A 139,643-nucleotide genomic window follows, 5' to 3' on the forward strand; every position below is an offset into this window, starting at 1 on the left:
ATCAATGAACTCTTTTTAATCCCACATTTTACCAATCTGTCACAGTAAGTGAAGATCTTTAAGAGGTTTATAATAGATGTATAAAGGAAGCTATTAGCTGTCGTTTAGATTTCCTGACTACCCTGAACGCATCGGAAATGATGGATCCCACCTCCATTCAACAAACAAACATTGTAAAAGTAGTTTTCTTCTCCTTGAGGACAGACCTGACAAAGCTTTTTACTTTCAGCTACAACTAACCTGTAATTACAGATTCTGATTCAGAAACATGTTGAATCTGGATCTCAGGGTCTGAAATTTTAGTCTGAGAAGGGTTCTGGTCTCTGTCTGTAGTCTGAGTAGTATCAACCAATCAGGTGTAGCAGGAAAAACAGTTTGTATGGAGAGCTACAGCAGGTGTTCTCAGAATTCTGACATCAAAGACAGTATTCCAGAATTCTGCCTTTGAATTCTGAGAACAAATGGAACATTCCGTGAAGAAGGTCAGATCTAAAAAAACATCAGTGTCTCTAATCCTCTTTTATAGACCTCCATTCAACAAACAGGAGAAGGAAGCCAGAGAGAAGCCTCTGTGGAACTGTTTACTGTGAAACTGAGACTAGACAGAAACAGTTGAATGGGCGCTTCTCTAGGGGATGTAATGAACATGGAAAGATTGGACATAATTCTTCCTCTTGGTTTTGACAGCTTCTCATGTCGCTAACAGGACGGTTAAACAGTGACGTGCACTGAAAGCGAGCCTCGTCTGGAAGTCTTTAATCGTTAACCCCTGCTAATGCCTTTAACCTTTGTGTTCTGGGTCCACAGGAGACCGTGGGTCTGTGGGATCTCCTCTCTGGGTATCGACCACACTCAGATCCTTGGAGACACCATAGAGAAGATCGCCTGGCAGAAAGGAGGAATCTTCAAGGTGTGTTGCACAGACACATTAGTGATGAATGCAAGGGAGAAGACTAAATGTTGGCATGTTTCTGAACCCCTCCGTGAAACTGGAACTAACTCTCTCGTGTGTTTTCAGCCGGGGGTTCCTGCCTTCACCGTCAGACAGCCAGAAGACGCGATGGCTGTGCTCAGAGACCGGGCCAAAGAGATGAAAGTAAGACCCAGTGTTGTGTTTTCAGTCACTCTCCCACTCAGTATCACGTACTGAACTGTAACCTGTCGTCATAGTGTCCTCTCTGGGTGAGTCCAGATCTGGAGGGCTATCAGGCAGACCTCCCTGAACCTCTACATCTGGGTCTGGCCGGGCAGCACCAGCGCTCCAACGCCTCCCTGGCCCTCCAGCTAAGTCACACATGGCTGCAGAGACGATGTGAGCCAGGTGAGACGGGAGTTGACCGATGTTTGTAAAGGTTGTGGGCTTGTTGGAACAGCTCTCTTTGTTTTTCAGATCAGCAGTCTGTTAGAATCACAGCAGGACCGGGTGAAACAAACGGGTTACAAGAATGTCACCGCTCAAAATTTCAGTCCTAAAACTAATAGCAGTCGCTTCATCTTTTAAATCAGCTTGTATGTTGTCAAAGCTTGGCGTCGGCGTCTGAAATGTAGCGTCAGGACAGCGTGGATCAAGGAGGCGGTGTAGCGCTGAGTTTGAACACCTTCTCTGAGTTTGTTGCGTTTCCATAGATGCTTTAGTAAATGCTCCGTTTTCTGTTCCATGTTTTGTTTTTAGATGTCATATCAAATTGGTAGAATCCAACGCAGCTAGCGCCTCGTGAAATGATCGGGTTTTTGTTTTTCACTTCTCTCCGTTAAAGACTGAAACACACAATGGATAGCCCTATTTGACTACTGTTGTAATCCAGATTACATTTTGATGTCTTCAGTATTAATCTACAATGTGGAAAATAATTAAAATAAATAAAAAACATTGAATAAGAAGGTGTGTCCACACTTTTGACTGGTAGTGTACATGCTATATTTCCAATGGTTTTTATTTTGAAATTCCAAATCAGATGTAGCTGTGAGTGGTAGTAACACATTTTGAGATGCTCTCTAATCAGTCTGAATCCAAATATTAAAGTGGAAACAGGGTTATAAATGTCAAATATACATTCATTCCCTGGCTGTTGCACATTTTCATATTACAGACGTCTTTTATTTTGAAAATCATTGGTACATTCCTTTTCTGTCAGAATCTGCCATTTGTAAATGTGTTTCTGATTTTGTAAAAATGTTTTCCAAAATGTGAAATTGTCTCCAACTTTGTCAAAGTGTTTCACATCCTTTGTAAGTTTACATTGTACTTCCCAGCCACCGTACTTTCAATTTGAGACCAGTATTCATGACCTTACCTCCTATATTTTAGCTCTTGTGTATAACTAGTACTGTCCTGTGTTTGGTATGTTTTCATTCTTTGAACTGTGTGTTTATGCAATAAACTTAAATCCATGGCTGGAGTTTGATTACCTGTTCCTTAAGTGTACACAGTTAGGCAAACCCAGAACACTCTGTTGGTTTTCTTTCTGCTTCAAGTTGTGCTCAGTTTACGACAGGTGATATGACCGATCAGGGTGATATGATCTGCTTGGTACGTGCCAAATTGTCTGATTTCATCCTGATCTGAACTTTAAACCGTGCTGCCCTCTCTCTACAGACAAAAGCTTTCCTGCCGCCCCCGTGGAGAACACAGGTGTACTCCAGGTGACTCCCTTCAAACCCAGCCCCATCATGGTGAAAGGTGAGGAACATTTAATCGATGTTGATAAGAAAGAAATAAGAGCAAAGATCACTCCACACTGACGTAAGAATAAAGCATTGGGTGGATCCAGGAGTGAGTAAGATGTTCTGCAAACACTGAAGCTGTGAAAGCAAACAGAAACACTTTCCATCAGACGAGAAGAAACAAAGCTAACATTTCAATTCTGCAGAAATGTCTTCAATGTTTGTTTTTAATTTGTCTTAGGTCTGGCAGACACTGAATGGCCCGGTAGAAACCAGACCCTAAAGCACGGAGAGGTTACGTACTTCCTGGATGGAGCTCACACCATGCGCAGTATGCAGGCCTGCCTCCACTGGTTCAGAGAGATCGCAGCTCAGCATGAGAGGAGTGCAAGGTGAACGTTACTCTTTAACAACTGTAATAATGTGCACAAGTGAAGCAGACGTGATGTTAAACCTGGACGTGCTTTTGTTTCAGCGGACCTGTGGCCAGAGTTTTACTCTTCAACGCCACAGGGGAGAGAGACTCAGCAGCCATGCTCAAACTCCTGGTGGTGAGTTCAAACAGTCTTCAGAATCCACACAGGGAGAGATAACAACGTGACTTTAAACTGCCATAAAATTCAGTGTATACATTCACTTAGAGGTATTTCATTGCATTTCGTACTTCACCCAGAAGACGGCTCCAGTGTAAAGCATGCTGGGTGCATATCATTAGTCGTGCTTTTAAAGACAACAGTGGTTTATTATTCTGTAAATAAAGCTTGTGGAGGCTGGTTTGATTAAAAAGACTCCATTTATGACAACAAGTGACCAGCAGAGGGGGACAGTGTGAGTCCCTTTGAACTAACACTACCTTAGGGGAGCTCATCTACCATACTGTTATTGGCTGGGTGGTGATGACAGCACTAGAAAGTATGTTGGCCCTAAAGTTCAACTGCATCAACAAAATGAAACGCAAGAAACATTTAACTTCATGTTTAATCAAACAAATGAAAAATTCAGAAACACAAACACATTTCTCAAAACACAGAAACATTTAATGAAACTGAAAAAAAAAATTTTAAATGCAAAAATATTCCATAAAACAAAGAAACAATTTATTTCACCCACAAGTATTTTGTGAACCACAGAAAAAATTTATAAAACACAAAAATTTAACATTTCATGAATTTAAAAAAACAATTCAAAAGATTAAAATATTTGAGGAAATGCAAAACAATTTTAAAAACAAGTTTTTTTGTATTGCAAAAACCTTTTTATGTAACTAAAAAAAATGTAATGAAGTGCAGAAAAATGTAACAAAATGCAAAATACTCACTGATCAAAAACATTTTTTAAAAATGTAAAAACATTTCATGAAGTAAAGAAACATTTTATCTAATGAAAGAATATTTGTGAAACACAAAAAAAATGTATAAAAAATAAAATATCAGAAAAACTTAATAGTTCATCAATTTAAAAAACAATTCACAAAAGATTTAAAAAAAATTAGGAAATGCAAAACAATTTTGAAAACAAGTTATTTTGTATTGCAAAAACATTTTTATTTAACTAAAAAAATATATAATGCAATGCAGGAAAAGGTTACAAAATGCAAAATATTTACTGATCAAAAACATTTTTGAAAATGCAAAAATATGTCATGAAGCACAGAAACATTAAATTAAACTTATTAAATAAAATGCAGATTTTTTTTTACAAATTGCATAAAAGAAATAACAAAATACATTATTTTTGGTTTTTATTAAATATTTTCCTGTTAATTTAAGCTTTTCAAGCATTAAGTGAATTGTGAGTTGTGGTCTGGAAATGCAATGTACTATCATGGCCACTGTATTAAGAGCTACACATCTGCATGGAAACTGCAAATTGCTGAATTTAATAAAAGTATACATGCAGGAACAGAGTTGAAACTGTCTTCCATCTGCTAGACCCCCAAAAAACAAACTGCGTCTTTTATTACAGAGTTTATTGTATTTTTGTCATGCTTATTGGAGCTGGAGATTTTAAGGATTGGTTTTGTAGAATACCTCAGACTTCTATACTGTACTTCTGAGCAGACATTTAAACCTTTTTTATTTGTCTCTTTTCAGCCGTGTCAGTTTGACTTTGCCGTGTTTTGCCCGAATATCACTGAAGCCATCACTTCTTGTAACGCAGGTGAGAAGTTTGAACCTGTTGTTTCTGTCGACTATTAATTATGATTTTAATAACGTGGTTGTAACTATTCAATGAGTTGAATCTAGCTCCTAGGCTGAAGAGAGATGTGGTCCTTGTTATAAGTCCTTTGTTATTCCGGTTTCTTTCAGATCAGCAGAACTTTAACGTCTCTGTGGAGAACATGCTGACTCGCTGCTTGGACAACGAGAGAAGCTGGCGTCTCCATAACAGAGCGGGAAATAACAGAGGAGCTCCACTGCTCATTGAGGACAGTCTGTCCCTGGTCCCTGAAAGGAAAGCTGACACCTTGGTCTTCCCCTGCATCCTCAGCGCCCTCCAGTGGATCACCCAGGGCAGGGACTCAGTGCTGACTGACCCTGCAAAGACTGTCCTGCCGGTTAAACCAAGCATCAAAGCCAAAGCTGCTCCGCTCTGTGATGCAGCAGAGATCCATGTCCTCATCACCGGAAGCCTCCACCTGGTAGGGGGAGCACTTAAACACCTCGATCCAGCCTCCTCGAAGTGAAAGGGTCATATGACTCGCTGCACCAAGCTTTCCCACAGAGGCCGCCTCCAGCAGCCAGCCAGTTTGGACCAAGGCAGCTTCAGGGTGCTTGAAAATGGTCCTACCTTCACCGAGAGCCTTACAGACGACCGCACACATCTGGTGAGCTCGAGTCAAAGTCTTAAACTTGAAGCCAAATACGTTTACATGAACCACAGAAGCTACAAGCTGCAGACGGCCACACTGGAACTGTGTCAGAGGCCACCTGACCGAACCAGAAAGATATCTATTCATACCTGACATACTGCAGATTAAGAGGAGACCGTGCTACACAAGCTTCTTACCTATGTGGAACACCTGAGTGTCACAGTCAGTCTGTTTTTTTTTTATTGAAAGACATTTGGCACGGTTTCTTTTTATGTTGCCAAAAAAGTGCTTCACACAAAAGGCCTACTCAACTCAGCTTTTCTTTGTAAGTGTGTATATAATATGACACTAATGTTAGCATCAGACGAGTTCATCTACGTGTCATCATTGTCTGTGTGACCTCGTTTACGCTGAAATGAAAATAATCATTAAATGGTTTATTTAAATTCACGTCGTCACTGTCTGACAGGATGTATGATGTATGATGTGTGATTGTGGGAAAAAATGAATATCCATATCTGGAAAAGTGAATAAAAAATGTGGATGTTGGAATTGAATCAACAGTTGTTTGTTTCTATATATTTCCTTTCCTCTTCTTTTTCAGAAATTAAGGTTTGTGTAATATAAGATAATTACCAACATTTTAGAATATTGTTAGAAATTCTGCAAATATTTAATTCAATATTCTGAAAATGATCAAATGTAAGAAATATTCAAAGAAATGAAATATTTGAACATTTTGAGAATTTTTTAAGAAATGTTAAAAATTAAAGAAATTACGTCAAAATTTCATGAAATTATGAAAAGTATTTTTATTAATTTAGAAAATGTTTGTTTTTTTCATTTTTAAGGTATTGCGAAAATATTTAGAAAAGGTTGATCAAATTGAAAACTTTAAAAAAAATGTTTTTGAATAGTTCATGAAGTTTTAAAAATATAAAAAACATTTTTTTTTTTTTTAAAAGAAATTTAATTTGAAACATTTAAGTAAATTAAAAATGTTAAATGAAATGTTTAAATTCAAAACGGATGGGAATGAGTAATCTCTTCCTTATACACTGAGACCAAACTGGTTTCAACTCTGCTTCCTTTAGACATTGCAGACGGAGTCCTGAGGAAATGATACATTGAAATCCATGCATGTTTTTTCTGTGACTACCAACCCAAGCTTAAAGACCCTTTCTTTTTGACTTGCATGCCAAATGTCTATCTTTCACAGGGTAACTGACGAGTATTATGTGGTCACTGTGTAAAACTGCAAACACAAAATGTATGTATATAGAAAAAGAGTCAAAGCTGCTTTAAAGTAACTTGTTTGAATGTTGAAGTTATCAGTGCCTTGTGTGTATGACCCAGAGTCATCCCTCAAGTTAAGTTCTTCTAAGTAAACTGCATCTACAAACATATCTGAGAGCATTGAGCACACTGCAAAGGGGTGGAGTCAAAGGTACAGGTGGAAACAACCTGATATAAAAGTAGAGCAGCTTTGACAGCAGTTAATCTCACCATGGATCGTTACCCTGAAGGCTTCACAGAGAAGGCAAGAGACGTCTTTTACCTTTATTATTATTTTTTTTGTCTTTAATTTGAAGAAGGAGCAGAAAGATCTAAACAAGTTGTACCTGAGTAAAAATGTGATTTATTTCATGTTGTCTTGTTCCAATTTTTTCCTTCCCTAACTGCTGGAAGAAAAGTTTGTGTTTTTCTTATTTCAAAGCCACCAATGGTTCATACCAATGGTGTGACTCTTAAAGATGAATCTAAAATCAAGCTCAGTATATTCAAAAGTTGTTGGAAAATGTCTTCAAAGCAGAAGAAAATGAGGGTTCTGTTGATGAATGTTGAATTAAATAAATGAGATGAGAATGTAAAAAATGTTTTATTCTTGTAAAAAGTGTTTAACTTTAAAAGGTAACCCAACCGAGTGGAAACATTTAAATCTGCTGAACTCAAAAAGAAGATGTTTGTCAAAAGTCACTGTTTAAAGTACAAACTAAAGAAAATGTTCCAGAGTGAAATGCTAAGACGCTTCGAGCAGCCTGCTGAAGCACGGCCCAAATAGTTGATTAAGTCTGAGTACCCCCTCTGGCACAGATTGGCAAACAGCCAACCATAGATTTCAGGGTGGTAACCTCCATCTTCCGCCTGAGTGGAGGACCATGTCACTGGGTGCAGCCGTGTGGCACACTGATGTCTTCTTAATTAACTGACAGAAGAAGATATGTCGGCTTTGCAATCATGGCATTAATATGGAAGAGGGTGTGGGCCACGGATTAATTTTAAGTCCTAACCTTTTTTCTCATAATACTACCTTTAATATCAAAGACAACATTCTACAATTCTGTCTTTAAGATAAAAGACAACATTCTACAATTCTGTCTTTAAGATCAAGGACAAGATGTACAAAGCAAAACATTATTTACTTCAAATAATCAGAGAAAGCAGGTATGACAAGAGGGACAGGTTGTTTTTTTTTTAAACAAAGACAAGGACAAATAAAGCCGCAAGCGGCGATGAACGGGCCCTCGCACACAAGCTGCTGCCTACTATGCGAGCCGCCACATGTAAACCACTGCCTGATATTTGCCACCACATGATGCTAAAGCAAGATCTGAGAGTATATGCTGGCTTAGGTGGTGCAAATGTTCCAAGTTTTTGGCAGATTGCCAAGAAAAGCTCCAAACTTGAGTGCCACGCCCACAATTTTAGTCTGAACAGAATTTCTTTAACAATAATTTAATCGTCAATATGTCTGCTATAGAATGTGCCTTGTTTGGACTGAATCGGAGAAAAACTCTAGGAGGAGATCTTAAAAGTATGCACCCTTATTTGGGCGTCATTCTTCACATTCAAAGCTGTATGTGCGTTTGATGCCCCGCCTAAACGCCTGCCACGCCCACATTTTTTGTCTGATCAAAATTTGTTCTGATAATTTTTTCTCGTCAAGGTGTCTCCTATAGGTTGCCCTTGGTTTGGACTGAATCGGAGAAAAGCTCTTGGAGTTAATAGCGTTTGTATGCACCCTTATTTTGACGCCATTTTTCATGTTCAAAGCTAGGTGGCGCTCTTCCTGTTGAGTTTGGGATATGGGTGCAAGAGGCTTTTTTGTGCGTCCTGATGCCATGAATATGTGTAAAATTTTTCAAGCATGTAGCTCAAAAAACTCGATGCGTAGGGTATTATTTTTAGGGGGCGCTACAGAATTTTTTTTTGCGAGACCTATAATAACTTGCAATTTTCCCCAGGCCCGATGAGTGTGCAAAAATACTCGCGCTTTCATTAACGTTCAGGGGTCCAAAACTGCAATCTCCTATAATATGAAACCCTTAGGGTTACAGTAGGGCCTTCGCCACCATCGGTGCTCGGGCCCTAAATATAAAACAGAGGTGTGTATCTGTTAGAGAGGTTAAGTTTTGGAACAGTTGTGATGAGGAATTTAAAATGTGTAACTCCCTGTGTCTGTTTAAAGGAATGCTTAAAGATAAACAGATCAATAAATATATGGATGAAGTAAACTGTTAATTTGAATCAAATTTCAATAAGATTTTCTGAATTTCTGCTGGTTGACATTTAAATGTTTTGGGATTTTGTTTTTGTTTGTAACTTGTCTCTGAATGAAACGTTTAAAGATTGCTTTGTTATAAAATAACAATTACTTGCACAATGTTGCCTATACGGTATAAGTTATGAAAAAAGGGTAGGCAGAATAAGCCTTCGCTTCAGCCTACACCTTTTTTGGTCAGCATGTAATTGGCTAAAATAGATGTGGATATGTATGCATGTTTATATGTACGCATGAATGTACTTGAGTATGTATGCATGTGTATGTGTAAGTATGCATGTACATATCGATATGTGTGTGTACGTATATGTCTACATATATTTTCTTCATGAATCCCTCAGTGATTGTTTTGTTTATTTGTGATTTTTACATGGCTCCTATGTTGTGGAGGGAAGTGTTGGTTGTTGATGCAGACCAAAATAAACCTAATCTAATCTAAAAACAACATTCTAGAATTCTGTCTTTGATGTCAGAATTTTGAAGAAATGTCAACATTCTAAAGAAGAGTCAGATCTAAACTGATCTTGCTTTATCCCTCGTTTTATATCATTAATAACTAATTCAAAGTAAACTAGTCAGAAACATGAACACTGAGACATAAATCAGCATGATAATAACTAACTATAATGACAGAAACCATGTGTGAGAGAAAATCTAACGTCATAGGATTTTAGAAGTTCAAAAAGGGAAAACAATTGTTTGTTTATTTAAAGATAAACTAGCCAGTTCAATGATGATAAATCAACTTCAGATCAGTAATACCTGTCAAACTTCAGGTAACCTCTTTATCTACCCCAAGCACATTCACTTTTTGGCTGAAACAGTGTCAACAGTTATCAATCAATCAGTTATGAACGTCTGGTAATCTTGGCTGCAGATATATAAATTTTACTTCTGACTCTTCTGTCACTCTTCTGTCCTTCAGGATGTGTTATGCATTCTGAACACCTTACCACGCCCTCCTGCTACACTGGAGAAGGAACTACGAGACCAACTGCTCCAGGTTATGGAAAAGCACATGGAGCGGGTCGGCCTCTCGGTGAGTCCTCCACTCACACACGTCAGTCAGTGACTGATATGATCGATGTGTTTAGTTTTACCTGTGTGACTGTGTGTGTCACAGGTGCAGGAACTAGACCAGCTCAACATCATCCATGTAACGGGAACTAAAGGCAAGGTGAGCCGATACACAGGCTGCTTGTTTGCATGTGGTCATGTTTGATCTGGATCACTGACTCTGCATCAAACCAGATGTGTTTCCATTCACTGAGGTGTTAAGACATTTTCATGGTGTTGGGGTTTCTCTCTCAGGGCTCCACGTGCGCGTTCACGGAGCAGATTTTAAGAAGTTACGGCTTCCGTACGGGATTTTACAGGTAACTCTGCCCTCAAACGTCAAAATGTGAAATCCTGATCTGGTGATCATCTCAGATCCGGCATGTCAAAAGTCCGGCCTGGGGTTAATCACAGACCAATGTCCATTTTCATATGGCCCCTAACTTCCATCTCAAAATCTCATATTCTGAATGATGTGTACACTTGAAGTGCGTGATTTTAGTGCGTATCTTTCCGTCTTGGTTGCAGTTCTCCACATCTGGTCGAGGTCAGGGAGAGGATTCGAATCAACGGACAGCCCATCGAGAGAGAGCTCTTCTATAAACACTTCCTGCAGGTTTTTGAGCAGCTGGATGAAACTAAGGTAGGTCATGTGACAAAATAGAGATGTACAGTTTCAAAAAAGAGGCTCCTGTCAATGGACAAGATGTCAACAGTTTGGTATAAACAGCTGTAGCAGGGTTTCCTCTGGTGTTTTACCGGATTTGGCATTCTTTGTCTGCTTCTCGTCTGTAATTGAGCTCCCTTGGATTGGCAACGCCCTTTTCAGCTGTATAAAGTATGCACTGGCATTACTCTCCCACCAGAACTTGCCCCGTCACTCGGACCGAGTGGGGAACATCCTGCAACATGACTCCTTTTCATAAAACAGGAGTAAAATGGACGAATATCGGCATGAGCATAGGACATTTGGTCTCAATGGAGATCCCTACAGCTTTTTATTGATATAGCGGTCTGTAGACATTGATATGCTGATGTCATGGATCTGATTTCAAAGTTTTGAGACATCTGGATGGAGCTCAGAGTGGAGCTGCTGCCTTCACATTGAAAGGAGCCAGCTGAGGTAGTAGGGGCAGCTGATTGGGATGACTCCTGGACGTCTTCCTTTGGGGTTTCAAGGCGCATCCGACTGGGGACTACAGTTAGAACCAGAGCTCACTGCAAGGATACATATCCTGTGTGGCCTGAGTATGAAGAGCTAGAAAGTGCTTCTGAAGAGAGATCTGGGTTACTTCCTTGGCCTGCTGTCACTGTGACCCTCAAATTAATTTGTGGCTTGCAAAGTGGATTTGATTAATGATTTCCCAAACACTGAACCAAAGGACTGCGTTGCACGATTCCCCTGCTACTACGACACAAGTGTTCTCTGGTATTGTTCATGAGCGTTCATGAATAAGGGATACATCATTAATACTGCCCCAATTTCCTTTCTCTTTTTCAGGATGCTTATGACGGGAGCATGCCGACACCCTTTGGTTTGTTCTCCCTCATGGCGTTCCGGGTGTTTCTCGAGGAAAAGGTAACCGAAAGTCCCACGCTGTCTCCACAAACCTATATAGCGCCAAATGTTCTCCTCAGACTCTTTCCAAACAGAGCAGGTCTAGACCGTACTCTATGTTCTATTATTAACAAAGACCCAACATCAAGTCAGGACCAAATCCAGTCCCATCTTACAGACAGGACTCAGCCTGATCTCATCTTAAACCACCATGAGCAGAGCACTTTGCAGCATTTAGCAAGTTACAGTGGCAAGGACAAACTTCCTTTAACAGGCAGAAACCTCCAGCAGGACCAGACTCATGTTAGACACACATCTGCTGAGACCGTGTTGGAGAGAGGGATAGAGGGAGATGAAGGGACAGAGAGATGATAGTGGAGAGATGGATAGTAGTAGTTGTAGCAGCTGGAGTCTGGCACATCCACAGCAGCAGAGATCCAGAGGAACCTACGAGACAAGGGAGCTTAGGGACTCCAGAAAGGTATATGGTTAGTAACTTTAATGGGACAGGAAGAGTTAAAGTGAGAGACATGCAGACAGAGGAGAGAGAGGGAAAGACAGTATCCCAATGTGCCAGTTCTCCCGGCAAAGTAGACTGGCCTGTCTCTCTTAGGACCATTGTTTTGGTCGGACAAATCATATTTCATCAAACTTTCTTCACCTACATTTTTTCTCTCCAGGTGGATGTAGCGATAATTGAAGTAGGGATTGGTGGACATTATGACAGCACCAATGTGATAAGGTAAGACTTTCAGTGCGCAACATACCTGTGCATGTACTCGGTGTTCTGCCATGTTGGGAAGCATGTGGATTAAATTTGGGGATTAATGGCTCAAACCAAAACTTCCTCACATAATGGGACCAGCCTGTTATCTGTGTTCAGCTTGCGTTACTAATTACCTGCCATTACCTCCACCTACCTGTAAATCAATTAATTTAGCTGCTCCTTGGGGGTAAGGGTGAGGGTTACAGTTCCACACTAAAAATGCACTTCTTGGCACAAGATTGAGCTGTTGCAAATTTTTAAAGGTCTTAGACTTGCGGTCTTATAAAGGCAGTCCTGAATCTGCGCCCACCAGGTCTGCAGACACATGCAACCTGGTAGGTTGGTTGGCAGTCAAGACCGGGTTTAAGTGACCTATACAACATGGCTGATACAGTGAACAAACCAATGAAAGGATACTTTGACCATGACGTTTCACTTACAGATTCATCAGCAGCAGCATAAAATGGACTGTTGTTGTATTCTGGGTCAACAGGAGGCCATGGGTGTGTGGTATCTCATCGCTAGGTCTGGACCACATTCAGATCCTTGGAGACACCTTTGAGAAGATCGCCTGGCATAAAGGAGGAATCTTCAAGGTGTGCTGCAAAGACAAATTAATGATGAGTGCAAGGGACAAGACCAAAATGTAGGCATGTTTCTGAGGGTGTTGAACCCCTCCGTGAAACTGGATCTAACTCTCTCCGGTATGTTTTCAGCCAGGGGTTCCTGCCTTCACTGTCAAACAGCCAGAAGATGCGATGGCTGTGCTCAGAGACCGAGCAAAAGAGATCGGAGTAAGTGCCTAGTGTCAGTAGCATTTGGTGCAGTGTGTCAGGTCTCTTAGTTTGATGTGATCCTGTCTCACTTGTTCTTGTAGTGTCCTCTTTGGGTGTGTCCTGATCTGGAGGACTACGAGACGGACTGTGAACCTCTGCATCTGAGCCTCGCAGGGAAGCATCAGCACTCCAACGCCTCCCTGGCCCTCCAGCTGAGTCACAACTGGCTTCAGAGAAGATGGCTACCTGGTGAGGGTGGAGTGTCGAGGTTAAGGAATGGTGTCTTGAAGTCCGTGCCAGTTTGGAAAGGACTGATTGCTTGGACCCTAGAAGTGCTACCTAGGATCCCTTCATCAGATTGACCTCACACTTGACACCACACTCTCTTGCATCCTCATCTGTTTATCTGCATTATCTTAAGGAGTGTCCAGTGTTTGTTCAAAACATGTGTTAGTCATTAGCAGGCTGAGGATTACGGTAGGTCTGTTAGAAGCTTTTCCAGGACACTCCTCTCAAGAATCTTCACTAGTTAATATTTTCTGAAGGAGTGTCTTGTGATACCACTTTCAGCTTCTTAGGTGCATCTTTTGATCTCTTTTGGTGCATACTCATGTGATCGACTTCACTTGACAATGCATTCCTTTGGTCCCACAGCATGTGGTGCTGATCAGAAGGACTGGTTGTGATTCACAAAGGAGAAACAGATCAACGAAGACTCTGTCTTTTTAGAGTTATACATGTTTTTACTTTTACATCTTTATTTATAGGGGGGAGGACAGTGGATAGGGAAGAGTGGGGAAAGGACATGTAGGAAGGAGGTTGCGGGCTGGAATTGAACCTGCGCCGCCCGCTTTATGGACATGCAACTTAACCATCAGGCTAAATCTGCACCCAGACCCTGTCTTTTTAATGAGATTAGATCTCAATGTTAAGAAGAACATCATTAATCATTAGAATAAAGAGACGGGTCAGCTCTCAGAAGGAAATAGCTCCCAACTGTTTGGTTCCATAAAAGTGAGGAAAGGGACATTTTGGACAACGCACCTTTTCAGAGACTTTACTGTTTGTATTTTACATGTCGTAAAGATTCCCTCTCTGCGTGGGCCAAAGGAGGTTGAAAACAATCTTGTACAACCATCATTACCCGGATGCTAAGCATTGTGGCAGTAATGTCTGAGGACTACCTTGTACTAATGTTGCCTGTCCAATGTTGGAGCAGGATTTTAGACTCTCATTTTTTACGAGCTGCCCTCTCTCAACAGTCAAAAGCTTTCCCACCATCTCTGCTGAGAACACAGGTGTACCTCAGGCAGCTGCCTTCAAGCCCAGTCCTGCCGTGGTGAAAGGTGATATCTCAGAGCAGAACATCTGGACTTCTTTGAACCTTTTTTCCAGTTTAGATGTAACATCCTCCAGTATGGTTTCTTGTGTTTTGTCTCAGGGCTGGCAGAAACTGTGTGGTCTGGAAGGACTCAGATACTGAAACACAAAGAAGTCACATACTTCCTGGATGGAGCTCACACCATGCGCAGTATGCAGGCCTGTGCAGACTGGTTCAATGAGACCTCAGCTCAGTATGAAAGAAAAGCAAGGTGAGCATCACACGCTAGACACATGACTCTCAGCTTGGGCTTCTATCTACATCTGCCAATGAATTCGGTACATAGTTATGACAATTCTGGCAATCACCTGCCAAAGGAAACCAAACCAGATGCCATTTGGTTTGATGTCATCTGATGACAAACATACTTTTTAAAGGAGTGCCACTCTCTCCTGAAACAAAGCCAGATGTTCTGATGGTCACCAAAGAGCAACTTTTAAATGTTTTCACATGAAGCTGTCGTCCAGTTTTTTAAACAATAATGAGCCGGAGCACCGTTTACTCCAACTAATCAAATATTATTTTTTTGTAGTGGACCTGTGGCCAAGGTTTTGCTCTTCAACATTACAGGAGACAGAGACTCAGCAGCTTTGCTTAAACCATTGGTGGTAAGTAAACTTGATTCCAGCAATCAAAGCTAATATCTTTAAAAGTATTACTGTCCATTTTCAGCCAACGTGAGTATTTGCAAACAAACAGTTGTACAGGACATGGCAGTTAGGAATGCCTTGGGTCCTGGTATGATACTGATTTGTCTGTACCAAGAATATCCTTAAAAATTTAAGTAAATTGTGAGTTGCCATTTGTGCAAAATTCAACACTTTGCTGCTTTAGGTCCTTTTAATTCAGCAGCCAAGTGTAACGTCGATCAGATGATGGATCCAGAGATTCGCAAAGGACAGATAGATAGATGTTTACTGCAAATCCAACATAAATAATGAAATAATAATAAAGATTTGTGTCCGACTCATAGAGAAATGTATTGTCTTTTAAAGCTAGAAGGTTTTATTTTGTCACGTTAATGTTCTGCAGAAATTCAAGTCTTTTTACCTTTGTTCTTTTCAGCCCCAGCATTTTGACTTTGCTGTGTTCTGCCCAAACATCCGAGATACCAGCACGTTTTGTCAAACAGGTGAGATGTTTCCATCTATCAAACTCAAAACCAATGTCATGTAGCCTCTGATGGTCCACAGTATGGAATTATTTTGATAAGTCAACAAAAATGCTAAGCAGAGCTGTCCTTAATCTAACGCCGGTTACCGTGCTGTGCCCGGCTCTGAAACCACACTGATATGGGCTTTGGATGTCAGCTCTATAAATATAAACCTTTAAAGCATCCTGTTATCAAAGTTGTGCTTGTCCAATCCAGGTTAAAATCATACTTATGTAGAGGATCTGTCAAATTATTTAAACACTTTCCTGATTTATCAGAACAAGGAAAGACGATGAATAATGGGAATCAAGGATGACATCCAGTGGTAGCCCTAAAAGGAAGAAACCGTTTTTTATACACACCCAACAAACTGTAGTCAAGGTTTGCTAACCCACAACCTAGCTAACTTAAATGAAATATTTTACTGACATTGTTTAAATAAGTGTGGCATTGAGATATTTGACCACAAACGGTGCTCGTACTGGTCGCAATCATAGGAGCAAAATCAACACATTAGCAATTACTCTCCAGACTTTGACGCCAACCTTATATTGATTGTTGAATTGTTTAATTGATTTTTGTATTTTGAAATGTTACATCTACATGTAGAATTATGTTTCTATGTCTACTGTTAAATGTAATGTTGGAACCTGCAGCTGTACTGATAACAAATTCCACCAGCTTGGCTGTGTGGTCAATAAAATAATCAATCAATCAATCAATCAATCAATCAATCAATCAATCAATCAATCAATCAATCAATTAATCAATCAATCAATCAATCAATCAATCAATCAACTACATAAATCTATGCAGTTAGCATTACATCAGTGACAGCTAGCCCGCACCTCAGATAATCATTGAGTCATCTGCAAACATGGTAAGTTTTAAACGACAGCGTTTTGTGAATTATATCAGTTACAGAACATTTGTCAGTAATGCGTCAATACAAACAGCTAGTTAGCTTTTTAGCTAGATAGCATTTTGATACGTAATGACAGCTAGCACAATGTCAACTACAAACAGCCAGTTATCCAACGCATGTTTGTTGAATTTTCTAAGGAAATGAAAAGCGCATTGATACCACTCTCATGATTTGGAGGCTGGACATGGTTAGACTAGTTTAGACCATAAAACAACGTATGTAACTTCTTAAAACAATGTAATATGAATTTAATCAGTCTTTATATGTTGCTTCCATGTCTCTCAGATCTTTGGAACACACCCATCTCTGTAGAGGACATGATGACTCGCTGCTCGGTAAACGAAAGGAGCTGGAGACTTCAAAACAATCTAGAGGACGTCAATGGTACTCATCTGCTCATTGAGGACTCCCTGTCCACAGTCCCTGAGAGGAAAGTGGACACTCTGGTCTTCCCCTGCATCCTTAGCGCCCTCCAGTGGATCACCCAGGGCAGGGATCCACAGCTAACAGATTCAGCAAACAGAGTCCTGCCAGTTAAACCCTGCATCCAAGCCAAAGTTGCTGCACTCTGTGATGCAGCAGAGATCCACGTCCTCATCACTGGAAGCATCTATCTGGTGGGAGGAGCTCTTAAAAACTTAGACCCAGAGTCCTACAAGTAAATAGATTGTGCTAATGAAGTTAGTGAGTTACATCTCAGATTAAAGAAAGGGAGGGTGCTCATTCTAGATTGTGGGATTGTAGTTTTAGTTGTTAACCTTACAGGGTTGGTGTTGGCAACAGTGATGACCACTTAATGTATTTAAATGTGGATGAAAGTGCACAAATTTGAAGTATGAATACCACAGTGACGGGCACTGACAGGTGATGTCAGCTGGGGCTGCAGTATTGACAACGTGCTCATGTCGCTAACCAAAACATGCATTAAACTTACTATATAGTGTTGTTTCTAAGATGGGTCCAGTCCTCAGTTGGGTCCAGTCTTCACTGTCACAGATTCTTGTGTGGGTTTGAAGCAGACTCTCACGGTTATGTAAAATTCAATGACTCTTGTGTTAGTGTTTGTTACGTTTCTTCTCACCGTTCCTCCTCTACTCTGATAATCCAAAGCACACAGCGCTGCAGGAGCCTCATTGGTCGACATAGCTGTCAATCATGGCCTTTACATGGAAGAGGGTTTGGGCCAATGATTATTTTTAAGTCCAACCTTTTTTCTCATAATACGTTCCAAGACAGCATTCTAGAATTCTGTCTTTAAGATCAAAGACAACATTCTAGAATTCTGTTTTTGGTGTCTTTTATATCATCAATAACTAATTCAAAGTAAACTAGTCCAAAAATTAAAACTGTGACCTAAATCAGCATGATAAGAACTATAACTATAATGACAGAAACCTTGTTTGACAAACATTTATTTGACCTGTGCTTCGGATTTTACAGTTTGATCTACATTCCATCTGTTAACATTAAGGAGGCAGAGTTTATGACCTATACTGCAGACATTCAGCAGGGGGAGCTCTACCTGATTTGGTTTCACTTTCAGTCTTTATAGTTTACGAATGTCTTGTGGTTGAACCATAGAGGTGTGATGGTTATTATCTCAGGTGTATTGATAAAAAAGCTGCAAACTAACAGTCTAACCCACCAGATGTTGCATGGACTACATGAAGTAAAGAGTTGTCATTTTCTCTCCTGTTCAACATGTAATGTTTCTACAGCTTTCAAAATTCTTTCATGATTTATTTTTCCTGTGTGGCTCTTGAAAATGATCATTAAATACAATATTAAATCAAAGTTAATGGCTCTTATTATTTATGATTTGTCCTCTCCTGTTCCTGGAAGGATGCAGGATGTAGCAGTTCCATAGACTGTATAAAATATGGACGTAGTATCCGTGACGTCACCCATCTGTTTCTGAAGCGCTGTTTTGAGGCCAATCATCAGCTGGAGCCATATTGCTGCTGTCGAGCGAGTGTGACGAAAAGAGGCAGGCTCTGAGGCTCCAAGCTAACAGCTACAGTGTTCCCACCTGCCAATCAAGTCAGCTGTGCCTCTCATTGGAAGACTCCTGAACTTAATATCCTTGAAATTTCTGCGTGTGAAAAAATTCACCCCCCGTACAGTGTGTGCCAATCGAGAAATGAGCTATCGAGACTACACTCGTCTTTGTACCAGGCTGTAAACATGTTTATTTCTGCTGTAAAGATCGGCTTTTTTTCGAATTTGTGTGTATATGGTTTCTGGTACTTCCGGAGGCAGCCTGAAGCGGATCCTCGATGAACCGCAGTTTTTAGCACTTCTGCATTGGACTCATATTTTTAGACCGGAGGTTGCTGCTTGGTATGGATACCTGTCTATGAGTGTGTGGTTGAGCAATATATAATAATATATGTGGTATAGCAATTTATTACAATGAGTATAATTAAATAACAATGGTTAAACGTTTTTCAAGACTTGTTTATAACATTTTAAAGATATACAGTTTCTAGTCACATTGGAATAATCAGATTCATGTTCCAAGATGGCATCACTGACGGTCGCCCTGGTACTGTGCTCTCTTGTACATGTTGCATTTTTCTCTTTTTCAAACTCCTCCCCTCTGGTCTTCAAACTCCTCCTCCCCTCCGGCAGGCACTACAGATCACTGTGCGCCAAAACAACCCGCATTAAGAACAGTTTCTTCCCCCAGGCTGTGGCTGTTTCCGAAATCGCCTACTATACTAGCAGTACGTACTGATATGTCCAAAATTCAGTATGTAGTAAGTAGTATGTGAACAAGAGCAAAATCTGCAGTATGCCAAAACTCCCCGGATGTCTACTGATTCGGGAAAATATCTCAGTGTGCATCGGACCAGTCTTCCTCGCGTACTGTTTCCCATAATGCACAGCGCACGTTCCGCTTTTTCTTTTTCCTCATTTTTTGACGGGAGGAAATCCGTTTTTGGGTGCTGTGAAAGTTATCAAATTACATATAAACCACTTCCTAACTTTTTAAATCATAAATGGATGCTAAATAAGCTTTTTATTTATCGGCTTCGCCGTTGTTTACTGCCGCTTTCCGAAACCGGAAATCCAGCGAAGTCTGGCTCAGCATGCTGCATGACAGATCGGACAGAACAGTCATACTACATACTAAATTCAAATGCAGTATGGAGTAGGCAATACCTACTGCCTACTACATTAGTAAGTAGTATGTAGCAGGCCGTTTCGGAAACAGCCTGTGACTCTGATGAACACTAAACCATAACGGCGTCATACCTGTCAGATAAAAGCTCTCTGTAAATATACATGCAAACATACAATGCAACACTTCTCCAAGCAGAATTCCATATTTGTATTTTTTTTTATTATTTAACTACTATTTTTTTAATATAAAAACTACCTCTGCTACTCACCACTGCACTGTTATCATATTATTTTAGTCTGTACATATTAGTCATGCCTATTTGTTGTTCTTTTGTATTTATAGCTGATGTTATTGTTATTACATTTTTATTTTTATTTGTATGTCTTATTCTTATGCCTTGTACAAAGAGAGCACAGTTTACCAAGTCAAATTCCTTGTGTGTTCAAGCATACCTGGCCAATAAAGCTGATTCTGATTCTGATTCTGATAAATATTCCAAAATGTGGTGGCCCGAAAGTATGTTCTTCTGGTGGCATCAACCATTAAAATATAAAGTAAAATATATTGATTAAACTAAATTTAAAAATTACAGATTTAGATGGTTTCATAAAGATTTTAATAGAAAAATGTTTCCTTTTGAAGATTATTTCATGTATGTACACTCCAGGACAGCAGTTGGCGGTATTCCCCTTTAACGTTGATTTTTCAGCCTCGTCAGCAGAAAAACCAAAGAAGAAGAATTTGTGTGACGCAGCCTATGGACGCAGCACGTACAGCGCAGTGACGTAGTGAGCACAGGGCGCTCTGCTGCTGGCGCTGAGTTTAAAGAGTAACCTGGAGGAGCTCTGCTGGGGAAAAACCTTCTCTATATTCAATTCTTTTTAAATATCTTATTTTTAATCCGACCCGGGGATGTCAGGAGAAAGGTTAGTGACCGCGGGGCTCGATGTGTTGATGTTTTAAAGTCGTTTTTAATTTTTAATCCTGATGTTTGAGCGTGTTTGTGAAAATGGAGCCAACTCTGAGTTCCTGTTTGTCTTTATTGTTGTGTTATAACTGCAGAAATACAGCTTCAATTCATGCTGCATTAGATTCATGCTCGCTTTAATGTGTAAATGTGAAGTGTTTACATCAAAAATTGATTAAAGAGATTAACATGAATAATGATCGATACCGCGCTTTCCAGTGAGCCAGGCCTCTCTCTCTCTCCTGACCATGCTTCCTCATGCTTTAACATCATAAATAACACACTTAATCTACATAAAATAAAACAATGCAACTCCTTTAACATATATCGATTTATATTGAAGTGATTTGATGTGTTTGTTTTGTTGTGTGGTGATTTTGCGCGGTATCATGGCTGCAGAAATATGGCGGGCATGAGAGCTTCTTCTTCTCTACAGGAGTCTCTCTGTCTCTCTATCTCTCTCTCAGATGTTCCCTCAGGATTATTCTATCAAAACACAAACAAACATGTAACTATGAAACAGTCTGATGAGTCTCTCCCTCCCCCAGCATGCCTTTGCAGGACCTGCCCTGTCTGAGCCTCCAGACCTCCATGCTGTCCCAGTCCAGCAGGAGGAGCAACAAGCGCAAGTCCAGGAGCTGCCTCATTGAGGGACTGGACACTGAATGCACCCCATCAGACCTGATCCAGCAGTGGTCCCCGAGCCACAAGCACCAGAGGCTGCTCTGCAAGGGGAAGGAGAATGAGGAGAACCCGTTTGTGCTCGCCAGGAGGTCCAGGAGGAAAAGAGGACCCACATCAGGTTAGAGAAGTCCTACTGTCTCCTCTTAACATCTGCAGCACGAGGGAATGTGTCTCTGTGGTTTGGTGCAAAAATAATGAACAGAGAATGAAAATAGAAATGGAATAGAGACTTATCTTCTAGAATAAAAATAGTGTGAAGTGTGAATCCAAACAGCTGAGATCTTCACCCTGACTTCGTCCTGACATCTTCCTGCATGCTGCCAGTGAAATATCTGGAGGAAATATCTGCGTAATATGTTGTTCTAAAGTCAGAGACTGGGACACTTTCTGGTTTGAGAACTAAACACTAAAATGCATAAAGGGGTCACACTCAAACTTCTAAAGGTGCATGACTCCACAGAAGCTACTAAAGAGTCTGCACACTAAATGTCTAATGAGCAATGGAGGCGTTTCAGCTGAAGCCTTCCTCAGTGTGACTTACTCGTTGCTGGTCTGTGATATTTGAACAGATTTAAAGATGTTAAGAACATTTAGGAGCGTGCAGGTGTGTGCCTCAAAGACCGTGAGAGTGGAGACTATCTTTCTGTGAGTGGCTGCAGTGAGTTGTCTGAAGCTTTACCTTAAACTGCTTCTCCTTCTACAGGTATCTCATGGGATCATCTCCCCGAGGAGCTCCTTCTCAGGATCTTCCTCTACCTCCCTCTGCAGGATCTCCTCCGAATGTCCAGAGTTCGCAAGCGCTGGCATCGCTTAGCGTGAGTCTCTCATCGAGTGCATCGTGCTTCCTCTCTGTCTTTCTCCTGTTCTGCTTCGTCTTATTTCTGTCACATTCACACCTGAAGATCCCCCGTCTCACTCTACTCCGTCTGTCTGTCCCAGGTTCGATGAGTCTCTGTGGCACAGTGTGGACCTGGAGGGTCTGACCCACATGGATTCAGCTCTGCAGCAGGTGCTGAAGACCGGCGTCCGCAGGCTGCGCTGCCCTCGCTCCTTCATGGAGGAGACACAATTCACAGGGACTAGGTGAGTCTGAGAGCTCGGTCTGTTCCTGCAGGATGAATCCAGAGAGCGTTTTTCTTTTGCCTTAGAACAAATGATTTAAACGTCCTCTCCGTCTTCAGCCCGCTGCCGATAGTCCAACTGGATCTGTCGAGCTCTATTATTTCCACCTCGGCTCTGGAGAGCATCATCTGTCGCTGCATGCTGCTGGAGCATCTGAGCCTGGAGGGTCTGCAGCTCTCAGACACCATCATCACGTAAGATGTGCAAACATTCCCTGCTTTGTTTAAATGTTTTACACCTGGGCCTCCCTTATCTTTGCATGTTTTGGTGTGCTAAGGTACTAACGTTTTGCAGTTTCAGGATTAACAAAGTTCTGCAACGTAAAGTCCTTCAGAACAGACGTGCTCCGTTAAAATCAGGGGCTTTAAAGGGTGTTGTTTCTATTCAGTGTGAAACCTCCACACAGAGACTGGTGCGTGTCTGCATCAGTCCTGCGGTCCACTTCTGTCCTGAGTCAGCATCTTAACCTCTCTGATGATGTTTTATTTTGTCTCTGTATAATAATCCTTGATTTGTCTCCGTCAGCTCTCTGTCCAAAAACACAAACCTCCTGCAGCTGAACCTGAGCGGCTGCTCTGGCTTCTCCGCTGCTCCGCTGGCCGACACGTTGAAATCCTGCAGCAGGTCAGAACTCTGCTCATGAGCTTTCATTCATTCATTCATTCTCCACCTCTATTGCTCACTCGTGTGTGTTTCTGTTTCCTGTGCAGAATAGAGCAGCTGAACATCTCATGGTGTGACTTCAGTAATAATCATGTGAAGAGTGTGGTGGAGAATCTGAGCCCGGCTGTGACGAAGCTCAACTTCAGCGGCTACAGAGAGAGCCTCACACTGGACGGTGAGTGAGGGGTTAATTATCTGTGTTCTAATGTGAGTACGGGAACAACAGGATAAATCCTTTGGTTTCTGTTTGTAGTCTGAGTAGTGTCAACTGTATGTCTGTATGGAGAGCAAAAGCAGGAGGAACACAATCCAGCGTGATCCCGGCTCCCATGGTTGTTAATCTAAGGAGGATTTCTTTAGAGCAGCTAACAATCTGTTCGAGATCAAACATTTACACTGAGACACAAATCTGCTTGATGCTGTGTCACTAAAGACAATCAGCTCTTAGATTTCCTGACTTCCTGGAACGCATCTAAAATGATGGATCCCACCTCCATTCAACAAACAAACATTGTAAAAGTAGTCTTCTTCTCCTCTTGAGGACAGACCTGACAAAGCTTTTTACTTTCAGCTACAACTAACCTGTAATTACAGATTCTGATTCAGAATCATGTTGAATCTGGATCTCAGTGTCTGGATTTAAGTCTGAGAAGGGTTCTGGTCTCTGTCTGTAGTCTGAAGTATCCACCAATCAGGTGTCAGCAGGAAAAAATATGGAATTCAGCTGATGGCCCAAAGCCTGAGATGACTGACTGTGTCATGTTTGTTTACAGATGTGAAGGTGCTGGTGACGAGATGCCCCCAAATCCAGATTCTAGACTTAAGGTACGTGTCCCTTCCTTGACTGTGTTGAAAAAAGGTCTGCTCGACACGTCAATCACAGGTAGCCCCGCCCCTAACTCCTCCCCCTCTTCCTGCTCTCTGAATGGGACCATCAATTACTAAATGTACATCATGCTGTGGTGAAGAAGAAACTACAGATTGAGACCATAAACTCATTAGTGTTTACTGAAGATGTTGTGTGCTGCCCCCTGTGGCCTTCAGTAAAACATGTCCTCTCTCTGGTTTGTGTTACAGTGACAGCACTCTGCTGATGGCCGACAGCTTCCACGTCCTCAAACAGCTGACACATCTTCAGCAGCTGTCTCTGAGCCGCTGCTACCACATCCACCTCGCTGCACTCACGTAAGCTTTCTGATTTTTAAACTTTATACTTATTCATAAACTACCAGGAGAAGAGAGGAGAAGACGAAAACATGCACTTTGTAAATAAGTCCTTATCCCTGCAGGGATCTGGGCCAGATGTTCCCCTCGCTGTCCTTCCTGGAGGTTTTCGGTCTCATTCAGGACCCTCAGCTCGTCTCTCTGAAGAAGGAGCTTCCTCGGATCAGCATCAACTCCCGCCCGTTCTCCAGCATCGCCCGGCCCACGCCAGCCTGCAGACCCTACAACGACTGCGCCATGTGGAACAGGAAGTGTCGTCTGAGGGTGAAACTGTAAACCTCAGCGTTACGTTACGTGTCAGTGTTGTTGCTGCTGGTGGAATTAAGGGTCCTGGAAACGCCCGCTTTTAGGGAAACGTTAAATTTAGGATTGGGTGCTGAATCCAGTTTTTCTTGAATGTTTTAATTCAGACTTTTAGTGAATTTTTGGATCCGTTTGGGTTCGAATAATGTCTTAATTTAAAATATGTTGTCATGAAAACGTGGTTTTAAAAGGCTCAAATGAATGTCGACGTCTATCAGATGTCTGTAAATACTTGGAGCTGCTGATGTCTCAGACATTTTACAGGAAGTCGAGCTCTCGGCTGAATAATGAGATGAAACCTGGGATTTAAATCAGTGACAAAGTTTTAATGTAAAACAAAAGATCACTCCAAACCAGCTGTGAATATCTGTGAAACCACTGTTACAGGAAACATCACGTTCAGATTTTACTGCTTCAGGTTATCATTAATGTACATGAGTTTCATGATGACCTGATTATGTCAATGTATAACGTGCTGTATGCTCGGTGTTGTCGTCATTTCAAACGTCATACAGGCGGACGTTTACTGTTTTTACCTTAAGTTCGTTTTTTCAGTAAAACAAGTAATCTTAAACTTCTGTTTGTGTGTCTGAGCTTCTTTACATCACCTGAACTTAGCGCTAACGCTGCTATCTTTAAACCTTAGAGATTATTTTGTTTGTAGTGAAGGCGACTCGTTGGCTAAACCCTTCGACCTCTGAGCGTTCACACATGGTTAACAGGTCAAATCAAAACTGCAGGAAGAAGAGTCAGTAATGAGCGTAAATAAAGACACCAAGGCGTTTTCTTTTCAAACAACTTTATCTGATTCAAAGACAAAAACGGAAACATGAAGTTCATGAGGGACTCTGCCTTTGGCACGCTTCATTTGACAGTTTCTTGATCGTTCTATAAACCCGTCTTTAAACAGAACCTTGTCGGTTCAAAGGAAGAAGGATTATAAACAAGATTTTACTTTAAAGCTCCTGTGAGGAAGTTTCTGTTTTATTTAGTGCTCCTTGTGGACAAAGCAGTCCTTACATCACTGTCCTCAGCCAGAGATATACTTGTTTTAACTACGTGTTTGTGTGCACGTCATCAAAAATTAGAACGATGTGGACGCAGCAGGCATTATGCACATGGATATGAGCAGCGTAGAGTGTTACGATTAAGAGGCCCTGTGCAGATCGGCGGCTTGAATGTTGTCTGAGGAGGGAGACCGATGCAGAAGCGGAAAAACACTGAAACAAAACTGGCAAGCGCTCCAGGAGAACCTGCGTCAGAGTGGCGATACTTACTGATAGCACGTCTGCTGATTTTGTGCCACAAACTGTGTCGAAGCTAAACAAGCTGTGAACTGACTGTTGAAGCAGTCCAAGGTGAAGTCTTTGGCACAAATAAACAAAATGGCAGCCGGCACCTTGTTAAAAATAAACAGCATCTTCTGTTTTCTTTGGTCCTGGTGTTAGGACAGATTATTGACAAATTTGGCGTCTGTAACTGTTGGCTTCTTGACTCTGCAACATCGAAGCAAAACCACGATAGTGTCAGAGGAAGTAGAGTCACTCAGGAAGTGGGAGTGGCTTTGCATGCAGGCCAGTGAGAATCACTCCTGTCGTTACATCACCACAGGAGAAAATTTATAACCCCTTGCGGGAATACAGAATTAATGCAAAGGCCTTTTCGCCTCCACATTCTCAGGGTTGCATGAGAGGAGGACTAAATCTGCATGATAGGAAGCAAGGAACAATGCATGTTCCATCATATGGGACCCTTAAAGACAAGCTGATTGATGAAGTCCACAATTATATGAACATGATGATGCGTCTTTACCACTTCTACACATAAATGGAAACAAGTCCGGGACTGCTAACGTTCGAACATGGAGGGAAATGCTGGAAGAACCTATTTGAGATAAAGAGTTTCTATCCCGTGAATCCGGAAGTTGCATCTGCCCTGAGCTCTCTGGTGCGCCCTCTAGAGATATCCTCCAGTAAGTCGCGTAGTGCATGGTCATGTATGTTTGCAATTACGTTCATGAGGCAGTTTGTTGTGTATGTGAACACAAGATGAAGCAAGTATATCTCCGGCCTTCAGGGAGCTGTAAGTCATCTTGTCTGACACTTATTCCCTCACCGCTTTTAGAGGCATTAAAAAATTAAAGTAAATCTTGATCTGATGGTCTCGTGTAGCTCATAAAGAGGCATAACTGTGAGTTACAGTGTGTTTCATTACCGGCCAAAACTCTTCACAGGAGCTTTAATCACAGGTGTGAACAGGAGATCTATCAGGTCTTAGTTTGTACTCTAGTCATTCTGAATGCAACACTTTGTTTCAAACTGTCTCATCTTATAAATCCAACATCTTCATACATTTAACGTCAAGCTGCTTTACAGGTCCAAACATATTTTTTGCATCATTTTGAATCCATTAAAGTTAAAACTGACGTGTCTGTTGTGGAAAACTCTGTCACGTGCTAATTTTCCGTGCTGTGGGAGGTTACAGATTCTGACTTTGAACTAAAATGTGGAGCAAGGATCTCTCTTTAAAAATTGAGTTCTGCTTTTAGTGCACTTCCTCAGCTCCTCTCAGACTCCAGTGTTTCAAACGTCTAGAAAATATAGAAGCTATGTTTCAAAAATATCTTTAGTCGACGGACAAGCCGAGCCGAGCAGCTGAGCTTCCTGTTCACCGTACAGAAACACCTTTAAACGTTATAAATTAACTTCCATCACATCGCATTTCTTCTTCCACATACTTCATCATGAACACACACTCTTTAGTTTATCTCTACTCGATCTAAAATACACCATCCAGCTGCGACAGGAGCACCAAACAGGGATTCATCCGCTGCTGAAAAAAGTACCCGATAAATGCATGTTTCATAGGTTTGATCAGAACTACAGAGAACAGCTGCAACGACACTGTAGATTATAGTGAGCTTATATTCTGCTGGAGGGATCTGAATGATAAGGTGATAAAAAAAAGGAGATGAACTTAGATTTTTGCTTTTATAAAGGTAATGAATGAAAGGCTGTACCGGTGACGCACCGTGAGAACCGTTTGTCTGCTGACTTCTGTTACAGGAATGCACCAAACCAATACTGATACTGATACAGGTATACTGTTTACTGGTGAATTTGTTTATGGAAGCATACTTTTCTACAAATCCACTATTTAAACTTTTTAAATCTTCAGATCTTAACTTAATGCTTCATCATGATAGAGCTGATTGAGCCAGAGGATCAGGATGTGATAACCAGATGTTTTGGGTTGCATAATGACCAACTTCAAAATGACAGAGTCAAATTTAAAGGATTTATCTAATTTGCAGCTATTATTTCTAAGAGTTCGCCTCCTAATTTCACTTAAATTTGATTATGTCCATTAATCACAACTCTGGCGGCGATCAGGGTGTCTTAAAAAGTGTAGCTAGGGACGCTCCAAAGAGACTACCTCCCAAGCTCTTTAAGAGGATATTTAAATTCTGAACAGTATAAAGATCAGAAAACTGCAGGTTAGTATCCTCATGTCTGTGCTGGTTCCTCATGTCTCTGGTGGAGTGGTTATATGTCCAGACAGCCTACATACAACTTTATCTCCATTTACTAGATCAACATACTGACAAACCACACCGTGCTACCAGATGACATAATCACCTGTGCTCGTTTACATCCAGGTAGCAGAGCGTTCAGAGCGTTCAGAGCGTTAAGAGCGTTAAGAGCGTTAAGAGCGTTAAGAGCATTAAGAGCATTATGACATTAGCCTTTAACTGGAGATACAGCGCTGGCTGGTGGCGGGAGGCTGCACTACAGCTGAGACTACAGGAATGAAGTTGGAATAACACGTTTCACTGACTTGCAATACTGGTGCTGACCAGCGAGGGCGACGACGCTTAGTTTTCTGTAGTCAACTAATCGTGCTACAGCTGAGCAAATGTTTGGCTGTTTTTTTTTTGAGGGTTGAATCGAGATTTTGGTTGCTCGAAAACTTTTATCAGTTTTGAATTAAACTCATGACACCCCCCCAGCTCTGTCCTTTGTTTTTAGCAAGTGGTGAAAAATTGTGAGGACACTGAGCAGCATGCAGGAGCAGAAAAGAGTATTTTCAGAGCGGTGGACCCCTGATCTGATCCTCAAATACACATCAATCATCATCCAGGCTAATTTATAGATTTATGACAGAAGTCAGCTGATTAACGTTTGCTCCGCCTCTCATGGAGACGTGTTGGTGCTTTAATGCGATGAGAGATGGCTGAGAGTAAGTGTTTTTTAAACTATCTACAAACTGATGCAGCTGTTTGATCCTGTTACAATCAGCGGATGTTGGTAAAGGGATTAAAAATAAAAGGATAATCTGATTGGGAATAACACATTTGGGAAAAATCACTCTTCATAAAACAAAAGTAACGATGATACCTTTTTCTCCTTCAGGTATAAAAACAGGTGAGGAGGTTAGCATCTACGAGCAGAGGACGGGGACTCTCAGTTCTCCAGGAGAACCGTCCGCAGCTGGTCCTCCTCGCTCATGGTGATTGAGGCGATGGCTCCGTCGTTGAACTCGAACGACGTCCCGCCGTCGACCACCATGCAGGCGTCCCAGCACCGCGAGCGCACACACACCCTGAAGGAAGCAGACACAGAAACATTCAGACGAGTTCACGGCTTCGTTATCGTCGATGTTACGCTCGATGTGACACCAACCTGCTGGCAAATCCTCTCTGTCGGCTGCTGGAGAACACGCGGTTCACGATCGGCTCCCTGACGCTGTACAGTAGACGTCTGTCGTCCGGGCTGAACACCAGAGACTCGTTGTATTCATCAGTAACTGAACACACACAGAAACATGATTATCACAATATGAGTCCATCAAACCTTCAGATATAAACACACGAGGACCAAAAACTCACCTTTGTCTATGACGTCACGGTTTATTGGGATGTCGAGACCGCTTTGAGACTTCCCTGAAAAACAAAGTGAGTTAATCACCGTGGTCATGTGACGCTTTGTTTTAACCTTTCACAGAATTTAACGTTAAACTTGTGCACACTCACGCACCAATTTTCAGCACCTCCTCCACGGCTTGTTCAGCGAGTTTGTTGATGTTATACGACCTGAATACGTAGAGAGAGGACAAACTTCAGAGAGCAAACAAGTGTTTTTAAAAGAGAGGAAATCCCAAATTTTCAACGATGTTCATGTTTCGAACAAGAGTAACTTAGAGTACAATTAATCTAAGGTAAGTTAATCCGTTAATTATGGGTTATTACTGGATATGCTGCAGGTTGAAGAAATTTCCTGGAGCAATTATGACCTTTTTCAACCCATCATTCAAAATATTCCTGATTAAGACACCTGTCAGACTTCTCTATTGTGTGGTGGTTATAAATCAAAGGTCACTTTTAAACCTCTGAGAATCTAAAAACAGCTAAACATCATAATCTTAGTAGCGTGTTAAAACAAGCTTCATTTTAAAAACACAACCTTTCCTCAGTGTCGGTTTGTTCACCAGATTATCGCTTTGAAAGAAAACTCTACAAACTAAATCCCTAAATCCAAACCTGATGACGAGTCAGTGTTTGAGTCAGAGCAACAAAAACCTGTTTCACCTTTTTGGAAATACAGCCAGCTGAAACCTGAGTGTCTCAATATTTTGGTTGTTTTCATTTCAAATTTTGGAAACGTGTTCAGAGAAACCTGCAGAAGAGTTGCGAGCGAATACTAACGGACACTAAGTTTACACTACCAGTCAAAAGTTTGGACATACCTTCTCATTCAATGGTTTCTATGTATTCTAATTATTTCCAACATTGTAGATTAATACTGAAAACATCAAAACTATGAAATAATCTGGTTTCACCATAATCTGGATTACAACAGTAGTCAAATAGGGCTATCCATTGTGTACTAACCCTACCTCTGAACAACACAACTGATGGTCTCAAACTCAAACACATTAAGAAGGCAAGTCATTCTACAAATGAACTCTTGTCAAGGCTCTTGTTAATTAGAAACCATTCCAGGAGACCACTTCATGAAGCAGACTAAGAGAATACCAAAGCTGTCATGAAGGACAGAATTTTACAGAATCTAAAATATAAAACATGTTCTACTTTGTTTAACACTTTTTTGTTTATTAAATAATCCCATATATGTTCTTTCATAGTTTTGATGTCTTTTTGTATTAATCTACAGTGTTTCAAATAATCAACATCAATACAAACCCTTGAATAAGAAGGTGTTTCCAAACTTTTGACTGGTAGTGTAAGTAATAGCTTCTGTAATTTAGACAGTCCAGTATGTTAACTCTGATCTTCTTTGCACAGTTAACTATACCGAGTCACACATGGATCTCGGCCAAAAGATACAGAAAAGACACACTATGGTCTGTATTGACTTTGTAGAAGCTACATTCATATTAAAAGCATGAAGAATGTGGCGTGAAAGCAGTTCCGGAATGCTTTTGATGAACATTCCGGAAGTGCTTTCAAATTTTTGATACTGCAGAGACACTCCTCTTGTTTTCACACTATGCTTTCATTTTGAAGTTGTACCCAGGCCAGGATTACATATATTTTTTTAGTCTTGTGTGATCTCCCGCTCCCTTTGCATCCATCTTTGTGCCCCTCTCTCTGCTCAGCTGGGGTCCGCTTTAAGCGCCCATCTTTATTATTTCTTTTAACAACATCGTTTCCTGATACGACCCTCTTAGCTGAGCTTTTATTGAGTTCATAATGACATACATGGCTGATGAGGATCAAGTCAGATATTTAAGGTTGAACTCACCAGGCTTTAGATCCGGTTCCTGTGCAGATGCTGAGTCCTGAACTCTTCTGCTTCTCCCACGGGCCGTCGTCCACAGAGATCTCGTAGTATGAAGCCCTGCGGAGGTAAACACCAGGTTAAGAAGGGGTTTAAATTGTTTTCGAGCAGATTCAATAAGTGCATCAGCTCGGATGATGGAGGTACCTGGAGGACAGAGACTCTCCAATGAAGATTTCATTTAGACTCCTGACGGGGAGCAGACTCGGCTTAGAGAAGCTGTCTGGTACGGTTCCTTTCCCTGAGAGAAACACAGAATGAGCAGGAGAACAATAACGTACGGATCAATTATGATCAATCAAGGAGGTAAATACACAGAGAGTCAGACAGGAAGACACAAAGAGACGGACAAGACAGGAGGACAGGGTGGAGGAGGCGTACTCCGCTGGCTGTTCATGGTGGTGATGCGATGAGCCTGACTGTGCTGCTCCAGACTCAGCTGCAGCTCGTGCAGGTCCACGGGAGTGGGGTTGATTCCTGTTCCCTCTAAATGTAGACGGATCCTCTGACGCCAGAGCCACCTGAACGCATCACAGGAGGACATGAGTTACACAGAGAAACCTCAGGACAAGGGACAAAGTATGCTTCTACTGGCAATTCCTCCAACCTGCAGCAGTGAAACAGGCTGTGATTTCTGTGATGTAATCCCTAAGATCTTGTTTGTGTCAGGGTTGAGATATTTGGTATAAGAAGTACTTTGCTTGGCGCTTTATTTGAGCCTACAATGAACTTTAGTTTGAAAAGTTGAGGGTGGAAAATGTCCTCTTGTGTGATCTTCCTCTCCCTTTGCGTCCATCTCTGTGCTCCTCTCTCTACTCAGCTGGAGCTGTGTTCAGCACCTGTTCAGTTGTTCTGAGTTTTTGTTTCTAAAGTTGCATCACTTCTTATTTGCAGCCACCTAATACTGACCTTGGGAACCTGTCGTCCACCGTACTTGGAAGCCATTGCACCAAATCAAAATCTGTCCCCTCACAGTTCTTGTTTTTGTCCCTAACAGGCTCAGATTTTATTCCTCAAGTCTGATAACATCACAGAATGATCCCTGCAGAGAGGAAGCTTTATGAGGAAGAGGAAGATGATGTTTTAAAACCAGAAACAGCTGTTACTTTGCTTTCTGCAAGGTCACCAGACTCCTCTTATAAAAACTGTGATTTAACCGTGCAGAACGCAGGAGCTCTCCTTAAAGTCGCCTGACTACATGAACACAGCTCAACTTGTTGTTACTCAACATAGTCTACACTTTCTGGAGCCAAACAGTGACATAAAACCAAAAAGACAAGCTAAAGGAAGCTAAAGGAAGCTTAAAGTTCTCCACTGAGGAGGGTTGTGTTTTTATGATCGCCATTCATACATTCAGGAGACTTTATTTATCCACCAGAGCTATAGATAGCTTACATAACTTGGCACCTTAACTGTAACTCAAACCCTTCGCTTGGAGTCGTATGGCACTGGAAGAGGGTCATACAGCTGGGCAGATTCAGGACAACAGAGCAGAGATTTTTATAAAAATATAGAGATTTAAATATTCTGGATAAGAACAGATAAGAGAGAAGTCTTTATGAATGCATTTTTCAAACTTTAGTGGTAGAAATCTCCCATAAAAAGTCTGAATAAAGGTAAATAAGGTTGAAAGAAGAACTTCTTTAATTTTCTATGGTCTTATCTTTACTTCTCTGCTCATTATTTTAAAATAAGATAATGATTTATTGATCGTTGGGGGAAATTCAGTTGTTGCAGCAGCACAGACATAGTAGAAAGAGTAGTACAAGAATAAGGGTAGAAAAAATAGAGTAGAAAAAAATAAAAAATAATAAAATAAAGAAAAAAATATATATATAACAAATAAAATATATTGTTTTTATTCAATCAAAATGAAATAGATTAAAAATAATAATAAGTGCAATTAAATAATAATAGAAAATATATAAAAAATACAAATAACAATAAAAAAACAATAAAAATGTGCTCATTTTCTTTCTCTTGCTCTTTATTTTCACAAGATAAAACTAAACTGCAAGTTGTTTTTCCTCAAGTTGTCTAAATTATAAATTAAAATACTATAAAATTATAAATTTAATTTTACATTTTGTTAATGTATCTTTAAAAAATCTAAAAATATACTTGAGAGAAAATGTAATACGGTTATAAACAGCATTTAAATATGTAGTTAGGACATTCTTTATGTTTCCTTATAAATATTTAAACATTTTTAAAACAGGAGTGTTATTAAATCTACATGTTGTCATAAAATTAAAACACCTTAAGACCTAAAACTCAGAATGTGAGGTGACATTTGAATCAGTCTGAGGTTAACTTAATCACAGACGGATAATTCATTAGTCTGAGGACACGACACAGTAACTGGATTTAAGCTATTTAGGTCTGCCTGAGATCACATCAGGCGTCTGTGACTCCTGACCAAACGGGTTCAAACCCGTCTCAAACTGTGAGCTCATCAAAGAGAAACAGAGACAGGAGAACGATTAAAGAGAGTGTCTGCATGGCTTTGGTGTTATAGATATAAACTAGAGAAGAGAGAGGGGGCACATGAGGTGATAGAGATCAGGTTGTTTGTGGGTAAATACGCACCTGAACTCACCACGACGGAGCTTCTGCAGAGCCTCCGGGAAGGCACGAGTGTACCGCACGGGCAGGCAGAGGTGACCTTCTGACCTTTAGACGACACAGAGAGAAGAGTTACGACCTCAGCTGAATGTGAAGGGTTAAACACATGCTACTACACCACATTATGTCCTCTATCTATTCTATTTGTTATTTAAATTAATTGTTCTTTGTTCTGCAACTTAAACCACACGTCAGGCCAACAGCTTTCCTCTCTTTAAAACACACAGAGTCTCGTGTCCTGCCCCGCCTCCTGCAGTTTCTCTTTTCTGTGAAATCACGCAACTCACGTTTTAATTGTTCCACTCGATGTTAAAGTTATCACAACAAGTGATCTGTGTGTGGACGACGCTTGTTGATGACGTCGCATTTTGCAATAGTCTCAAATTGATCAATGCATCAACAGGAGGGACGAAATGAAGGAACTCTCTCTCTGATCACCTGCAGAGCGTGCATCTGGTGCTGCAGGGGACCAGATGTGATAGGCAGAGAGCGACTAGACTTCATTGATGACGTTTGTGTGTGTGGAAAATACTGAATCAAAGTCGTGCAGAGCAGCGTGATGTCCTGAAACGACCCGCCTCTGAGCGCAAAAACAAGAACCCAAGATTCAAAGATTACTCTTCAGTTGTTTCCGCCTGTTTGTCAGCTGAATCCCAAACTTTGTGCACACCTGTTTGACCTCAACGTGTATTAGAAGGGGAATAAACAGCACCAAGGTTTTAGTGAACCTCCTGAAGAGTGTTTTCAGACAGCTGCAGAGTTTGAGGTCTGTTTGTTCTTCACCTGGAAAGTGCTGCTCAGTGTTTTACCTCTCAGGGTCTGTGTTTACTCCAACAACCGGTTTGTCCTTGCTCAAAACCTTACTGGCAACCAGCAGCATTGTCCCGTCACCTAACAAAACAAACTGCAGTTAGAGAAGTTGTATTGTGTGTTTTTTTCCTGTTGTCTGAAGTCCTTTGTTCGTGTGACTTTTTGCCCCCTGGGTTGAATAAGTCAGTGTCGGTTCATTCAGAGCATCGCGCCTGGATACAAAAGAATGCGTTCAAGGAGGATTCCTTTGTTTTAGTTCAACAAAATGAAGAGAAAAACTGGAAAAGCCAAAATATCGACGTGTTTCTACCTCCAGCAGAGATGATGGCATCAGCCCATCGCACCACCTCTTCATCGTATTCTCCTCTCTTCACCACTCGCACCTCCATGCCCTCTTTCCTGAAAACACAAACGTACAACTCTTTAACTCAGCTTCAGTTCAGTCAGTGAGGTGTTCAGGACCTCTTCCCAGAGATGTGGGATGATAACGAAGCTGCAAAGCTTGTTCAACTCGAGTGAACCAAACTGCTTCAGTGCAAAGTGTCAGAGGAATATCAAACTTTGAAGCATTTTGCATCACCATAAATCGCTTCAGACAAAACCTGTTTAGAAGGTTTAACATTAACCTAAATGCATTCAACGACATGAAACAGGTCCTTTAATGATTTACATCTGCGAAAAATATAAACATTAGAGCTTTGTGACGACACAAAGTTATCTGACTGCACTAAAGTCTCCATATTTAATGCAGAAGATCTAGAAAGAGTGTGTGTTTGGGCTTCTTTGACTTTTATTTCCTACATATAATCAGACTGAAAGAATCAGTGAGCATCATCCTTCCTGATTTGCATTTTCTGCATTTGAGAGGAATTATTAATTACTAATCTTAATATACCTCAATGGATGAAACAATAACACGCACTTAAGATAATTCCTGGATGTAATAATCACTATATAGAGGTTCTTTAGCATGAAAAGATGTCTAGACAACAAACAAAAATTTGGCCATGGAGAGGAAACATACACCTGATTGATCTGCACATTAGGGTTAAAGTTTACAGTAACATGTTTCATTATTATTATATTTTTTATTACAGTGTTATTATGCATTTTGAATTATTTTAAGTCTATTACAATTTTTTAAAATTATTACCATTACTTTTTTTTACAGTTCTTTAAATTTGTTATTAATATTTTTAAATATATATTTTTTGTTTTTATCTATTTTTAAAATTGCCATTTTGTTTTGTATGTTTTATTTATATTATAATATATTTTTCAGTTTTTTCCTCATTCATTATTTCTAAACCGTCATGGGTTTTATAGGAGTTTTTACTATTATTATTATTTAACATTTTTTTAAGTGTTTCTTTTATTATTTCTAAAGTGTCGTGTTTTATGTGTATTTTAATTATTATTATACTTTTTTCACAGTGTTATGTGTTTTTAATTATTTTGTTAGTGTCATGTATTTTATTGTTATTATTATTATTTATTTTTTTGTATGTGTTTTTACTTATTTAAATTCACTGTGCAGCACTTTGCTGAACTTTTCTGTTGTTCCTCTAAATGTGCAGTATAAATACAGTGGATTGGAAGTTTGTGTTCATTATTTCCAGTAAACTTTTGGTCACATTTATCTTCAGAAAGTCGTTTAAAAGTGAAATAGTCCTGAAATAGTCACAACCTGATGTTTGCTTTGCAGTAAAACAGCCTGCAGAACTGTCCCACTTTTCCCTCCCACAGCTTGAGGACTTTTCCAACGCTGACCTTTTACTTTAACCGGTTTACACGAGCACCACCACTTTTTATGGTGAAGACTAATCTCCTCTGCGTTGCTGCAGAAGCTTCTCACTGTGCTTCTCAGGAATGTGTCTGATCTTACCTCAGGCTCTTCACTATATGCTCCACATTGTTGGTGTGGATGTTGTGTCTCTCCAGCAGGCCGCTGTAGCTGGATCCTTTCATGGCGAGCTGCAGAGAAGACACAGAAACATCAGACAACAATCATAATCAGGAGGAGGATTCTCAGTGTTTAAAGTGAAGTAGACCCTTACCAGCTGCTTTAAGTCCTCCTCAGAGAGTCCTGCATATCTGTACCTCTGCTGCTCAAACTCATATCTGGTAGTCTTTGTGACCACAGCCACTTTCTCAGGTGTGAATCCCCCTTTGGGCTGTGATGAGGAGATGCAGGTGGAGGTGTGGAGGAGCCGGTGAGGGTTTGCATACAGCAGGCTGACAGCTCGATTCCCCACGCACAGAAAGTTCACCACAGAGCGCCGACTCATTCTGACAAGTGAGCATACAACCATGGGGATAACTCAATCACATGTCCAGGTGAATCACAGGTGAGCCTTCCTCCTGTCAGTCCTCTTCATGGCCATGCACTGAAACTCTCTCACAGCTGTCAGGGAAGGTCACCTGCTGCACAGAGGCTCCTGTCACACAAATGACACCTGTAATACTTAAAATCACACGTTTCCCCCACAGAGACCAAAACAGAAACTTATTCACCTGACAGAAACTCACACCTGCCTTTAAATTTCTCTGACGTCACTCCTGAGGTTAAACGAGCCTCGCGAGCTAGACCTCAAAGTAAAAGCAGCTAGCAGTATGCTAACAAAAGGAGAGCTGACCCTCGTCCTGTCACATATTCCGTCTTTATTTCATCCCGCCGTTAAACTTAGACATTCCTCAGGTCCCCGCGAGCAGAGTGTACCAGGTAACACACACGTGCAGCTCAAGAATAAACGACAACACAGGAGAACGCTGGAGACTCTGCACATACCATGCAGCCTGGCACGTATAGCAGGGAGACGTACGTGAAGAAGCGCGTCCTCTGATTGGCTGCGAGGCTCAGGGGGGCGGGGCCGCCTTGTTTTGGGTGCGCTCGGCAGCGAGTGAGAGTGATGCGTTGCAGGGCCACAGAAAAGCTCGGAGATATCCAAAGCGGGTGCTGATATGCGAAATGGGAAGCAGAAAAATGTAATTTAACAACGTATACCCTTTTTTTAAAATTAGTATTATTATTATTATTTTTATTATTTTTTATTGTTTTCATTATTTTTAATCATTATTATCTAAACCATTGTTTTAACATGTATGTATTTATCTTATTTATTTCTTGTGTTCATCTGATCTTGTTAACTCTTCCTTATTTTTAACTTTCCTTTCCACTCTTACTTATTTTACTGTACTGATTTTCTTTTTTTTTTTTAAGTATTTCTTTTTTTTAATCATGTCTTTTATAATTGTACCATTGCTGTTGTTTTCTGACTATCTGTTACTCTGTGAAGCACTTTGGGCTACATGTTTTTATGTAGAAAGGTGCTTTACAAATAAAGTTGAGTTGAGTTTTTAAAATTATTTTCTTTTCTTTTTATGTGTGTCATAGAACATTGTCATTACAATTACACAATTTTCAAGACATAAGTACATTACGTGTATATGACGTTCTTCTGAGCTCTTTGAATACAGTTTAAACTTATATCTACATTTTAGCCTCTATGGACTTGATTTTCTCTTTTTGTGGCAAAACAAAAACTATAAACATCCAGAGAGAAAGTAATAAAGTAAATCAAGCAGTATCAGCACATTGGCCTAATAAACTTTTGACTAATACCAATAAGGTATTACAACACAAAGAATTAAAGTGAGTTTTTCTTAGAAGAGACAAAGGCAAAGTAGGAGCAACACACAACACACAGTTACAGACTGTCATTGAAGGCAGCCAGACAACATGAAACATGAAAAGAATAAACAGGAAACAAAGCAAAATTGCAACTGCTGCTTTACATGATATGAAAAATGTAAATAAAATACTAACAGAAAATAATTGTACCCCTCTTTAGCAGTAGATAGATTAAAATGTGCTTTAAACAAGGTCCTTAAACACCAGGTTAGAAGGTTTCTGATAGAAAGGTGTACGTTTTTTTTAAAGAATATAATAGAATAAAATAGAATAGAATAGTATGCCTTTATTGTCATTGCATGACTAGCAAACTATGAAATTAGGAGCACTGCTCCGTTGGTGTATACATACATTTATACATAGGAACAACAAATAGCAGCAAGAGCAACAGTGGTGTGATAAATACAATTAAAAGAAGATGGCAATGCCTTTAAAATAAATAGTATTTACAATTATTTACTATTTACAGTTGTCATTGCAGTGAGTATTGCACAGTAGGGGTGGTGGGGGGTGGGGGGATATTGCACATTGATTTATTGCACGTGAGGAGATGTGTAGTCAGTGAGTTTTGTGGTGAGTGTTCATAGTGTTGGTGGCTTTAGGGAAAAAGCTGTCCCTGAATCTATTGGTCCTGGTTTTGTGAGACCTGTAGCGCTGTTCTGAGGGCATCAGGTTGAATATGTGGTGACTGGGGTGGGACGAGTCCTTAACAATGTTTGTAGCCCTGCTGAGGTAGCAAGGGCTGGCAATGTTGTCCAGGGAGAGCAGAGAGCAGCCAGTGATCTTCTGAGCCGTGTTGATCACTCTCTGCAGAGCTCTCCCGTCGTCTGCTGCTGTGCAACCAGTGTATCAAACCGTAATGCAGTACCCCAGAATGCTCTCCATGGTGGCTCTGTAGAAGACCATAAGAAGCTTCTCCTCCAGGTTGTTTCTTCTGAGCACCATTAGGACTGTGTAGCTGCTCAGAGTCCTCATGCTGACTCCTGTCCACAGCCATAAGCACCTACAGTTAACACGTAAGCATCAGAATTGGACCACAGGACCTGGCAATGGAAGAAGACCACAATAACAAGTTCTTGGTGTTAACTTGGCCTCCAAATTCCTTAGATCTCAGTCCCATCGAGCATCTGTGGGTGGGCTAGAAAAACAAGTCCAATCCAAGGAGGTTCCATGTTACAACTTCAATAACTTAAAGGATCTATTTCTGATATATTTTAACTGCATGAATAAAATAAATGTGTATGACATTGAGCCCCCTGCAAGCTGTGCAGATACTTCATGAAATCACACACACGTTAAAAAAAACTGATTGTAGAAAACATCGTATTTATTTATTGGAAACACCTGCAGCACCTTCATACCTCACATTTTCAGAATCCCTGGTGTAGAGATTTGTGTTACCTGGGGAATGGGAACAAACACAGGTGTAGTTTGGACTTTGGACATGATGACAGAAGCTCACGTCCTGTGTGCTTAATATCAAAGATAAAAGATTTGTTTACTTTTTTTCCTGCTTGAATGGTTGTGCTTGAGAGCATACATCTGTTGGATCAGAGAAATCAAGCTTGTTTTCTTGCAGGACATATATAAATGATAAACTGGTAAAGTAAACAACAATAAAGTCCAACTGTGTCCTTTAAACACCAACGTACCAATTGGCTACCAGGTGTTTCCCTGAACACCCCTCCAAACTACGAGACACAGCAGACACAGTGAAATTTGAATCCTTGTAATGTTGGAAAGGTCCAGGATAAAGAAAGTGTTGAGAAGATGATGAGCTGAGGTGTCTGTGACTGTGAATCGGGAAGCCGTTTGAACCTTTAAATTAAGTTATTAATGTCCCTGTTTTGAGACAGCACTCTTAAAATTCAGGTAAACTAATGCATCCATGTTATAAACAACATCAGGGGTGTGTCCATCATTTTGAATTCTTCACAGTCTTTTCCTCAGTTCTGCATCATCACTGATGTCTGATATTCAAATTGACCGCTCTACTACGTTTGAGAGAAAGTTTGTGAGACTAACAAACACCTGAAGTCTTTCATTCAGTCGTGTTTCTGCGTTCAGGGAATAATGTTTGTAGAAGACTCTGTGACCTGATTGAAGAGGGGTATTCTTCACTAATTATATTCACCTCCATCAGGGAATATGTTTCCATACAGTCAGGTCACTTATTACAGCTCAGCTCCACTTCTCTCTGCTAAATGTGGTGCGTGGTTTACTCTGTGGGATTATCTCAAACTATCACAGCTCCCCAAAGACTCTGTGTGTATCCCTTAAACCTGGTTATTGTTTGATGCCAGCAGCTTTTCTCATATGTTTCTACAAAGTGTGCAAACTTTATTAAAGCAAGAGTTTTAAATCACAGGAAGGACGGAGGAGGAACAGGAGGAGAGGAAGAGAAGAGGAGAAGGAGATTTCTAACTTTAGCAGATCATTCCCAAAGCAAATAATCCGAGAACAACTCTCAACAAAGTTTTCATACATCTGGGTTTTACCTGAAACTGTGTCACAGGGCTAACAGTGTTATTATGGGAGGACCAGTTTCTCATCTGTCCTCTTTGTTTCCCTCCCTCCCTCCCTCCCTCTCTCTTCATCTCTCTTCTTCAGCAGGTGCAGGAGAGCTCTCTTTCCTTCACAGACTTCTTCAAGTTTGAGATCCGTCGATAAGATTCTCCATCCTCCTGATACCCCAAAAAACCTCCAGAGCTTCATTCTTCTCATCCTGCTGCTGCTTCACCGACGACAGAGGAACATCTAAGAAGGTACGTTTGGACTAGTTTAGCTTTAAAATAGGAGAGTAGGAGGAGGAAAACGGATAAATCTTGGAGAAAAATATGTTGCATTAGAGAAAATGTTTGTATTATTATTCCAGGTGCACTGCAAAAACTCACACTCAATGTAAGCCATGTTTTTTATGTTTGCACTCTGAGAGATGTTAGTTTTTGCAGTGCATGCCCAAAACTTGAATAATAAGGCAACACATTTATGTCATTCAACATGGATTGTTTTGTTTTCTTCCTCTTGAGGGAGTCTTTAAAAGTAACATAAAAAGGTCTGATTGCTTGTGATGAATAATAAACTCGTCAAAGTTAGATTTAATATTTCAAAACTCAGCATAAACATTTCGCTTGTTGCATTGGCAGATTTGACACATTTTGTGAAGTTCAGGTCTCATTGTTGGGTTTTATTATTATTTTAAAATGAGATAAATATCTGGACCTGTGCTGTGATTGAACTTTGACGAAGTGTAATGAAATATTTTGACGAGAAACTGGATGAGCAGACTCAATAAGATTTCAGTTTTAACTGTGTGTTTCTGCAGATGTAAATAAATACTGCAAAGACTCAGGTCTTACCACTGAAATGTTTCTTAATCTATTTTATTTGGTTTGATTGAATTGAATTATATTTTATTTTTGTTTTATTGTATTTTATTTTTTTCTGTATTTGTACTCTATTTTCTAATCCTTATTCATGAAATATTCTTGCTTCTATGTCTGTGTTGTTTCAACAACCTAATTTCCCCGGGGATCAATAAAGTATTATCTTATTTTAAATTCAAGACAAAATGTCTCATCACAGTCGAACCAGATTGGCCTGACGAGTCCAGATACCAAACTTTATCCAAGATAAAAAAGAGTATTCAGGGTTTTGACCTTTTATGGTCTTTGGGCCAATTACAGGTTTTCCACCACACATGCACACAATTTATATTCTCATTGTGTGCTTCATATCTGTGAAGATAAACAAATCCATTACACTAAGTTTACAGGTAAGAAAAGAAACACCTTCAAAGAAAACCCCAAGAGACAATAATGTCGCATTTACAAGAAAATGTACAAACGGAAAAGTAGGCTTAAACTTTTAGAGATTGAAAGGAAGTCATGGGAAGGAAACTTTTCAGAGAATAAAAACGTCTAAAAACGGCAGACTGTCAACTCAAACTTCAAAGAGCTTAAATTTATGCATCAGGAGCTTTATTTGTGTAAAAGCATCTGTGCTAAAAATATTCATGAATGAATAAATAAGTAATTTTTAAACAGTTTTCAGGATCTCAAATTCGGAAGGATCCATACAAAAATAACACGTGCATATGGAAATAAAATCATCAGATCATGACTTCAGTTAATTTTACCTCCACAGGATGAGCAAATAAACTCTGTCCATGAAAACTGGATGAAAATGATCGTAACTTTGAACTGTTGAAGCATCTTCCCCTTTAACCAAACATTAAGCTTGAAGAGCTAGCACAGTAATAATGTTTTATTGACACTGATTGTCATGTTTGTGTGTTCCTGCAGCAGGATGCAGCGTTTCAGAGAAGGTATTCACATCCGCACCATGAAGGCGAAGAGGAAAGTGGAGGAGATCTCCAAAGAGGACGTGCAGGCGTTCCTTAAGAAGAATGCCTTCGTGCTCTTCACGGTTGCAGCTGTAGTCGTAGGTGTGTGTTCCTCTGAGACATTAATGCAGACGTAATCATTTCTTTTGATTCACATCATCACGTGTAAGCTTCTCTCTCTGCAGGAATCATCCTGGGCTTCGCTCTGCGTCCGTATAAGATGACCTACAGAGAGGTGAAGTACTTCTCTTTTCCAGGAGAGCTGTTGATGAGAATGCTTCAGATGCTGGTTCTGCCTTTACTCGTCTCCAGTCTAATAACAGGTACGACCTCATCTCACCTCTCTGTCAGTGGATGAAGAGCTAATCAAATGCACCTTGTTGTGCAGAAATTATGAGACATTAACAGAAGAGCCAAAACAAATGATGCAGCAAACATGCTTGTTGGACTGTGTTGTAAAAGTCTGCAATCAGCTTTTGTGGCATTTCAAAGTCACAAATCTTCTTTGTTGGTACTTTTTCTTCTTAGAGATACATCTTTTTGAGTCTTTTGACTATGCTGGCTGACAAGACTAACCAATCTGAAACAGCCCAGATGATATTTTTAAGGTGGAACGTGCTGCAAATTAAAAATAACAGGATGCAAAAACAAACAAACAAAAGAAACTGCATTATTAACCAACGTTCTATGAATTAATAGATTATGCAAATCCAAAAACATGCCAACACAGAAATGACATACATATGAAAAACTCTGCAACAAGAGACATGACGACTGGAGTGCTGAGGTGAACAGTTTGTAACATTTTATAATTCACAACACGTGTGTCTGAGAAGACCCGTCCTCACTGACTTTATAACCCTCATGACTTTTATCTAGAAGTGGTTTCTGATTGACAGCTAGCCATGCTGAAGTGATAGATTATAGGTGTGGTTTAAGTTAACTGCAGACGTCAGGCTCTGGATCCAGATTGTGCGTTAGCTTTGGAGCTAAATTAGACTCGCAGCTACTCTAACTTCAACGTTACTCCTCCTTATTCTACGTACAACTGAAAGAAAGACTGTTCAACAGTCTAACAAAGTGTTGCAAAGAGCGCCCCCTACAGGCCTGGAGCACTTCCGTTTTCATGTCTTGATGAGCAGCGTTTTTGGATTTGCATTGTTTGTCTTGTTGCAGCAGGTTTTATGTTTGTTGATTTGTTTGTTTTGTAGCATGTGCTCATAAGTGTCCATTGTTCATGAACTTACAGCAGTTCTTAATGAAGATCTTTCGGGTTGTTGCAGATCGTCTCGCGTCGTTGTGTTGAACAAATAAGTGTGCAGGTTTTGCTTAAACTCTATTGTGCTAGATATTTGTAACCTTAATGTTTGTAGGACAAGTAAATGTAGCTGTGATTGGAGATTAATTGGAGCCAACCACGTTAATAAATCCATTGACAATACATTTTAGAGACATAAATCTGGGTACACAACAAATTTATCAGTATAGTATAACACCAGATTAAAAGTTGGGCTTATTGTTACTGGGGAAAAAAAGAGAAAGAATGAGAGAGGTCATCTTTACAACCCAGGAGGCCAAACTCACCTCCAGCAGGTGATGGAGAGATGGAGAGACTCCCTCTGATTCACTCACAGAGGACACTCCATCAAACTCGGAGCACCAGAGGTGGTTCATCATTGTGTAGTTCTCTGGGCGGTTTCTTCCTGCTGCTGAGACTTTAGAAAACATTGAACAGGATTAAGATAAGTAATGTTAAAAGTTTCCTAACTTCATGTCATTTTACTGATGCTGGTAAAGAGAGCTGAAGTCTCTCCTCCCCACCAGGTCTGATTGTTTTCTTCTCAGAGAGCAACATTTTATTTCCATTCATTCTTTAATCAGTCATTCTATCACTTTGATGACATTCTATCGCTTTGATCACATTCTATCGCTTTGATCAAGATAAGATAAGATAAGATATACTTTATTTGTCCCCTGTTGGGTGAAATTTCTTTTGTTACAGCAGCTTACAACACGGGACAGGGGAATACAACAATGCACTAACATAGTTAAAAAATATAATAACAGTAATAATAGCAATGACAAGGGTAAAATAAAATAAAATAAAGTAAAATAAAATAAAATAAAATAAAATAAAGTAAAAATGAAATAAAATATGGCAACTATTACAGATATATACACACTATGTACACTTCTATCTGATAAATAGATAGGTATCACATTCTAAGTATAATGTCTAGCAGGGGGTAACCCCGTGATTTGGAAAGAGAAGATTTTATAGAAGTCTGTGAAATGTTCCTCCTCAGCTGATTTATTCCCTCAGTAAAGAGTAATGAGTTTATGGTCTCAATCTCTAATTTCAAGTCTTCTTCAACATAGCATGATGTTCCTTTTTCAGCCCTTGAATCAGGATGGTAGTTTAGTGATAGTTAAGTGAACTCCATTTCCACTCTCCATCGTCCAGGAATGGCCGCTCTGGACAGCAAAGCTTCCGGAAAGATGGGAATGAGAGCCGTGATTTACTACATGACCACCACCTTTATCGCAGTCTTCATCGGGATCATCATCGTCCTCATCATCCATCCAGGGAAAGGGTCAAAAGACGAGTTTGGGAAGCAGCAGAAGATAGAGCAAGTCAGTCCTGCAGACGCCTTCTTAGACCTGATCAGGTAGATCTTAAAGAAGAGCCATGACATTCACAGAGATTGAACACTTCTGGGCAATAGCGTCTCCTAACTGCTCTAATTTTTCTAATTTCAGGAATATGTTTCCCCCAAACCTCGTCCAAGCCTGCACGCAGCAGGTGAGTCCTTCAAATAACCCTTATAGGTGTATACATGATGTGTTAGAACAAGTCATGTCTGTTTTTAATGCACTGATCTCCACTACAGAGTCTTCAGATTATTATCAAGGGCCACACTATGGCTAGTTTCCAGTCACACCTGAACAAAGTGGAAGTTCACCTGAGACTGATTCAGCTCACCGGGTCACTGAAAGCTCCACTGACCTCTTCATTCTCTCATCCTTCAGTTTAAAACCAAATACGGGAAGCGTGTCGTCCACGTGACGGTGACGGTAAACGACACCCTTTTCAACTCGACCAACGGCACCCAGGAGGCCATGGAGCTCACCCGGGAGGAGGTGATCCCAGTGCCGGGTCAGGTGAACGGGGTCAACGCTCTCGGGTTGGTGGTCTTCTCCATGTGCTTCGGTCTGATAATTGGTAACATGAAGGAGCAGGGCCAGCTCCTCAGGGACTTCTTCGACAGCCTCAATGAAGCCATCATGCGCCTGGTCGCCATCATCATGTGGTAAGACCTCTCTCTCAGGTGGAAGTGTTTCCTGTTGAGCAAATGTTACCATCTCATCTGTCTCCTCCTCCTCCTCCTCTCAGGTATGCCCCGATCGGTATCCTGTTCCTGATTGCAGGAAAGATCGTAGAGATGGATGATTTGACTCAGATGGGAGGCCAGCTGGGGATGTACACCATCACGGTCATCATCGGGTTAATGATCCACGCTATTCTCATTCTTCCAACTCTGTATTTCGCCATCACTCGGCAAAATCCCTTCATCTTCATTGCTGGGCTCCTGCAGGCTCTGGTCACAGCCCTGGGGACCTCCTCCAGGTGAGTCAAGTCCAGATCTACCACACTCCAACAAATGAGTCACAAACATTACCCAAAACATTTGAGCAACTTGTTCAGCCAGGACTTCCCCCCAAAACTACTCAGAACCTTATATCCTGGGAATCACCAAAGTCCCCTTCCTTCTGGAACGCACCTTCCCTTCGGCAGGGACTCTATCAGGGTCAAATGAAGTCCCTAAAAACTGTTTTTGGTCTTAAAGTGGAAATGCAAGGTTTTCAAAAGTCCTCCATTAGCTGTGGAAATTAAGTGTTAATATCAAATTCAGGACTCAAGGAGGAACAGTGGTAGTCACCAGTGTAGTGTTTGAGTCCACAAACCTTGAGTCCAGGTCTGAGTCGCTAAAAAATCCAAGTCAGGCCCAGTTGTTCCATTTAATAAAGTCCAAATCAGAGTTGATTCCATGTTACCTGAGTCCGAGACCCTATTACCAAGGTACCAGAGTCCATGTCCAAGTCCCCATTAACTGAATTCGAGCCAAGTCTTCATTACCTGTTGTTGAGCTTAGTTCCCATTACCTAGATCTTATCTGAGACCCAAATACCATAGTTCCAGCCAAGTTCCCTTTAACCCATGATTGACTGGTCTTGACCATGGTCTCCACGTGCTGGGGTTTGTGTTAGAGTTGGCCCTTTAAAAGTTGGAGCTTGTCTCCGTCTTCTCCTCGATTGTTCCTTCTACATATAGAATACGTTGCTCTGCTCTTCCAGCATTTGCTGTAAAATGCACGATCCGGGGCGTCTCTTTAGACATCCTGGCGGGTCTGTTGCAGAACAAGAACCTACATGAACAAGTACGGATGTTGTAACCAAAGAACCACTAGAGGTAGGACTCACAAGCATGACCAAACCTTGTCTCAAGTCAAAGAGAACAGTCTTTACTTACTTTTCAAAAGGTGAAGAACATATGAGAATCAAAATCTAAATAAACCAAGCAACGATCAAAACCAAAGGTGACTTACAAGTGGGGGAAAAGATGTGAGCACTTGACTATTAGGTCGAAGGCGAACTGGCACAGATGGCAGGAGAGACTCTGAGTAAATACTAATGTGAGGGGAAACAATGAGACAAGCTGGGAACAATCAGGGTAGGGAAAACAATCACACAGGTGGACAGGAAGTAGAGGTATCTCAAATGATAGAAGAGGTAAGTCACGGAACTAGTACCCCAGGATGGGGTCGTGAGAACTATGAAGACTCTGAGTGGCCACAAGATATGATATTTTGCATATAATGAGGTACAACCCCAAAACATCCAGATGGGACTTGGGTGGGTTGCACCTGACCTGATATGTTGGTCTCATTTGGCTCAAACAAGGTCTCCATTGTAAGTGTAGCCCACTCATGACCCACCATAACTGTTGAAATCACAAGCCTCAACTGAAGCCCGCTTAAAGAGCTCACCAATCCAGTTTAGAATGACCCATGAAAGAATCTTGATCGGGTCAAAATGTTTGAATCCGTTGTTGCAAGATGTGCAGAAAAAAAGAATTCAGGCGTGCAAAATTAGACTTTTGAAATGAGTCTAAATCAGACTTTTGTAGCATCCAGATGTTACACTCGTGGTGCACATTTTGTTTGCATGCATGTTAACTTCCTGTAACTCTCTGCAGCACGGTTTGATGGTGACGCTAGTTTCATTCACTGTTTCTCGCAGCTCGGCCACTCTCCCCGTCACCTTCAAATGTCTGGAGGAAAACAACAAGATCGACAAGCGCATCACTCGCTTCGTGCTGCCCGTCGGTGCCACAATCAACATGGACGGGACGGCTCTCTACGAGGCTTTGGCTGCCATTTTCATCGCGCAGGTCAACAACATGGAGATGAACTTTGGCCAGATCATCACCATCAGGTAATAAAGTTTAAAGAGGGTGTTAAAATCAGAGATAGAGTTGTTACGAGTAAGTTTCTGTTCTCTCCAGTATCACAGCCACTGCAGCCAGCATTGGAGCCGCAGGCATCCCCCAGGCCGGCCTGGTCACCATGGTGATTGTACTGACCTCGGTTGGACTTCCCACTGATGACATCACTCTCATCATTGCAGTTGATTGGTTCCTGTGAGTACCCTGGTCATTGATCCGTTCAAACAGGATGTACCTTTAACTCACATCTCTTAAAGGTCAGAAGCAGCTCTGAGTCTACTACCACCTAGTGACACACTTCTCCTCACTCCCCCGAGCCTCGCTCCACATATCCTCTTTTCTATTCAATATTTTCTGCAATGAGTTTTAACATAGAAACATAATTAGGTTTCCCAAATTAATCATTTCAATTAGAATACCCTTCCCAGAAATTACTCAGCTAACTGGGGTAATAAGAAAAACCCTCCTCTCCTTTAACAAGGATGGACCAAATATGAAACTGTGTGAAAGCCTTCCTCCACTGAAGAGAAGAAAGTACAGCTTCAGTTTTCTAAAGCTAGGCGGCCTAACTCTTTAAACTCTGCAGACTGGTCTCATGCTGGGAGGTCAGCAAGTGTAGCAGGACCACTGCAACGTCAGGATGAAGTCTCTACAGTCTGGCTTTAGACATGGCACCTCTATCATTTGGGTTAAGGAGGTCAGATGTAGAAGTAAGGGCCTGTTTCCACTGACAGCATCTTTTGCACTTTCTATGCAAACCGATGCAGCTCACTTTTTTTAGTGCTGAGCATCCTTAACACAAAAACAGACTCAGCATCAGTTTGTAGTTCCTCTACTCTTAGTTGAAAGTAGTTAAACTTTTGGAACACCTCCATGCTCGTCAAAGTCACGTGTTTCTCATAGATCAATCAAAACCTTGGAGGGACGGGACTTCTGACTTCAACTTTGTCGTCTTTGTTGTCGAGAAACTTGTCAGTTTCAATCAGTTCCAGAGCTGCTGCTAAAGGCAGGACATAAGTCCTTTCCACTGGTTTAACATCTTCTTTTTCTGCTGCCAGAACAAAAAAAACACTGTCAGTGAAACAGGCCCTAATTACATTTAAAATAGTTTTGGCCTGACAGCTCAACCATCACGCATTGATGCAACTAAATTATCAGGATCTAGGTTTAAGAGTTTAACGGCCGAATTCCACCAGATCCGTCTCCGCTCCGTCACAGCACCAGATCTGATAGATTTCTATTCTAGTCAATGTGTTAACTTCCTCTGGATCCGCTCCGTTGCGTTCCGGCTGCATCTCTGATCCGGAGCCCTCCGGAATTCTTGTGCATCTGATCCGGAGCCCTCCAGATCAGATGCACAAGACTTCTATTTTTGCCGTATGCCGGAGCACGACGCATCAATCTCAACAGAGCAGATGGAGCGGGACAGGAAGTCCGACACCAAAACAAAATGAAAACATCCGGTTAATTTTCAGAATAAAACACTCTGTGTTATCACCAGATCGTATTTCACTTAACTACAACAACAAACCGTCATGATGAGCGGAGCCAGGCCTGGAGTCAACAGGTCAGAGGTTTTCAGAGGACCAGAAAGACAACATGGATGAGGACAGGAGAAGGAGGAGAATCCTTGATTCAGTAATTACCGAGGGAAAACCTCGGTCACATGACTCCAGCTGTCCGGCGGTCCTGCTGGACATTTTGAAGTGCTGTAACTTGCAGAACAACTTTTCTTGTGTATTTAACACTAAAGAGCCTCTGAAGAGTATTACCACGCTCTTAAACACAGCCTGACTCACCTGTTAGATTCACATATATTATAAACACTTATCCGCCCTTTAATTCTGAGTTTTTTTGTTGTGATGTAGGGACCGTCTTCGGACAACGACTAACGTTTTGGGGGATTCGATCGGAGCCGGCATCGTGGAGTTCCTGTCTCGACACGAGCTCCGCAGCAAAGACGTGGAGATGGGGAACTCGGTGCTGGAGGAGAAGGAGAGAAAGAAGCCGTACAAGCTCATCTCTCAGGATAGTGATTTTGAAAATGACAAACGTGCTCACAGCGAATCACACATGTAGTTCATCCTCACACAACATCCGCTCCATCCGTCATTCTGGTTCTTTTTGGAGAAGGAGGAGGGAGATCATCGTGAAGTGTTTCAGTCATCTTCATCCAATAGATCACATCCTTTATTAAATACATCTTCAAATAGGACGGGTAGATTCTGTATTTTATGTTTACTGCTTAACTAAATATTTTAAATTCACCCTCTTGTAGAGATCCAGGTGGAAGCAGGGTTTATATTCAAGGTGAGGCCCTTTCCAACAAACGTTAAGCTCTAAATTTGGACACTAAAAGTTTAGGGATTTCTCCAACAGATTGCTTCTCATGGCTGCAGAACAACAACCAAGACAATTTTTATTACAAGGAGTAATAAAGAAATAAGGAAGTTTGGTTGGATTATTCTGCCAATGTGGTGTTTTAATTTGTACCTGTAAATGTATGTGCATGTTCACATTTCCAATATAACTGATTTTTTTACTAAACTGCTGATGCATTGTAGAAAATGAGCCAAGTAAAACATCCTGGATTAATACACATTAAATCCTCTGATCATGACTGTTCCATGGATAAAGGTTGTCTTAGTTTTGTTTATTATATCTTCATATAAATAAACAGAAAAGAAGAAAAACTCTGCAGCCTGTTCTTTATTTCATGGATGGAATAAATCATCTGTTTCATTAGGTGTTCAGATTTTATTAATCAAAAGATAATGTGCATACACTGAGGCATCCTGCAGGTGTGTGACACCGGGAGATGGCGATGTTTACACCGCAGCTATGTAACCCATGAAGAAGGAGAGAACTGGTTCATCGACTGTTCAGTTTTTCTTTCCAATTTTTCTGCACCATGTCCTCCACAGACCTGGGCCGCGCACTCTGCATCATCACCGGGGCCTCCAGAGGCTTCGGCCGGGCCGTAGCGGTGCAGCTCTCCCGGTTGGTGAAGCCGGGCTCGGTGCTCCTGCTGGCGGCCCGCTCCGGGGACGAGCTGCGGGCTCTGCAGGAGGAGCTGGCCGGGTCAGAGGCAGGCAGAACCGGGGTGAAGGCTGTGTGTGTGGAGGCTGATCTAGGACAGAAGGAGGGACCGGAGAGAGTCCTGAAGGCTGCTGCAGAGGCTTCTTCTGAGGAGATAGAGCACCTGATACTGATCAACAACGCAGGTTAGAGGACCACCTGTTGAACTTGAGCTGCATGGGTTCAAGGGAGAAAACAGCAATGTCTGAAATCTACGAGTTAAAAGCTGGAATAAAAATTACAACATACATCTGATTTCTCCAATATTTTTAGGCTTTATATTCAGGTATTAATGTAAAAAAAAATTCAGGAAGAAGTTGATGCATCTGCTGGTTTAAAGACTAAAAGAAACAGATATAGGAGTTTGTGAAGAGCACCTTATACTGATCAACAACGCAGGTGAACTGTTGAACTTGACCTGGGTCAATGGAGAGAAAGGATCAGACTTTTCTGTTATTCATCAGTTTAAAGTTGGGAAATGATTAGCCAACTCAAGGTACAAAGTAGGGGAGGCCAGGGATAGATGGAACACTTGCCAGAGAGGATGCATGAACCCTGCAAACAAATGTTTTGATGGAGGTTCTGGAGGACTGGGGTGATGTGGTCTCTGGAGCGGGAGTGAGTGAGGAGGCGTGCAGCTGAGTTTTGTATGTAATGTAATTTGTTGAGGAGGGTGTTGGGTGAACCGTAGAGGATGCTATTGCAGTCGAGTCTTGAGGCGTTAATGAGAGTTTCAGCGGCAGTAATGGAAGCCAAAATTGTAAGCAAAATTGAATTATGATCAATCGCCCAGCCCTACCAGAGCGGGCAAATATTGAATCAACATCTATCTGCATTGACCATACACAGAAAGCATTTAAATGCAAAATTAACATTATTTTAACTTTAAATTCAGCTTCCTGTTTGGCTCAAAAATTTGCAAAGTTTGTGATCAGAGGAAGTCTCCTCCTCAAATAAAGACTTAAACTTGCTCGCTCAGGTAGGGCTGGGCGATTGATCATAATTCAATTTTGCTTACAATTTTGGCTTCCATTAATCACGAAAACAAGATATCTGAGATTAAATGAGCTCAGATCAATGTGCAACGCATTTTCGTAGTGCAAAATTTGTGCATGCTGCAAAATAAGTAAAGTGGGGACTCCTGCATCTTCAACATGTTGCACAAGAGCACTACCAACTAGAGAGGAGAGCTGTGTTTCACTGACAGAGAGAGCAGCAGGGTGAGCAGGTGTGTGTTAGTAAAGCAAAGGGACAAAGTGAGCATGAGGAGAGAGGCTGCCGCAATAACAAAGGATGAACGCTCACCAGAGAGTGACATCGCTCCGTATCATAACATAATAAGAGGCTAAGTCTTGTCATTATAAAGATGGAGGCTTGAAGAGGTGCAGTGTGAGGTTGGTTCTGCAGCCTGTGGTGGAATGAGAGTGCTGGAAGAGCTCAGATCTTTTTTTATTGCAGGAAATAGTCTTCTACTCTTTTACTGATGGTTGTCATGAAAGTATTAATGCAGTTCCTTCTCCTCTCAGCCTCTCTGGGTGATGTTTCCCGCTTCTGCAAAGACTTCACCAACATGGCTGACATGGACTCCTACCTGTCTTTCAACTTCAGCTCCTGCCTCTGCCTCACCGCCGGCGTCCTGCAGAGGTTTCCAAAGAGACCGGGTCTGAAGCGGACCGTGGTGAACGTGTCCTCAGTGTGCGCCCTGCAGCCGTTCTCCTCCTGGGTGCTGTACTGCAGCGGGAAGGCCGCCAGACACATGATGTTCAAGGTGCTGGCTCAGGAGGAGCCGGACCTCAGGGTGCTCAGCTATGGTCCAGGTCAGGAAAAGACTTAGCTTTTTGTTTGCAACATTCAGGACTCTGCAGTGGAAGTAACTACATTAAAAAACAGACATGTCTCTGTAGTGGAAGTCACTGCATTAAAAACTGACATGACTCTGTACTGGAAGTCACTACATTAAAAACAGACATTACTCTGTAGTGGAAGTCACTGCATTATAAACAGACATGACTCTGCAGTGGAAGTAACTGCATTAAAAAACAGACATGACTCTGTAGTGGAAGTCACTGCATTATAAACAGACATGGCTCTGTAGTGGAAGTGTAATGGCAATTTCTTGTTCAGATTTTGATGTCAGCGTGATGGATGAGTTAAACTTATGGAGAAACAAATGGTTGTCTTTAGTCAAGTCTTTATTATCAACACCCTTTGCAAAAAGGTAGAAAGCAGTGACAAGGAGTGAACTTCTCTCAGTCGAAGTCAGGCTTCTTCCCCGAAAGTGCATGAAAACAGAGTATATGAACCAGTGAAAACACGTGTGGCATATGACACGAAGCTCTTCCAAAAAAGGTAAAATCGTCTAGTCTAGCAGAGATCATTGGCTAAGTACAAAGCAGGACACATGAGAGAGCATAACAGGATACGTAAGCATGCTACGTAAGAAAGCTAGGATGGGAGTACAGGAAACTTCCCGTCTGCGACCTTGGAGAGATCCGCACCAGCACCAGTTTATATCAAACCTCCTGCCTGTGACCTTAGGAGAAACTGCACCTGCAACAGTTACTATCACTCTTACACAAGCACAGAAAAACACAAAGAACAACAATTTATTCAGTAATTTTCCACCACAGAAGTCACTGCATTAAAAACAGACATGACTGTATTGGAAGTCACTGCATTAAAAACAGACATGACTCTGTAGTGGAAGTCAATACATTAAAATTGCATGACTGTGTTTCGTTTCAGGTCCGATGGGCACGGCCATGCTCGATGAGGGTCGGTTCAGAACAGCTGACCCTGCCCTGAAGAATTTTATCTCAGGGATTTACACTGAGGAGAAGCTCATCACCTGCGAGGAGTCCAGCTCTAAGATGATGAAGCTGCTGCTCAAGGATGAATACACATCAGGAGATCAGATATCCGTCTACGACGTGTAGAGTCAGCAGTCATGTTCAAAGTGCCTTAATGTTACTTTAAACTTTATTCTGGACACTGATATGTTTATAATTTTGATGGTGACAACAAAGCAACTTTCACAGACACAGAGACGTGCCTTCATTGAATCATACCTTGATGACACTTAAAGGGACTGAGAGTTTGCTGTGAGGCGTCCAAAGCTCTTGTTACTTTTGGTAACAACAAAGCAACTTTATCTTGAATTTTAAGATGATTTGATTTTTCTATTAAACTGATTTTATATAATATTTGTTGTTAAAGTGTATTTGTTAATATTTGCTCGCCCAATGAAACAAAAAAACACCTAGATTTTGATAAATAATAAAGGGTATACAGTTAAACATTGTGTTTTCTTTTCTTTACATTGACGTGCTTTGACTACAAACTTTCTGCAGTCTTCCTCAGGAGAGCCACATCAGGTTGTGAAGTTGTCTGTCCCTTGGTTTACAGAGGTTTGGTCCTACCTGAATCAAAGACCTAACATCCAGACAGGATAAGATCCAGTCACATCTTACAGACAGGACTCAGTCTGATCTCATCTTAATCCACCAGGAGCAGAGAACTTTGCAGCATTTAGCAAGTTACAGTGGCAAGGACAAACTTCCTTTAACAGGCAGAAACCTCCAGCATGGCTAGACTGGCTGCAGTACAGGTCACAAAGCCTGCCCCCTCCATATAAACAGGTGGGACATGATCAAACTATAAAATCAGAACACAAATATAAAATCTTTAATCAGAGTTGTTTAAGAATATATCTGTTGTGTAATAAAGACCCTGAGGGACAGTTATTCATTTCATCATGCAGTTTGATTCGTCTGCTGACCGACCTCAGGATGTAATGTAATGTAATAAAATAAAACCAGCAAACAGAGCACCCATCACCACCAGAAGGAATCTGACTCCAGGACTTTAAGAGCTCCTCCCACAATGCGGATGTTCCCTGTAATAAGAACGTGGATCTCTACAGCAGCAAGGAGCGCAGCAGCTTTTGCTTCAGCGCTGGGTTTGACTGGAGGGTCTGTGACCATTGGATCCCGGCCCCGAGTGATCCACTGGAGGGCGCTGAGGATGCAGGGGAAGACCAGAGACAGGCTGTCCTCCTCTGAGTCCTTCTGGACGTTGTTGTGATGTCTCCAGCTCTTTTCGTTCTCCTGACAGCGGGTCATCATGTCCTCCACTGAGTGGTTCATGTTCCAAAGATCTGACACAACAGGAGATTAAACATGATTCACATTTAAGACACAACATGGTTTCTTTCCATTGTTGTCTTAATACCAGGAGAAAACCATGACTTTTCAACCTTGGCCCTCTTGAAAAGTCCCTGCCCGGGGGGTAGTACTTTCTCAAGTTCCAAGAACTTTTGGGGGCGTGGCCTGCAGTGCTGAATGTTTCTGATTGGTTGAGTACCCTCAGTGTTTTTATCTCTCCCTCCGTCCACAATAACATCACACACACCTGTGATTCATTCGGTTTAATAACTCCTGAACATTGGTCTTCTCTGAGCCTGATATTGTGAATACATCACTGTCAGCTCCCGGTGTTACAGTCTGAAGAGTGACCCTGTAAACTGGAGACCTTTAGCTGAACGTGTCAGTGTTTGTGGAGTTTACAACAGCTGCTGAAACACAGAAGGAGTCCTCTGGAATGCATCCTAGTTTAGTTTTTATTCAGATGTCCAAATATCCTCATCAGATATTTAATGATCATCTAAAGACGTTTGTGAGGGATGCATCCGGCTGAAAGTCTCTAGTTAACAGGGTCGCTCTTTAAACTGAAACACCGGTCCATCTCTGACATGTCTTAAAATCTGTCTTCTTGCTTTAAGTCGAGCGTTTCAAGCTTTTTAATCCTCTTTGTCTCTAGAGCTTGTCTCCTTCTAAGTGTTGATTCAGTGAATCCATCTGCAATAAAGCACGATCAAAAACAGAACAAGAGGAATCTCCTTCATGCTAACAGGCTAACTGTGGGGCTCTTACTGTCCTCTGCTGGCCTGACGGTGTAGTGCGATTACTTTTATTGCTTCTCCAAACGTCACTGGCCTGATTTGCATAATCTTCTCAGGACTTCAGGCAGACAACAATGAGCCACAGGAACCATTTTGTTCCTTGAGGAGAAGTTCCTGGAACTAAACGTTTTGACTTCTGGTTGAAAAGCAGCTTTTTAGACAACGGTCAGTGTGAGCTTTAAACAGCCAGGAGTGACAGATTCAAAGATCTCACCTGTGTCATTAAAGGAGCTGGAATCAGGTATGTTTTTACAGAACACAGCAAAGTTGAAACGACACGGCTGGAAAGAACAGAGGTACAAAGATTAGGAAGAATCTGCTTTAAATATTTTGCCTTTCTTTGGGTTTTCCTGCAAAATCAGTTTTACTCACCACCAGGAGTTTGAGCAGAGCTGCTGAGTCCCTGCCTCTTGAAACATTGAAGACCAAAACCCTGGCCACAGGTCTACAACAAAACAAAGAGATATCAGATCAAGTGTACAGGTCTACTCAGAGCAGCTGTGGAATCCCTGGTTTGGTGTGTTTTTGCAGGTTACCCCAAGCTGAGAGTTGTGTGTTTAAGGCGTGATGCTCACCTTGCGTCCCTGTCATACTGAGCTGAGGTCTTGTTGAACTAGTCTGCACAGTCCTGCATACTGCGCATGGTGTGAGCTCCATCCAGGAAGTACGTGACCTCTCCGTGGTTCAGTATCTGAGTCCGTCCAGGCCACACAGTTTCTGCCAGCCCTGAGACAAAACACAAGAAACCCGCTGAAGGATGTCACATATTGTGTCTGCAGGAGAGGTCGACATAAAAGTCAGGGATGATCACCAGTGATTGGTTGCTGCTCACCTTTCACCATGATGGCGCTGGGCCTGAAAGGAGTCACCTGGAGCTCACCTGTGTCCTCAGCAGTGGTGGAAGGGAAACTTTTGTATGCTGGGAGAGGAAGGATTAAAGAAAATGAGACAGTCATGAGTCCTTTCAGACACTAACACAGCATCTCTGTTTCTTAATGTGACAGGAAGTTCAAGATGCTTTCATGATTTAAGGACAGAAAGGAGCCAACTTCTGGGCTCAGGTGCCGCTCGCGGTTGCAGGAACAAACGCTGCACACTGAAATGACTTTACTCTGATGCTTCTTCCGGTCCGCCCGTCACTCATCGCACTCGATGGGCGAACCCGAGGAAGCGTACAGATAAAGTTTGTTAACTTTCCCGCCCTACCTGTCAGACTTCTTCTCTGCAGCCAGGTGTGACTCAGCTGGAGAGCTAGGGAGGCGTTGAACCGCTGATGCTTCCCTGCGAGGCTCAGCCGCAGAGGTCCACCGTCTGGTAGTCCTCCAGATCTGGACTCACCCTGAGGGGACACTGCAGGAACAGGATCGCATCAAACTGTGCAGCGTAAGAAGACTTTCAACATGTTTCAGTCAGACGGGAGTCTTACTCCGATCTCTTTGGCCCGGTCTCTGAGCACAGCCATTCCTTCTTCTGGCTGTTTGATGGTGAAGGCAGGAACCCCCGGCTGAAACACACCAGCGTTTACTCAAAAACAAAAATGCCTCTAGTCCCATCAGAATGTCTGATACTGATGTGTCCATAAAACACACCTTGAAGATTCCTCCTTTATGCCAGGCGATCTTCTCTATGGTGTCTCCAAGCATCTGAGTGTGGTCGATACCCAGAGAGGAGACACCACACACAAAGGGCCTCCTGTGGACCCAGAGAAGACAGGTTTTACTGCAGCACTTAAACCTGTTCCTGGACCGCCTTCCTGCAGACTTGACTGTGAGTTTTCAAGCAAGTTATAGATCAATAAATGAAACCAGTCTGCTCTCATCATTTGCATTTGGATCCTTAACACTGAAAGAGTCTTACCGTATAACGTTGATGCAATCGTACTGTCCAGCAATCCCCACTTCGATTATCGCTACGTCCACCTGGACAAAGAAAAAGTTGTTTAGACGAAGAAAGCCAAGTCGCTGATCCTGCATCTCAGACTTCTTCAGAGGATGAACCTTTCTATCATGGACTATCTGTGAACTGTCATTACTGTACGTTTTTTGCAAGCAACAACCATCACTGTGAAAAATTGACGCTTGTGAGGAATTACCAAAAACTGCAGTACCACGAGTGCCCACTTGGGGGTGGTTTAAAAAGTGAGTTTTGGTCCAAAAAGCTAATTTCTTATAGCTCATCTGTTTGGTTACATTTAAGAGTTATGCATCAACAAAATTAGTGTGTGTGGCTTATTTGATGTCGGCATGTTGTAGCTGTGTGCTAGGTAGCTGTCATATAGCGATCTGTTGGTTTCTGTATGATGAGTTTGGAAGTGTCAGCATTTACAACACCTTTGGGCTTTAATGCCTCTCAAGAAATAAGGTGTTTGAGCTTACCTTTTCCTCCAAGAACACCCGAAAGGCCAAGAGGGTGAAAAAGAAAAAGTATCAAGGCATCGCTCCATCATTGGCATCCTGAAACAGAACAAAAATATCTGCACTAACTCATTTGTAAAAGATCTTTGGGGAAACAAAACCTTGCCCACGCATATTTTATGTGACCTTTACTTTGAATTACAAATTCATCTCATCACAGTCACAGAAAACACTGAATCAAAAAGGTTAAATTACACAAATGTCTCTTTGAGTGCATTCATTATTTTTTCAAGATCTAATTTGGGAGAGTATCGGTTTTATTCTGGCAGTGGGCCACATTTGGAGGAGGCGTGACTGTATGACTAACTTCAACTAAAGTTTGAGTTTTAGGATGCACAGGGTTTTTTCAATAGGACATTGCTGCTTCGTCCTCTGTGTTTAAATGTACATTTATGCCCTGTCACACGTCCTACCTTAGTTTCATCCAAACGCTGAAAAACCTGCAGGAAATGTTTATTGAAGAGCTCTCTCTCGATGGGCTGTCCGTTGATTCTGATCCTCTCCCTGACCTCGACCAGATGTGGAGAACTGCAACCAAGATGGAGAGATATATGTCCCTTTTCACCCTGATGAATACACTCACACTGAAGAATAATGGATGGAATAAGAAAGGATGATAGCCTTCTATATTTATAGACATTGCAAGTCAAGATGTCTTTTAAATTCAGATCTTTGCTTCATTTAAATGTAATTTCAAAGTAGTTAAAAGGTAAATCTAAGAATCTGATAAACTTTTTTGACCTGCATTGCAATCAAAAATAATATTTAGAGATATCTTGTATCTAATTTCAGGAGTCATCTTACTTATTCGAGCGACATAAGTGTTACAGGTAATTTCAGCAAAATTCAAAATGTGCAGCACGAACTGTTAGTTGTGAAACGGAATTTCACATTTAAGTAAGGCTTAAATTAAACTGTGGTTATGCTTAATAGAAATCTGACTGGATGAGACTAATTTTTCAGTATGATGTGTATTTTTATTTCCTTATGAATCAGGAAGAAGTGAAAGGCAACTATTTGTATATTCTTCATTGAGCTAGCTATTTTCTACCCTCAGTGTGAGGTCAGGCGAAAATGGCCGTCACGTAAATTTGGTCACTTAAACTCCAGAAGTAATATTTTTTAAACACAGCAGTTTTTACCTGTAAAATCCTGTACGTAGGCCATGACTTCTTAAAATCTGCTCAGTGAAAGCACACGTGGAGCCCTGAGAGAGAAAAGCCAACCCTCAAAACTGTCACAAGACATCAGCAAATAAAAACATGTTAAAACATGATAGCAGCAGAACCTGTAATCAGATCTTTGATAAGGGATGCTCAGAGTCTAAAGACCACTTTAAACAAAGGGTGAACCCGATCTTTGCAGGATATATCTGACTGTGTTTTTGAGAAAATACAGCCTTGGTATGTACAGGACAAAATCAGCAAAGAGAGGAAACCGTTGTCCTCAGGGGGCGGCATAATGTCCCCAACATGTGTGATGAATAAACACACAGCTTGTTTCAGCTCACCTTGCCTTTTGTTCCCGTCACATGGATGATGTTGAGATTATCCATTTCCTCCACCTTTGACACACACAGACATCAGATAAAACTTAAACACATCATCCATATCAAAGAATAGAGACAGCCAGTGACAGAGGTGGGGACCGATGTTGTGTACAGAGCATTGACTGCACATATATGTTATTATAATACGAGAACAGATGTCACAAAGTGCTTTATATACAGTTTATTTACATTATGAGATGTGACACCAAGAGGCCGCCTGTTTCTCAGGTGGGTCCAGTCCACAGCGTCACATATTCTTGTGTGGGTTTGAAGCAGACACTCACAGTTATGTAAAGTTCAATGACTCTTCTGTTGGTGTTTGTTACGTTTCCTCTCACCGTTCCTCCTCTACTCTGATAATCCAAAGCACACAGCGCTGCAGGAGCCTCATTGGTCAACAGAGCTGTCAAACATGGGCTTAATATGGAAGAGGGTTTTGGCCACTGATTATTTTTAAGTCCCGCCTTTTTTCTCAGAATTCTGTCTTGAAGATCAAAGAGAACATTCTGGAATTCTGTCTTTAAGTTCAAAGACAACATTATAGAACTCTGTCATTAAGATCAAAGACAACATTCTAGAATTCTGTCTTTAAGATCAAAGACAACATTCTAGAATTCTGTCTTGAAGATCAAAGACAACGTCCTAGAATTCTGTCTTTAAGATCAAAGACAACGTTCTAGAATTCAGTCTTTAAGATCAAAGACGACATAATAGAATTCTGTCTTTAAGATCAAAGACAACATTATAGATCTCTGTCTTTGATGTCAGAATTCCGAGAGAAAAGTCGACGTTCTAAAGAAGAGTCAGATCTAAACTGATCCTGCTTTATCCCTATTTTTTATCATCAATAACTAATTCAAAGTAAACTAGTCAGAAACATGAACACTGAGAAATAAATCAGCATGATAACAACTAATGACAGAAAACCATATTTGACAAACATTTATTTGATCTGTGTTTGGATTTTACACTTTGACACATGTCCCATCTGTTCACATGGAGGAGGCAGAGTTTGTGAGCTATACTGCAGCCAGTCAGTAGGCGGGGCTCAACATGTTTTGTCAAAATCTTTCCATTTTAATACAAAGACTGTGACTCACTGAGAGGCCGACTTGCCTCATGAAGTTCTCCATGATCGGGAGCAGCTGACTGGTAGGACATTTATAGTAAGAAAATTCTGTTCAGATTGAGCATGTCGACCTGCCAAAAGGAAATAAAAGAAAGTGTCTCTTCTTACCTTCTCTGCGAAGCCTTTAGCATAACACTCCATGGTTAGATGATCTGCTGTCACTTCTGTTGAAGACGCTTTAAGCTCTGACTCACCTGTTTATTGACTGACTCCACCCTTCTGCAGTGTGCACATTGTGCATGTTTTTACAGACCATTAAATACCTTCAAGTCGACAGTGAGTTCAGACTTTGGGGTCACACTGCTCGAGGTGCTGGGAACTTGTCACAGGAGTCTCTTTGAAGCAGCTCTGTTAGAAACGTTCTGTGTTCTACTTTACAAGTGTTTACACAGATAATAGGAAGTGAGTGTGCTTCCTTTAATGACTACGTTCGCAGAAGAAAAGTCACATTGCTTGATGCTGAAGGCATGATGTTTGAAATTCATCTTCCTTCTTTTTTCATTGTTTGATTGTCTTGTTTCATAACATTGCTCGGTCACTTTATGATCTGTCCTGTATCACTTTAAGACTTGCTTTAAATATGTATTTTATTATTATTTTGAGTCTCTAAAGAATTGGGTTAAGTAGACGTTAATGTTGAAACAATAACATCTTCTAGTTTACACATCCTGCATGCCAGCCCTGCAAAAATCATCACATGAGCTGGGCCCCCGTCAGGAAAGTCTGGAACCGCCCCTGGATGGATGCATGAGTGGATGCATGGATGGATGCATGGTTGGATGCGTGGATGGATGGATGCATGGATGGATGCATGGATGGATGCATGGATGGATGAATATAATTTTTCACTAGCACTTGTTTCAAGTTTAAAGGTGTATTCTTCAGGGTGTTTGCAGTGTTATGTGACTGTGTGCTCTGCAGGTGTTGTGTGTGGAAACATGTGGAACCGGAAGATGGCGACACGGCACCCCACGGATTTGCAGCGCAGCTAAATCCCATGAAGAAGAAAGGAAACCTTTGCACACACATATACACATACAGCCTATGGCACACACACACACACACACTGAACACTCCGTGATAACTCTTCCTACATCTCGATTTGTCCTGGACAGTCTCGGTCCTCCTTCCGTATCTCTGCACCATGTCCTCCGCAGATCTGGGCCGCGCACTCTGCATCATCACCGGGGCCTCCAGAGGCTTCGGCCGGGCCGTAGCGGTGCAGCTCTCCCGGTTGGTGAAGCCGGGCTCGGTGCTCCTGCTGGCGGCCCGCTCCGGGGACGAGCTACGAGCTCTGCAGGAGGAGCTGGCCGGGTCAGAGGCAGGCAGAGCCGGGGTGAAGGCTGTGTGTGTGGAGGCTGATCTGGGACAGAAGGAGGGACCGGAGAGAGTCCTGAAGGCTGCTGCAGAGGCTTCTTCTGAGGAGATAGAGCACCTGATACTGATCAACAACGCAGGTGAGAGGACCACCTGTTGAACTTGAGCTGCATGGGTTCAAGGGAGAAAACAGGAATGCATTAAATCCTCCAGTTTAAAGCTGGAATAAAAATCATCCTCTGCTGTGTCACTAAAACCGGGAGACCGGGTTTGAAATTTTCATTTTCCTCTCTTCTTCTTCTTCTTCTGCTTCTTCTACTTATTCAGGGGAGACCTACATCCATCTGTTTTACCTTATTATATAAAGAATAATAGTAGAAAACATGTTGCTGACAGCTTATCTTTGAATCATCAAAGTTACATCATGCAAAACTCATCAAATGTTGTGCAACATTACAACATAAATATGATTTCTCTAACATTTTTAGCCCCTTGCTTCAGCTATTGATGTAAACAAAGACTGTCAAGAAGAAGTTGATGCAGCTGCTGGTTTAAAAACAATAAGATACAGATGTAGGAGTTTGTGAAACCTCCATCAGGGGGCGACTGCACTTACTGGATTGATTGTATAGAAGTCTGAGTAAAAGGTCTGATTTTAACATTATCCTCCTGACTTTATGGTCTCAATCTTTAGAGTATTGTTACAGAAATCAAATGTTTACTGTGATATTTTTTTTATTCTTGCTGAAGCTCTGGAGGAGTTAAATTAAAGCTGTGATTTTGTGCTGAGCAGCTCGGTCATAAGACCTGCACATGTTCTGGCTTAAAGACTTTCTTACAGATTCTTACAAAACCAAAAGCAACATTTATTTAAAACAACAACAACAACAAAGACAGTTTTCACCCAGAGGTTTATTTGATTGTTTAACTTTTGTCATGGTCACCACAAAAACTCTTCCACCTGTGTTCCCTCTATTCTCAGGCTCTCTGGGCGATGTTTCCTGCTTCACCAAAGACTTCACCAACATGGCCGACGTGGACTCCTACCTGTCTTTCAACTTCAGCTCCTGCCTCTGCCTCACCGCCGGCGTCCTGCAGAGGTTTCCAAAGAGACCGGGTCTGAAGCGGACCGTGGTGAACGTGTCCTCGCTTTGCGCCCTGCAGCCGTTCTCCTCCTGGGTGCTGTACTGCAGCGGGAAGGCCGCCCGACACATGATGTTCAAGGTGCTGGCTCAGGAGGAGCCGGACCTCAGGGTGCTCAGCTACTCTCCAGGTATGGAGTGAAGTTTGACCTTTGACCCTTTCAAAATAAAAGACATGACCGTGAATTATTTTGAAGGTGCAGAAAAGTTGAGTCCTGATGTTTTATTCATGATCTTTATAATAAAAGAAACAGGATGTTGTTGGATCTAGATACTCATTGTGTTATTAATCAGAAATTATGTTTCCTCTCCCTCTTCACTCCACCCCTCTGGTCCCCTCTCATCTTTAAACCCTGACCCTCATCCCTGCTCTCTCTCTCTGGTTGCACACAGGTCCTCTGAACACCGCCATGCAGCAGGAGGCCCGGTCCAGTACGGGTGACTCGGGTCTCAGGAAGGCGTTCTCCGACATGTTCTCTGAGGGGAAGCTCCTCACCTGCGAGGAGTCCTGCACTAAGATGATAAAGGTGCTGCTGGAGGACAAATACACGTCAGGGGATCAGATTGACATCTATGATGTGTAGACCGCCACACCTGAGTGTATCCGTGCCTTTAACTCAGACTGTGTTCAGGAAGTTGCTACTCTCAGTGTCCGTCCTCATTTCTGGTCCAAAGTCTGAGTACACGATCAGTTTGTTCTGATCGACATGTCCCGTAAAGTCTGAAGGTTGTGACGTGCCTTACTCATGTTGTCTGTTCCCCGTGTTAATGTCTGCAGATTAATCTGTATGTAATCCTCCTCTATTGAAGAACCTGGGCATTTCAACATGTGAGTTATTCTACGATATGAGATATTCACACATTCCTCGCTGTAACATTTTGTCTTAATGTTAATGTGAAATCATTCTTTAATAAGTGCTAACCTCAGGCATTATATGAATCAGTAGCTAACTCTATAAAACTGTCACTTTTTAATGTTAATTTTTGTTCTTACTCTCAGAGTTGGTGCTGAAGATCCTTGAAAAATATAAAAACTACATAAATTATGTAAAACTATGTAGCAGCCTCCCACCATGTTGTCTCTTTTATATATTTCTATCTGATGTTTATCTTTATGAATTATCTTATTCTTGTAATTCAGTTTCAGTTCTTAATAAAATGAAAATGAAATCAAATTATTGTGTGTGCATTTTTATGTAAAACACACTTCTTATCACTTTGCTGAGTTTATCTTCAGGAACCAGGAAGGAGTTAGTTTCAGAGAAAGGTTCCCCCAGAGGTGCGCCAGTTCATCTGTATGTGGCGAGTCGCAGCTTCACTGTGAACAGTTCCACAGAGGCTTCACTCTGGCTTCCTTCGAACCTGAAACAGAAACTGATGTTCTTGTAATTAACAGGTCTTAAGTTTGCTGAAATAACAACATCATGATGCATATTACTCAAAAGTCAAACGTTAAGCTTTGTCAGGTCTGTCCCATAGACTGTATAAATAATGGACGTAGTATCCGTGACGTCACCCATCTGTTCCTGAGCGCTGTTTTGAAGCCAATCGACGGCGGCAGCCATATTGGAAATGCAGAACTCAACCAGGCATAATGTGACATAAAGGGTCGGAGTTTGAGCCTCTTAGCCAACAGCTATGTGTTCCCGACTGGGAGTCCAGTCAGTCATGTCCTTATTTGGGCAAAAACTCGTAATCTTAATATCTTCTGAACCATTGCGTTAGAAAAAAATTCACCCCTGTATAGTGTGTGCCGATAGAGAAATTAGCTTTGTAGGGCCAAGCCGTTTTTTGAACCAGGCTATAAACATGTTTATTAATGCTGCAAAGATCGTCTTTTACCCATTCATGTCTATGTGGTTTCCGGTGTTTCTGCAGCCAGCCTCAAACAGATTCTCTATGAATTGCAGTTTATAACACTTGCGCAATGGGCTTCATAGTTTCAGACCAGAGGTTGCCGCTTGGTCTGTCCTCAAGAGGAGAAGAAAACTATTTTTACAATGTTTGTTTGTTAAATGGAGGTGGGATTCATAATTTCAGATGTGTTCCAGGAAGTCAGGAAATCTAAACGCTGATTGTCTTAAGTGACACAGCATTGAGCAGATTTGTATCTCAGTATAAATGTTTGAATTAGAACAGATTCTTAGCTGCTCTTCATGCAGATATCTGTTTATAGAGAGAAACAAAGCCTAACAACGCTGGATTGTGTTCCTCCTGCTTTTGCTCTCCATACAGACTGTTTTTCCTGCTGACACCTGATTATGTAATACTGCTGCAAAAGTTCTACAAATGGAGACCAGAGAACAAAGAGCTAACCAGCTATAGAGTTTGGAAGTGATGATGGTGGAGACCCAAAGTAGAGCTTAAGAGATCTCTTAATTTTGTCTGTTTGCCACATTAAGACTTAGAATAAATGCTCTGTGCTCCCAAATATGGGCAACTTTTAAAACATGATGATGTGTCAGTGCATTTCATGAAGCTGGTTCTGCTGCCCTCAGTTGGTCAAAGAAATATTAAAGAAGACTTGAAGGCCTGGTGACAGAGTGAGAGTTACCACCTTCACTGTACCGTGCCAAAATAAGAGATCCAGCAGACTGACTGTCATAGACTTCTGACTGAAGGCCACAGCTGCCCTGCACCAAAATACCCCGCAGGAACCATCCCAAAGAAGGGGACGTCACCCCCCCATGCCCCCTCAGACTCCCTCTACTCACCCCCTGTCCCACCCTGGGGAGGTGGTACAACCCCACAGGGTGCTCTTCTATTTTTAGCTCTTTCAGGGGTCGGGCAAGTGCTCCTAAATGTTTGTGAAGATTTCTCTCAGCAGCTCTTTGAGTCCCTCATCCCTCCCTCAGACGCTCACTCCTTTCTCTCCTTCTCTGTCTCTGTGTTTTGTTTGGCCGGGACAATGACTGGGGGGAACATGGAGAGTGCCGAGCTGTTCGATGCCGGGAAGAAAGGTCGTGGCCTGAGGGCCACCAAGGACCTGAATGCCGGGGATGTGGTCTTCGCTGAGCCCAGTTTCTCTGCTGTGGTCTTCAACGAGTAAGAGTCTCCTGGTTTTTGTTTCTTTAGATTTAATTCACAGGATCAGGACAACCTTGCTGCACATGAAGGCCTGCAGGTGTGATGTGGACTGCAGGTTTTCTCTCCTCTCTGACCTCATTTTTGGAGGCCAGATTTCTCATGACAGCAGCAGCAGCAAGAAAGCTGCCGAGGTGTCATGTGAACTTGAGCATGACGTACTTTTGGATTCAGTTTCAAAGGATCCTGTTCAGACACCGTTCAGACTTTCTAATTCACTTCTAAGATGAAAGAAAGTGACTGTGAGAGTACACCTGAGAGTCTATTTTTGTTGCACCTTCCTTTAGAAGAAGTTGTGTGTCGGTGTGCTGCAGGTATTCTGTGCAGAGTTCTGAATGCTGCTCGTCAGAGTTCAGTTTGTACTCTGAGGACAGACAGCAGACCTGCTGAGTTTAAACAGCTCATACTGTAGTTACACATCAGTTATGTATTTTGGCTCCTAACGTCGGTCATATTTTAAAGCATCAGCAGGTCTGAATGAATGACAGGTGCAGCACGTTCTGGAGTTGTTTCAGTAGTCTGCCTCAGCCAGCAGCTACATATGTAACAGGCTGCAATGGCTGCAACATGATGCGCTCCATGAAACTACGTCCACTAACAGTTCTTGTTTTTGGACCCCACAGAGATAGAGCTTTATTAATTACTAAATAGTACCAGAAATATTAGAATTTCTCCCTTGGATTGCTTCAGCCTGCAGCAGTGAAACAGGCTGTAATTGCTGCAACATAACCCAGGCTGAAAACTCTGCAATCTTACGATGTTGAACACACAAGTTTTCGAATCATCCAGTTATTCTGCTCATATTTTGTGGTATTAATGGGAAGGTACAAAAGGTTTGCTTCAGACTGCAGCAGTGAAACACAGCCAAGTTCCACCAGATCCGTCTCCGTTCCTTCACAACACCAGATCTGGTAGGTTTCTGATCTAGTCAATCTGTTAACTTCCACTGGATCTGATCCGTTGCGTTCCGGCTGCATCTCTGATCCGGCAGGTCGGAGCCTTCCGGATCAGATACACAAGACTTCTATTTTTGCAGGATGTCGGAGCACGACGCATCAATCACAACAGAGCAGATGGAGCGGGACAAGAAGTCCAGCACCAAAACAAAATGAAAACATCCGGTTAATTTTTAGAATAAAACACTCTGTGTTATCACTAGATCGTATTTAACTGAACTACAACAACAAACCATCATGATGAGTGGAGCCAGGCCTGGAGTCAACAGGTCAGAGGTTTTCAGAGGACCAGAAAGACAACATGGATGAGGAGAGGAGGAGGATAACCCTTGATTCAGTAATTACCGCGGGAAAACCTTGGTCACATGGCTCAAGCTGTCCAGCGGTCCTGCTCCGTGCTGCGTTCTAAAAACGCAACCGGTGTGTGTTGACGGATGAGAGAGCACGGAGCCGGACTGCAGCGAATCTGGTGGAAGTCCCATAACAGGCTGCAATGGCTGAAACCCTTAGAAAATAAACTATGTCCTATAAAAGTTCTTGTTTTTGTCCCTCACATACTTTGATTTTAGACATTTGTTCTAAGGACTCATGTTTCAGCCATTACAGCCTGTTTCACTGCAGCAGGCTCAAGCTAACTTTTTATATCCATTAACACCTCACTGGATGATTCTCTGGACCAGCAACTCCGGTATCTACCATTGTGAGATTTCAGCATTTTCAGCCTGGGATATGTTGCAGCCATTACAGCCTGATTTACTGCTGCAGGCTTGGAGCCACCCTAAGAAAAAATCCTAAAACTTACGGTACTTTTTAGTGATTAAAACCTTAAAATATGTGAAAACAGCAGCAAAACAGGCTGAAGTGAGTGAATTACATCCTCTAACAGTTCTTGTTTTTGTCCTTGACAGGCTCAGGTTGTTACTCAAAGTGTCTGACAACATTACAGAGAGGATCCCCGCAGAGAGAGACAAAAACAGTAACCTACATTGCAGAACACAGGAGTTGGTTGTCTACCACAGTGTTGATGGATTAGTTGGTTTATGTCTTTGTGTGTTTAATTAACGATCTAGTTTGGCTCTCTCATTTTAAACGTCAAAGTTGGACAAAAATACAAACAGACTGGAGCTAGTCATCCCCAAGTCATCCTCTGGAGCAACTCTGCATTCTTTTCTACCTTTGAGACTATAAAATGTGAATAAATACATAAAGAACAGAAATAATTTTCTGCAGCTCAAGCTGAGCAAACGTTTTGACCTTTCCTGAACCAGCTGATCGTCTGAGCGTTCAGGACGCTGTGTTTGTGTTTGTGTCTGTTCTCAGGTCTGCTCTCTGTCCCTTTGGACTCTGCAGGACAGACTATGTAAATACACACACACACTCTGCCGTCAGCTGAGAGCTTCTCTGTGTGTTGTTGGATCCAAACTCATGAATGATGTCGGTGCGGTTGTCATGTTTGCAAATGCCACTTCAGTTTCTGCAGGAGCTGTGGTGATGTTGTAAATATTTATGCGCGCTCCTGTTTGATGTCATGTCTGTAACTCATGGATTCATCTTCAATGTGAATCAGATCTAAGCTCAGGAGTCGTGCATAAATACAACATTCCCCGAGACAAACTCAAAGACGACAGATCAAGTGTTTGCTCTGGTGTAGATCTTCACAGAGTTTCAACATGATTTCACATCTCTCTGTTTGGTGTGTTTCAGTTTGTCCATCCAGGTGTGCCACAACTGTTTCCGGCGTCAGGCCAACCTGCACCGCTGTGCTCAGTGTAAGTTCGCCCACTACTGTGACCGCACCTGTCAGACGGCATGCTGGGATGAGCACAAACAGGAGTGTGGAGCCATCAGGAAGGTTGGCAGGGCCCCGAGCGAGAGCGTCCGGTAAGAACTCCTGATCCATCCTGCAGGGAGCCGAAAGAGAGCTGCAGCAGACACTGAAGGGAAGATGTTAAAGCATCAATAAGAACAGTCAGGATCAGCAGTGCATCCCCTTTAGAGTCTATAAAACCAGTCTGATCAGTGTAGTTTCTGTGATCCCCACTCGTCCCTCCTCTATGTTTATAAAAACCATGAGTTTGGCTTTGAGACAATCTCCATCATCTCGCCCTCTCTCTGTCTCCGGCTCAGTCTGGCCGCTCGGGTGCTGTGGCGTATCCACAAGGACACAGGTGTGGCGTCAGACAGTCAGCTGGTCTCTGTGGAGCAGCTGGAGGACCACGTGTCTGACATGTCTGAGGAGGACCTGAAGAAGATGAAAACAGACGTGCAGAACTTCCAGGAGTACTGGTCCTACGGCAGGAAGAAGCACTCCGCGGAGGAAATCTCACACATCTTTGGCATCGTAAGAAATAAAGCAGAACTATGGATTCTTATCTGTGCATGTTGAACCTCACCTCTCCATCCTTACCATCCTCTCCTCTCCTCTCCTCTCCTCTCCTCTCCTCTCCTCTCCTCTAGATAAAGTGTAATGGATTCACTCTGAGTGATCAGAGAGGCCTGCAGGCTGTGGGTGTTGGCCTTTTCCCAAACCTTTGCCTGGTTAATCATGACTGCTGGCCGAACTGCACCGTCATCCTCAACAATGGCAAGTATGTATTCAAACTTCCTCTGAGTTTAAAGGACATGTTTGACTTCTTACAGAATCAGAGACAAACTCAGGCTGTTTGAGGGACACCAGGCTCCAGCAATACTTTGAAGTCCATGTTGAAACCTCTTCAGCTATTGTCTCTCGTTAGCTGTAATAATTTCCCCATAACAGACCCAAAGCAGAGATAACTTTCTATACTTCTTACAGTGTTGTAATCTTTATTGAACATGCATTCAACTTTTTTTTTGTATGACATACGTTACCTACCATGCAAATTACATTTATTTTAAAGTGCAGCACATATTTCCCATATCCTACAATTTTTGCAGAGCAACAAACATTATTTCTGTGCATTACATATATTTAATGTGCAAAATACATTTTCTTTCCTGCAATAAACATTATCTAAACTTTTTAAATTAAATGTTTTATTTCCAAAAAATATGAAAATATTGAAATTTAAAGAGAAAATATTATTTTACACTTTTTAAACATGCAGCATACATTATCTCCCATGCAATCTCTACCTTTACAGTGCAACATGTACATTATCTTCTATGCAATGTACATCATATAGTATGAAATATAAATTTTAAAGAGTACAAAATATATGCGCTATTGAGAGCTATCTCTCATGAAACCTACACTTTCCGCAGTGTAACAAGCATTATCTACAATTGAATATATATTTTCATAGTGCAGGTTTATTATTATTATTATTATCCACTGCAACAAGGTAAATTACAAAAACATTAACATATGCATAATATACATGACATATTATTAAATAAATTTGTTTTACAGTATAACAGACTTTAGCTGCTGGACAATATACATTTTTTACTGTGTGGTTTACATTATCTTATGTGTTAAAAAGATTATCTAGCATGCAATCTACACTTGACAGTGCAACAAACATTATCCTCTGCAATATAAGTCATCTACAGTTCAAGATAAATTCTCTTTCCTGCAATCAATAGTTTTTAACGAGCAACATACAAAACTAACTGAGTAATATACGTTACCCTTCATGCAGTCTGTACTTTGTTTAGCACAATATACTTTTTTCACTTTGAAATAAAAATATTTCAAAGAGCATGTTACATTTTCAACTTGAGTTTGTTCTGTTTCTGTGGATACCTGAATGTCATGCATCAAAGGTTAAGCATTTTTAACTGTGTTGTAAATCATTATCATCATTGTAGTGTTGTTGATGCTTTATTTCAAGGGAAACCTTTGCACTGACTCTGATTTTGTTTTGCAGCCAGTCAGCTCTGAGTACTGCTCTCCACTCCAAGAGGAGGTTCGTATCCAGCTGTTCACACATCAGCATCTGTGTCAGGATGAAGCTTTAATGCTATCTGAATATTTCTGACATGTAAAACGTAATGTGAATCTTTTACTCCCCCTCCTCTGTTTCAGGATTGAGCTGCGAGCCTTGGAGAAGATCCCAGAGGGCCAGGAGCTGACCGTCAGCTACGTGGACTTCCTTAGTCTGTCAGCCGACCGTCTGAAGAAGCTGAAGGAAACTTTCTACTTCGAGTGCAGCTGTGAGCACTGCAGCAAGCACATGAAGGACGACCTGATGATGGCGCCCGCAGACAGCAAAGTCAGGAAGGAGGGGTGTCTGATATCAGAACAAAATAAAGACTGTTAATGTTCATGATTATAACTCTGAGTATCTGCTCTCAGCCGGCTGCTGATAAAGTGAAGGAGGTGACGGCCTTCAGCAAAGCGTCTCTGGAGAAGATTGAGCAGGCTCGTGTAGACATGGATTACCACCAGGTGAACCACGCTGCTGCAGTATTCTCTCCCATTCTGTCTCCCTCATCATCTTAACATGTACTCCCCGTGTGTTTTCTGTCCCCGCTCAGGTGGTAAAGTTGTGTCTTGAGTGTTTGCAGAAGCAGAAAGACGTCCTGGCCGACACTCATCTTTACCATCTGCGTGTGCTCAGCGTGATCAGTGAGGTCCTCTCATACCAGCAGCAGTTTGAAAAGGCTGCAGACTATGCTCGCAGCATGGTGGAGGGATACATGTGAGTGGACAAGGAGACATGACTCTGTTGTGGAAGTCACTGCAATTAAAAACAGACATGACTCTGTAGTGGAAGTAACTGCATTAAAAACAGACATGACTCTGTAGTGGAAATCACTGCATTACTCTTAACTGCGCCTTCTCTCTTAAACAGGAAGTTGTATCACCCCAACAACGCCCAGCTCGGTATGGCCATCATGAGAGCGGGGGTCACCCACTGGCATGGAGGTCAGATTGAGGAGGGTCACGGTCTGATCTGCAAGGCCTTTGGGATCCTCCTGGTCACACACGGACCAAACCACGCCATCACCAGAGACCTGGAGGTATGACACTGAAAATATCTGCAGTATTTGATGGAAAATATCGAAATATTAAGTAAGTATCATAATATTTGTTTGTTTTGCATTCAGTCAATGAGGACACAGACAGAGCTGGAGCTGAAGATGTTTAAGCAGAGTAAGGACACGTACCACAGCATGAGGGATGCTGCTCTGAAGATCCCATCTGCTGATGAAAATGTCAAAGGAGTCTGAAGATGACGTAACCAGATTAAAACGCTCTGATGCTCCGATGTCCGATTCGATCATGTTAAGATCTGCATCAAGGCTGTGGATGTGTCTGATGAGTCACTGCTCTGTGCAGATGTGACACAATATATTGCATGGTGCAGTAATGTGCAATAAAAATGAAGACTCCACATAAGTTGTGATCACCTTTCTACAAACTCTCAGCATGCAATGCAAAATGTCTGCAAAGGACCATTTCCTCATGATATACAATCCTCTCATTCCTAGTCTCGGAGTCGCCCCCTGCTGGATATTACACTTAGAATAAGATCAAAGCAATAGAAGTCGATCAAAGCAATAGAATGTGATCAATGCAATAGAATGTTTATTTAGTGAATGGGACCATCATTCACTACAAGAACATCATGCTGTGTTGAAGAAAAAACTAGAGATTGAGACCATAAACTCATTAGTGTTTACTGAGGGAACAAATCAGCTGTGGAGGACTGTTTTTTTCTGCTACTAAAGCCTGACTCCTCATTGCAGCCAGAAGAGACGCCCCCTGCTGGACATTAGGGAAAATGCAGCTTAAAGTTATTTGCTACGTCCTCTTCTTTTGCACAATCCTTGGTTTTAATATCACGCTGTACTCCAGAAGATCAGGCTTTGCACTTCTGTGTGCTTAAGAGCTGAACCTTCAACTTACCAAACACTGCTTCTGTACATTCAGCTTAATAAAACAGCAAAGTCCAGTCTGAAGGAAAGGTTCCCTAAATAAACCTCTCTGATAATCTAAATGAGTTCAGCTTAGAAAAACCCCCCAGAAATACTGAAAATAAATCTGAAGATTTAATTTAATACAAGACAGTTTTTTACCTTGGACAGACGGTGATATCACAGGGAGAGGACTATAAAGGAACAGCAGCAGAGTGAGGAATCACTCCACTCAGATATTTAACACAAAACATTTTAAATAAGACAAGCAGATTTTTTTATGCACTTTCATTATGGACACAAAGATGGAGGAAGAAAGGCAGAACAACCCCGACGTCATACAAACAGTATCAAAAAGCTGAAAATAGAAACTCTTTACAGTTTCTCCTCACAGTGAGTCCTGAGAAGCTTCTGCATAGAGGTCAAAGGTCATCCAATAACAGTGTCTCTGCTCACTTTAGTAGTGCTTATTGCTTTTAGCTGAAGAAGTTTATAAAGTTTTTCTTTTGATGTGCTACGATTTAAAATCGACGTTTGAACACCCCACAGACAGAAACACAGAAATCCCTCATTAAATAAAAAACATCCTAAATAACATTAAGAATTACGTAAACACAACAAAGGGAAAGTGTTTTCCAAAGCCACTGCATGAAAGATATATTAACAGTACAACTCTGCATTTCATTCGGGTAAAAGTCAGTTTGAATCACATCAGAACATTTCAATGTCTGACGAGTTCTCGTACAAATTTCAGCTCAAGCATTAAAGTGACGGCGGTGTGTTTAGTGTCTCATTGGATGACGCAGAGCTCGGTGCTGGTCTCTCCTGCGTCTCTGTGAGTCCGGCTCTGTGTGTCTGAAGCTTCGTCCTGCTCGTACGTCTGCTGCTCCAGGTTCTGCCTCAGCTCCATCAGCAGGTCTTTGGCGTCGCTCGATGGGAGGTTCCCCAGGAAGTAAGCAGGAGCGAGCTCCATCAGCCTGCGGCACAGAGAGGATACGTTTATAACGACTGTTAAAAGATGGACGATATAACAGCTCACTGGAGTGGAGTGAAGCCAAAACATGTGGAGCTCCCTAACAGACTGGCTGCAGGTGAAGATTCAAGATTCATTGAAGTCTGCCACAAAAAAACATATAATACAGTTCATACATAAACCCTGCCTCCTCCATGTTAACAGATGGAACATGGGTCAAACTCTAAAATCAAACACAGGTCAAAAAAATGTTAGTCATACATGGTTTCTTTCATTATAGTTAGTTCTTATCGTGCTGATTTATGTCTCAGTGTTCATGCTTCTGACAAGTTTACTTTAAATCAGTTATTGATGATATAAAAAGAGGGATAAAACAGGATCAGTTTAGATCTGACTCTTCTTCAGAATGTTGACTTTTCTCTCAGAATTCTGACATCAAAGACAGAATTCTAGAATGTTGTCTTTGATCTTAAAGACAGAATTCTAGAATGTTGTCTTTGATCTTAAAGACAGAATTCTGATAACAAATGTGCGACTTAAAAATAATCAGTGGCCCAAACCATTTTCCATATTAAGGCCATGATTGACAGTTGTGTTGACCAATAAGGCTCCTGCAGCACTGTCTGCACTGAATTATCAGAGCAGAGGATGAACGGTGAGAGAAAATGTAACAAACACTAACACAAGAGTCATTGAACTTTACATAAACGTGAGTGTCTGCTTCAAACCCACACAAGAATTTGGGACGTTGTGGACTGGACCCACCTGAGGGAGCTAAGGTGCTTTATCTTTAGATTTAATGCATGCTTTGGTTAGCAGGGAGGTCCTGCGGCTCTACCGAACGATCTCTACTACACAGACTCTGACTAATGCAACACTCCAACACCGGTCACTGGTATTTTGGCCTCACTTTTGTACAACGAGACAGGATGGAGACGCGTCATCCATCTTTCTATACAGCCAAAGTCACAAGTAGGACCATGAGATGTTCATCGTAAATGAATCATCATCATTATCAGGGAGTGACTCACATCTGAGGGTGGACGTCAGAGGCTATGCGGATGCAGTTGTCTCTGGAGATGGTAAACTCGTGGTACAGCACCCAGCTGGGGGGGTCAGGGCAGGGCTGGCGACACAGGTAAGAGGAGAAGGGGTGCAGGTGAGCCACATGGCGGTGAGTCAGCAGGAGGTAGTTACCCGAGCCATCCACATCGTGAGCCACCTGAAGACGAGGAGGAAAAACTTTCAGTATCAAGAACGAGAGGAAGAGTGGGAGCAGGTTTCACTTTACGGAGAGCGAGTACATGAATGAGGGTGTTTACTTTGAGGAAGTAGCCTGAGATGAGGGCGCGTTTGATATTCGTGCAGTTATCCTGGCATCCAAACGCAGGAGGAGAAACAGGAAGTTCTATCCTCTGCATCACCTCCAGAAGCTCCGCCCTGATCACCACGGCCAATCGTAAAGCTGCGTGACTCAAGAAGTTTGTCGCACACCACGCCTCGTCCTGATTATCTACAGAGATCACACGAAAACAATCAGTGCATGACTTACACAGCTGACAGATGACTGATGTAACAAAGGCTGAGGTGTACTCACGCTCTAAGAAGGCCTTATAAATATTAATGAGGGTCATGTGATCTCCCTCTGTGTGCATTAGAGGCCTCCAGTGTGTGACAGCCGCCTCCTCTCTGCTGGGGTCTGCAGGCAGGAAGCAGGAAGGAGCTAAAACAGGAGGAAAGAGGAAACATTAGCTTCACATTAAAGGGTTCTTCTGCTGTTTTTAAACCTTGGCCATGTTATTTTGTGCAGATTTTCTCACCACGTTTCTGTGTTTGAGACATTTTTTTGTCGCTCATTGTGCAGAGGTGTGAATATAGACTTAAACCCAGCGATCAGGTGACACAGATGTCACATGCATATATAACTTATGCTTCTTTCAAAGACGCCAAAAGAGCCACAGAAATGTTTTTATTTGGCGAAACGAATGTAAACTGTTAGTGTAACCTCCCCACGTGTCTGCATTTACCAACATTTCATGTCCTGATGCTTTGCATTCCTCCATCTCTCTCTTTTTCTTGCAGCAGCTTTTGGTTTAAAGGTTCAAACTTTCAAAGATATGTATTTTTTTAAAAGCACTGATATTTGCAAGAGTAACAAACGTAAACATGAAAGATGTGTTGTTTAAAAACACATTTTTTGATTGCTTTTACAGCATGTGAAGAGTCTGTTTTTGTCCCTGACGGGCTCAGGTTGTTATTCTAAGTGTGCAGGAAGGATCTCAAAAGATAAAGACCTTTTTTTACATAGTTAAATGTTGTTTTTTTAACCAGAAACTCACAGATGCAGGAGTTGCTGCTCTACTGCTGCCCTGATTGGTTAGTTTGTGTCTTCGCAAGTTTGTTGGATTAAAACCTACCCCTTAAAACCCAAATTTTGCACATTAACACAAAATAATTGGCTGAATGTGTCAGTGATAGATCAGCAATTCTTGTAATCTGTATAGAAGTTACAGTGTTAACCGTCTGGATTACACTGAAGCCACTACAGCCTGTTTCACGGCTGCAAACCTACTGGAGGTCCACAGATTTTGAATAAGAACACAGAATCGTCCATTCTCGGTTACAGCTACCTGTTAGCATGGCAGCGATGGTGAGCAGCTCATCCACACAGTCGTACTCGCACGCAGCGATTAAAGCTTTGGCCAGTGACGGCTCCAGAGGAAGCTCTGACATGATGATGCCGACTTCTGATAGGTGACCATCATCATCCAGAGCCGCCAGGTAGTCCAGGTCCTCCAGGGCCTGCATGAGTGCTTCAGGGGCTAGGAGAGAGAGACAGAGAGAGGTGGTTAAAGGTCAGTTATTCACTTCTGACTGACCTTGTTTATATTTGAAGCAGTACCTGGTCGGTCCAGGAACTTGCACTGCCCCATGTCTGCAATGTCAAGTCTTTTCAGCAGCAGCACCAAGTGACTCAGGTTCTCCTCCATCACACCGGGACAGTGAGCCTCCTCCATCCCCTCATCGTACAGAGACTGAGGATAGAGACGGAGACACAGACCTGCAAGGACGAGGAGAACACGTGAAGTCATGACACTGTGAACGACTGGATTTTTAGCCTTGGAACCGTTCTGAGAAGCACTGACCTGACATTTAAATGATATCATAACTTCACATTAAATTCTGTTTAAAATGTAGAAGAAACACAGACAGCAGGGATGATTGAAACCTGGCTCTGCGTTAAGGTTACTATTGCAGTCAAAAAGAGTTTGACTCCCTTTAACGAACATTTCGTGCATCCATGTGTAAAGCCAGGCACTCACAATGTTATTCTGCGCTTCCGTATATTCCTTATTATTATTATTTTATTTTATAATTAATTTTTTTAATTCATATTTCTATCTTATTTTATTCCTTCTTCTATTAATATTTGACTTTCTAACACACTGTTTATAAGAGCTCTGTAATGACCAAACTTCCCTCCCCGGGAAAAATGAAGCATTTCCGATTCTGAATGTTTAAATCTAACCACAAGGAGGAGCCAAAGAGACTCATATTCAAAGGCTGTACATGACCTTTCATGTACAGTACCTGGCAGGTGGCTGTTCACCCTCTGTGTCCTCATGTCAGCCTGATGTTTGCTGATCGTCCTCAGGTCCTGGGAGTTGGCTCTAATTTGTGGATTGTAAACCTGAAGGAGCCAAAACACGAGGAGCAAAAGCAGAAGGTTAACACAGAATGAAGGACGGATGCTGTGCGTTTAAACCTTGGCTCTGATTCGTTTGAGGGTCCAATTACTCTAAAAAAAAATTGTGTGTCCATTAAGAGTTCTTGTTTTTGTCACTGACAAGTCGAGAAGGTTGTCAGAATTTGTGTTACTACAATACAACCTAAATTTTTACATTAGATAGCATCAAAAAGCACCAAAGCTACAGAAAATACAGATCTAAAGTCGTATCTTCAACCCAAAGCTTCTGCTGCGAGCAAAAGAGAGACAGCAGCCGTGGTTACAAATGTGCTAAAGTCATGCTCCTTCCTGCATGCTGTGTGTCTCTCTGCTCCACCCTCCATCTCACCCACTGTATCGCCTACTGTGTTTATCCACCAGCGCTTTGTTAAGTCTCTTCAGCGTCTCATAAAGACACACACCTAACGTTTCTGCCTGTTGCAGACAGACAGAGAGCAGAGGAGAGAGGTGGGGATGTCTCCTGATCCCTGTGTGTTCAAAATGAAGTTTAAAACTTTTAAAAGAGAGCGATTTTAAGTCTGTGCCTGGTTTAAAAGATCATCTTCCTCTCTAACATGAAGCTTTCTCTCTACAGGGATCCTTTCTGTGATGTTCTCAGACACTTACAATAAAATGTGAGCCAGTCAGGGACAAAAACAAGAATAGTTTGAGCTTGTTTTGGAGAAATCTACCAGAAATAAATCCACTTTTTTCCCCTTCTTGTTTTTAAAACTCCAAAGTGTTTACAAATGAGTCAAGGTTATATTCTCTTTATATAAGCGTCATTATTTTGTGTATTTAATCCTGACATTTGATCACAAACTCACAGTTTTGAGTTGAAGGCCTGTGTCTATGACGTAGCGGATCCCCTGCAGGGAGAAGGACGCCTCCCCAAGAGTATCAGTGAGGATAACTTTCCTCTTGACCCCTGGAGGACCTCCAGCTCCCAGCGCTGAGACGTCCACACCCTCCGAGCCGTCGCTCTCCCTCAGGATGTTTGGGTCCGCTTCGTAGACCCGCTGGATCAGCCCGCCCAGTCCTGCGTGGAGTGGGATGATCCTGAGAGCACCGAGCTGAGGACTGAGAGCGACACACTCCTTCTCCAGCAGGGACATACACTCCTCTGTTTCCTGAAAGAGAGAAAAAGAAGTTTAATGTTTGTAGTTTAAGAATTCATTCCAGCTGACACAAGGCCTCTGAAGACCAGGAGCGAGAGCGGAGGACCAGGAGGTGTGGTGATGTTGACTTAAAGGGAGTTCAATGTGCATCCTGCAGAGTTTTAGATCAATATGTATGGAGAGCACATGACCGGTCTGCAGGTGTCTGCATGTGAACCAGGACACCAGACACCTGCAGAGGACTCTCAGGTGCAGGTGTCATTGTTTCTCTCCTGTGCGAGACAAAAGAGGTGAAACTCCGTGGCACGAAACAGAGAGAATGAAAGTTTCACCGGGTTTCATTGACGTCACGTACGAGCCGGGCGATGGATAGCTCCTGCTGATACGCGGATTTCTGTCAGAGTTTAGTTTGAGTGAGTTATTGATAAGTGTTGAAACGTTCAAACTAGCTATTCGTTCTGGTAACAGTCACGTGGTTATTTTAGTGAATGCTCAAGGGGCAACACTTAGCATGTTAGCATGAAGGAGATTCCTCTTGTGCTGTTTTTGATCTGGATTTATTGCAGATGGATTCACTAAATCAACACTTGGAAGGAGACAAGCTCTTGAGACAAAGAGGATTCAAAGCGTCTGAAACGCTCCACTTAAAGCAAGAAGACAGATTTTAAAGCCATGTCAGAGATGGACCGGTGTTCCAGTTTAAAGAGCGACCCTGTTAACTGCAGACTCTCAGCCGGATGCAACCACACAAACCTCTTTAGATGATCATTTGGACATTTGAATAAAAACTAAACTAGGATGCATTCCCGAGGACTCCTTCTGTGTTTCAACAGCTGTTGTAAACTCCACAAACACTGACATGTTCAGCTGAAGGTCTCCAGTTTACAGGGTCACTCTTCAGACTGGAACACCGGGAGCTGACAGAGACACATTCACACTATCAGGCTCAGAGAAGACCAATGTTCAGGAGTTATTAAACCGAATGAATCGCAGGTGTGTGTGATGTTATTGTGGACGGAGGGAGAGATAAAAACACTGCGAGTAACGTTCGGCACAGCAAGCCCCATCCCCAAAGTTCCTGGACCTTTGGAAAGTACTACCCTAAGAGAAGGGACTTTACAGGGGGAGATTAACTACCCAGGAACTTAATTGTCACTCTGCACAAAAGCAAGTCAGCAGTGAAGTTTCTCTGCCCGTAATATCGTCAGTTTCCGGTCTTCCTTGTTTGTGGAGCAGCAGATTTGCAAAGATGAAAAAAGGAGATGTAACTTTTTATAACTTCACAACCTAAACCTTTAAATCCATCCTGATACTTCAGAAGTTTGAGCGATTGTTTGAATCCAGTACCTGAGCACTCGCCAGAAACACCATCACGTCTCCCTCCTCCCCCCTCCTGTGCAGATCCAGCACCATGTGACACGCAGCAGAAACCGGTTCTCTCCCAGGTGAGAGCTCCCGGTACAGCGTCTCCACCCTCTTCACCTCCACAGGCCTCCTCTCCTCCTCTTCCTCACCCGCCTCCTCATCACCTCCTGCAGGGGGTAGGGTGTCCAGGCTGAGGTGAGGGACCGACGGCCCCAGGAAGGCCGAGAGACGGGGAGCCAGCATTGGGTGTGTGAGTAGAACGACCCGGAAGTTATCGGGTCTCTGCCTGCAGACGTCACACAGCATGCCGAGCAGCACGTCGGTGGGGACAGTCCGCTCCTGCAGCTCGTCCAGAACCACCAAACCGTACTGATGCAGCAGCGGGTCTGACATCATCTCCTCTAACAGGAGGGTGTCACTGACGAACCTGAGGGGGGAATAAAGACACAATCAGGGTCCAGAAACTGTCTGAAGCACATTCATATTAGTCATATTAAAGAAAGGGCAGGAGAGGACACAGGGATCACGTTTCACCGTTGTAACACTTTCTCCATCACCTCGCAGAGAACAAAGACCCGAGGTGTGGCCGAAAGAAAGACCGAGCATGAAACATAATCACAGAAAACTGGAGCTGTCCTCATCCCCACAGGGAGGAGAGGACGAAGACACACCAGACAAATAAGGTCAGAAAACAATGCAAACAAAGGATGACTCATTGCATAGATCGCTGCAAAGTTAGGTGGAGAAAACAAACCGGAGGAGACGTTATGGGAAGAAAAGTCTGCTTTCAAATCTAAAGAACAAGCTGCAAGTTTGAAATATGTTGACCGCCATCTTTGTGTTTGTGTTTAAAGAAAATCGGACCTTCTGCTGCAGCAAAGACAGATTTGAATCTGCAATGAGGCAAAGAATGCATGCAAATTCAGAGCTGTTCGGATGTGCAGCACAGTCCTCCAAACGTTACTCTTTTATCGCTCCACAAAGACGAATGTGCACAAAAGAAAAGTATCATTTCATTTCATCTAACGGTGAACATCTAAACTCGTTGTAAATAATGAGATGTCCCTCCAACAGCTCCGTACCTGAGCATGGTGTCCGATGTGCAGCTGTCGTCGTGAGACACCCTGTACCCGACCTCCAGCCCCAGACTCAGGTCCATCTCGTCGGCGACACGCAGAGCCAGACTCACCGCCGCTGCCGCGTACGGCTGAGAGCAGCAGACCAGACCGTGAGAGAACTCGAAGGACAGAGCGAACTCAGCGCACCACTGAGGGACCTGCAGAAAGGAAGAAGAGGAAGAGGATGCATCATTTTTAAATCCTCAAAAAATAAGATATTTTAGTTTTTTTGTCTTAAGTTGATTAGCTGCCATCTGACACCAGAACAGACACTGAGATCGTAAATATAAGCTGCCAGAAAAACAAAAATTACCCAAACTGCTTCTTCGTAAATAAAGAAAATACAGCTACAAGAAGAGGACCGTTAATTAGAAATAATTTAGGAGAAGAAAGAAAACAAGGCAAGGCTAACGTATCTTATGTGTGGAAGAGGATTAGGGCCACTTCAAAAATAAATACAATTAAGTTATTATAAAAAAGATTTTATTATTATAATTCTGAGAAAACAGTCAGAATACTGAGATTGAAGTCAGAATTCCGGGAAAAAAAGTCAGAATACCTTCATATCAGAATTTGGACTTTTTTTCTCTGAATAGTAATAATAACAAAAAAAGAGTAGGACCTTCTTTTTTTTCTTTTTTGCAGTGGCCCTAATCCTCTTCCATACGTATTTACCCAGGATAAAGAGATGCAAATGTTTTCACCGTTTGAATATAATGACACTGAGAAGATTAATTTCAAGACAAAAGACAAAACAATGCAAATCAATGCCTTCGCACTTTCTCTACTTTATGAGCATTTAAGATACAAATCTTAAGAATAAAAGAATACAGGCAGACTTTAATCCTCCTGACAAACAGCTAAAACTCACTCGCTTGCAAGTCAACTCAACCTCACCCCTTATTATGCAAATGTATGCACACATCTCGGTCTGAGAATATTCAAAATAGATGATTTATAAAAATAATTCCCTTCTAGTGCAGTGTGAACCTCTAAAGAAATGAGCTACTCATTTTAAAATCGTACGAAGCTTCGAACATGTTTTATCCGACTGTAAAGATGTGAATTGTAACACGAGTGTTAAAGAGGATTCCTGGACTTCTGCTGCCAGCCTCTAATGGACACTTGAGGTACTGCAGTTTTTAGCACTTGTTCTTCATTTTCAACACCTTAAGTGTCAGCCGTCTTGTTCTCTGCTCTAAGAAGTGCACTGTAGTGACATGCAAAGCTTCGTTTTGTGCATGTAACAGATCGAGGCCTCTACGGAGCAACAAGCTGCTTCCTGAAGCTCTCTCTGTTCAGATGATAAATGAACAACAAGGGAAGCGCCATGGGCGACCGAAGAGAGCAAATAAACGCGATCCCGAGGTGGACCTTAAATCAATATTTAATCAAAGATCTGATGATAGTATCAGAGAAAACACAGGCTGGATATCAAACACGAACTCATGAAGGGAGCAGAAATAAGTCCAGCTTCTCAAATCTGATCAGAGTTGCATCAATGACGACAATGCAGAGACTAAAGTCAGTAAATGTTTAGTGCCTCAGAAAGAGAAGGCGGTGCAGGAAAGAGGATCCCAGAGAGTTCAAGTGATGACATGAGAGTTCAGGTTACAGCAGCAGAGACTCAGTTTGTCCTGCAGGTAGAGAGCTGCTGCACCTGAGACACCACAGAGAAACCCTCACACAGAGGAGTGAAGTTATGCATCATTTATTCTTTACATATGAGTAACGACACACATCAAACATGTCCCTCGTGTGTCTGTACTTTCTGGTTACCTGTGTGCTCTTCCCCGTCCCGCTTGGAGTGCTCAGCAGCACCATGTTGTGGCTCTCCAGGTGCTCCAGCAGACTCTGCCTCAGCCTCCATGCCGGGAACTTCCTCCTCTCCTCCAGCAGCGAGTAGTACCTCGAGGAAAACGGCAAACCGTCATATGGGTTCACCTCCAGGTCTCCCAGCCCGTCCTCCTCCTCTCCCCTTCCTCCGTCTCCTTCATCGTCCAAGTCCCCCGACAGGAGGGAAGACACGGAGAGGGAGTCCAGGGCAGCGGAGGGCGGGAGACGGGACCCGATGGGGGGGTTTGCTGGTGGTGATGACATCAGCAGGAGCGGTGTTCACAGATTACCTGCAGAGAGAGAGAGAGAGAGAGAGAGAGAGAGAGAGAGAGAGAGGCAGGAGGTCAGACTTCATGTGACCTGTAAATAAGTTCACGGGTTTCCTGCAGCTGAAGGTTCAGTCTGAGGAGGAAGTCATGCAGCACAAAGCAAAGATATTCACTCGCAACTCAGGAACATCAACATAAAGCCGGTCTCAGGGGCCACGGCTCACCCGTCTCCACCAGAGGAACCTGCAGCATGTCTGGTATTTCACAGAAGAATGTCTGCCTCCACCCTGATGCCTCATGTTTGTCAGACAGCTGCGAAACACAGCGTAAAGAAGACGACGCTCGTGTGTGGTGAAATAAAAGACCCCTGACTCTGGAGCCAGAGAGTGATTTTAATATATTTGTTGCATTAAGCTTCTTCATTTCCCATGCTACGTTTGAGGACAAAGTAATTTAGGGAATTAAAGACCTTCATTATGTTCATGAACAGTAAATCCAGTGTTGCAAAATCATCTCCTCTAGCATTGGTAAAAATGTACAATACATCTTCATCTTCTAAACCCAAATAATCAGCTTGTATCTTTTTTAATAGCTGCAGATGTTAGGACAGATATTCAAAAGTCCCCCATGACGATATTTCACTGAGCCAAATATTTTTCTATCCACATTTGTTTTCAGAAAATGTTAATTGAAGTTTAGCAGTTTTGTTTCTCATGTTATTATCACATGATATTTGCATTATATATCTCCCATAAATCTACCTGCTCCTTTATTATCGGTACTGATATCGGCTGTTCAAAAACCGATATCAATTGACAACTAATATGGCTGTCATGGACTGTGCTAAAAGATTGCTGACATGACAGCTTTCCAATAATGAAAAACCTTAAGAGCTACCCCTGCTGACTAGCTATAGTATAAGTCATAGTATAGGTATAAGCCCCGCCTCCTCCATGTTAACAGATGGGACATGGGTCAAACTGTTAAATCCAAACACAGGTCAATAAATGTCAAACATGGTTTCTGTCATTATGGTTAGTTCTTATACTGAATTATGTCTCAGTGTTCATGTTTTTGACTAGTTATGAATTAGTTATTGATGATATAAAAAGAGGGATAAAGAAGTTTAGATCTGACTCTTCCTTAGAGTGTTGACTTTTCTCTCTGAATTTTAACGTCAAAGGCAGAATTCTAGAATGTTGTCTTTGATCTTAAAGGCAGAATTCTAGAATGTTGTCTTTGATCTTAAAGGCAGAATTCTAGAATGTTGTCTTTGATGTTTGATGTCTAAAAATCTCTTCCATATTAAGGCCATGATAGACAGCTCTGTTGACCAATGAGGCTCTTGCAGCATTCTGTGTGCTCCAGATTATCAGAGTAGAGGATGAACGGTGAGGGGAAACGTAACAAACACTAACACAACAGTCATTGAACTTTCCATAACTGTGAGAGCCACACAAGAATCTGTGACGCTGTGGACTGGACCCACCTGAGGGAGGAACCATTACTTATTGATATTAAATGTGTTTTGATTAGAAGAAGATCTATTCATTCAGCTCAATGTTTCAACACTTAACAAATTAGTTATGATGATCTATTTTGAGTTAATCCTGTTGTATATATATAATATACTATCTATAATAACAAAATGACACAGACATTTTCATACATGTTCCTGAATGCAGCAGGCTAACTTTTACACATTATAATAAACCAGCTGAGTGTCTCCTATTATGTCTGGAATTAGGATTATCTAAATGATTCACGCATGGGTGGAGCCATACTTCCAGTTTATGTGCAGGTGCACGGCTATAAATAGACTACACAAAGGATGCTTTTACAGTTTATATGACTGTTTATTATACAGTGAGAATAAAAGCCTTTAGTCCTTACACTGATACTGAATTTCACTAAACAAAGAGATCTCTTTGTTGTAAATATTAAATGTTTATTTTAATAATATGAGAAATACTATGAGACATAAAGGTCAGGATGTAATCTGGTTATAATTATAATGTCAGCTCAGGTAAAGGTGAGTTAATGAGGTAAGCAGTCTTTAGATAATACTCTTTATTTATTATTATGAGGTTAAATTCAGCCAGGAGCAAGAAGTCAGCTGACAGTCACAGACAGGGGACACGTCACATAGAATAATATTTAAAGAGGCAGTAATATTTAAAACAAGGGTTTAAAGGTGTTTCCTGTCTCACCTGTGAATCATCTCTCGAGGTGAACAAACAGCACCGACTGTCCGCCTCAGACCTCTGTTGTCCTGTCGGTGAACTACGGGCTGTCTGACGGTTAAAAGCGGCCTCACATGCCGGACTAACGGCTCCGTGCAAACCGGGAAATGTTAAAAACGAGTCCTCACAGCCTCAGTCCGTTGCTATTTCCCGGCTCCAGTGATTTTCCGTTAAAATGATGATAAAAGACGAAGCTGCTCACTGCTTGTTTAGCTAGCAGCCGCCATGATGACTGTCGAGCTGTCAAACCCCGAGCTGCATTCAAGGAACCTCGGAAATAGTATGAAGGGTCAAAGAAATAAAAAACATACTTTTGTTTGAAATTTACGGAAGAGGATAAGGGTCACTGAAAAAAATGAATATAGTAAAGTGCAATATATATATTTTGTATTATTCTGAGATTAAAGTCAGAATCCTGAGACTTTAATCTTAGAACAATGAAAATACATGTTGAATTTTGATTTTAATTTTTATATCTCAGTGGCCCTAATCTTCTTCCATACATCTCACATCAGGGTTCCCACTTTTTTCCAGAGATCATTTTCCAGGACATTTCCAGGACATTTCCATTGATGATCAAGCTGGTATGACAGTCTAAATTTAGTTCCTAATTTAGTTCCTAAATAGTGTAATATGTTCTTCTCAGTGGAAATCTACATTGAAAGACATGTAGTCTATGGCTATCAATGAAATCATCTCTTACATACTTAAAAATTATGGCAAATTGATAATAGAATAATGAAACCACTGTTCTGTTTGCTTGAGTTTGGTTCTGGTTCTGGTTCTGTTTGCTTGAGTTTGGTTCTGGTTCTGTTTGCATAAGTTTGGTTCTGGTTCTGGTTGCTTAAATTTAGTTCTGGTTCTAACCCTAACCCTAACCGTAACCATAATCCTAACCCTTATCATAACCCTAACCCTAATCATAACCCTAATCACAACCCTAACCCTAATCACAACCCTAACCCTAACCCTAACCCTAACCCTAATCCCAAGCCTTATCATAACCCTAATCATAACCCTAATCACAACCCTAAACCTAATCACAACCCTAACCCTAACCCTAGGATCAGGGTGAGAATGATTTTGTAACACAATAAATGCACAAAATTGGTCAATTTTAAGTCTTCTCATAAAAACACCGTACGTAAAAGGGTTTTCAACACAAACCATTAGTTTTTGCAAAGTTAAGGTAAAATATACGGCTACAAAAGATCCTAAATTAAGAGCCGTTCGGGAGTCGAGTTAAAAGAGCCGGCTCTTCTTTGGGAGCTGAGTTAAAAGAGCCGGCTCTTCTTTGGGAGCTGAGTTAAAAGAGCCGGCTCTTCTTTGGGAGCTGAGTTAAAAGAGCCGGCTCTTCTTTGGGAGTCGAGTTAAAAGAGCCAGCTCTCTGAAAAGAGACAAACTTGCCATCACTAAAGCACATGCTTACTACCATTTGCACTCTTAGTTGCCCTTGGAACTATTTGTATTGTAAAATGTATCAATGTAAATACTTCAGACCTGTACCATAGTGATAAACAGATAACACTTCAATTTGAATCAAGTAAATACCACTTGTATACTTTAAAACAGAGGGTCATTTCATTCCTTGTGGACTCAACATGACAACATTTATACTTTTCAAGTAATTGATCTTAAACGCTCTCAGAAAATTAACAGGGTCCCAGGACCCCACTTTGAGAACAACTGAGCTAGAGTACGGTAATTGAGCTCTCAGCCTGCAGAGAAAGTTGTGAGGCACAGACCCCCAAGCTCTCTGCCACACTATAACTTAAATATAAGACTCTTTGAATCAAAAGAGCACTCTACAAGGTTAATGTACCATAAAACATAAACAATATACCCCCGTTTTCTGTGAATGCATGATTATGAAGTGAAGGAGAAAAGATGTGAAAAAAGTTGCGCAATGTCGCTGTCTTTTCCAGCACAGAGTGCCCTCAACTTTCAATGAATGGGGATGTGTTTTGTTAATCGGGTCAGGTCACACGCAGCCATGTTGGAATAATTTTCCAGGACTATATGTGATTTTCCAGGACATTTTACTTTTTCTCCCATTTTCCAGGTGTTTTCCAGTACTGGAAAACTGGTCAACTGTTTTTTTGTTAATTTTCTGTTAATTTTGTTCATGATAAAGTCATTATAATACAAGAATAAAGTGATTATACAGCAAGAGTAAAGTTGCAATGTTATGAGGAAAGTCATAAGAGAATAAAGTTGTAATATCATATGGATAAAGTTGTAAAATAAAAAAAATAAAGTTGTATTTTTATGAAAATAGTCATTATATATTACATTTAAACTGTTTATTTATTTATTTATTTATTTATTGCAACTTTACTAACATAGGTGACTGTTTTTAATATATTTATTTTTAAAATGACAAAAACAGGGGCGCAGCTGGCCCAACGGGCTAAGCGTGCGCCCCATGTATGACCTCAACCATTAACAACCCTCTGCTCCCCAAGTTTCCTTTCTCTCTCTAGTTGTCCTATCTAATAAAGGCAAAAATGCCCCAAAATATAACTTGAAAAATAATACAAAAGAATTACAAAATCACATTTGATAAAATCACAACTTTACTCTGGGAGTATTGATTTAATTTTCTTTTCTTTTAATCCCTAAGCCTTTAACAGCAGATATACATGACTTCCAGGATGTTTCTTGCCTGTTCATAAATAATTTCATGTAATTTATTCATCATGCACATTGATTTAACTTCTTCTTGTGCATTGCAAAGTCTTATTGCATGGGAACAAAATACCCCAAAGCATCACAACACTCAGTTACAATCCACGTTAAGGGCTAGGATGATCTCCAGCTATCTTCTGTATCACCATCTTGAACATGCACTTAGACAGTAAGTCCTTTGTTACACTGAGTTTATACATTTCTTAATCCTCTGCTGAGTTGATCACAGGATCATGTCCTCACCAAACCTGCAGATCATTTCAGTAAATAATTTACAGTTTGAGCAGAGTGAAAGTTCAACAGTTAAACTGTGACACTGTGTGTGTGTGTGTGTGTGTGTGTGTGTGTGTGTGTGCGTGCGTGCGTGCGTGCGTGCGTGCGTGCGTGCGTGCGTGCGTGCGTGCGTGCGTGCGTGCGTGCGTGCGTGCGTGCGTGTGGTCTGTACAAAGACGGTCTGATCCTCACAACACCTCATGTGTGCAGACTTTTCATAAACCTGAACTGTTAAACATTTTACGGTGTGACAGAATAGTTTGCATGTCTCACTTTGGCCCTCACATAAGGGGGATCTTTATTGGTGTTTTCCTTTTCTGTTAAAATTAGATCAAAGAAATAGAATGAGATCAAAGAAATAGTGAGATCAAAGCAGTAGAATGAGATCAAAGAAATAGAATGAAATGAAAGCAGTAAAATGAAATCAAAGCAGTAGAATGTGATCAAAGGAGTAGAAAGTGATCAAAGCAATAGAATGGGATTAAAGCAATATAATGAGATCAAAGCAGTAGAATAAAATCAAAACAGTAGAATGTGAACAAAGCAATATAATGAGATCAAAGCAATAGAATGTGATCAAAGCAATAGAATGTGATCAAAGCAGTAGAATGGGATCAAAGGAATAAGCTGGGATCAAAGCAATAGAACCAGCTGAGTAGTAGGACCCTTTTCTCTTAGACTTCTATGAGTCGCCCCCTGCTGGCTGTTATAAATAACACAGTTTTATAGCGTTTGTGTTTTTGGGGGGATTTATGAACAAACAACTTTTCTGGAAGTGCTTGAGTTTATTCTTTTACATTTATTTACACGTTAAAAAGTCTGAACATCGTGAATACTCGAATGCTTCATGACAGCCGGACTGAAAAGAGTCTTATGACACCTCAGGCCAAAGTCCAGCAGAGACGCAACAAGAGGCCTTTATCCTTTACTACATCCTGATAAGGAGGTTCAAGGACCTGCTGACAGAGTCATCTGACCTCCTCCAGTCTTCTTTACGACGTGATAAAAACTTTAAACTCTCAGCTGTAGTACGTCCCGTTGTTCTTCCTGACTGAACTCACAGACTGGATCTGCTCTCTCAGTTTGTCCTCCCAGTCTTTGCACCAGTTCGGGCTCCGCTCCAGGTTCTGGTAACGAGTGGCTAACTTGTCCAACGCCAGCACGGCCTCTGGAAGATCAAAGGTCAGGCCGGCCCTCTGCACCACTGCCTGGAACTTGGCTGGAGAGGCGGTTGCAATATAACACCTGTAATAAGAGATTTAATGATTACAGAGAACACGATCAGATCCGTCTCACCGGGAGGCGTGTTTGGCTCATGTGTGATTACAATAACATCTCTGCACAGTAAAGAAATGTTATATATCAGGTTAAGAGCCAGGACTAGAACAACTGTTTCACTGCTGCATGCTGACCTGGAGAAATTATAAAACTTTGTGTACGTTTTCGTCGCCCAAAGTATCTAAAAATGCGTCTCAGGTTTGAAAACACCTCCTGAGAAATCCCCCTAATGCATTGTGCCCGTGATGTGTAGTGTGTGTGTGTAGTGTGTGGTGTGCAGTGTGTGTGTGGGTGAGCTCAGTGTGTTCGACCTGTTGATCTCGGCGTTGTGAGGACAGTGGTAGTGATGCCAGACAGCCACGGCCGTGTGTGGACACAGCACGTACTGGTTCTCCTCCCAGCACCTTCTCATGGTCTCCAGAATACCATCATCGTGGACGGTGCCGGTGGTTAAAACCTGAGCCAGCTGAGAACATAGAGAGAGAGGTTATCACTGCAGGTTCATGTCTCACAGAGCAGTCTGGATGCACACATTGGATGTGGGAAGACTTGTACCAGTTTCTGCTGGTTTGCAGGTAGAGAGTGTCGATGTGTTTGTTGAAACTCCTCCATCATTTTCTTCACCGCAGCGCCGTTTCTTCCCAGCAGCAGCCAGAACACTCGCTCCATGTTGTACGGATCCTGTAGGACACAAACATGTCATTACACCTCACAATGACAACTTCAAATGTTCATGTAGAAACTTGAGATACACTCAACTCACCATAAGATTTAGGATGTTGGGTTCACAATACTCATAATAATTTGGCTTTTTTTAAGGGTGTAAGTAACAAAGTTTGAGTTCAAGCTTTAAAGACGAGACGCTTTTATTTTGTTCTTTTACTGCATCACACCAAGGTTACTTTATTTCCTGATTTATAAATGTACATGCTTTTATTCTGAAAGGACATAAAGGGTGCTTCAGCTGGATCATAGAATGACAGGAGGAAAAGGAACAGTAGGTATAAAAGCTAAGTGCCCCTGTGGAGTTATAAGCTCCAAATCAAAGATGATGATCAAAAGCGGCTGAAGCAATAGAATGTAACCAAAGCAATATAATGTGACCAAAGCAATATAATGTGATCAAAGCAATAGAATGTAACCAAAGCAATATAATGTGATCAAAGCAATAGAATGTGACCAAAGCAATATAATGTGATCAAAGCAATAGAATGTAACCAAAGCAATATAATGTGATCAAAGCAATAGAATGTGACCAAAGCAATAGAATGTGATCAAAGCAATAGAATGTAACCAAAGCAATATAATGTGATCAAAGCAATAGAATGTAACCAAAGCAATATAATGTGATCAAAGCAATAGAATGTAACCAAAGCAATATAATGTGATCAAAGCAATAGAATGTGACCAAAGCAATAGAATGTGATCAAAGCAATAGAATGTAACCAAAGCAATATAATGTGATCAAAGCAATAGAATGTAACCAAAGCAATATAATGTGATCAAAGCAATAGAATGTAACCAAAGCAATATAATGTGATCAAAGCAATAGAATGTAACCAAAGCAATAGAATGTGATCAAAGCAATAGAATGTGACCAAAGCAATAGAATGTGACCAAAGCAATGGAAGTGATCAAAGCAATAGAATGTGATCAAAGCAATAGAATGTGACCAAAGCAATAGAATGTGATCAAAGCAATAGAATGTGACAAAAGCAATAGAATGTGAACAAAGCAATAGAATGTGACCAAAGCAATAGAATGTGACCAAAGCAATGGAAGTGATCAAAGCAATAGAATGTGATCAAAGCAATAGAATGTGACCAAAGCAATAGAATGTGATCAAAGCAATAGAATGTGACAAAAGCAATAGAATGTGAACAAAGCAATAGAATGAAATCAAAGTAATAGAATGTGATCCAAGCAATAAAATGAGACCAAAGCAACAGAATGTGATCAAGGCAATATAATGGGATCAATGCAGATATTTTTTTCCTGCAGAGCAGGTGTGAAGACATTACTCATTACTGTACGGCAGAAGCAGAGAGAGAGATTGTCCACTCATTTATTGGCGGCAAAACATGTTAAATACAAGTTCAACTCAGAGACTTAAATCGTCCGCTATGTGTGCTGATGTTTATCTGCCTTATAAGGTACAGTTACAGTTACAGTCCTGATGGCATCAAACAGCATCCTCAGTTATCCTCAGTCAGTGAAACCTCTCTCATACAAACAGGTGAGACGGTCTTTACCTGGATGTCAATAGCAGGAGCCAGAGTCTGTGTCACGTTAGCCGCCATGGAGAAGTCACCGCTGCTGACCGTCCTATGCACGATGTCGTTAGAGTTAACCATCGCCACCAGCTTCAGGGGCAAGCCCATCTGCTTCACGATGAAACCAGCTGAGAGAGAGAGAGAGAGAGAGAGAGAGAGAGAGAGAGAGAGAGAGAGAGAGAGAGAGAGAGAGAGAGAGAGAGAGAGAGAGAGAGAGAGAGAGAGAGAGAGCTCGGTCAGTAACTGGTCTGATTTGATCTTGTTATAGGAAAATTATGTTCCCCCCATTTCTTCTGTCTCCTCCAGCGGTACAAACCCACCTGCGATGTTCCCGGCTCCTCCTGTGGGAACCACCACCTCCAGCTCGGGTAGATCCCCGTCATCCTGCATCCCGCTCAGCTGCAGGTAGGCGTAGATGAAGTGAGCAAGCTGGACCATGATTCTGGACCAATTCACAGAGTTCAGACTCATGAGGCAGTGAGACTTCACCAGATCCTGATCCGCGAACAGATGACGCAGAGGCTGGTCAATGTCGTCCGAGCTGCCGTCGGCTGCAGACACAGAGACACGTGAAACACCTGCAATGTCTCAAACCAAACTGAACGTGAGGTATGAGCTCTTCTACCTGAGAACACGTGGATGTTATCCTCCAGACATGTGATCATGTGTTTCTCCTGGACCGGCGTGATTCTTCCTCGAGGATAAACCACCAACACGTCCAACCCACTTAGACCTTTAGCGCTCTGGATGGCGGAGCCGCCTGTGTCTCCTGAAGTACCTGGAATCAAAATCAGACATCATACTCAATCTACTTCTCATGCTCCTGGGTTCAGTAAGACCCCTACCTGTTAGTGCAAACAGAGATGACAACGAGAATCCACGTGTTAGGCCTTACCTACAATGACGGTGGCTCTGTGGTTCTCTTTCTGCAGGAAGTAGTTGAGGAAGCGCACCGTGCACGTCATAGCCAGGTCCTTAAAGGCTAACGTCTCTCCGTGGAAGAGTTCCAGGACCGACAGACCCCCCTTCAGCTGGGCGATCTGCACCACTTCCTGCACCGAGAAACCGGTCAGAGCTTCACCGACCAGGACTTCACAGAGGAGGAGAGAGAGGTTGTTTAGTTGCACCAAACACACACTACAGAAGAAGAGTTCAGTATCCCAGCTCACCCTGAAGGTCCTCTCTGGGGATCAGCTGTGTGGGGATGAACAGCGAGGCAACCTCCACCACCAGCTGGGTGTAGTCCAGCCCCCTCCAGCCCCTCAGGGTCTGTGGGCTGAGCTCAGGGACGCTCTCCGGCATGAACATCCCGCCGTCAGGAGCAAAACCTGAAAACAGAACATCCCGGAAGTCCCACCCAGAGACGCCGCCCCGCGTGCTGCAGTACTTCATCAGGCCTTAAACACAGAGAGGGGAGAGGTACTCCTTATCATCCACTGATTCTAAAGATTCTCCCTTTAACTCTAGAGAAATAGATCTTTTGGGCATCTCTTTTAGACGATTAACATGTCTGAAAACTGGGAAAATGTGCGATAAATGTTCCCAATACTTAAAGACGTCATTCTGAAATGACTCCTGTGGTCCATTAAGCAAAAAAAAAACCTTGATCCCAAAAACCTTCAGCGAGAACCCTAAGAAACTTTCGTAAGATCCAGAGAATCTTTTGCAAGATATAGAGAAACCTTCAGAATTGTCCAGAGGACAACTTCAGCAATAACCTTGAGAAACTTTGTAAGATACAGAGCAGCTTTTGCTACATCCCAAGGAACTTTTGCAAGATCTGGAGAATCCTTGCAAGATCCTGAAGACAGTACTGCAAGATCTTGAGAAACTTTGGAAGATGTTTTATTAAGTTTTTCAGGATCTTGTTTAAATTTTTTGGGCTCAAGAAAAAAATTCTTGACATCTGACAAAGTACAGCAGCATCTTTAAATATGTCTCAGGCCCTCGCAGGAGATTCCCAATGATCATTTAAAACTTTCTCAGGATCTTGCAAATGTTTCAAGGGGTCTTGTAAAAGTTGTTTAGAATCTGCAAAATGTTTCTCCCGATCTGTCAAAACTTTCTAAAGATTTCAAAAGAGTTGTTCATGGTCGCTTTAAGTTTCTCAGGATCTTATAAAACACTTGCAGGATCTTACAAGACTTTCCCATGACCCCATAAAGTTTTTTTTCAGTATAGACCCACAATCCCCCCCCCCTTCATGTCCCTTTGTGGACTCTTCAGCCTTTACTCTCTACACTGTGCTAGTCATGACGTTGTCAAAATGTATCACCGAGTAGAGACAAACAATAAACTAATATTAAACCTTACTGAACAGCCCTGAAACCAAAACAACTATCCAACAGACCGTCAGCACACCTCAATCACACAGCAACATGCACATCAATTACCTCTGTGAAGTAAAAAAGGATTCTGAACACAACTTGTCCTTCTTTAAGTTCCCTCTCACGTCCTGAGGACTAACCTCCAAGTTTAACTTCTGCACTATGAAAGATAAATATTGACACGCTGTTCTCACCCTGAGGAAGATAAAAATTGAACTTGAACTTTGGAGCAACCTCTCTAAGATATCTCACTAAGATCTTCTGTACGTGTTGAAGTTTCTCAAGTTACAGAACATGCATGTGCTCAGAGGAAGAGAAAAATAAAGACTGACGTTATTTTAATCTGGAAAAATAGCTGGAAATACATGAGGAAAATTGTATTCCTTGATGAGTTTCTTGAAACAAGATTTAAAACTTATTTCAAGGAACTTATCAAGGATGTTTAGGCTTCAAATATCTTTGTGGAAGATTTATTTTTGGACTTGGCTTAGATTAAGTGTAATAATATAATTTTACTCAACATTAGACACTTTTATATGGTAGGATTTGAAGATTTTTGCAGTCTAGCCATCCAATCAGTCATCTGGCATGCAGCTGATGGAGAGCCTGTGGGTTTAACTGTTTTTTAATCATAACTGATGATATTTAAGACGTTTCAAAGTCATTTTTATTCAGACAACACTGAAGTCAAAGGACTAAAAAGTGCAAATAACAGAGACTTAAATACAGTAACATGAGTAAATGTGATCAGGTGCCATGCAACTCATGTATACTTGAATAAAATGACATTAAAGTATCTGTACTTTTGGTTATATATCTACATCAGTTTGAGTCAGCTGATCAGTAAAGCGCTTTGTTTACGTCTGAGTTAGCAGGTATAATTCTGAACACAGCCGCTTCAGTGACTCAGCACCTTCATAAGAGAGACAAATCAATGTTCATTTACAGTCTGAGGAGTCTAAATATCGGCTATCGTTTCATATAAAGTCATTTAAGTCGAGTTTGACAGCTCACAGCTTACCTCGATCGATGTGGACGAAGACATTTACCACTGTGTGGATCAGTGGATTACCATGAGGCAACAGCGCGTCCTCTCATTGGCTGAGAGGGCAGTGGGCGGAGTTTTGTGGTGCCTTCAGGTTCAGTCGAAAAATTTGATCTCTCAGGTTTACATCTCCAAAAGCAGATTAATGCGACTCGTTCTGTGGTTTGTTTTTATCATGTAGACGGTAGATTAGTTTTCAATAACTAAAAATGTTGGATTTAGTTTATGCAATTATTATTTTCTTGTATAAAAATACAAAAGTTCTGTGATTAAGCCTTTAAAAAGGAACAAACGTCAGTATCTGTGAAAGACAGATCTGTCATCAATGTAATCACCATTATCATCTGTAGTGGAAACCACTGCATTAATAACAGTCTTCTCTGGACCTGAGCCCGTTTAAGATGGACTGAGGGGAAGTGGAAAACTATCCTGTGGTCGGATGAATCAAAATCTGACATTCTTTTTGGAAATCATGGACGCTCTAAAGAGGAGAGGGACCACCCGGCTTGTTATCAGAGCCAGCGTCCCTGATGGTATGGGGATCACAAGAGCCCATGGCATGGGTAGCTCCCACATCTGTGAAGGCTCCATTAATGCTGAACAATATATACAGGTTTAGGAGCAACATATGCTGCCATCCAGACAATGACGTCTTCAGGAAGACCTTACATATTTCAGCAAAACCACATTCTGCATGAATTACAACAGCATGGCTCTGTAGTAGGAGAGTCCAGGTAGCTCCAAACCTTCAAACTCTAGTTTTATTAACATTCCACGAACCATCCCAACTTTTTGGAATTGCAGTTGTAGAATAAAACTAAACTGTCACAGCTCTAGAATAAAATTAGAGAGAGAAAGTACAGCAAGGAACAATTACACTGCTAAATTCAAGGTCTAAATCAGTCAGCAATACTCATGGGATAGTTGTCAAATTTCTATAAAACATTTTTTAGACAGTATATATTTCCTCTAATTATTTTGCAGGTAAGAAACTGACACAGAGAAGACATTTGATTTATACCATTTTCATTTTAATGCACATCTGCAAACAAGTAAAAACATATATACAAGTTTTAACACTGGAGACGTTACAAAAATGTGCTTACAAAATTCTGAACCATGCAAATAACTGACATGAGACATAAAGAGTATGGAGAACATCATTCCCCCACACACTCACACACACACCACCATAAAGATAGAAATAAATACACACTGAAAAGAGGAGCATGTGGATTCCATCGGTTAGTAACAGTCCCTCAAAAAACAGATTCAGCCAAACACTTTTAACAAAAGATTAAAAAAAAAACCTTCAAATGCAAAATGTGTTTTAGTTTTGGTCTTTGAACGCGTTCTCCTTCTTATTCAGAACAAACAAGTATTGTGGACATTTTTCAGTAACTGTGTGTAGATACTGCTGGAGAAGAAAAATATTTAGAGCTCCCCCCACTGACTAGCTGCGGTATAGCTCATTAAGCCCGCCTCCTCCATGTTAACAGATGGAACATGGGTCAAACTATTAAATCCAAAACACAGCTCAAATAAACGTTTGTCAAACATGGTTTCTGCCATTATAGTTAGTTCTTATCATTCTGACTTATGTCTCAGTGTTCATGTTCCTGACTCGTTTACTTTTAACTAGTTATTGATTATATAAGAAGAGTGATAAAGCAGGATCAGTTTAGATCTGACTCTTCTTCAGAATGTTGACTTTTCTCTCGGAATTCTGACATCAAAGACAGAATTCTAGAATGTTGTCTTTGATCTTAAAGGCAGATGTATATGTTGTTTATCTTCTTCTTTAAAATAGTAACTTCCTCTGTGGCTACCATTTTGTTCTGGGTTTGTGGTCACAGACAGGTTAAGGATGTCAAAGATTGTGGAGACGGACAAACGTCTGTCACATTATGGATTTGGTCCTTTTAGTGGGGATTGAGTTGTCCTTTATTTCCTGGATAATAAGAGCTCTCTTTAGGAGTTTCTTTTAGTGGATTGAAGCTCAGTTTTAGTTGGTGAAACACAAGTTAAAACAAAATGACCATTAGGGTTAGAAGATAATCATTTCCAGTTTTAGTTTAAGGGCACTTTCAACTAAAAATATGTTCTTTGATTAGTTTCCCGACATATTTTCAAACTATTGTGTTTAATAAACTGTTAACGTAAACAGATCTTTCACACATCCATGAACATTAATCATGTTAGCAATTTAAGAGACAGGCGGGTAAGGAGAGTCTTTAGAACACTTCAGGGCATGAAGGGTTAGAAATTATCTCTCTGCTTGCGTAAAGGTAAAGATTTGAATCACATAGAGCCTGTAAAGCGTACCTTCATGTTTGTATTGATTTCATGATTCAGTAAGTTACTGTACTTCTGTGCTGCTTTCTTTCTGTTCACCTTTTTAACATGTTACATGCGTGCGTCTGGAGATTACGGCAGTGCTAGATTTGAGTTTGCAGATACATTCAAAGTGTAATCTTGACTTAATCAACTAAAACATTATGTGCACAAAACAAGAGAAAAGAAAATGACATAAAAATCAGCACTGAGTGGGAAGCTGTGCTGCTGTTCACACTGAATGTTACCAAAGGTTGATCTACACCGTTTAGCTCCGAGCTAGCTTACCCATTAACGTCAAGTTAGCAACGGTTTTAGGTTCTTAAAATCAACCGCTGTACTCTTCAAAGTGAGGGACATGATACTGGTTAGCAGTTTGTAGTTGACAGAGGTACTCGTAGGGTTAACATCTTTAAAAATTCTAACTTGAAGTTTGTCCCTAATGTAATGCTACCTAGCTGTCTGTACCTGATGCTATGTTGCTTCCTGTAGCCAATGCAATGCTAACCAGCTGCATGTAGCTAATGTGAAGCTAACTACTCTCTGTTAACAAGCTATCTGAGCTGATGCTATAATACTTCCAATAGCTGATGAAATGATAACAAGCTGTCTATAGCTAATGTAAAGCTAACTAGCGGCCTGTAGCTGATGCTACGTTACTTCCTCCATGCAGCTGATGAAATGCTAACCAGCTGTCTATAGCTAATGTAATGCTAACTACTCTGCAGCTAATGTAATGTTAGCTAGCTATCTGAGCTGATGCTATAATACTTCATGTAGCTGATGGAATGCTAACCAGCTGCCTATAGCTTATGTAATGCTAACTACTCTGCAGCTAATGTAATGTTAGCTAGCTATCTGAGCTGATGCTATAATACTTCATGCAGCTGATGAAATGCTAACCAGCTGTCTATAGCTAATGTAATGCTAACTACTCTGCAACTAATGTAATGTTAGCTAGCTATCTGAGCTGATGCTATAATACTTCATGTGGCTGATGAAATTCTAACCAGCTGCCTATAGCTAATGTAATCCTAGAACTGCGTAGCAGCTGTACACAGGCTAACTAGTTGCCTGTAACTTGTGTAAAGCCTGCTGTGTGTCTGAAGCTGATTTATTGCTAATGTGGGGTAATGCTAACTAGCTATCTGTACCATACGTAATGCTAACTAGCTGACTGCTGCTGATTTAAAGCTAAGTAACATATATTTTTTCCAGTGGCCCTGATCTTCTTCCATAAAAGAGAAACACGTTTCCTCAGGAGAGATTAAAAGTTCAGTGACTGATGTTCAGAGTGAAACGCAGCACAGTTTCCTCAGACGTCTCAGAAACAGTTTGTTGTCGTGTTAAAGTAAAGAGACTCTAAATGAATCTTCACTCGTTGTGGGACAAAAAGACGTTGAAGAAGTAAAGAATCCAGAGGGTTACTTCTACATTATTCAAAAGGTGAGGCCCGTCACTTCATATTTATTCATCCAGACAGAAAACCCTGTCTCCTGTTTCACATCATCAAACAGATAAGGCAAACATGTCTCTTACAATAAAAAAATTCAACTTCTAAAAATTAAAAAACGCTTAAAGAATACACATGCACTATTGCTCATCCCAGTCTGCTTGATCCGACTTCAACGTGGTCCCGGGGGGATTTCATTAAAGCCGAACCTCTTTTTAAGAATCCTGTCTGGTTATATTGGTAGTGTTGGACTCTCCCTCCGATGTTCAGTGCAAACTTAAAAATCTGAGCACAAGTCTCCATAAGAGCGATGGCTGAGAGAAGCTTTTTTTTCTCCATGATGCACTAGGAAGCGAGAGGCGCCTCCTTCTCACTTCAAGGACCACGTCTACGAAGTTTTCACGGTGGTCCTCACTGATAGAACTTTGAGTGTAAAAGTGGTCCAGGCTCTTCATTGACAAAGTCTTCCTTTATAGCATGTTTGACATGAGTGTTTCTGAATGTTTAAACTCCCACCTACCACGTCTGAGAAGAGGAGGCAGGAGGAGGAGAAGGAGCAGGTTACGAGTTCTCCTGCAGCTCTTTGGCCTTCACCAGGATGGTGTGGACGTCTGAGATGGGGTAGTCCTAAACAAAGAAGAAAATAAAATCATGTTAAGACAGATACCGTTGGCAAATACTTTGGCATTTGCTTATTGCAGTAACTGATCTGTTGCATCCAAGTGGCAACTTCCAGTCCTGAGAAATGAATCTAATGTGCTAAAATCACTACACCGCCAGACCAGGAGAGGGCAGCAAGAAAGTGACAAAGGCCATACAACAAAGATGACACCATAGAAGGAGGCAGACAGGCCGGCTTCATAATAAGTGACACTACAGTTAGACTGTTGGTATGACTGAGATTACTCTTGAGCTGGTTTTGATCAACACTTGGAGGAGACAAGCTCTTGAGACAAAGAGGATTCAAAATGTCTGAAACGCTCAACTTGTAGGAAGAAGACAGATTTTAAAAGCCATGTCAGAGATGGACTGGTGTTCCAGTTTAAAGAGCGACCCTATTAACTGGAGACTCTCAGCCGGATGCATCCCTCACAAACGTCTTTAGATGATCATTAAATATCTGATGAGGATATTTGGACATCTGAATAAAAACTAAACTAGGATGCATTCCCGAGGACTCCTGTGTTTCAAAAGCTGTTGTAAACTCCACAAACACTGACACGTTCAGCTGAAGGTCTCCAGTTTACAGGGTCACTCTTCAGACTGCAACACCAGGAGCTGACAGAGACACATTCACACTATCAGGCTCAGAGAAGACCAATGTTCAGGAGTTATTAAACCAAGTGAATCACAGGTGTGTGTGATGTTATTGTGGACGGAGGGGGAAATAAAAACACTGAGGGTACTCTACCAATTAGAAACAATCAGCATTGCAGGCCCCTCCTCCTTATACCTCACCTGTAGTAATCTCATATTGACCGTGAAGTCTCCCGCCATTATGTTGTCTTTGATGAGTCTGTGGACAGAGAAGGAAACAGACGCCATGATGCACACGAGGAATCAGAGGTGACAGGAATCCTAGAAAACAGTCTGACAAGCTTACACCAGCATGGCGCAGCAGACCAGGAGGAGGAAGTGGAACCGGTCCTGGTCCGAGAACAGGGTATCCCAGATCCGGATAACGTCTGGCAGGAGGAACTCCTGAGATAACAACAAGGTCAGCCAGCGGAAGGTGAAATACTGCGGTTTGATCTTCTGCTCTTCCTGAGGGGAGACATGAAATGGGAGTAGAACAGCAAAATCATCAGTTTGATGAAAAATGCTCACAGTCCTTTTTATCTGTCGCTCTCTCCTTCCGCCTTCCTCTCTCTCCTTCAAAAATCGACCCTGAAGCTCCCTTTAAAGAGCATAAACAGGAAGTGACCTCACCAGCTTGAGGTAGAGCTCCAGGTCTTTGTCTTTGAGCATGGAGTACACACTCTCCATCTTGTACGTGATGCCGCACTGCGAGTCGTCAAGGCTCTTAATGAAGTTGTCTCTGTTCTCCGACATCAGGTTGGTGAAGCAGAAGAAGGTGTCGGCTTCAGCGTGTTCTGAAAGGTCAACCACAAAGACATATCATTCATCTCTCCTGAGTCAAACATCGTCACTCTGTCACTTTCATGGTTCAAGTTTTACCGACCTTTCCACTGGCTGTTTGGGTCGGTGGCGAAGGTGTAGTAAATCGGCCCGACGATCTCGTTCATGCCCTGGACGTAGGCGATGCCCGGGTTGAGTTTGGCGTAGATGAAGAGGATCCGCTCCACCACCTCCCAGTGAGCTTCACTTCCGCTGGGCAGCACCTCATACTCGTTAGACGGATACAAGTTCAGTGACTTTCCAGGGGAGCTCACCTGGAGGACGGACAAAGATAGAGAGGTTATTTTTCATATTTATGGCAATCAAAAAAGATAAGACGGGAAAGTAAACAACCTCTGAAGAGATTCTGATTCCTCTGAGGTGTTGAAATCTTTCCTCTTTCTACTCGTTCTCCTTTAATTCTCTCTAACGGGCGTTTAAATGCCTATTTATGAGATTTAAAGCTGCTTAAACAACTTCAGCTTTAAATCTTACAGACACTTCAAAGCATGTAGAGTACTCGTTGAAAAGGCTTACTTATTTACTTCTGCATGTTGGCTATTGAACAGGAACATTTACTGTGTCAGTGAAGGTTCCCAGGATGTTTTGCAGCTGGAGGAGAACTGTTTTGATATCATCACCAGTGTCATGTTCTGCAACTACACGAAGTTTCCAAGATTATTACCAGTTTGATTTCGTTTTTGGGACACACATCGAACATTTAGTTCCCCTAACACAGATGCAACCATGGTGGCATGTAAAAAAGTTGAGTTCCCCCTACTTGCTCTTCTTACTTCAGCCTCGTTCACGAACCAAGCGCTTGCTGTGCATCTCTTCGAGTCTGACTTTAAGATGATTAAAGATGATTTAAATAATGTTGTTGAAATACCTTTATTATGAAACCTGCATGTCTCATGTTTTCAGCAGTGTAACTTTACACAATGCGAACGGTAAATTGAAGTAGGGATGGGCATTTCAAGCCAAAATACTATTCAATAATCATTGGTATCCATTCGACGATTATTCAAATAATCAATCGGAATGCTTCTTTCATGCAGAATGCAGAAATTCAATGCTCCACAGCTGTGTGACAACATTACATGACAGACCTGATGGTACGTTAGGAGCAAAAGAAAACATTTTGAAAATGAAACCTTCGTTTGAGTCAAACACCTTTCTCTGTTCCTCAGGTTAGCCTCACATGTGGCTGCACGCTGAGCTTTAGTTCTTCAGTCCTGAGGTTTTAATACGTAATGCTGCCTGAAACCACGTCACCACATCCACACTGCGCCCACAAACACACCACAAATTAGCCGTTACTTACGTTTGTGACTCCACTGCGGTTGCGGTTTACAGTTTGGGCTTTCAGCGTGGTTTGTTCGACGCGTCGACGCAGCGTCTCGTAATCGTTTTGAGGATCCAGGATGAGCTTACAGGGGTAATCTGTGGGCCGCTGGAAGAAAGCCATGTCTGGGTACAGCCGCCTGAAAACACAGACACACCCTGCTTTGATTTCCTTAAAACACGTTTCCTTATTATCCTGATCCACATAAAGACTGTTCCTTCTTCCACCCACATACTATAAAAGACAAACTAACAGATGTCTGAATGAATCTTTTTATAAGTCCTACCTTACGTCCTTGTCTATCTGAAGTAGAATTTCATTATCTTTGAAGTAGTTGTTCCACCTGCTGTCTGGGTTTGGATTCAGAGGCTGAAAAATAATAAACAAAACAAAACAAAAAAATCCTTACAGAACAAGTTATAAGTGACTTCTTGTTACACCAGCTGATCATTACTTCCTTGAGCTCTAATTTTTGGGCCATATTTTACATTTGTCTTAGGTCACTAATCCTGGAATCTTGGAAATATTCCCCCTCAGTCATCCCATTTAATTAAGATTTAGTGTGTGATGGGATCCGTCATTTCTGATTTTCTCATCATGCTCAGTGTGTTTATGACCGTTCTGGTGACTTCTGTCCCTCTCCTCTACTCTCTCTCTGTCTCTAACAGACCTAAATACAGCTTAAACTTCTTTAAGAGACGACAAAAAGACTTTTAAATATTTGGGTATTTGCCAGCCTGTGAATCAGTACTGATTGCATTGTCACGGTGGTGCAAGAGCTGCAGGTGTGACTGAGAGTAGAGCAGAGAGACACACAGTGCATGGGATAAGGCCCAGCTGCATTAAGAGAAAAATCAAGCATCTTTCTTAGTTTGGGTGGAGGTTTAACTATGATTTTTTTTTATTATTATTTTTAGTAGACTCAGCAAACATAGCACATAACAGCAATGCAGTCATTAGGCTAAGGAGCAGCTTTTATGCACAAATAATTTACAACAAAAACTAGATAATCAATCTGAAAGAGAAAAGTAAAAATTTAATTTAAAATTCAAGAAGAATAAATAAATGCAAAAATAAGTATTTAAAAAAAACAATTAGTTCTTAAAAATAATTAATCATTAAAAATAATTAGTTCTTAAAAATAATTCAAATAAAATAAATAAATATAAATTAGAATAATAGAAAAGTATTGAGATGAAATAGATACAATAAACTTTAAAGAAAAATAAAATAAATAAAATAATAATGTATCTCACAAATCAGTCAATAAGAAAGTCAACTGAAAAAGAGATGAAGCATCAGGTGCCCACCTCATCTGAAAACATTAGTTTTTAACAGTAATCTCCCAGCTACACTCTACATATTGTAATTATGATTTTTAAAGCAAATCTGTCGATAAACAATCAGATGCCTGATTTATTTCCATTCACATTGTGATGTTGATACTGCCGCAAATCACTGTGCATCCCTAAAGCATGATGAACTCCCAGGTCCTGATATGAGGGCTGGAATAAATGAGAATAACTTGAGCTTATCTGTCGAAGGTCTCGCTGCACAGAATAAATTGTTGCAGTAGTCGTTCTGCATGAAAAGTCAAACAGTGTTTCAAAAATGTGCTGATGCAGACGACTTGAAGTCAAAGTCTCGAGATATAAAGATCCTCTTTTAACTTTTTAACTCTTGCACTTTACTCTGTAAGAAAACGCTCAATGTTTACCCACAGAGAACATTAAACAGTCTGTGCTGCCAAGTCACACACCATTATGATTGGACAGAAGAACAACAGAGGCTCCACCAATATCTGCCTGCTCTCTCTCTCTGTGTGTGCGTGTGTGCGGGTGTGCAGGTGTGCGTGCGCATGCATGCGTTCGCGTGCGTTTTAGTCAGCCGGTACACTTCATCGTCAGCTCAGGAAAACAACAGCTCAGACTCACATGATCCTCCATGGTGACGTCTTCTCTAGAGAGGCCCAGGTTGGCTTTGGCAATGCCCGGCTGGATGATCATTTCTTTCAGGAACTGAGTGTATACCTCCCTGAGAGAGAGAGAGAGAGAGAGAGAGAGAGAGAGAGAGAGAGAGAGAGAGAGAGAGAGAGAGAGAGAGAGAGAGATGGGGCATAGCAGAGGAACATTTGATGAAGTAAATATAAACCTCCGTATTCAGGCTTCTGCTGGATTCAGAAACACTCATTGTTAGCAGTCATGCACCCTTAAGGTCATTTCATTGATCAAAATCACAATGTTTTCTATTTCTAGCCTCAGACATGAGAGAATGTTCTTGTTTCTTCTGTTCTCATGATTTAAAATTTACATTTTATAGATTGCCAAAGTTAAAAAAAAAAGGGATCATATAAAAATCACATGCATTGATAATGACCATAATCATCGGCTGCAGGGCTAATAATGGAGCCATGTATATTTAATGCTCCAAAGTGCCTTTAATATGTGAAAACAGAGCAGGGGCTCAACTACAAGTTTGTTTATTCATAGCAACCCCACCAGCGAGCATCATAATAACCTGCATGAGGCCGGTGAGTCACGGATAAAAGAGGTTACTCAACAACATTAAGTGATGTCCTCGGGTGGACTGATAAAAAGCACCTGATTCTGTAGTTTCCCAGACACACAAAATCAAGTTAAGCAGTTCAGCTTCAGAGGAGATTCTCTCTTTGTTTCTACCTTGTTCCTTTTTTAAAGTGTCTCACATCAGAATAGAGAGGATCCAAACACACAGAGGGGACTTTAGATGCTTTTGTGAAAATGAAACAACCTCATGTTGCTCTCTTTAAACTCACTCCACTGTTATAAACAAAGTGACTGATCCAGGCTGCAGGACTCTCTTGTTCTGCAAGATACATTTGTGGTTTTGAGCAGTGAATGCCTTTCTGAGAGCAGTGAATGCCTTTCTGATAAAAACAAAATCATCTTCCTCTTCCTCTTCCTCATAAAGCTCTCTCTCTGCAGGGATCCTTCTGAAATGTTGTAAGACTCTCAGAGTAACAACCTGAGCCTGTGATTGACAAAAGCAAGAACTTTGAGGGAGCATATTTAGCTTGTTGCACTTTCCCCATAGGATAATGTTAGCCTATTTTGAAATCTGCTGGAGTAATTCACATTTACACTATCAGTCAAAAGTTTGGACACACCTTCTCATTCAATGCTTTTTATTTATTTTAATTATTTTCAACATTGTAGATTAATACTGAAGACATCAAAACTATGAAATAATCTGGTTTTGCCATAATCTGGATTACAGCAGTAGTCAAATAGGGCTATCCATTGTGTACTAACCCTACCTCTGAACAACATAACTGCTTGTCTCAAACACATTAAGAAGGCAAGTCATTCTACAAATGAACTCTTGTCAAGGCTCATGTTAATTAGAAACCATTCCAGGAGACCACTTCATGAAGCAGACTGAGAGAATACCAAGAGTGTGCAAAACTGTCATGAAGGAAAAAATATAAAACATAAAACATATTCTGCTTTGTTTAACACTTTTTTGTTCATTAAATAATTCCATATGTTTTCTTTCTTTTTTTTTTTTTTTTAGTTATATTTTTGGGATTTGTATGCCTTCATTGGATAGGACAGCTGAAGAGAGACAGGAAATATGGGGAGTGGAGGGTGGGGGAAGGCATGCAGTGAATGGTCGACCAGCTGGGAGTCGAACCGGCGACCTCTGTGACGAGGACTATGGTCTCTATATGTGGGGCGCTTAGACTACTAGGCCACCAGCTCCCCCATAAGTGTTCCTTTATAGTTTTGATGTCTTCAGTATTAATCTACAGTGTTTCAAATAATCAAAATAAATACAAACCCTTGAAAGAGAAGGTGTGTCCAAACTTTTGACTGGTAGTTTATACTTTTAATATTTGTCACTCAACTGGACCCAAAAGTAGTAAAAATTAGCTCCAGGTTTAATCATACTGGAATTTGTTACTTGCCGTGGTTATTGTTGGGTTATCTCCCTCTTTTTCCCCTCCTCTCTGCTCCCTACATGTTCTGCTCTTGACTGAGATCGGAGAATAAAAGCAGTGCCATGCATGTGTTTGGACGCTTACTAAATTAGTAATTACTAAGGAAGGAGGATGTTTCATTTCAAGGCCTTAGAATTAGCTCTTTTTTTTTGGTTATTTTTGTAGTTTTAGTTAATAGTGTTTCTATTTTGTTTAAGAAAGAACACCTTTTAAATTTGCTTAAACGTTCCCTCCTTCTCTTTTCCTTTGGTTCAACCTTTAACGTTACTCCCTGTATCCCTCAAACATCTTCAGGTAGCGTAACAAATCTCCATTTAAAAACTTTGGATAATTCAATGATAATTACATTTAATATAGGCTTTAATTTTGTCAGTTTCTACCATCATCTAATCTTAAAAACACTCTGTCTCTCGGGTTGAACAAGCTCTCCTTCTTACCTCTGCTTCTTGAGGAAGGACTCCCATAACGTCTGATCGAGAGGTAGATAATTAAGAAGGATCTGAAAGAAAATGTAGAATGAAAAGGTCACATGAGTCATGAGCGCTCATCACAACAGTCTGACCTCTGCTGCAAAGCTTCATGAAATGTCAGGCTTATTCTATAATCTTTATTTGCAGAAGCATCCTTTACTCAATAGAAGTCTAAGAGAACATGTTCCTCCTCCTCAGCAAATGTATTCCCTCAGTTAACATTTTCCTAATATCTCTTGGAACACAATTTGAGAAAATATTAAAAATAAAAAAGGAAGAAATATAAATAAAATATTATTACTGACGCAAAAAAGTTTAATCAGTAACAGTTCAGCAAGATAACACTCATGCAGTGACTCACCTTCCAGCAAAGTGCTCGTATGCCTCCTTCAAATGGGACTCCTGAGTTAAATATAGAAAAGAGAGTCAAATATGTACTTTTAAATACCTGAAATAACTTTACCAGCACAGTAATCTATGAGATGTGAGAGTTACCATTGAAGCAGAGTTCCCTTAGTGTCTTCAGATTTATAATTTCTTCACTCAAGGCTACTTTGAATTCCTGTATCCTGAAATAAAAATGATAAGGTTAGATATATATATATATATATATATATGAACATTATGAACACTAGTTAGATTGTTTATGACATTACTAGTTCACTAGTGAGTCTTAAAACTGTTGTCTAGTAAACAAGTAAGAGCACAAAGAGCACTAGTTGTACTAGTTTGGGTCTTTTTTGCCTTACTAGTTAACTTGTGTGAGACATTTTTTCACATTAGTTCACTAGTTACAGATATAAGTGCTTACTAGTGGTAATTTGTGAGCAGCTAGTTGAACTAGTTACACTATAAAACATGACTAGTTAAAATGAATGACAATTGCAGCCCTTTGCTAGTTCACTAGTAAAATGCAGGTGTCAACTCTTGCTCTGCTTTTTCATTACCTAGTACACTAGTAGGGTAAAATGTCTTCAAGTGTTCAACTAGTAAGCCCAATATGTCTTGTACTAGTGTAACTAGTGGACATTTTTAATCTAACATGTTTACTTGTTAACAATTACAAGCATTACTAGTTGACTAGTAAGGTCTTAAATGGCCTCACTAGTACAACTAGTGAATATTTGGATCATCGTAGTGAACTAATACACTCTTTTGAGTCCGATTTGTGAAATAGTGCAGCAAAAAATACCCCACCTAGTATGACAAATTATTTTTATTTTATTAATAGGCAACTAGTTAGCTTTAAAATGTCTTCATAATTGTCACTATTTTATACATTATATATATGAAGAGTTCATTTACAAAAACGGATAACTCTGTTTTTATACATTTTCAAAAAACATATTTTTCATTTTAACATAAAATCCTAATAAAGTTACATTTTTAAGATATATCTGATTAGTAAAGTTATTTTGACTTAGTCAAAGCCACCCCACCTCAGTTGATTGATCATACCAAAAGCTACTATTAGAAATAAATGGGGTTTTTGAAACATTTTTTTAATTTTTCAAAAGTGAGTTAACTGTTTTTGCGAATGAACTCTTCATATATAATATATAAATATATGATATATATTGTATATTGTATTGTGTTGTATATATATTGTATTTAAAATCGTGTCAAAATATCGCCTCGTGACGTCAATATCGTGTATCGTGCGTATCGTCTCATGAGTGCATCTTCACACCCCTACTCTATAATAAAAGGTGAACAACTCTATTTAACTTACAGCAAATGTGAAAAAATGTAAAATATATATTTTTTAAAGCACTAATATTAAAAAATCTAACATGTTTGCATCAGATGAGTTTTAAAAGTTTGCATAAACACCATAATAAAGTGAACTACATGAAACTAACATGGAAAATGTGATTTAAACGGTCACATTACACCGAAACAAACACATTATACAGCAAACACGGTGTGACTGACATATAACAGCTGATTTATATCGAGGAATTCACACATACTGTGATAAGTTGACAACAGTTTCCCCTCTGCTGACAGAAACACTCGGTCAGCAGAAACTAGCTGGATCACAACGTTAGCTGATTGTTAGCATGCTGGAAGTGTGATGTGTCAGCTGATGTGCTAACAGGGAGTTAGCATAGCAGCTACAAATTACTGATTTTTAGTTAACGAAGATGTTCGCTGTTTGTGACATTACAATGTGATTTTTAATTATTTAAATCAGAATGAACATGATGTGTGTTTTTCCTCTTCTGCTAAAAGTTAGCTTCTGTTTGGTTAGCTGAGCTTCTAGCTTAGAACACTGAAGTTTCTCGGTTAGCATGCTAGCTGCTACATTGGATGATCTGGGCTGTCCGTGTAAAGGTGTAGAGGTGACTCACCTGTTCTTGTACGCGGTAGACATGTCTGCAGGTCTGCAGGTCTGCACCTCTGCACTGGGGGACAAGTTCTCCTGTGGACGAGTCCAGGAAGAAATGAATTATTGGACAGAGGGAAGTCCTCCTTTCACTTCCGTCTTCACAACAACACTGTTAGCGCAAACACACTCACAATCACAACACACACACACTCAGTCACTCATTCACTCACTCACACACTCACACTCACACGCACACATGCACACGCGCGAGGCAGAAAATGGGTTCAGATTCCTAATGAAAACACCATGTTCCTATTTCCACCCAGTTATTCACTGACAGCTTCAAATAAAGGACCGTCTCGTTTTTAAGAGTTTTCTCAATATACTGTAAATTATAAACATGATACAATAACAGCTTATTTATATTTAGAAAGAAGGTTTACACACTGATTTAGTTTTTTATTATTTAAAGAGAAAGGTCAATGTTATGTCATTACAAGTTAATTTACTTGTATTTCATTTTCATTATTATTATAGCCATCTGCTAGGGGTAGGAATAACAGTGTAACTCCATACAACACAATACGATAAGATAAGATACAATACAGCATAATAAGATATGATATTACATAATATTATAAGTCACGGATATGGTAAGGTACAGTACAACATGACATAACAAGACATGAAAAAATACGACAAAGCGCAATGCGAAGCGATACGATTCAATACGGTTAGGGTACGTTTCGGTTCAACATCACACGACATCATAAGATATGACCAGTGGCGGTTCTGAGGAGGGGCCAACAGGGGCCAGTACCCCTGTAAAACTGAACCTGGACCCCCCTGTGGCCCCCCTCCACACCAAACAAATATTATACAACAAAAAAAAGCTTCAGTATTGCGCAGATGTTACAGGCGGAACACTTGCGTGTGGCACTTGGTTCCCTTAGAGCGCTAAGTGACTCATGTTGAGTGTAAACAGCCAAACAGCTGCTGTCAGTCTTCATTTTGATCTAGTACACAGTAGTATATATGTCTACTATAAAGGGATGCACTGATGTTTTGCCAGTTTGTTCTCAGCCGGTCCTCGCCCTTCTCAGTCTTTTTTGTCAGGGTTGAATGTGTCGCTCTGACAACACCCTTGGCCCAAGCCTGGCCCCCTCAGTCAAATTGGTCTAGAACCGCCACTGGATATGACATGACACGACACGACAGGATAAAGCATGATATAATACAATACGATATATGATACAAAACAATACGATATATGATACAAAACAATACGATATGACACAGTAAGGTATGATACGTTATGGTACGAAACAACACAACACCATACAGTACAACAGGACATGACAAAGCATGATAAAAAAAAAAAAACAATACGATACAGTAAGGTACAGAATGTTAAGGTACGACACAACACCATACATAATGGCATGTCATGACACGACACAACAATGCATAATGCAAAATATTACAAATACGATATGATACGGTGAGGTACGGTACGTTACAGTACGACACGACACGACACAACCATACGACACGATAAAGCATGATATAATACAATACGAAATTATACGATACAATGAAACGGTAAGGTAGGGTACATTACAGTAAGACATAACACGACACAATACGGTATTGTATGACTATATAATGAGCCTCTGCTGCATTTTGTGAAAGAGCTGCTTCTTGAACAGAGATCTTGTAGTCTTTTGTTTTGTGTAGTGTCAGTAATCTAAAAAGTAAAAAGACCTTTTTTAAATGTCAAACACTTGGACAATAAAACAGATTCTGAACCATATATTAAACTAATAATAAAACACAGCAGTGGTAGGTCAGCACTGAACACTGTTAGTTTGCTGTCTGTTGTGGTTGTTGGTTTACTGTTGGTGGATTCTGCTGCCTTCAACAGTCTGTAGAAAGTGTCAACTCCATACGGCCACTAGAGGGCAGAAATCCTCTCAGAGTTTGCTGCTGCTGCTGTCATTTTTGTATGAGATAAACTTAAAAATACAACATTCGAGGTCTTCGACTTTCATCAGGTGAAGATGTTAAAAGTTTTATTTTATTTTTTCTCTTGTATATTTCCTCATAGAAACTGAAGATGTGTAGGATCCTATATATCCCCATCTTTCCTCATGTTGGTGCAAGAACTGTTTTCATGAAGTCAACAGTTAATTTATCATTTTAATTTATTGTAATTTACTGTAAGACTCTTTTTGAAAGTGAAAATTTTGCTCAGTGATGGTGCAAGATGTACCGTAAGTTTACTCTTGGCTCAGTTTTTACTGAAGTTAGATGGATCGGGTGACTCCAGATATTTACATCTTAATTTTTAGACACCCAGAATGAGCTCTGTCATCTTATTATGGTGATATTTTTACAATCAGATTGGGATTACCAGTTTATCGCTGACTCTTATTGTTTGACCATCGAAGAGTTGTGGGCCCTGAGATCTTAGCCACAGCCTCCTTTCAGCTCTGATGGAGATTATCCAAAATGTTTCAACCAATCCTGTTAAAGATTTGATCCAGATTAAAATCAGAACAGCATTAAGTAAAACGATCTGATTTAAGATGCCTTATTTCTGTTCAACGGCTCGATATAAAACAATCTGATATTATCCACAATCTGGTCAGATTACTTATTAACAATTTATGAACCACGAGATAAGAAGGAAGGCTCTTCAGAAGAAATTAATACTGCAGTAAGGAGGCTTATTAACAGATTGTATCTTTTGAAGATGCTCTAAAAATATAAAAACAAAGCCTAATTAAATAGTTTTCTATGCTCTATGCTCCTGTGTGGACTGTATTATTGTGTTGATTCTGAAAAGCAGTCAACGCTAGATCTGCAGAAACACATCTCGTACTATTTAGGATTTTACATCTGCCTGTTGACCTTGTGGCAAAAATGATACTATCCTATCACATCGGTAAACACCATGAGGGAATGTTTTTAAAATAAGATAAGATAAGATAAGATAAGATAAGATAAGATACTCCTTTATTCATCCCACAACGGGGAAATTCACGGAGTTACAGCAGCAAACAAGAAGGTGTACAGTACAAGAATTTCAACAAAAATATATAGAGATATTTTATGATCAGTCTAAGTTTATTTGGAGAGCACCAAACTTTTTTTTCTGATTTAATATTTATTAGTTTTTATAAACGCTCCAGACACACAAACAATGACAAAATGATACAAAAAAATGAACCGGAACAAAATAAAATAATGGTCCAGAATTAGAACCCCCTCCTTTCACCACATCACCCCCGTCCTCCAGCAGCTTCACTGGCTCCCTGTCAAATTCAGAATCACCTTCAAAATCCTCCTGTATACATTTAAGGCCATTCACAATCTCGCCCTCCTCTATCTGTCTGATCTCCTCCAAATTGCCACCTTCTCTCGCTCCCTCAGGTCTTCCTTCTCTCTGTGCCCTCTGCCCATCTCAGCATCACTGGAACTCCCACCAGACATCAGAAACATAGACTCACTACCTCTCTTCAAATCAAGACTCAAAACCCATCTGTTCCAATCTACACTCTCTGTTTAATTTCTACTGCTTCATTTTTTCTTGGTGTTACTTTGCTTGTTGTTTTTATTGATTTTATTGTGTTATTGTATTTATTGTGTTTTAATCCCTCTTTTAAGTAGCCTTGAGTGTTGAGAAATATGCTTTTAAATAAAATGTATTATTATTGTTATTATTATTATTATTATTATTATTATTATTATTATTATTATTATTATTATTATTATTTTGTGAGACTGCAGAGACACGTGTTTGTTGGAAGGTGGAGCCCTGCCCTGACTGTGTTGGTGATTTATAATTTACTCTAGTTTGTTAATTATTTATTATTTGTATATATTTTGTGTTTTGTTTATTATTATAATATAGTTTGTGAAAATATGTGCTAATAGATGACTGTGACTTAAACAGTTTAAGTTGCCCTAACCAAAATAAAAGCTAAGTTTAAAATAAAGATGATATTTGGTGACAGAACATGAGAGCTGACAAATACAACAAGAGTACACAATGTTATCTTGCATGATGAGGAAGAGGAGGAAGAGGAAGAGGAAGAGCAGGAGAAAGATGGAAAAGGGGGAGGAGGAGGAGGAGGAGGAGTAGGAGGAGTAGGAGGAGGAGGAGTAGAAGTAGGAGGAGGAGGAGGAGGAGGAGGAGGAGTCTGTTTGTTGACATCGGACGAAAACGAGAATCAGATGAGTGAAGAGAGGGGAGAATAACTGAATCTCTCTCCGGCATCCAGGCCCGCAGCCCCGGTTACAGCTCAGGTAGACCCGGTCCTGCTGCTCCGTGACCTCTGACCCCGCTGACTGCTGCTCCGTGACCTCTGACCCCGCTGGTTGCTGTTTGGAGCCTCACAGGGAGCTAAGCTAGCGCTAGCCCGGTTAGCTAACACCAAAGCAGGGAAAGTCATCGTTAGCATCAAGCTAACACAGACGCTGAATGCACCGCTGACACAGAGTCGGCAAGTTAAAGCTAAACTTAGAATAACAAGTGTTACTGTGAGGTATTTTGAGTTCCTGTGAGTGAGCAGGCTGACATTTGATGCCTGTTAGCATTGAGCTATGTAGCGTTCGTGTTGTTGAAGTATATTATCCTACAGAGCAGCTAGCTAGCAGGCTAACTCAGGAGCTGTGTCTGCCTCAGGGTTCACAGCTCTGTGCTTCACTTACAAACGACACAACTCAAAGACAAGACCAGGTATGATATAATCCTCAATTTAACAACAATGATTATTTAATTTATTATATAAAACATTAAATATCATGTTTGTTATGCTTGAACAAGTTGTTGCAAAGTTGCTAACAACAGCAAGCCATTGGTATCACGGCTAACTTTGCCAGGTATGAAAAGGTGTGTTAGAGCTTCATAATGGCAGTGAGGTGTTTTTATATAACACACCTTTCAGGAGGTTTAATAGACACGGAAATACAGTAAGAGTAATAAGAGTTTCCTTATTGCTGGTTTATGTGTTTGACTTTATTTTGATTTGAATGTCAATGAAGTGAATTCTGTTATTCACTGAGAAATCTACTTTATAATAATCTTAAATAAAATTATAACATGCTGGATATCTCACTTTAGAATAGAATAGAATTGCTATTTAACAGCAGGGGTGGTAATCACAGAGAGAAGTCACAATATGATACCTTGATTTCAATAATATCACGATTTGCGATAAGTTGTGTTATTAGAATAATCGGTTAATAAGTAAGGGATAATGTATGGTTAGCAGGTTGTCAGTGTTTTTTCTCACCCTGCCGGGAATCTTTTTCCCATAACAACCTGCTAACCATACATTATCAAGTTTATTACCTGGCCACTAACTTAAAATACAAACACGTTGTCAAAAACATTGATTAAAATATTATTTTATTGATTTAAAATGATTTACGTTCACAGTTTTAAAAAAATAATCCCAGTGATTCCTCGTCAGTTAGTGTTCCATGGTGATGGATCTTATCTGCCTTTTAAATGTGATGGATCAGTTTGACTCTGGTGTTGCTCATGTTAGCGAAAGTTAATAACCACTGTCAAGGAGTTGTCAAGGGGTTTTGACCGATCAGATTCAACCGGAAGATCAGTAAGAAAGCCGGGTAATAAGTCCTGTTATTAGAATGATCGGTTGATAATAAAAAAAATCTGCCAATTGACGGTTAAATGGGTGCGACTTAGTGAGAGTTCTGGATGAACTTCTATGAAAGAACAAACAAAAACTTTACAGTTAAAAGTAGAACATCTAGATCATATCCTTTCATGAATCATATCTAACGTACCAACAACTGCGCACCGTTATTAAATGATACTCTTTCTCCTTATGTCTGCAGGGGGGGTGGAGAACTGCGATAAATCGGCAAATAGCTAGCTGTGACTATTGAATAGGATTTTTGCTTGGAACATCATCCCTAATTCCAATACAGTGATTCTGTGTTTGTCGATAAATTGCAAGTAGGGATGCAAATTTTAAGTATTCTCTGTAATTGATCTTTGGGAGTGTTAACGATCAAATATTTATTGTTATTACTTGATTTTAGGGATGGGACATGATTTAAGAACGCTCAAATATTCGTTCACTTATTAAAAATCGAAGAGTTAATGTGAATTTTATCTTGTTTTGAAAGTACTAATTTCATCACTTTCACGGCTGCCTTGTTGTAATACAGTATTCCCTCCACACGGTGGCTACAGAGCGTCTTAAAGCTGTTTGCTATCAGTGCTAAATAACAGAAGAAAAAGAATGCTAACTGGATTAAACAGTGAAAGAAGTCGAAAACATTAGCGTCAGTCTCTGGAAATACGTGTTGTTGTGTGAAATTCAGAAACAGATAATCGCAGAGACTGACACTGCCAGTGCTCGCTACTAGCAGCACTTCGTCCTGCTCGATTACGAATAATCACTGAATAGATGATTATCGAGTAGTATTTTGGCTTGATATTCCCATCCCTACTCGATGTATCCCCAGTATGTAAATAACTGTCCCACAGGTCAGGACGGAGATATATTGCTGTGTCGACATTTTGTCCCACCCTTATTTGGCATCAGGATACAATGAAGGCCTGTGCCCATTAAGGACTTTTTTTTGCTTTGGCAGCGTCGACTTGTTTCCAAAATCTCCCTGGTTATGTCACAATCATCCATTTGAAGAACACAGTGATATCCTGTGTAGAAAATTAACGTGTGCTGGTTTGTCTGAGAAGACTTGAAATCAAGAGAGCAAGTGACCAGCAGAGTCCGTCTCTGGCTGAACTCCTCGGATCTTCCCTGTGTCCGAGAAGCCGTTCTTCCAATGGTTAAATACCAAAATAATGTTAGTAAATAACTTTACTAACTAGTCTAGGTCACTCTATGTGGACAAGGACTGACATAATACCATCCTACAAATTATATTTGTGCAAAACGTTGATGTGCAATAAGTGAATCAATAAGAAGTCTCTTAACGTTAACAAAACATTGTTAGCCGCTGTGTTGATGACGAATATGATGTCAAGTTTCAGTTTCTGTGTCATTGTTCGCCTTGACTCTGCGTTCACGCAAATTTTCCAACCTGGAAACTGATTTTTACGATGTGTCTGACAGCACATGAATGCAACTTTGACTTTTGGAAAACCACCACACTCTTCAGCCTCACTTCTCGGACAGGAGACTTTCGATAACGACTTCCGATAGTAGCGTAGAAGAAACTAACCTGGCTAACTTTTTGAGGGCACAGTTTCAAGGTCTGAAACAGCTGCTAATGCAAGGGCATGATTCCACTTTAATGTTCGAAATTTAAGATTGAACTTCTCTTGCACTCTAAAAACGTTTATATTTACATTCTCTTTCAAAAGCGAAGTACCGTGAGATGACTTTTGTGACCTTGCAGCAGTAAGCAGCGGCATGAAGCGCTCTGAAATTAAATTCATGGGCCCTGCAAGTGCAAGAGCAGCTGTTAGTGGACACAGGCCCTTATGGCACGAGCCATAATGATGTATTCTTTAAGGGGAGCTGCAATGAATGCCCCAAAAAAGGGTCAGAAATCAGAAATCATCATATTATATTTACCTGTGATTCACGAAGCCTGAGGTTAAGGTGTTTGCTTCATTTTGAATTAAACGCCATTAAAACAACTGCTTATTCTCTTATACATTGACTAATCCACTTAACACTTAATTAATTTTTTGCCATGCAAAAAAGCAACACACAAAACACTTTACATACATTATTTGTAGCAGCAATGAATGCCAAAATAGTGAACGTCAAAGCCAGCTGCGATGTCTGATGTGATGTTTAGGTTCGTAACAAGCAAAACCATAAACTTGGAGACAATCTGTTACATAGAAACCAAAGAAAAAGCAGGGGGAAAGTTTTGCAGCCTTTACACGTCTCTTTTCCTCAAACTTTGTTCCCCTCAGGCCTCCAAGGTCCCCTGCTCTGCCCTGTGTGTGATCTGAGAAGAAGAGGCAAACATGGCAGCCAAAGCAGGAGACAACCCCGACAGCCTCATGACTCTGGCCACAGTGTTCTGCCTGAGGAACCTCAGAAAGACGATGTGCAACCAGGGCTTCAGGAACAAACTGTGCCTGCGCTCGGACATCTTCCTCCCCAGCGAGATCTGCGACAAGCTCGTCAACACGTACGTGAAGGAAGAGAAGTTCATCAGCTTTCGTTCTGTCAAAGTGTCCGCTGTTTGTTTCATGACTGATCATTTCTGTGTCTAACAGATATATGGAGCTGGTGCACACAGACAGTAACTTTGAACCAGAGGAGAGTTTCTTCCAGATGTTCTCAGACCCTCGCAGCACCAGGCTGACTCGGGTTCAGCTGAGAGAGGACTTTGTTCACGACAGAGATCTGGAGGCCATCAGGAAACAGGTGAGTTAATTAGAAATTGTCTTAAATTAAGGCTGTAAAATCAAAACTTTAGGATGTTCTGGCTGCAAAATCTAAAAAGTGCAAAAATATGAATACAAGTATTATTCCTAAACAATAATTTCATTTAACATATTCAGACTCTGAGTTCCTGCTCACTGAGTTTTATTCAACAGTGAGAGGCCAAACACCTTATAGTAATGAAGGATTAGTAATGACAGGTCAAAGGTCACATCCACCCTGCTCAGTGTGAGGGAGCAGCTGTTTGGGTTTCTGTTACCACTCAAACAAATTGTTTCAGGTGGTAAAACCGAAACTGTAGTTAATGATACCTGAGGGCGTAGACCTCATAGTCTCAGCTCAGACACTAACCCAGCTGGTTCAGGAGAGGTGTTATATGATGAAGTTTGACATAATCTCGTATACTCATAGAGATAAAAGGTGTTAGATGATCAAACAGCCAAATTAAAACAGTGGATCTGTGGGAACGTTTTTTAAAACAGTTAACAGATTTAGAAGATTTAATGGCAGGGAATAACAAAGAAGAGCATCACCTTTACTTTTCCGGTTTGATTTATTTTTATTTTTTTCTTTAAAGTTGATTGTATCTATTTCATTTTACTATTACTTTTCTATTATTTTTATATGTATTTATCTTTATTTCTATTTTAAAAATGTTTTTATTAATAATTAATTTATTATTTTTTTATGCTTTTAATCATTTTTTATCTAATTTTTGATATTTTCTTTCAGACTATGGAGAGAGATGATGAATGCATAAGTAATACATTGATCTTATCTTAGCGATGTTGCGCAGCTGGAAAAAACAGGATTCAACCAATTTTTTCAAAAGAGGATCAAACAAAATCCAAGATTTCTTGATGCAGGTTTGACAAACATTGATAGAGGAGAGATCCTCTGGAGAGCATTAAGTATGAAACCCACTGAGAGAGGCTGAAGAGCATCAGGGTATCTGCTAAAACAACCAGCTCCTGATAAAAAATACCTGCATCCTAACCTGTTGTTTCTCTGTCACAGGATACATTATTATTTGGTTTTCCTTGCATCAATAACTGCTCATCTTAATGCAAGTTTAAGACCCTGAATTAATTTTTACTGTGTTTCCTTCTAGGACCTGATTGAGCTCCACCTCACCTACTGCAACAGCCTGTCGTCCCGCAGTTTAAAAACTCTGACCAGCTTCAAGGAGACGTTGGTGTCTCTTTGCCTCTTCGGCTGCACTCACATCTTCTACAGGAAGGGTGGCGCCCCCCTCGCCTGCAACGAGGACACAGAGGACGAGGAAGAGGAGAGCCCGGCCTCCAGACAAGCTTTAGAGACAGACTTTAACTTTCAGGGGTTCAACCGCCTCAGGTTACTCAACTTAGGGGGTCTGCCAGACGAGGTGGATGCAGAGACGCTCCTCAAACCCCTGAAGTCCCTCACCTCCTTAGATCTTTCTAATGTTCAGCTGCTGGGAACGACTTTTCTCACTCAGTGGAAAGACAGGCTGGCATCTCTTGTTCTCTACAACGTGGACCTGTCAGAGGAGCTGATCAACACGGTGGTGGAGATCAATAATCTCAGGTGAGTTCACAGGGAATGGAACATGGGACCAGACTTTGGTATGAGAAGTGTTCTGGTTTCTGTTTGTGGTCTGAGTAGTATTGACCAATCAGGTGTCTGCAGAATAAACTGTGTGTATTGAGAGCAAAAGCAGGAGGAGCACAATCCAGCATAATGACGGCTCCCATGGTTAATCTGAGGAGAATTTCTTTCTCTCTATAAACAGACATCTGCATGAAGAGCAGCTAACAATCTGTTCTAGATCAAACATTTACACTGAGACACAAATCTGCTTGATGCTCTGTCACTAAAGACAATCAGCGTTTAGATTTCCTGACTTCCTGGAATGCATCAGAAATGATGGATCCCACCATCAGGGTGGGCAGCAAATGGAACATTCTGTGAAGGTCACTCATCTGGATAAACTTTGTGTTTTTCAGGCACCTCGACATCTCGCGGGAAAGCAGGCGGAGCTCAAAGTTCAAGATGACCAGAAAAATCCTAACGGCCATCGTCCAGCGGCTGGTCAATCTTGTGTCTCTGGACATCTCAGGTCACATCATGCTGGACAACTGCACAGTCCCACACTTTGAGGAAGCTATGGGTCGGCCCAGGTGAGTCACAGACTCTGCAGCATGTGTTAAACATAAAGGAATGTGTTGTTGTTTTCTTTTAGATAAACGTTCTCTCTCTTTCAGCACCGAGCCGTGTAAGAGCAGCATCTATCCTTTCCAGGAGCTGAAGAGGCCGCTGCAGTTTCTTGGATTATACGACACAACCCTCTGTAATGTGACACACATACCTGCTTATAAGGTACGCGTTATGTTAAGAACTACACACACATGTTGCAGATCTTTACTTATATTAGATACTCTGAGTATCATGCGTAACGAAAAACCATCCATGCCTTGTTTTGGGCTTTTTCAGGTGACTGGATCTAAAAACGAGGACCAGGTTCTGAACGCTATCGAGGCGTACACAGAGTTTCGTCCCGAGCTGGCCCACAGAGCCATCAATCAGCTGTTCGACATTGCCAGGATACAGCACTGCAGCCAGCTTCTCCGCGCTCTGCAGGTATCACGAGTTTAAGACGTGTTTAAAGAGGGGACACCTTTGATCCTGCCCGCTCCTTACTCTCTCTTCTCTCTCCTTCCAGCTGGTCATAGCGGCTCTGAAGTGTCATAAATACGATAAGAGCATCCAGGTGACAGGCAGCGCGGCTCTGTTCTACCTGACCAACACGGAGTACCGCAGTGATCAGAGCGTGAGGCTGCGCAGAGAGGTCATACAGGTGGTGCTGAACGGGATGGAGCAGTACCAAGAGGTCACTGTGAGTCTGCGTCCCATCCTCCTTCACCTTGAAGCTCATTTTATAAACACTAACACTATATACTATTTTTAGAACTGCACTGTGTGAGCATACTTCTCTCTCTGTCTCGCTCTCCAGGTCCAGAGAAACTGCTGCCTGACTCTGTGTAACTTCAGCATACCGGAGGAGCTGGAGTTCCAGTACAGTCGGGTCAACCAGCTGCTACTGAAGATCCTGGAGCCGGCTCGGCAGGACGAGTCCATCCAGAGGATCGCCGTGCACCTCTGCAACGCTCTGGTCTGTCAGGTGGACAACCATCACAAGGAGGCTGTGGGCAAGATGGGATTTGTCAAGGTGAGATAAAGGCCAGGCTTTCTCTTTTTATGTTAAGGGTTAAAATCTTCCTCCACCTTGTTGTTACCTGTTCTTCCACTGAGATCCAAAGGTCTCTAAGATTAGACAAATTAGTGTGCTGACGTGTGAAAAGCCACACCTGTTCTGTTGAGGAAACACCAGGGCTGTTTGTTGTTTACATTCTCTGAAAGATTCTGCCCCAGAAAACAAAAACAGCTATGAAAGCTTCAGCTTAAAACCCCAACAGGTTTTAAGCTGAAGCTTTCATAGCTGTTTTTGTTTTCTGGATCTTTCATGTTCTAAAGCCTAAAGTTTAATCTTAACAGTTGTCATCTGATTATGTTTTAACTCTCCTTTCTCTTTCTCTCCGTCCTTCCTTTACAGACGATGTTGAATTTAATTCAGAAGAAGCTGCTGGACAGAATGGTGAGTCACATGTTTAATCCTCCTTTCAACCATCTTAATATTATCTGATTTTGATAAATTCTTTTGGACAGACACAAGCTTAACTAAGTTTTCCACTGTTCTGAAGAGTTTCTCAAACATGATAATTTCTAGAATTTTTTCAGGAGTGTTGGCCTGGAAATGTTCTGAAGTAGCTTATTTACACGTGTCACATGAGTCACGGGAAATGCGTCTCAATGCAAGAGATACGAAGATACGATGCAATATGACACTATGCGATATAAAGAAATATGACATAATGTGAGATGACATGATACGACAAGACACAAAACGAAGCAATACAATACGTTATTTAGCAATACCACATGACAGAATACTTCAACACCAAATGAAACGTCGGCATGATACGAAGCAAGACGGCAATATACGAAGCAATATGACACGACATGATATTAAGCGATATGACAGGATACGAAGCAACACTTGACAATTTGTAGCGACACAATACGAATAAATATCATACAACACGAAAGGATAAGAAGCGATAGGACACAATACATAGAGATACTTCCTGAAACAACACGATACGAAGCAATACTTAGCTATTCTTAGCGACACGACATGATACATAGTGATACGATACAAAGCCACGCAGCATGATACGAGATACAAGATAGGATACCAAACAATAGGACCTGATATGACGCGACAGGACACAATACAAAACAATGGGACACGATACGAAGAGATACTTCACGATTTGTAGCAACACGACATGATACGAAACATCGACACAATACGATTCAGTACGACATGATATGAAGCGATACGTCACGATTTGTAGCGGCACGATACGAATAGATACCATAAAACACGAAAGGATACGAAGCGATATGACACGACATGATATGACCAAGCGGTAACCTCCGGTCTAAAAATATGAGTCCAATGCGGAAGTGTTAAAAGCTGCAGTACATCGAGGATCCGCTTGAGGCTGGCTCCGGAAGTACTGGAAGTCGCATACACATGAATGGGAAAAAGCCGATCTTTACAGCAGAAATAAACATGTTTACATCCTGGTACATAAGACGAGTGTAGTCTGGATAGCTCATTTCTCGATGTGCTCTTACTGTGAGGGGGGTGAATTTTTTTCTAACGAAGATATTGAGATTACAAGTCTTCCATTGAGAGGCACAGCTGCCTGTGGGAACACTGCAGCTGTTGGCTAGGAGGCTCAAACTCCGCCTCTTTACGTCACAATCGCTCGACAGAAGCAATATGACTGTCGCCGACAATTGGTCTTAAAACAGCGCTTCAGAAACAGATGGGTGACGTCACAGATACTACGTCCATATTTTATACAGTCTATGGATATGAAGTGATACGGCACAATATATAGAGATACTTAACAAAACTACACAATACGAAGCAATAATTAACTATTTGTAGTGACATAACATGATACATAGTGATACGATACAAAGCCACACAGCACGATACGAGATACAAGATACAAGACAGGATACGAAACAACAGGACATGATAAGCGTCAATACAATGTGTTGAAATGTGATACGCTATGCTATGATACCCTTTATCATCCCAGTTGGGAATTTTGTCTTGGACCCTAAAGCTCTACGCATTTTGTTGCCTGCTCATATGTTGTAAAACACGCAAAAAATTAAAAACAAACAATAATATATATTTTAAAATAACAAGATGGGGCGCTGGTGGCCTAGCGGTCTTAGCCCCCCACGTACAGAAGCTACAGTCCTCGTCGCAGGGGTCGCTGGTTCGATTCCCGGCCGGTTGACCATTTCCTGCATGTCTTCCCCCACTCTCTACTCCCCACATTTCCTGTCTCTCTTCAGCTGTCCTATGAAATAAAGGCAAAAAGGCCAAAAAATATAACTTTAAAATAACAAGATGTATTACATATAACCTATATTCCACATGTTGCATAAAAAACATAAAAATGTAAAGAAAAACCAGAACAACATTAAGGTAATGGGAACTGTTCATGTTCATGGTTAATGTTTGTGTTTTTGTAAACTTTATAATCAGCTACGTTCCAGCATTAAACGTTGTGTGTTTTCCTCCCCAGTGTGATCAGGTGATGGAGTTTTCTTGGAGCGCTCTGTGGAACATCACCGACGAGACGCCAGATAACTGTCAGATGTTCCTCAACTGTCGGGGCATGAGCCTCTTCCTGGAGTGTTTACAGGTGAGTCAGGACTCGATGTACCTGTGGTGTTTTTTTTTTCTTCTTACAGCAGTATTTAACCTCTCCTCTCGTATAACCTTCCTCCAGGAGTTTCCAGACAAGCAGGAGCTCCATCGTAACATGCTGGGGCTGCTGGGAAATGTTGCTGAGGTGAAAGCTCTAAGGCCACAGCTTCTCACGCCGCAGTTCATCACCGTGTTCAGGTGAGAGGACGGGGTCAAACCGGTGCTCTGGTCCACCTCTACTCTGTTTTACATTTCCTACTATAACTGTAGTTCAGAACAAAGTCAGATCTGGTTTTGGTGGCACTCAGTAAAGAATGCATACCACAGGACTCAGATCATTTCAGTAGCTGTTGTACCAGAACAAAGACTCCATGGCAACAGTCCTCCAAACACAGGTGACACTCGGATCAAGACGAATGCATCTGTGCTGCTTCAATGGAGCGCACACATCCAACCTGTCCTGATTGTAACGTTGATAACTTACTGCATGGTGAATATATTGTTGTAGGTTCGTTAAAATAAGATCATCATCAACATTTAGTCCAACATTATATCAGAATAAATGCAGAGGTTTGGAGTTATTTATAAGACTCTGTGAATGAGCAGAAACAAAAGAGCTGAGACTCATTTTTCTGTCATCACCTCATTTTTACTATGTGGGTGGGGCTTAAACAGCTCCTACACACACACAGTGTCCATGCACAAGGTGAGGACACCTGATTTTAACTTCTGCGGTGACCCCAAGCCCAGAAAATGTAACTCCAAATTGCAGCGATGCATTTTGGGAATTTGTTCTGTCTTTTTGGTAGCTTCAAGACAAAACCAAAAACCATATGATAGAGAGACGGCATATCAGATCCCCGTCATTTTGGGGCCGGTATATTCTCCGGCTACAGAAGTTCTTACGGCCTCATTCACAGAGATAACATGGTGTTAGATTCAAAGAACCAAAAAGAGAGGATGGAGATGAATGTGTAAAATAACTTCCTCTCCTCTGTCCTCCCTGTTTGTTGCTCTCACAGTAACCTGCTGGACAGTAAAGCTGATGGGATTGAGGTGTCGTACAACGCCTGTGGTGTGCTCTCACACATCATGTTCGACGGGCCTGAGGTCTGGTCGATGGAGGAGCCGAAAAGAGACGCAGTGATGGACAAGATGTGGGACGCCATCCAGAGCTGGGACGTAAGCTCACGACGCAACATCAACTACAGGTTTGACACTGTTTTTATCCTGTTACAGAAACATCAGCTTGTTATGTTTAAGAATGACTGTGTTTTTTCATAGCTCTCAGTGTGTTTGAATTTTAAATGGAGTTTGTTCTCTCAGGTCATTCGAGCCGATCCTGCGGCTGCTGCCTCAGGGCATCTCACCTGTCAGTCAGCACTGGGCCACATGGGCGCTCTTCAACCTGGTGTCAGTTTACCGTGAGTATATCTGCTGCTCTGGAAGCGTTAAACCCACTCTCAACATTTGAGTTAACATGGTCAGAGGTGATCTGTACTGTCAGCAGAGGATAAACCAGAAGGAAATACAAGACATTTACAACTACAAACACGTCAACAGTCATAACAACAGGTGTTTGCTTACATGTTACAAAAGATCCAGATAAAGGTCACTTCACATGAGCTATATTAAAGCCTGTTAACATAATAAGTGTGATTTAATTTCCTTTGCCATGATGGTCCAGTTGAAATCCCTCTCTCGTAGTCTAAGTAGAATCAACCAATCAGGTGTCAGCAGGAAAAACAGGTGTTCTAGAATGTTCCAGACAGCAAAGACAGAGTTCTAGAATTCTGGAAGAAAAAAATTACATTCTGGGAAGTAGGTCAGGCCTAAAAAACATCAGTGTCTTTAATCCTCTTTCATAGACCTCCATTCAACAAACAAACATTGTAAAAGTAGTTTTCTTCTCCTCTTGAGGACAGACCTGACAAAGCTTGACTTTAGACTTTTGACTAATCTGCATCATGATGTTGTTGTTTCAGCAAACTTATGACCCGTTAATTACAAGAACATCACAAGAACATCAGTTTCTGTTTCAGGTGCATACCGCTGAAGGAAACCAGAGTAAAGCCTCTGTTTACAGTGAAGCTGAGACTCACCACAAACAGATAAACAGGCATTACTCAAGGGGTATAAATGAGCCAAGAGAGGAGGGTGTTTCATTTGTTGTCATTACTGAAGGAGCATTTTTTTTCACCACTATTGATCTGAACACACAATCACGTCTCATGTTGCTAATCGGACTGTAAAAATGTGAAGCATTAACTTGAAATCGATTGTTGCTAACTGCTGGCTTCATCGTCTTTGAACCTCTGAAGCAGTCACTTAAATCTTCAAACCATCTCTAACACTCACTGCGAGCTCAGGTGTGAACAGGAGTGTATGTTCTCTGAGTTTGATGCACCTTTAAATCCCTGCAGCTGTATTTTGGATGAGCTGCTGACGTGTGATGTTTTTACTAATCACAGGAATAATTCTCTCTCTTTCTCTCTGCACTTGTTTCCCGTCTGCAGCGGGCAAGTATTGTCCCCTGCTGATTAAAGAAGGAGGAATCTGTCTTCTGGAGAAAGTTCTGGAGCTGGACAGCTCACATGCGGAGACCAAGGACATGGCCAGGTGAGACTGAAGTGTTAGCTCTGTTCTTGAACCTCGTCTCCGTGTACTTGGTGTGCTTGTTGGCTTTCTCTGTAGCTTCTTTTTGCCAAGATAAACTCTGCTGCTGGTGATGCAGTCACAGGATGAGCAGCAGGAAGAACTTGATGTTTGACCTGGCAAAGAGAACGATATCTGACTTCTAAATGATTCAATAATTGTATTAAATTTGCTGTAACACAATAAAAACATCTTTGTGTCAAAGCCGAGGCAAAGGAAACACATATTAAAGGTCAGGCAGGTTTTCGGTTGTTAGTTTTCGACTCCTGACCCCGGTGTTTACGGTTGTATCAGACATTTTGCAAGAATAAATATTTATAGATGACGTTGAATATCTGGAGAACATTTTTATCCTCTGCCTCCGTCCTGTTGTTGACTTTATTTCACTCTTGGGATGTGTTAGGTATTTGTTTAAGTGTAATTTACACTTTATTCAAAGGTTATCCAACCACTGTTCCTCCAGTGATAAGTCTGCAAACATTAGTTAGCTACACCCGAGCACATGACTGATTTGAGTGATGCTCCAGAGCGACTAATTTCCCGGTCAGAAACAGCCAGTGAGCACAGTTTTTTTAACACGGCTAAACACAGGATCACAGAGTCTGCAGGTAAATGTGTCTACCACTAGCAGAGCTGGCTCCAGCAGCCTTCAGTCCTCCTTGCAGGTTAGCGTCCTCATGCCTGTGCTGGTTCCTCATGTCTCTGGTGGAGTGTTTTTATGTTAGTTTAACCAGACACAGCCTACAAACAACATTATCTCCATTTACTAGATCAACATACTGAAAGATCACGCCACACCTGTGCTTGTTTACATCCAGGTAGTAGAGCTTTAGAACGTTATGGCAGCAGACGTTAACCAGAGCTACAGCTCCAGCTAGTGGAGGGAGGCCGAACTACGGCGAGGACACAACATACGACTATATTCCAGACCAGTTTGTTTAAAAACACAACTTGTGTTTTAAATCTTACTCTTGGTACTTGGAAATCACAACAGATGATCCTTCAAGGATGAGACGCTTCTTAAACACCTCTGCCGCCAGTGTCCCAATTATTTTAGTGCTGGCAACATAGACTGTATAAATAATGGATGTACTATCCGTGACATCACCCATCTGTTTCTGAGGCGCTGTTTTGAAGCCAATCGCTGGCGGCCATTGGAAATGCTGAACTCCAAATAACTGCTGTTGAGCGATTGTGACGTAAAGAGGCGGAGTTTGAGCCTCCTAGCCTACAGCTACAGTGTTCCCGCCTGTCAATCAAGTCAGCTGTGCCTCTCATTGGAAGACTCGTAATCTCAACATCTTCAAAAATTACAGCGTTCTGAAAAAAATCATCCCCCGTACAGTGTGTGCCGATCGAGTCATGAGCTATCCAGACTACACTCGTCTTTTGTACCAGGCTTTAAACATGTTTATTTCTGCTGTAAAGATTGGCTTTTTTGAATTGGTGTGTATGTGGTTTCTGGTTCTTCCGGAGCCAGCCTCAAGTGGATCCTCAATGAACTGCCGTTTTTAGCACTTCCACATGGACTCATATTTTTATACCAGAGGTTGCTGCTTGGCTGGCACTCATGTTGTAAGAAGCAGTCAGACATGTTTAACCTTTAGCTAAGGTCAATAATTTCTCCTCTTCTGCAGCAAAGTGATGGAGCAGTGTGAAAACTTCAAAGAGGACCCGATGGAGACGAATCCTGGACAGGAGGTAAACTACGGACAAAGAGGCTGACCCCGCAGGAACCGAGATCCTCAGCAAACATCGAGCAAACCAAGCTAAGGCCCCTCCCACTGTCATCACCACAAGAAGGGTCGATCGTGTGCATTATTCTTACTCCTATCATTCTTATTCTTTAGAGCAGAATCGTGTCTCTGATCCTCTTCACAGAAACTTTAATATATGACACATAGGACTTAAGATGTGTTGCATGGTGTTTTGTTGCGAGGAGGCTGCACAGTTAGCACCTCTCCTGCTGGGATGGGTTTGTGGGGGTGGGTGACTGTTATCTCTCAGTGTGTGTGTGTGTGCCTGCGTGTGTGTGTGTGTGTGTGTGTGTGTGTGTGTGTGTGTGTGTGTGTGTGTGTGTGCGCGCATGTGACAAAGATTTAACAACAGAACAAAAGCAGTCAGGGTGATGCTGAGCTTCGATAGCTGTGTAACGTTGAACAAAATGCCGTGTGGCGTCCTGCACCGCCGTCAGAGGCTCGGCGCCGCCCGCTCGGCTGTCGACACATGTACAGTGAATATTAGCCATTATGTGTGTAGTCTGCAGAGAAGCATCGCACTGATGTGAGTCAGGAGAGAAGTCTTCCCAGACCTGGAGGCACAATGATGGACTTCTTTGTTAAATATGTAAATATTCTCTGTTTGTCTCATCCTTTTACTGTGTGTATGTTTTATAATATAACTGTAAACACTCATGACTTTACTCTGTATTTAAATCTGTTTAGGTCTGACTTACTCACTGTCAACGCTAGGAATCTATACACAGGAGAACATCTGATCACTGAAATCAAGTCTGGCATTCCTGGAAACTCTGTTCCTTAAAGGAGCATTTCACTTTAGTTCAACCTCGACTCGCTTTTTCATTATCTGGCATTTTACCTGGAAGGTTTACACGTACATGAGTCCGAAACCATAGACGGTTTATAAGGATGGACGATGTAACAGCTCCCTGTAAGTGAAACCAAAACATTTAGAGCTCCCCCTGCTGGTTGACGAGAGGTAGAGGAGGAATGGTGAGAGGAAACAAACACTTACACAAGAGTCAATTTTCTATATCCGTGAGTCTGCTTCAAACCCACGCCAGAATCTGTGAGGTTAGAGGAAGGGAATGGGACTTAATGGCTCCAACAACCAATCACGACAGAGCTGATGCTGGCACAAAATGTTTTGGCTTCACTTTTCTGTAATGAGGAGGCGGTCCATTTTTATATCCAGTCAATGGTCAAAAGACTAAACAGGTTGACTCCCCTGCAAAGAGTCCAGAGTTTAACTCTACAAAAAAAAAATCTAAAGAGGCACTTTTTTCTGGTGGTGCATTAAACGTTGCATTAAAATGCAAAATATCATGAATTTCTCGCCATTGCAACATTAAAAACACACAAATTTAAGAGAATTTTGTGTGAAAGCTTATCCTTGTTGAGCTTCCCCTGAAATCCTGAGGTAATGTCAAAAATGGTCTCACCAAACCTCATCAAAAAAACCAACCATTTAAAAGTTGTTAACTTGTCTTTGACCAGAAGATTAGAGGTTGTAAGAGCATCAGTTTAGGGCCCGAATTTCTGGAATTAATTGTCCAACCAAGACAATTCTCTTCCCTGTGAAAACTGGTGCCTACATTACCCACAATGCAATGGGATGTACCGCTTCCTGAAGGTGTTTCAATATATGTTGACCCAAGGTTTCTCTAAGTATGGTTCCACCACATTCTGTTAAAAAACAGCCATTTAAAAGGTTGTTTCTCGTCAGAAACCAGAAAAATTGTGACTTAGTGCCCAATGATATGACATCAGTTTCCCCAAACACCAACCAAAACGTTTCACATAACCATCATGGACTAACTGCCAGCTGTGAAATACGATGCCAGATAATCCAAAACCGGATCCAGAGGAAACCCTTTATCTTGGCCCTTTATTTCTACTGTTTGGAATGGACATGCTGCTAAGTTACTGCTTCACTTGAACTCTTTTTCTGACGTGAGCAGCTGCGAGGTAACAAACTAACAGCAGATGAAGCAATAACTAACGGGAGGAGAGTCAAAAAGCCAATCTATGTTTTTGTTTGAGGTTGAAAAACTGTGACGACTGCTCATTAAGCGAAGTGTGGCTCTTTGAAATATCATAACTGCTCTAGTGACTTAAACTTAAATCCTACCTGTGAAGAGGCTCAGCTCTCACTCTAACTTAAACAGACTTAAACACTTTTATTTTGAAACATCACGGTTTAGTCCCAGACCTCAGTTTGTAGTGTCCCGGTGCAGGTTCTCCTGGAGCGCTCGCCAAGTTTTGTAGTTTTGGTGTTTTTCTGCCTCTGCATCCGCCTACACCGGTCTGCTTCATCATTCAGGCAGCCAATCAGAGCAATGCCTCATTATCATGGTGGCCCTTCCCACTTAAATCACTGCATGGATAATGAGGTTCATAAATGAGAGGCTGACATGTTAACAGCTAAAAAATAGCGTTAAATGAGACCTTTAGAGGGAAGTTATCTAAGATTTGGGAACAAAATGGGATAAAATATCCAGAAAAGAGTTATGCCAGTTTATAATCACCAGACGAAATGATGAGACGAGTGACTCAGCTATGTCTAAATCCCACCAGCTCCAGATATGTTTGCTTTCTTGCAGGACTTTGGACTCTGCAGGGAAACAAGCACCATTAATTCATCACGTTATTTACATATTTTAATTTCTGTTTACCATCGAGCAGTTTTATTTTGGTGCTTTTAATTAAGGACCGTTTTCAGTTGGTGTTTATTTTAAGATCATTTCCCTTTTAATTTCCCTCTAATGTGTTTGAATGAGCAGTCTGAGCAGGGATTAAACTCTCACGTCACTGAATGCAGTGCTGATTAATATAACAGATGGTGTGATGATGCAGGAAGCTTTCATTCACTGTAATGTCACTTCTAAACCTGGGACTGCCAGAACCTTCAGCTTTGTGCACGTACAGGAAACATGCATCACGATAACTTTAGCTACGTCTCTCCTGAACTAAAATATTGCACAGTGGTTTGTAATGATGTAGCACACTGGCACCGCCGTGTGTCTCTGTACAGTCTGTCATTCAGAGTCTACTACAGCTAACGGGGAACTCTTTAACACAAGTCCTAGTTGTATTTATTTAAGTGTCTGAATAACTCGTAGGTACAGAAAGTTCTGGAGTAGCTCTGTTTGAGTTTTTCAGCCTGCAGCGGTGAAACAGGTTGTGATGAGCCAAATCACAGTTCTTGTTTTTGTCCCCAACAGGCCCAGGTTGTTAATCAAAGGGTCTGACTACATTACAGAAAGGATCCCTGCGGAGAGGGATCTTTATGAGAAAGAGGAAGATGATGTTTGGACCAGAAACAGGGCTCTCTGTGACGCCTGACGACAGTTTAATCTTGCAGAACGAGGGAGTTGCCGGTCTGCTGCTGCGTCCGTTGCAGAGCTTGTCGGGTCATTTTGGGAGTTTAATGTTTTTAAATGGTTCACTGGGATCAAATACAGCATTTGTGTAACACACATGAACTTTAGACTGAGGCCACATTGACATAAAAGGGTCCAGATTTAAAAATAACGAGACATAACTGCTTCAGGGTTAGGGAAAGTGTAAAAAGGCCCATCCAAGCAGTGAAGCCTTGAAGTGCTGCTGATTTAGGATGTCCTCTTACATGTTATGTGTCGCACTTTTACCTCGAACATTAAGTAATACATAAAAGCATTAATAAATACACTTTTCCTAACAAAGGTCCGAGACAAATAATGCTGCTAGACGGAACTATCAACATTTGTAGTAACACTTCCACAAACATAAGATCTTACAGAAGGCACGTGATCAAACGCGACTTCGAAAACAAAGATGAAGGACAATCGGTGTCGTCAGTTGACTGTTCCAGCATGTGCTCTGATTTACAGAGCACACGCTGGATATTTTATCCCATTATGTTTCCAAACACTGCCGTGTTCATGAGCTGTAAGAGTACACAACATCGGGCCCGTGACCCTGCTGGCCCGATGAAGAACAAATCAAACATATCTGATATTTACAGTTCCAGGTTTGAGAGGCTGTCAGACTCAGTCAGAAACTGTAAAATAGTCGTATTGACAACACAGAGTTGAGGAATATTTGTGTAAATGAGCGGTTATGACAAGCCCTGAATCAGGCCACGCCCCCAGGCCCTAATTCGTGCAGCTATGCAGCTATGCATGTAACCAAAGACGGTCCAAAACATGAAGTCTTGGTGATGTCACCCTATACATTTCTGAAGAGGCGTTATGAAGCCCAAAGATGGCAGCTGCCATACTGGAAATGCTGACTGAACTTGACGTTCGGCTAATTTAGAAACAGGCAGAGGAGGAGAGGAGGTGATAACCTAGCCAGCGGGTAAACTGCTACAACACACCTGTCAGTCAAATGAGCCACGCCCCTTTGAATGCTTAATTATGCATAACTTTACTTTAATATAATCAGAACAGACGAGTTATGAAAATATAATCACCTCTTCAAACTGTTGTTATTATTAGATCTACTGTAACACTTAAACATGGGGCTCTATGGGGATCTTGGCTTTTACAGCCAGCCTCTAGTGTACACTCCAGGAACTGCGTTGATTTGTGCTCTGTATTGGTAAAAATCCTGTAATGATGTCAGACTCTCAAAATAACAACCTGAGCCAAAACAAGAACTGTTTGAGGACTCACTTTGATGCATTGAGGATGATGTTGCAGACGTTACAGCCTGATTCATCACTGCAGGCTGAAGAGATCTATCTGAGTGATCCCTGAAAGTTTCCTGAATCTGTGAGTCATTTAAACCTCAAATTATTTTAAATAGGACCCAAGTTTAAAATAGCAGAGTCCCCCTTTAGGGATTACGTTCATGTGGTGCCTAACGGATGTTCTCTAAGCTCTCTCATATCATTTGTTTTGGGTTGACCCACTGACGCGACTTCCTGGTTCTCATGTACAGTTTTTCTTTCTGATGTAATTTCTGGGAATGTGATTGGTACAGCTCCGTTTCTCCTTCACAGTCACGGTGCATCGTGTAATAGGCAGTGATGGTGTGAGATTAAAAGCTTTATTAGAGGCTCACTTGGTGTTCAGATGTGTGGGTGTGAAGAGGAGTTATAAAACCTCATGTGATCAGAACAAAGCTCTCTGCGTTCTGGAGGCTCGCTCAGTGTTTGATGATGAAGATGAAGGAGTGAGTCTCCGTCAGCTGTTCTTGTTGATTTAAAGTCATTGAATGTTTCAGTTTGTTTTCCAGGATGGTCCTGGACGTCAGTGACGGCAGAAAGCTGCTGATGGGCTTTGGTTTTTATTTATAAAGGTGTTTGTGCTTCTGGAGATATGCTGTCTCGTCACTGATTTCACCCATCACTCTACTTTTGTAACTGCTGATACGTGTAATCCAAACCGGAATGAGGAATATTTGATCCACACGTTATGGAATTCCAGTTTTCCTGAGCTAAATAGTACCAGACCGTTAGTGTAAAGATATGAATAAGCAATAAAGATGGAGTGGTTTAAAAACAAACTGTGAACGTGTCTTTATTTATGTCTGTCTGTTCCTCTTTGAAGGTTTCAGGAACTCCAAAAGTGTTTGAATTTTGGGTGCAGGTATGTCTTGCAGTTGGAGTGCGCCCCATGTATGGAGGCTGTAGTCCTCGTCACAGCGGTCACTGTGACAAGGACTACAGCCTCCGTACTCCCCACATTCCCTCTCTTCAGCTGTCCAATCCAATAGAGGCAAAAATGACTGACTACTTCTCGCAGGTTTGTCTTTCACTGTCTTTGCACCACCAAAAATGCCAACAGATGTTGTGAAAAATTCGTAATTATCTATACACACTGGTTGAAAATAATGCGTTGGTGCATCCCAATTTGTTTCCAGAAAAAACTGCAATTTAGTGTCAAACAAATTCAATAAATTGGGGTTTTTATTCTCCAATACATACTCAGATTTGGCGTCACAGAGGGTGAGGAATAAGTACTAATCGGTCTCAACTTAAGACTTACTGTCAACAGATATTAGCTTTTTGATTGGCCAATGCCGATAATTAGAGATGGCTGATATATCATACAATATTACAATGTCATTTAGCAGACGCTCTTATCCAAAGTGACGTACATACGAGAACAAGAACAACACAAGCAAAGATCTAGACGAGGAAACAAGATCAGTCAGAGTAACAAGTCCATTTGGGTGCAGGTACTGCCAAGCAGTGTAAAGGCAATACACAAAAGTAAATAAGGATTTTTCTTTATAATCTTTTTCAACATCTACAATGAAGCAACCAAACAATTGAAGACCTTCCAATATCATCATCAACAATTAACCTCACCACAATAATGATCAAAGTACCAAATACTGGGTCCCTCAAGAGCTGAATACAGATTTCCAGAGTAAAGCAGGACAGTGTGAGTCAACTGTAGCTGGAAGACATGATCTGCCACTGAGTGCATAGTGCTAGCTGAGTGCATAGTGCTTCCTAAAGAGCTGGGTCTTTAGCTGTCTTTTGAAAGTAGAGAGGGACTCTGCAGATCGAATAGAGTTGGCCAATTCATTCCACCATTTAGGGACAACAGAGGAGAAAAGTCAAGCTAGTGATTTTGAGGCCTTATGTGCTGGAAGCACTAGGCGCTTTTCAGAGGCTGAGCGTAGCGGGCGACAAGGGCAGTAGACCTGGATGAGTGGTTCCAGGTAAACTGGAGCGGTTTTGGTTACTGCTTTGTAAGTCATGATTAGAGTTTTGTATCTAATGCGAGCTGCAACTGGAAGCCATGTGTAGTGGAAATATATAACTCAGATATCACGTTGTTGTTGTTGTTTGTTTTGGCTAAAATACTATTTAATAAAAACATGAGGAACAAAATTGCTCAACTTGAACGAACATTTTATTTAATCCAAATACTTATCTCAAAATATCGGTACAAGTGAAGTCTTGATATCTGTCCAGCCATCTGTTGTTGTTAGAATATAAATAAAACAAGGTTAATATTTGGGTTAAAATGAAGAAAAAGTCACGTATTAGTCCTTTAATCCATTACAATCTAATGTACATGGTTATTTGTCGTGACGTCGTGACTTGCAGGAGCGCGCAGTGTCTCTTTAAACGCAGGGCGGTGAGCAGATCCCCGATCCTCCATGAAGCGGATTACGATCCTGCGTCTGCTCCTACATCATCTCAGCTGATCCGGAGGATTCCCTCAGCGGGGACAAACACGAGCCCGCCCCGGAGCAGCAGCAGCAGCAGCAGCAGCACGGCATCATGGACTTCAACGTCAAGAAACTGGCCTGCGATGCGGGGGTCTTTTTTACGCGCGCGGTGCAGGTACGTTTACGCGCAGACCCTCAGATTCAAGTCCTCCTCCTGCAACCCGCTTAATGTGTGTGGATGCATTAACATGGAGACCTGCAGCAGGGCCTGGTGATTGATCCACACAGCTCTCACAGAGTATACTGCTTTAATGTGCATCCATAAAGACCCGATCAGACTGTTTTTGTGGGACTGGGCCGAGACCGAGAGCCCTGTAAGCCGATAAAGGTCGCTGCAGCCTCGATCTATTATTGATGGCTGTGCTCGAGTGGATCACCCATGTGACAGCAGCAACAGGAACAGGCTGTGCACAGACTCTTTATTGTATTATATATCTTATATTATTCATGCTTAACTGGATTCATCATCTGATCACACTGACACCAAACCTCAGCTGAAATAACTCAATCAAATGATCCCTGTTTATCAAGAAGCAGCCTGCTCGCATCCAGGAATCAGGAGGATTAATCCAGAAATTCCTCACCCACTTAACAAACTAGCAAACCTCTATTATTCTTCATATAATGTTTTCATTGTTACACCAAACTTCTTTTAAAAAAAGATGGAATTTAAGGATGTATTCAGCATTATGAGCTGAAAACAACAACAAGAAGAAGCAGACTGATCACTTCTCAATAATAAACAGGATTAATTGATGAATTCTGCACCTACTATAATCCTCTAATGAGCATAATTATGATGATTTATTTCTATTACTGATCCACCAAACTCGCTTTATCATATCACGTAAATAAAGGAGGAGGCAGACATTCTTCCACTTTCTGAGAAATTCGGCATCAACAAACACTCAAACAAGCACTTAAAGGGCATAATCTTTAAATTGTGTTGCTGCTCCACCGAACCTCATTCAAAAATGTGTCAATTTTATAATCCAGTATGTATTATTATAAGATGTGAGTAAATAAAAGAGCACAAATGTTCCATTAAGATTCAGCAAGATTGATTTGAAGAGTCAGCATCACTTAGATGTTTTTGTTTTGTTGGACATCTTCCACCAAACCTCCCTCAAAAGTTACGATTAAAAGATTCCTGTTATGTAATATGCTGTATATAGTTTGATAACTATAGCTTCCTTCATTAGAGATCCAGCAAGAGAAACTGTGAAATTCTGCATGGTAATTTAATGATAGTTTATATATCACAGGCTCAAGATATCAATCAGTTTTTACCTATGGTTTTTACTTATTTTAAATGTTTTTTCACAGTTCACCAAACCCCTTTAGAAAAACTGGAGATTTTATAATTACTTGTGTATTAAAAGTTGTAAACATCTCAAAATCAGACTTGATTTGAGTTATTTCTGAGCAAGATGAGCTGAGACATTTGGCATTTACGTACAGCAACAAGGTATGTAATAAGCTGTTTATAAGTAGAATAACCCGAAATACCTCCACTAAAGATTCAGCAAGAGCAGCTGAGGAATGTGGCTTCCTTTTATTGTATAATAAGTATTTAGCTTAACTACGATATTATAATTGTTCTATTATTTGTTCTTGAATCCTCCTTCGAAAGCATCCACATTTAATGATAGAATGTATATCTTTTTTTTCTGTTTTAATTTTAATTTTTCACACTTGATGTAAAGCAACTTTGAGTACATAGAAAAGCACGATTAAAGTCCTATCAATCTTTATTATTATTATTATTATTATTATTATTATTATTATTATTATTATTATTATATAACAGACTGTAGATATCTGTTATTTATCAGAAGGATAGGCTGCAAAATTCTGCATTTGAATATTCCAACAAGCGGCTGTTTTTATTTTATTTTTAACATTTCGTTGTTTACCAAACCCCGTAGAAAAACTGTAAATTTATAATAATCTTTATTTATTTATTTATTTATTTTTATTTATAACACTTTTCAAAACAGAGTTACAAGTTTTTTTACAAATAAGAAAAAGAAAATAAAAGACAATAAAAGAGAAAAGTGAGGAAGACAGTGACTAAAATTACTTTTTTTAAAAGCTGGAGGACGGTAACAGCAAGAAGAAGAGACAGGAAAAAGGTTATGACCACCAACAAATAAAAGGAAATAAAACGATGTTGGAAGAATAAAAACAGCAAAAGATAGAATACATTTAAAAAAATCAGAAATATTAAATCTAAAAATATAACAATAAAATCGTTAAAAGCTGCCTGAAAAAGAAAAAAAAAAGTTTTTAAAAGAGGATAATGTTGCTTGTGTATTGAGAGTTGCTAACAGCTCAAAAAATCCGACTCACATTGAGGTGTTTCTGAACAATATGAGCTGAGAAATTTGGCTTCTACGTACTCCATCAAGGTCTTGTAAACATTGCTTAAATAGTTGAATACTCGTGTCACCAAATCCCTTTCAAATAAGTGCCAATTTTATGATTCCTTGTACATATGCTAAAACAACCAGAGCAACTTCTTCTAACGATTAGGCAACTATAATCCAGAAATTTGGCATCAAGTAGATTTGTTAACGAGCACCTAGCTGAAACACTTCACCAAAGCCCCTCTGAAAAATGGCGAATTTAATGATCCCTTGAGTTTTATGAGCTGTAAAATAAGATGACTCAGCTGTGCTTCACAAATGGAAGAGAAGGATGGGTTTTAAAATTCTGCACAAGTGATTTTTATTTTTTATTATTGCTTTGCTCTAATTCATAGAGCTGAAATTGTTCCTGGTACGTTGCATTAATCTGCATCTAATCTGATACATATTTTACTTGTTTTGAGCTGATTTTTCTCACATATTATAAACTTAATGATGGAAATAACCTCTGAATGAATCTCTTACAACAAGGGAAGCTGTTCCGTACCTTTCATAACAGCTTCATTTTTGCTGCGTCATTTATTCAAAGCCTGGATCTATGAATGCACGTTCCAATCAGAGAGCCTTTCTCCAGGTTGTCCAAAGGCATTAAACTCCTTACAAACACAAGCAGCTGATGATGTGTATGATATATATGCACACACTCTTCTCTACCAGAGAGGGTGAGTCTGAGACTCTCTAATGACATCTTTGTCTCTTCTGAAGGAACTCTCAACCGCATCTGAGACGTGTTTCTGCTTATCTGGAGAGGTTTCATTTCTCTCTCTCTGCAGCTGTTATGAAGACGTGTGTGTGCGTCAGACATGGAGGATTTATTTAGTATCCTTTATA

The 139,643-nt window shown here is 41.2% G+C and overlaps 13 protein-coding genes and 1 pseudogene across 18 annotated transcripts in view; 9 read left to right on the forward strand and 5 right to left on the reverse strand.

Moving 5' to 3' along the window:
- fpgs (folylpolyglutamate synthase) overlaps nt 1-6,033 on the forward strand; it is an 11,111-nt gene extending 5,078 nt beyond the window's left edge. The window contains exons 8-15 of the mRNA XM_034710020.1: nt 808-910; nt 1,019-1,096; nt 1,171-1,321; nt 2,597-2,680; nt 2,906-3,056; nt 3,140-3,215; nt 4,758-4,824; nt 4,974-6,033. Of these exons, the coding sequence (XP_034565911.1) occupies nt 808-910; nt 1,019-1,096; nt 1,171-1,321; nt 2,597-2,680; nt 2,906-3,056; nt 3,140-3,215; nt 4,758-4,824; nt 4,974-5,350 (1,087 nt within the window). The 3' untranslated portion in view covers nt 5,351-6,033. The remainder of the gene's footprint in view (nt 1-807; nt 911-1,018; nt 1,097-1,170; nt 1,322-2,596; nt 2,681-2,905; nt 3,057-3,139; nt 3,216-4,757; nt 4,825-4,973) is intronic.
- A 4,017-nt stretch (nt 6,034-10,050) lies between these two features.
- Nucleotides 10,051-18,441, forward strand: LOC117831305 (folylpolyglutamate synthase, mitochondrial-like). The gene is made up of 14 exons (XM_034709934.1): nt 10,051-10,077; nt 10,162-10,215; nt 10,350-10,414; nt 10,623-10,737; nt 11,596-11,673; nt 12,333-12,394; nt 12,912-13,014; nt 13,135-13,212; nt 13,296-13,443; nt 14,457-14,540; nt 14,636-14,786; nt 15,108-15,183; nt 15,641-15,707; nt 16,939-18,441. Exons 1-14 carry the CDS (start codon nt 10,057-10,059, stop codon nt 17,313-17,315), a joined length of 1,479 nt encoding a protein of 492 aa, XP_034565825.1. The 5' UTR covers nt 10,051-10,056; the 3' UTR covers nt 17,316-18,441.
- A 2,070-nt stretch (nt 18,442-20,511) lies between these two features.
- Nucleotides 20,512-25,321, forward strand: skp2 (S-phase kinase-associated protein 2, E3 ubiquitin protein ligase). The gene is made up of 10 exons (XM_034710449.1): nt 20,512-20,706; nt 21,296-21,549; nt 22,135-22,246; nt 22,371-22,514; nt 22,613-22,747; nt 23,079-23,177; nt 23,264-23,391; nt 23,990-24,041; nt 24,294-24,401; nt 24,506-25,321. Exons 1-10 carry the CDS (start codon nt 20,693-20,695, stop codon nt 24,714-24,716), a joined length of 1,257 nt encoding a protein of 418 aa, XP_034566340.1. The 5' UTR covers nt 20,512-20,692; the 3' UTR covers nt 24,717-25,321.
- A 204-nt stretch (nt 25,322-25,525) lies between these two features.
- nadk2 (NAD kinase 2, mitochondrial) lies at nt 25,526-37,835 on the reverse strand. 4 transcript variants are annotated; one of them, XM_034710447.1, is made up of 13 exons: nt 37,767-37,835; nt 37,036-37,416; nt 36,864-36,952; nt 35,289-35,377; nt 34,978-35,059; nt 34,133-34,216; nt 31,925-32,064; nt 31,691-31,784; nt 31,508-31,603; nt 29,780-29,835; nt 29,632-29,685; nt 29,426-29,549; nt 25,526-29,345 (listed from the first exon to the last, which is right to left on the reverse strand). In XM_034710447.1, the coding sequence occupies exons 2-13, from the start codon at nt 37,288-37,290 to the stop codon at nt 29,207-29,209; spliced, it is 1,302 nt and encodes a 433-aa protein (XP_034566338.1). In that variant the 5' UTR covers nt 37,291-37,416; nt 37,767-37,835; the 3' UTR covers nt 25,526-29,206. The 4 variants fall into 4 exon arrangements, with proteins under 4 accessions (XP_034566338.1, XP_034566339.1, XP_034566336.1 ...); XM_034710448.1 differs by having other exon boundaries at nt 37,514-37,808; XM_034710445.1 differs by having other exon boundaries at nt 37,510-37,808.
- Nucleotides 37,836-42,977: 5,142 nt separating this feature from the next.
- LOC117831439 (excitatory amino acid transporter 1-like) lies at nt 42,978-51,207 on the forward strand. Its single transcript, XM_034710137.1, has 9 exons — nt 42,978-43,116; nt 43,200-43,337; nt 45,479-45,683; nt 45,775-45,817; nt 46,045-46,325; nt 46,409-46,642; nt 48,316-48,510; nt 48,581-48,715; nt 50,389-51,207. The coding sequence occupies exons 1-9, from the start codon at nt 42,978-42,980 to the stop codon at nt 50,597-50,599; spliced, it is 1,581 nt and encodes a 526-aa protein (XP_034566028.1). The 3' UTR covers nt 50,600-51,207.
- A 123-nt stretch (nt 51,208-51,330) lies between these two features.
- LOC117831438 (sepiapterin reductase-like) lies at nt 51,331-54,801 on the forward strand. The gene is made up of 3 exons (XM_034710136.1): nt 51,331-51,744; nt 53,125-53,415; nt 54,344-54,801. The coding sequence occupies exons 1-3, from the start codon at nt 51,432-51,434 to the stop codon at nt 54,532-54,534; spliced, it is 795 nt and encodes a 264-aa protein (XP_034566027.1). The 5' UTR covers nt 51,331-51,431; the 3' UTR covers nt 54,535-54,801.
- A 379-nt stretch (nt 54,802-55,180) lies between these two features.
- Nucleotides 55,181-63,058, reverse strand: LOC117831603 (annotated as a pseudogene).
- spra (sepiapterin reductase a) lies at nt 62,596-65,284 on the forward strand. Its single transcript, XM_034710365.1, has 3 exons — nt 62,596-63,107; nt 63,950-64,240; nt 64,503-65,284. The coding sequence occupies exons 1-3, from the start codon at nt 62,795-62,797 to the stop codon at nt 64,691-64,693; spliced, it is 795 nt and encodes a 264-aa protein (XP_034566256.1). The 5' UTR covers nt 62,596-62,794; the 3' UTR covers nt 64,694-65,284.
- Nucleotides 65,285-67,017: 1,733 nt separating this feature from the next.
- Nucleotides 67,018-73,464, forward strand: smyd1a (SET and MYND domain containing 1a). Its single transcript, XM_034709910.1, has 10 exons — nt 67,018-67,154; nt 69,854-70,030; nt 70,277-70,490; nt 70,607-70,737; nt 72,001-72,039; nt 72,159-72,345; nt 72,429-72,521; nt 72,611-72,774; nt 72,928-73,096; nt 73,184-73,464. The coding sequence occupies exons 1-10, from the start codon at nt 67,018-67,020 to the stop codon at nt 73,304-73,306; spliced, it is 1,434 nt and encodes a 477-aa protein (XP_034565801.1). The 3' UTR covers nt 73,307-73,464.
- A 651-nt stretch (nt 73,465-74,115) lies between these two features.
- dqx1 (DEAQ box RNA-dependent ATPase 1) lies at nt 74,116-86,926 on the reverse strand. The gene is made up of 12 exons (XM_034710121.1): nt 86,610-86,926; nt 84,074-84,420; nt 82,259-82,452; nt 81,159-81,603; nt 79,521-79,823; nt 78,558-78,657; nt 77,869-78,027; nt 77,597-77,788; nt 76,564-76,689; nt 76,289-76,479; nt 75,998-76,188; nt 74,116-74,970 (listed from the first exon to the last, which is right to left on the reverse strand). The coding sequence occupies exons 2-12, from the start codon at nt 84,392-84,394 to the stop codon at nt 74,784-74,786; spliced, it is 2,409 nt and encodes an 802-aa protein (XP_034566012.1). The 5' UTR covers nt 84,395-84,420; nt 86,610-86,926; the 3' UTR covers nt 74,116-74,783.
- A 2,946-nt stretch (nt 86,927-89,872) lies between these two features.
- thnsl2 (threonine synthase-like 2) lies at nt 89,873-96,591 on the reverse strand. The gene is made up of 9 exons (XM_034710344.1): nt 96,503-96,591; nt 94,324-94,551; nt 94,050-94,244; nt 93,780-93,932; nt 93,475-93,705; nt 93,134-93,282; nt 91,437-91,562; nt 91,193-91,347; nt 89,873-90,848 (listed from the first exon to the last, which is right to left on the reverse strand). Exons 2-9 carry the CDS (start codon nt 94,544-94,546, stop codon nt 90,623-90,625), a joined length of 1,458 nt encoding a protein of 485 aa, XP_034566235.1. The 5' UTR covers nt 94,547-94,551; nt 96,503-96,591; the 3' UTR covers nt 89,873-90,622.
- A 944-nt stretch (nt 96,592-97,535) lies between these two features.
- Nucleotides 97,536-110,895, reverse strand: tbc1d13 (TBC1 domain family, member 13). The gene is made up of 12 exons (XM_034709548.1): nt 110,580-110,895; nt 108,721-108,794; nt 108,587-108,627; nt 108,193-108,254; nt 105,711-105,810; nt 104,063-104,145; nt 103,756-103,915; nt 102,496-102,706; nt 102,243-102,406; nt 101,917-102,077; nt 101,772-101,829; nt 97,536-100,940 (listed from the first exon to the last, which is right to left on the reverse strand). The coding sequence occupies exons 1-12, from the start codon at nt 110,600-110,602 to the stop codon at nt 100,875-100,877; spliced, it is 1,203 nt and encodes a 400-aa protein (XP_034565439.1). The 5' UTR covers nt 110,603-110,895; the 3' UTR covers nt 97,536-100,874.
- Nucleotides 110,896-114,577: 3,682 nt separating this feature from the next.
- Nucleotides 114,578-134,700, forward strand: zer1 (zyg-11 related, cell cycle regulator). Of its 2 annotated transcripts, none has more exons than XM_034709201.1 (16): nt 114,578-115,301; nt 118,494-118,714; nt 118,803-118,953; nt 120,083-120,537; nt 120,957-121,130; nt 121,215-121,329; nt 121,444-121,590; nt 121,673-121,846; nt 121,964-122,179; nt 122,564-122,605; nt 124,689-124,808; nt 124,896-125,011; nt 125,836-126,024; nt 126,140-126,237; nt 127,330-127,432; nt 129,106-134,700. In XM_034709201.1, exons 2-16 carry the CDS (start codon nt 118,548-118,550, stop codon nt 129,191-129,193), a joined length of 2,355 nt encoding a protein of 784 aa, XP_034565092.1. In that variant the 5' UTR covers nt 114,578-115,301; nt 118,494-118,547; the 3' UTR covers nt 129,194-134,700. The 2 variants fall into 2 exon arrangements, with proteins under 2 accessions (XP_034565092.1, XP_034565093.1); XM_034709202.1 differs by having other exon boundaries at nt 114,759-114,868.
- A 1,586-nt stretch (nt 134,701-136,286) lies between these two features.
- LOC117831411 (endophilin-B2-like) overlaps nt 136,287-139,643 on the forward strand; it is a 37,120-nt gene continuing 33,763 nt past the window's right edge. Inside the window, exon 1 of one of the 2 annotated variants that reach the window (XM_034710102.1) lies at nt 136,287-136,498. In XM_034710102.1, the coding sequence (XP_034565993.1) occupies nt 136,436-136,498 (63 nt within the window). In that variant the 5' untranslated portion in view covers nt 136,287-136,435. The remainder of the gene's footprint in view (nt 136,499-139,643) is intronic. The other variant, XM_034710103.1, reaches the window with a different exon arrangement.

This window comes from Notolabrus celidotus, chromosome 19 (assembly GCF_009762535.1).
Source record: "Notolabrus celidotus isolate fNotCel1 chromosome 19, fNotCel1.pri, whole genome shotgun sequence".
Classification (NCBI taxonomy): domain Eukaryota; kingdom Metazoa; phylum Chordata; class Actinopteri; order Labriformes; family Labridae; genus Notolabrus; species Notolabrus celidotus.

What these genes read in the sequence shown, in the direction of transcription:
- LOC117831305 (XM_034709934.1), top strand. Translation starts at nt 10,057, where the DNA reads ATGGAGCGGGTCGGCCTCTCG. An exon ending in ATAAAGGAGGAATCTTCAAG is followed by an intron (nt 13,015 to 13,134) that starts GTGTGCTGCAAA and finishes GTATGTTTTCAG; the next exon opens with CCAGGGGTTCCTGCCTTCAC. An exon ending in CAGCACGTTTTGTCAAACAG is followed by an intron (nt 15,708 to 16,938) that starts GTGAGATGTTTC and finishes CATGTCTCTCAG; the next exon opens with ATCTTTGGAACACACCCATC.
- skp2 (XM_034710449.1), top strand. An exon ending in ACGTTGAAATCCTGCAGCAG is followed by an intron (nt 23,178 to 23,263) that starts GTCAGAACTCTG and finishes TTTCCTGTGCAG; the next exon opens with AATAGAGCAGCTGAACATCT. An exon ending in ATCCACCTCGCTGCACTCAC is followed by an intron (nt 24,402 to 24,505) that starts GTAAGCTTTCTG and finishes TTATCCCTGCAG; the next exon opens with GGATCTGGGCCAGATGTTCC.
- nadk2 (XM_034710447.1), bottom strand. Translation starts at nt 37,290, where the DNA reads ATGGTTGTATGCTCACTTGTCAGAATGAGTCGGCGCTCTGTGGTGAAC. An exon ending in AGGAGGACTTAAAGCAGCTG is followed by an intron (nt 36,953 to 37,035) that starts GTAAGGGTCTAC and finishes TCTTCTCTGCAG; the next exon opens with CTCGCCATGAAAGGATCCAG. An exon ending in CATATAGTGAAGAGCCTGAG is followed by an intron (nt 35,378 to 36,863) that starts GTAAGATCAGAC and finishes TTGTGTTTTCAG; the next exon opens with GAAAGAGGGCATGGAGGTGC.
- LOC117831439 (XM_034710137.1), top strand. Translation starts at nt 42,978, where the DNA reads ATGCAGCGTTTCAGAGAAGGTATTCACATCCGCACCATGAAGGCGAAG. An exon ending in GGTTGCAGCTGTAGTCGTAG is followed by an intron (nt 43,117 to 43,199) that starts GTGTGTGTTCCT and finishes CTCTCTCTGCAG; the next exon opens with GAATCATCCTGGGCTTCGCT. An exon ending in CTGGTCGCCATCATCATGTG is followed by an intron (nt 46,326 to 46,408) that starts GTAAGACCTCTC and finishes TCCTCCTCTCAG; the next exon opens with GTATGCCCCGATCGGTATCC.
- LOC117831438 (XM_034710136.1), top strand. Translation starts at nt 51,432, where the DNA reads ATGTCCTCCACAGACCTGGGCCGCGCACTCTGCATCATCACCGGGGCC. An exon ending in GATACTGATCAACAACGCAG is followed by an intron (nt 51,745 to 53,124) that starts GTTAGAGGACCA and finishes TTCTCCTCTCAG; the next exon opens with CCTCTCTGGGTGATGTTTCC. An exon ending in GGTGCTCAGCTATGGTCCAG is followed by an intron (nt 53,416 to 54,343) that starts GTCAGGAAAAGA and finishes GTTTCGTTTCAG; the next exon opens with GTCCGATGGGCACGGCCATG.
- spra (XM_034710365.1), top strand. Translation starts at nt 62,795, where the DNA reads ATGTCCTCCGCAGATCTGGGCCGCGCACTCTGCATCATCACCGGGGCC. An exon ending in GATACTGATCAACAACGCAG is followed by an intron (nt 63,108 to 63,949) that starts GTGAGAGGACCA and finishes CTCTATTCTCAG; the next exon opens with GCTCTCTGGGCGATGTTTCC. An exon ending in GGTGCTCAGCTACTCTCCAG is followed by an intron (nt 64,241 to 64,502) that starts GTATGGAGTGAA and finishes GGTTGCACACAG; the next exon opens with GTCCTCTGAACACCGCCATG.
- smyd1a (XM_034709910.1), top strand. Translation starts at nt 67,018, where the DNA reads ATGACTGGGGGGAACATGGAGAGTGCCGAGCTGTTCGATGCCGGGAAG. An exon ending in GTCATCCTCAACAATGGCAA is followed by an intron (nt 70,738 to 72,000) that starts GTATGTATTCAA and finishes TTTGTTTTGCAG; the next exon opens with CCAGTCAGCTCTGAGTACTG. An exon ending in TGGCGCCCGCAGACAGCAAA is followed by an intron (nt 72,346 to 72,428) that starts GTCAGGAAGGAG and finishes ATCTGCTCTCAG; the next exon opens with CCGGCTGCTGATAAAGTGAA.
- dqx1 (XM_034710121.1), bottom strand. Translation starts at nt 84,394, where the DNA reads ATGTCATCACCACCAGCAAACCCCCCCATCGGGTCCCGTCTCCCGCCC. An exon ending in CATCGCTGCCATGCTAACAG is followed by an intron (nt 76,690 to 77,596) that starts GTAGCTGTAACC and finishes CTCCTGTTTTAG; the next exon opens with CTCCTTCCTGCTTCCTGCCT. An exon ending in TTATAAGGCCTTCTTAGAGC is followed by an intron (nt 76,480 to 76,563) that starts GTGAGTACACCT and finishes TGATCTCTGTAG; the next exon opens with ATAATCAGGACGAGGCGTGG.
- thnsl2 (XM_034710344.1), bottom strand. Translation starts at nt 94,546, where the DNA reads ATGAAGTACTGCAGCACGCGGGGCGGCGTCTCTGGGTGGGACTTCCGG. An exon ending in TAACATCCACGTGTTCTCAG is followed by an intron (nt 93,706 to 93,779) that starts GTAGAAGAGCTC and finishes CTGTGTCTGCAG; the next exon opens with CCGACGGCAGCTCGGACGAC. An exon ending in AGGAGCCGGGAACATCGCAG is followed by an intron (nt 93,283 to 93,474) that starts GTGGGTTTGTAC and finishes TCTCTCTCTCAG; the next exon opens with CTGGTTTCATCGTGAAGCAG.
- tbc1d13 (XM_034709548.1), bottom strand. Translation starts at nt 110,602, where the DNA reads ATGTCTACCGCGTACAAGAACAG. An exon ending in AAGGGAACTCTGCTTCAATG is followed by an intron (nt 108,628 to 108,720) that starts GTAACTCTCACA and finishes TATTTAACTCAG; the next exon opens with GAGTCCCATTTGAAGGAGGC. An exon ending in TACGAGCACTTTGCTGGAAG is followed by an intron (nt 108,255 to 108,586) that starts GTGAGTCACTGC and finishes ATTTTCTTTCAG; the next exon opens with ATCCTTCTTAATTATCTACC.
- zer1 (XM_034709201.1), top strand. Translation starts at nt 118,548, where the DNA reads ATGGCAGCCAAAGCAGGAGACAACCCCGACAGCCTCATGACTCTGGCC. An exon ending in AGCAGTACCAAGAGGTCACT is followed by an intron (nt 121,847 to 121,963) that starts GTGAGTCTGCGT and finishes CTCGCTCTCCAG; the next exon opens with GTCCAGAGAAACTGCTGCCT. An exon ending in GAGACCAAGGACATGGCCAG is followed by an intron (nt 127,433 to 129,105) that starts GTGAGACTGAAG and finishes CCTCTTCTGCAG; the next exon opens with CAAAGTGATGGAGCAGTGTG.